This window comes from Lepidochelys olivacea (assembly GCF_965140295.1).
Source record: "Lepidochelys olivacea isolate rLepOli2 genome assembly, chromosome: 25".
NCBI lineage: Eukaryota > Metazoa > Chordata > Testudines > Cheloniidae > Lepidochelys > Lepidochelys olivacea.
In genome coordinates, this window is record NC_140435.1 from 5,214,733 (window position 1) to 5,336,628 (window position 121,896).

General features: G+C 48.8%; 2 protein-coding genes and 1 long non-coding RNA gene across 3 annotated transcripts; 2 read left to right on the forward strand and 1 right to left on the reverse strand.

Moving 5' to 3' along the window:
- Window positions 1-3,395: 3,395 nt before the first annotated feature.
- Window positions 3,396-5,735, reverse strand: LOC311512887. The gene is made up of 3 exons (XR_014709587.1): window positions 5,656-5,735; window positions 4,463-4,596; window positions 3,396-3,604 (listed from the first exon to the last, which is right to left on the reverse strand). It is a non-coding gene; the product is annotated as an uncharacterized lncRNA (long non-coding RNA).
- A 46,466-nt stretch (window positions 5,736-52,201) lies between these two features.
- On the forward strand, window positions 52,202-66,748 carry ANGPTL4 (angiopoietin like 4). The gene is made up of 7 exons (XM_084614425.1): window positions 52,202-52,860; window positions 53,482-53,592; window positions 54,194-54,326; window positions 61,418-61,531; window positions 61,628-61,723; window positions 62,850-63,125; window positions 64,739-66,748. The coding sequence occupies exons 1-7, from the start codon at window positions 52,372-52,374 to the stop codon at window positions 64,915-64,917; spliced, it is 1,398 nt and encodes a 465-aa protein (XP_084470551.1). The 5' UTR covers window positions 52,202-52,371; the 3' UTR covers window positions 64,918-66,748.
- Window positions 66,749-88,919: 22,171 nt separating this feature from the next.
- Window positions 88,920-119,978, forward strand: RAB11B (RAB11B, member RAS oncogene family; the record flags this gene model as incomplete). The annotated part of the gene is given in 6 exon segments (XM_084614478.1): window positions 88,920-89,060; window positions 89,064-89,313; window positions 109,018-109,213; window positions 110,315-110,508; window positions 112,336-112,416; window positions 114,785-119,978. Coding segments are annotated over 6 exon segments (1,008 nt in total). The 3' UTR covers window positions 114,931-119,978.
- Between the last annotated feature and the right edge of the window lie 1,918 nt (window positions 119,979-121,896).

Consider the following 121,896-nt stretch of genomic DNA (forward strand, 5'->3'; position numbering starts at 1 on the left):
AACTAGCTTTAAAAATCACCCTAGCACAAAGCACTTGGGCAATGTCTTCTGCCTAGGGCCTGAAAGCACTGTACAAACATCAGCATGTGGCTATGTGTTAACAAGCTACTGTTAAAGCTTCCCAGGGTTCCATGTGGACAGAGCTGTAGTAGATGCCAGGAGAAATTCCTGTTTCCCTGAAGATGGATCTTCTAACTGCCAACTCCACAAACTCAGTCTGGCTACTGAAAGACCAGTGGGGTTTGCATCGTCCTCAGCAGTAGGCCGAACCAAAACTGATCCAGAACCAGAGAACCAGTTCAAACCGGTATTTTTTATTTGAACCAGAACAGAACCTAAACCCTAATTTTTTCTACCTACTGAACCAGAAATGAATTGAAAAAGGAACCAGGGTTACCAGTTAAAACAAAGGTCCAGCATTTTTTAAGCTCAAATTTTAAAAAAATCAACTACTGTGAGTTTATTTTCATTATAAAACAAGACAACCCAACCCAATGAGGCCTGTGATTGCTCCCAGAGCAACCTGCCCCAGCCTGACAAGAGAAGGAGAATGGCAGGAGGCCAGCCCTCGAGAGTAGTGCAGGAAGAGGGGAAGCTTGGGAGCTGTTAGACTTCCCAGTAACAATGAGGAATCCCTAGTCTTCAGGCCAGACTGCGTCATTCACACCCACTATCTTCCGAACCTGCCCTCGGTGTCACCTCTAGGCAACCGGTGAACTCACGAAGCAGCACAAAGCTGCCTGAAAGGGAAAAATGTGACAGAAAGCAGACCCTGGCAAGGAACCAAGAGCAGCAAACATTTCCCGTGAATAGTCACACACCAAAGTGAATTTCCCTATGTCCATGTTCATGAGGCGAGGATTCCCCTGGCATGAGGGAATCCTGGGCTGGCACAATGCCAGCCCCTCCTAGACACCAATGCCTGGGACATGTTGGGCCAGGTAGGGGCAGGGAGGGGGTGTTCCCAGGTGGGGAGGGCCCTACTGGAGGTTGGAGAGGGTGGGACTGGGTGCAAAACCCTTTTTAGCAATACTCTGTGGCTGCTCTAACTTGGGTCACGGTCTGTTCGGTCTCCCGGCTGCCCTCAGGTTGGAGGAAGCAAAAAGGGAGCTCAGAGCTGTCCTTGCCTCCTCTTCTGCGATTGCACAGGTGTCTCCAAGGGCAGCCTGTGGAGCTGCAAGGTGAGTGTAGCTAACAGTGCGGCTACCCAGGCAGGCTATAGCCAGGGACCCATAGCTATGACGCAGCTCAGAGCCGAGATGCAACGGGGAAGGGAGCAGAAACCTCCTAACCCCATCCAGGCCCCCGCATAGAGCAGAAAGGAACGAGGCTGAGGACAAGTCCATTTCCTCCCTGTCACCAGTCATCTCTAACTGTCCCCATTCACCAAGCAAGGAACTGCCAACGTTCTCCAGGCTGTCTGGCCCTCAGGATGGGGATGATGTGAGGGGTTGGGGGATAAGAACAAACACAGATCAGATAAGAAGGAATCAAAGATCAAAGCTTTCAAACTGGAGTCCAACCAGGAAAATGTTTTTCCCTTTTGAAGAATGCCCAGGGCAGTGTGGGAACCAGGATGATGGAAGGTTTTCTTTAGGGGACACCCACTTGGGCCCAGATTCAGCACAGAACTTAAACATGTGTTTTCCTTTGACTGGACCCCAGTGGAACATAAGCCCATACTGTGCTGAATCCAGCCCTGGGGGTTAGCGCTTCCCCCTCCCCCCAGCACCTCCCACCTGCCAGCAGCCCTGCCAATCGCCCCCGCCCCCTCCCTCCCAGCACCTCCTGCCCACTGCAATCAGCTGTTCTGCAGCATGCAGGAGCTGCTGGGGGTAGAGGGGAGGAGCGAGGGTGGGGCATGCTCAGGGGAGGGGGCAGAACAGGGTGGGAAGAGGCAGGGTGGGGGGTGGGGCCTAGGGCACAGCAGGGATCAAGCACCCCCCAGCACATTAGAAAGTCAGCGCCTCTGCTGGGAACCAGCCAGACATTCAAGAAGGAGTGGGCTGTGCCCCATCGCCCCTCAGGCTGAGCACCAGATCCATTTTTCTCTCGCTCTCGGTTCGTTTCAAACAGGGACAAGTGCCCAGCCAAGAGCCAGCGGGAAAGCGCCAGGTATTGTTCACAGGATGTGAAAATGTTTCATTTTTAAGAAAAATAATTTTCAGTTACAAAAAATTGTGGTAAAAATTTTATCTTTTTGAAAACTGCTTTTGGTAAAACTTCAGTTTTCAGTAACAAATTTTGGTTTTCAACACCCTTTTTTGGAAAAGCAAAACCCCCAAACCCCCAAAATAAATATCAAAAACTGAATGTATTTTTCCAAAAATTGAGAACAATTTTTATGGAAAAATGTTTTTGGTTTCCAGATTCTTATTGAAAACTGGAAAATGTCAATGAACATGGCCCAAAAGCCCTTTTTTGGGGAAAAAAAATTTTTGATGGAAAAACGGTTGCGTCTGTTGGCCTCAAAATGTTTTGATGTTTCATTTGAAAACCAAAGATTTCGGGCCATTTTTTCCCCATGTTTTGATAGTTTGGGTTTTTCAACCAAAAGTTAAATTATTCAGGGGAAAAAAAATTCCAGCCAGATCTAGAATGTACCTCTTCAGAACTACACCCTGCATTTCATGAAGCAAGAGTTACTGCCCCATTGTATCTGTTTCTGGTTTACAAAAAGGCCCTAGGAAATAATGGATAGAAGATTAGAACTTGTCCATGTCCATTAAAATGTTGGGCTCCAATTCTCGTGCTTTATACAAATGCTGGCCTAAGCCTTTCATCCGCTGACACAACAAGCATGAACATTCCCAAGAGCAGAGTGACCATCTCTCCGAAAGGGAAAAAGGGACACCATGTGGAGCTAGCTTGAGGGCCCCCTTGGCCCACCATGCAGGGCTGACCTGAGCCCTGCCCCCTCCTCACCATACAGGGCTGGGGCTGGCATCACTGCCCTGCCTGCCCCCCACGCGAGGCTGGCATCACTGCTCCATCCCCTGCCTCCACCCCTGCATTGCCGCTCACTCCCTACCCCCCGCATGTTCCCCTGCACCCCACTGTTTGCTCTTGCCAGCTGATCAAGTTAGCAAAAGCAAATGGGACAAATGTCCAGTTTTGGCAAAAAAGGGTCAGGCCAGCCAGGACAAGGGAATGTCCTGGCCAAAACGGGGTGTGTGCCGAGAGCAGGGGTGCTGGGAGGGAATGGGATAGAGGCCATTTGCCGATGAACTCCTGCACTCAGAGCACATCACTGCGAACACGCGATGGGAAGGCGTGATGAGGGTCTGAGGGTCTGATCGGCTGTTTCATATTGCCATAATTTGAACACAAAAAGGCTTATGTCCCTGTTAGAGTAATTGATTTATTGTGTGGTTCTGGAAGGCTTTGTACAGGATGCCGTGAAAAACCTTCCTTTGCCAGCTTCAGATGCGTCTGGCCCAGTGACCATTGTCTGGCCCAGTGACCATTGTCTTCGATCATTTGAAGGAATTTGTTCTCGTATAACCAGTTCCTCCCCTTTCTCCTTTGTTAGGAGTCAGGTGCAAGGCAGATAACACCACCAGGGCTGCCATTGTGCTGATTGCAGCCTCCGCTTCTCAGGTGCCTAATGAGAGGGGAAAGTGACAAACAAAAGCTTATTCCATGGGGCTTGCTGCTGATTTGCCTAGGTTGGCCCCGGCACAGCGGTTTGTGTGAAGACATCATTGTCAGCCGGGTGTATTTGCTGCTCCCGTGCCTTAGCTCCACAGCTCCTGTCCCTGCTCCTGACCTTTTAGAGTTAGTGCCACACTGTTCGCTTTGTCCGGGGGGTTAATAATTACAGGCCGAGCCTCCCGTGTGATGGCTCAGAACTTGGCTACACAAAAACCACTACAGCCGCACTGCTGCAGTGCTTCAGTGAAGACTCTGTCTACCCCGGCAGGAGGGGTTCTCCCCTCGACCCCGAGAGGGGGTCGCTCGCTCGACGGGAGAATTCTCCCATTGGCCCAGCGCTGTCTACACCGGCGGCTCGGTTGGTTTAACTGTTTTACTCAGGTGTGTGGATTTTTCATGCCCCCTGAGCAACGTAGTTATACCAACCTAATTTCCTAGTGTAGAGCAGGCCTCTGCGCCTGAGGCTATGGCTACACCACGAGGCTTTTAGTGACATGACTGTGCCACGACAGCCGTGCCACTGAAAGGCACACAGTGTAGCTGCTGTGTGTCGGCAGGAGAGCTCCCTCCTGGTGACAAAAAGCTTCCACCCCCCACGAACAGCAGCAGCTTTGTCCGCAGGAAAGCACTCCTGCCGACAAAGTGCTGTTCACACCCACATTTTTCGTCGGTAAAACTTTTGTCAGTTCCCTGAACGACAAAAGTTTTGCGGATGAAGTGCCAGTGTAGACAAAGCCTGAGATGAAAGAAGAATACAGTGGAAGGCTCCCAGGTAGGCTAAACTCTGGGCAGTGACCCTGGCCTTTACCTGCACCGCTCATCACTTCCCAGCCAGCTTGTCCATGCCGTCATGCAAAGATGTCACAAACATTGTATCACTGACACACCGCTGCTGCTATTTGCCTGCAGACACTTTTCTGCTCATCTGGGTTAGCTTGAAGGCTGCCGCAGAGAAAAAGGAAGGAATCCTTTTGTTCAAAAAAATTAACCCTTATCATTTTAAAACCAGGAAATCTCTCCCCCAACCCCAAGCCCCAATTCCTTTGAAATCTGAACCTCATCCACTTGGGAGTTCACCCTGAAGAATCTGATTGTTTCCGACTTTCCAAACACATTCACCGGGAGGAGTCCAAACACCTGAGGCTTCATCACAAAAGGATATTTGTTTCGAAGGGTTAAAGAAACGCCAAATGCTGACATCCAATGGGAGATTGCCGCGCTCTCCCCCCCGTCAGTGCCGGGTTTACAATGATGCCAGTGGCTCCATGGCTCCATGGAGCTGGGCCCATGCCCAGAAGGGGCTCCGGTCTCCTCCACTTGCACTGCGCCCCGAGCCCCCGCTGGTTCCCCACCACCACGACTTGCTCCTCTCAGCCTGTCTGCCAGCTGGCTGAGGGCTCCTCTCTGCCCTCTGGCCCCACCCCCCCGCTCCTTTTCTCCCCCTGGCCCCACCCCCTGATCCTCTCCCCCCCCTGCCCCATCCGCCGGCTCCTCTGCCCCCTGGCCGGACCCCAGTGCACCTCCGGCTCCGGGCAGTCTCTGCTTCCCACCACCTGTGGGTCCCCACCCGTCTCCCTGGAGCTGAGACACCTGGGACTGGTGCAGAAGCCTGGCCAGTCCCAGCCGGGGGTGGGGGAGGGGGGAGTCTGGGAGGGCTTGGCTGGACCCCTCCAGGCAAGTGGGTCCTGAGGGTCCCCACCCCTTCTCTGAGGCCCCCACCCCCCACTCACTCCATCCCCTCTCCCTCTGTCGCTCGCTCTCCCCATCCTCAATCACTCACTCATTTTCACCAGGCTGGGGCAGGGGGCTGGGGTGCGGTAGGGTGTGAGGGCTCCGGCTGGGGGTGCGGCTCTGGGATGGGGCTGGGGATGAGGGGTTCAGGGTGCAGGAGGGTGCTCCGGGCTGGGACCGAGGGATTCGGAGGGCGGGAGGGGGATCTGGGCTGGGGCAGAGGGTTGGGGTGTGGGGGGCTCTGGGGTGCAGGTTCCCGATGGTACTTACCTCAAGCAGCTCCCAGAAGCAGCAGCATGTCCCCCCTCTGGCTCCAAGGCCAAGTGGCTCTGCACGCTGCCCCGTCTGCAGGCACCACCCCCGCAGCTCCCATTCGCTGGGAATCACGGCCAATGGGAGCTGTGGGAGGCGGCACTTGGGGTGGGGGCAGCGTGCGGTGTGCCCTGGCTGCCCCTACGCATAGGAGCCGGAGGAGGGACATGCCAGCTGCTTCCCGGGAGCCGCGCAGCGATGCTGACTGGAGCCACCAGGATCCCTTTTCGACCTGGTGTTCCAGTTGAAAACCGGGCACCTGGTCACCCTACTGGGGAGTGGGGGTTCTGTTTGGGGTGCTGAGCAGTTGTGGTGGGGTTGTTAGGAAGGGGCACTAGGCACGGGTGGTGTTGTACAGGGTGTTGTGCATTTGTGAGGAGGATTTGAAGGGGGTGCTGGGCATACTGAGTCTGAGGGGGCTCTGGCCATAAGGAGTCAGAGGGGTGTTGGGCAGGGGGGCTGTGTGGCGCGGCCTGGGCTCGCCTCCAAGGGGAAGGGGCACCCTGGCAGCAGAGAGCCGGGCAGGCCACTGTGCATCTGGCAGCTGCCGGTTTGTAAATAGTGCCCTCGCACTGAGCTGGGCAGAGCTGGTTGCCCCTGCCATGCCATGCCCTATTGCCCCTGGCCAGCCTCTCGCTCTGGGGACTGACCTCCCCGTGCCATGCTCTGTTGCCTCCATGGGGGCCCACAAATATGTTTGGTGCTGGGCCTGCAAAAGGTTAATCTAGCCCTGCCTCCCGCCCCACTTCAGAGATCTGGAGACTTTAAGACAGAAGGGACCATTATGGTAATCTCGCCTGAGGAACACAGATCGTACAATGTCACCCAGAGACCTGCACCAAGCACCTACATTCTGGATGAGCTCAAGCAGATCTTTCAGAAAGAGACACCCAGTTTTCATGTGACGAGTCAAAGTGATTGTTCCAATGGTTAGTTACCCTCCCCTGCTACAAATTTCTCGTCTGCATTTGTCTAGCTTCATCTCCGGACCACTGGTGGATTAAAGTACCTTCTGCAGTCAGGGATCTCTACCCCATGTGGCACCATTCTGGGGAGAACTCTACTCCCCACTGTCTCCAAGTTCACACAGCTGACATGGGTGGAAATTTTGTACGGAGCGTGTGTCAAGATTAATTTTTAATTGCTTTTAATTTTGTTATTTTTAAAGTGTGCCTAGACAGGTTCCCTCCAGACAGGCACAGCTCCAAAGGAGCCAAATTGACACAAACCAGCTGGAAACTGAGACAAGCTGGTCCATGCAGGAGTTCGCAAGGGTGTTTAAAGCAGGCCCGAGACCCAGCTGCGAACAGATTGCACAGGCCAAGAGGCTGTTGATCGCTTGTGGCAATCAGAGATTTCTGGTCACAGAACTCAACCACAGCTCAATGCAGCTCCTGTAACTTGACAAAATATCAGCACGGTCCCCCGCAGACACTCAGAAATCAGAGTCAGGCCCCCAAAATTGCGAGATTAGCTTAAAAGTCGTGCTCTTTAAAAGTAACAAATTTTGGATTCTTTTACTTTGCTTCCTGGTTTCCAAGCCCTCAGGCTGCTCTGGGCTCATGTTTCCCAGCTTTTCGGCAACCATGAGGGCTGGAAACGTACTTTAAAAAAAGAAAGAAAAGGCAAGCAGAGAGTCTCTCCTGACTCCGGGATCTGGGGCTGTAAGAAAAACACCAAACGTTGTGAAACTGGCAATGAAACCACGAGCGCTGGCAACCCCGAACTCTCCACCCTCCAGCTGTTCCGGAGCGGGACGAGTCTGCCCAAAGGGAGATCTGTCAGAAAGGAACCCGCAAGGAGAGCTGGGGTGTTGTGGGCTGCCCTGGTGTGGGGGCACGCACCCAAAGGAAGTGAGGGAAGACTTGAGAAGGGGAGACCTCAAAGGCTGAGAAGGAAAAAGCTTCCCAGCCGTCAATGGGAGAAGGAAGCTGGTGCTCAGGGAAGGGCCCCTGCAGGGGAGCCCAAGGGTCCACACCAGGCACTGCCATCACTCACACTGAGACGGAGGCAGCCTGCAGCCCCAGCTCAATGCTGTTGTGGCTCCAGCTTCCCGCTCCTGTGCAGCACTGGGCCTGGGGGAGCCCAGCCCAGCCATAATGGCCATAATGAGACTAAGGCCAATTGAATGGGTGGGGACCAGGCCATAGAAGGTGATTCTGCTCTGAACAGTGACTGTATCGGTCTAGCTCTGGCGCGGAGCTGGCCACATTACCAGAGCACCTGAGCAGTTCACATCCCTTAATGGGTTGATCCCCTCAACCCCCTGTATGGCAGGGCAGCGCCTGTACAGATGGAAACCAAGGCACAGAAAGACTAAGTGACTTGGCCAAGGTCACGCAGGAAGTTTGTAGCAGAGCAGGGATTAATGCCAGTCTCACGAGTCCCAGGTTGGGCCATCCTTCCTTTGAAAAGGCTCCCGTAAAATGCCCTAGCAGGGGTCCATGGTCATTTTGCTTCAGCAATTCCAGGGGTTTTCTCAGGGGCAGCCAACTCCCATTAAAATTCCTATCTGCAGTGACATTGTCGTGCACAGAGGGTTCCTGAACAATTCCGCAGAGCCATGCTCTGTGATCCTGAATTGAGCAAAGCTCCCACTGAAGGCAACAGCTCTGCTTGATCAAGGGCCAAAACATGCGAGCCAGAGGAAGCTGCTCAGCTTTCGCTTTATGCATTCGGAATCATTCAGGCTTGTTCTACAAGGGTCCGCCTGGTAACACCCTCCACGACCCCTGCAGCATCCTTCCCATGGCACCAACATTCTCGCTTGTCAGAGAATTTCTGTGCTGGGGGAATGTGTTCGAGGAAAGGTTAGATGGAGAAGAATTCTATGAATAGCCCATTGCACTGGGAGCAGGGAGAGTATTTCTGATCTAGGGATACCCAGTAAAGGCAACAGCCTATCTATTTGCTCAAGGGTGTTTCTTCTCCTGGGCTGCGGCTGCGGTGTGGAGCTGGGGTAGGAGGACAGGTGCTAGGTGCAATTGGCTGCTGCCTCTGGAGCAGGCGACCGGTGTCTGGTTCAGGAGTAAAGTCCCAGGGGCCCTCTGTAAGTCCCTGAGACCATCCCAACCTCGGCCTGATCAAGCAAATATTTATTAAAATGGCAAAGGTCACTTCTCACCTTTGACAGTTATTTTTGTCCCCAACACTAAAGTCCAAGGGCATGTGAGCTGCAGAGCCACATGTGGCACAGAAATCACTCCAGCAGGCTCAGAGGAAACCGCAGCACAAGATGGATTCACAATAAATGAAACACAACAACAAGAATCAATGATCCCAGTGGCCCCAGAAGAGCTGGGGATGTGGGGAGGAGCAGGTGGGCTGGTGCCGGAGCCTCGTTCCTCTGGAGACCTCACTTCACAGCCTCTTTCACACCACAAGAGGAACCGTGTCTGTTGGTCTCACCCAGTTCCCCCTTTGGGCACATTGTGACGCAAACACAGAGACTGACACCTCTCGTCTTCAGGAAGGCCCAGGGCTGTAACAGCAGATCAGCTTAAGACCAGGGTTCCCTGGCAAATCAGCAGGGGGACCCAGGGCTGGAACAAAAGCAGGGTGTGTTTGTAGGTCAGGACTAAGACGTGTTGGCAGAGCTCTGTGGGCAGATTTGCACAATCACAGAAACCACAGAACTGGAAGGGACCTCGAGAGGTCATCTAGCCCAGGGCCCTGCACTTAAGGCAGGACTACGTATCACCTAGACCATTCCTGACAGGTGTTTGTCTAACCTGCTCTTAAAAACCTCCAGTGATGGAGATTCCACAACCTCCCTAGGTAATTTATTTCAATGCTTAACCACCTTGATAGTTAATAAGTTTTTCTTAATGTCTAACTAAATCTGCCTAGCTGCAATTTAAGCCCGTTACTTCTTGTCCTTTCCTCAGTGGTTAAGGAGAACAATTTATCACCGTCCTCTTTATAACAACCTTTTATGTATTTGAAGACTGTTATCATGTCCCGTCAGTCTTCTCTTCTCCAGACTAACCAAACCCAATTTTTTCAATCTCCCCTCATAGGGGTAGGAAGAGGCGGGGTGGGGGCGGAGGCTTGGGGGAAGAGTGGAATGGGGGGCGGGGCCTGGGATGGACCGGGGCGGGGTTGTCCCAGGCCCTGCACCTCCCTAGGGACGGCCCTGGCTGGGGCCATTCAAATAAAATGCATTTTAATAGCGCCAAATGCACAGTTATAGAACTAGGAGCAAGGAGCACCAGCCACAGCTACCGAATGGGTCACTGTCTCCTGGACTCCAAAGGATTTCGGGCCATAGCGGACACGCAGCTGAACTTGAGCTCCCAGTGTGATGCTGTGGCAAAAAGGGCTGATGCAACCCTAGGCTGGGCAAACAGGAGAGAAGTGAGGAGGAGTGAGGACATGATTTGACCTTTGTATACAGCGTTAGTGAGACGATTCTGGACACTGCATCCAGTTCTGGATCCACCTTTTTAAAAGGATGTTGAAAAATTGGAGAGAGAGAAGAGAAGAGGCACAAAAATTATTTGCAAAAAGAAAAAGAAGCCCCGAGTCCAGGCACACTTCCCGTGGGGCTGAAGCCCCGACTCCAGGCACACTTCCCATGGGGCTGAAGCCCCACCGGAGGTGCATTAGGACTCAGAGCTTCAGCCCTGCCAGGACACAGGGCTTCAGGCTCGCAGGGTGTGCTTCAGTCCCAGAGCGCCTCCCACGGGGCTGAAGCTCCGATTCCTGGCGGGGCTGAAGCCCTGAGTCTAGACATGCTTCCTGCTGGGCTGATGCCCCACCGGAGGTGTGCCAGGACTCAGAGCTTCAGCACAACCAGAGATACACTGGGGCTTGCGGCTTCAGCCCCACAGGGGGTATGTTTCAGTCCCGGCATGCCTCCCGTGGGGCTGAAGCTCTGATTCCTGGTGGGGCTGAAGCCTCAAGTCCAGGCGTGCTTCCCGCGGGGCTGAAGCCTCACCAGAGGTGCACTGGGACTTGGGGCTGAAGCCCCTTGCAGGAGAGCTGAGACTTGGGGCTTCAGCCCTGCCTGATGCACTTAGGGACTTGGGGCTTCAGCCCCACCAGAACTCAGGCCTTTGGTCCCTTGCTGGAGGCAGCGCTGGGATTCGGGGCTTTCAGCCCTCCTGAGGCATGCAGGGATTTGGGGCTTCAGCCACACCGGGAAACACACCAGGACTTCAGCCCTGCCTGAGGCATGCTGTGATTGGGGGCAGCCCTACCGGAAGCACGTGGGACTCCAGGCTTCAGTCCTGCCTGAGGCCCACTGGGACTCAAGGCTTCAGCCCCACTGGAGGCTCTCGGGGACTAGCGCTTGAGCCCAGCAGGAGACACAGGGGGGTTCCCAAACATTTATCCAGCTCCAAACTGGTGCACCTGAATTTAAGCCCTGACAGTGTGAGCCTGGCTGCCTGGGACTGACAGCCAAGCAGTCCCTGGAATGCTACCCACCGCCCCAATCAAAATCTAAAATGGTGCCCTGGGGTTACAGACCCTGCAATTAAAATGTCTGAGGCTGCACATTTCCTGTCTGTCTTGGAGAAACCTCTTCATTGAGGTGTGCGTGGGTAATGCCAAAACACAGGAAACCTTTTACAGATGCAGACATTATTAAGCAGTGTATGCTTACTACAGTGAAACCCTTCTTACAGAGAAGAAAGACGTTGTCGCCTTCAGACAGCTGCCACTCTCAGACAACTGCGGAGAAGCTGCATTTCCCAATGTCGCTAAGCTGCCGGGACACTGCAGGCGTGAATCAGATGGCATCATCTCTGGACGGACTTCTTCAAAACTTCCAGCAGAGGTTCCAAGAATTTGAAAATGTTAAAGATATTGTCCTGTTTGTAAGGAACCCATTCGTGATACAAGCAAATGGCATTTGGTGTGATCAAGCAAAAGCATCCTTTCCAGATGTTGAGAAAGCAAAACTACAGCTGCAGCTTTCTGATTTACAAGTGGATGATGTGCTTAAACTGCGGCACACTGGAACTGCATCTGAAACTTTCCGGCCACATATCCACACTTGGGGAAGGCGGCATTTACTGTTTTGACTATGTCTGGCTCGACGTGTGTGTGTGTGAGTCAGCATTCTCAACAATGAACAACATTAAATCACGTAATCGCTCCATTCCGACTGATAATCATCTGTGCAACCACCTCCGTCTTGCCTTGACTGAACTCACTCAAACATCAAGGCCCTTGTCCAGCAAAGGACCTGTCACTTTTCCCACTGATGGCGAGCACTAGAGTCGTTATACATTATCACACCTCTTTCATTTTACATTTGTGTTGCTGTATAGAATAAGATTTTCAGTAGAGATACTACAGTTTTAACAGGTATTTCACAGTAGTTCATGATTCTTTTGCTTAATAAACATATAGGTGGGTGTGTACTTGTTAATGGAAAGACTTGAACCATAAAAGATAAAGAGTTCATGTGTACTAAGTGTTATTTTCTTTCAAACTCTGACACTTATGTTAAATAAACCAGATAAAGGCTGAAAAGTTTTGAATATGTTTATCTATATGTAGATGTCTACATTACAATAATTGTATTTGACAAAACTCACTCAAACTTGAAACAGTTGTCTGAAAGTCTTTTTAATGCTAATATTTGCATCTGTTTGACATTTTATCTAAGTACTTTCTCAAAGTCTCAGAAAAATTACATATTTCTTGGAGGTTATTTTGAAGTAATCGAGTGATTTTATTTTATTTTTCATTTAATGCAGTAAAAATATAAGCAATACAGGCCCTGGGTATATTTCACAGCGTTGTATGTGTTCATTGAACAGAAGCACTTGTGGTGTTTCTCTGGACCTTGACTATATCTTGACCAAGAAATTTGGATCTTGATAAAAAAGAATTGACTATCCATGTTCTAAGTGTCTTCACGGGGAGAAAACCCTGGGCACTAAAAGGCTCCGTAACAAAAACAAGAACGAATGCCTGGAATAGGCCAGACAAACTTCAACTCCAATAATAAAGTACATTATTAATAGTGCAGGTGATTAACCATTGGAACAAACTCCCAAGGGAAATGGTGGATTCTCCATCTCTTGATGTCTTCAGATCAAGGCCTTTCCAGAAGATGCTTTAGGCAAACACCAATTATTGGGCTCAAACCAGCGGTAACTGGATGAAGCGTAATGGCCTGTGATATACTGGAGGTCAAATGGGATAACCTAATTCATAGAATCATAGAACTGGAGGGGACCTCGAGGGGTCATCTAGTCCAGTCCCTGCACTCAAGACAGGACTAAGTATTATCTAGACCATCCCTGACAGGTGTTTGTCCAACCTGCTCTTAAAAATCCCCAATGGTGGAGATTCCACAACCTCTGGCCTTAAACTCTATGAATCTATGAAGAGTTTCAGGCATCAGCATTCCCACTGTCAAAAATGCTAAATGTTGACAACTCATGTGGAATATTTTACTTGTCATCTATTGATGAATGCTTTTTTTATGTTATAGCTGTTGTGGTGTAAACTAAAATGGTTGCAATCAATAATGTAAATAAATTAATTATATACAGGTTATTAATTAACAAAGTAACCTATGTCTTTGATTTACTTAAAATCTACCAGTGAGCCAATTTTTAAATCTCAAATTCAGTCATTAGTTAGCTAGTGCAAACTGAAAATTATATGATTCATTCATCAGATTCCAAAAAGGGTCAAGGTAAGTGGGGTAATATCTTTTATTGGATCAATGTGTTGGTGGAAGGGACAACGTTGGTGGAAGGAACAAGCTTTTCAGCTTACAGAGGTCTTCTTCAGGTCTAGAGAAGGTAAGCAGAATGTCCAAGCTAAACACAAGGAGGTGGCGGGGGGACAGTTATAAATACTTCTAATTCATAAACTAATGACCAGATTTATTGCAGATTCACAGAGAATTAAATCTGCGCTCTGAGAGTAACACTTAGTATAAAGCTGGGGATCTTATTCTGGATCTTACAAATAAAGAGATGTTTAATCCCTACTTAAAAGTGCAAATTTTCAGTGTGAGCTTAATCATGGCTCCAGTGTGGTACTTCTATCCAAAAGACATATAGAAGGTGTGCCCAGGTGTACAGATCTACAGGTGCAGAGTTCAGGGTGTCTGGATGGAGGTCAGTGAGAATGTTTCTGTTTGCTGGAGGGGAGGAGGGACCATTTAAACATGAATTGGGTGTTATGGTTGGTGTCAGAATTTTATGTTTATTAATTTTTACTGCTCTGATGTGGGACAGACCATCTCATTTTGAATTGCACGTAGCAGTCTGATCTAGGAGTTAACAAAGCATTTGGGTGGGAATTTCTGAGGTTTAAAAAATGTATAAGGATCCTGTGTTAAAATGGTTAAACATTTACACCTAGGCCAGGTGCAGAGAAAGGCAGGCATGGGGGAAGGGGCAAAAGAGAGGGGGTGCAGGGGAGGAAGAGGGCATAGCTGGGGAGGGAGGTGCAGGGACCAGCTTTGGGAAAGGTGATTCGGAGACACGTCTTGGGCCCAGTCTATATGTACTGAAATGTTACATGCAGTCCATATTTCATCATCACTGCAAGGCAAATTGCAAAGGGGTGTAGCCTTCTTGCAGATCATAGAATGATAGAATCATAGAATATCAGGGTAGGATGACTATCCTGCTCCCCCACACCCTGCACTTCCCAGTCCTTTGAACCCCGCATTTCCCATGTGTCAGGGGATTCATACAGCTCTTCTAGGCTAGCGCTTTCCCCTGGGCCATGCCAGCTCAGCCAGTCTTGGCCAGCCCCGTGGAAGAAGGGTTTCCCTACGCTTCACTCCTCCTCAACAGGCTCTCTGCACTCAGCCCCATGTTGGCCTGCAGTGGGGGCAGGGATACTTCGGGGCAGCCCCAATCTGCACTCACCATGGATGTGTATGAACAGGTTGCGGGGGGGCAGGGGGTCACCCCAGCCTCTGGACACATGAGCGGAGCTCAGCTGCTTGCCCTGGGGGTGCTTGCTCACTGACATTCCAGCATCTAGGGGATATACATTCAATGCCCATTAAAAGGAATGGGCGAAATCCTGGGGCCTTTAAAGACAATTACACGACTCCCACTGATTCCCTGGAGCCATGATTTTAGCCCATGTGCCCAGATCCCAAAGGGTACTGCAAAAATCCCACCTCTGAACTGTTTCATGAGGAGTAAGTTGTTCCCACAGGCTGAGGCTGGGGGCTGCTGGGACGAGTTTTGTGCAGCCTGGGGAGTTCTAGGGTAACCTTGTCACCAGCACCTGAGCCCCTCTGATTTTCAGTGGTGGCTTCAGTCACTGAAGCTCAGCTCTTCCAAGGTAGTTAGGCCCCTACCTCCCCTGAGCTCAGCTGACACACCTTGGAGGGCCTCGGCTTGGGAGCTTTGCAAATGTTGCCCTTAGCACTTATGTTGCTGTTTAAACAGGTTAACTAACCCTCGGTTGCCATCCCCCAGGGGATGGGTCAACGTTTCCCCCCGGCTTCAGGCCGGGAAGATCTGAGAGAAAGAGTCAGGGTCTCCAAAGCCAGGGCCTACTTGGCTGCTGTGTGGCCTGACTTTGTGATTCATTCAGGGCTGAGCATGTTGCTGGCATTTAAAGAGTAAACACTAAGTAGGCAGTGATTCATCCTGTCAGCACAGGGGCTGGCCTCCCCCTACCGCCATAGCACTGTCCATGCGACCAGAGACCACCTCTCAATGAATTATTATTTATTTGTACTGCAGCAGGGTCTAGCAGCCCAACCCAGCCTCCAGGACCCCATCCCACTAGGCACTGTGCAGCCACAGAACAGAAGGATGCTTCAGAGACTGCAAGGCCAGAAGTGAGCACTGTGAGCTCTAGGCTGACCTCCTGCAGAACACGGGCCAGAGAACTCCCATTAAGTAATTTTTGTTTGCACTCTTAGAAAAAACCTCCAGTCTTGCTTTTGAAATGGTCAGTGATGGAGAATCCCCCACGCCCCTTGGTCAATTGTCCCAATGGTTAATTTCTCTCAACATTAAAAATCTACACCTTATTTCCAGTCTGAATTTGTCTAGCTTCCACTTTCAGCCATTGGCTTGTGTTAGACCTTTCCCTGCTAGATTGAAGAGCCCATGAATAAATATTTGCTCTTCATGTCGCTACTTACAGACTTTGATCATCACACCTTAATCTTCCCTGCCCTGCTCAATCGCTGAAGCTGAGTTTCTGTCTCCAAGAAAGCGAGACTCGGTTTCCTTATCCTGATACAGGGAACACTTTCTGCCTAAACCCAGTGGAGGACACAGAATTGACTCAGTGGAACCAGAGCCTGTTGGGAACATAACTGAGTTAATGGGGATCGAGCAGGGCAGTTGTAACTAGTGTTACAAGAAAAGTCAGGAAATCTAGTTGAGCAAATGAGTTCAAGACCTCTTGGAAAGACATGTCACATCTTAAACTAGGGCCTGGGTGGGGGAGGATTTTGCTGCATTCCTTTCTGTGCTTCTGACTGATTGGCTTTAAGTTAATGGCTGCAAAGAATTTTCTCTTGGTCTCTTAGCTGGTTCAGCTGAAAAAATCATTGCTGAGAAGAGCAACTCGTGTGTGGACGGGTGGGTGGAGGGATGAGCTGTCAGTGCAGATTTATGCAGGGTGAGAGAAGGCCACTTGCACAACTGCCCCTGTCTCTGGAAAGGCAACATTCCAGCCCTGGGGTTATGATTCCGCTTCCAGCTGGCGTCCTGCGGCTTCACCAGGCACCTCGCAGGGAGTGACCCGCTGCTAGGGATCTGAACAACACGGAGCGGCAGGTGCTTCCAGCCCCTTTTGGGCACAACGTGGGGGTCCCTCCCTGCACCAGACACTTGGGACCACTCCCTGCTTGTTCTGAACTGAGGTTCTGCAGCTCACGCCATTGGCTGAACACCAATGCAGTTCCTGTAGTGTTAGCAAGGGCAGGCCAGGAGCGATCTCACAGCAGGAGCAGGCATCTCCCTGGGTCCCCTAGACCAACCTTGGTGGGCTCAGGACCCACCTGTAACTGGTTATGGCCTGTCGCCACACAGTAAACAGTCTGGGGGTGGAGGCCCTGGGATGGTTTGGGTCAGGTCCTGCCCAACACTCACCCCACAGTGGTGGCTTCTGCAGCCCCTGTGCTGTGGGGCTGGCTGGGCTCGGCTCCGGGTGTTGCAACCCCAGGGTGCCTGTGCCCCACCCCCGTGACTGGACCAAACTGCTGTGAGAGGAACTGTGCCCTTGCTCACGGGGAGGCAGCACCATTCACGGAGATTTGGCCTGCCCGGGCTCCCATCGTCATGACAACTTGGGACATCAGAGGTTGCAGAGCTTGCACCAGGGAGGCGAACCCAGCCAGCCCCATGGGACCGGAGCTGCCATGTGACCCACTGAAACATTCTGCTGACCCACCGGCTGAGAACCCTGATCAAGACCTGCCCTGAGCAGGGCAGAGTGACATGGTCATGGGGATGCAGTGGGAGCTGCACTAATGCTACAGCTGAGGCCAGAGCTTTCTGGGCACAGAGCTGCCTGGAAGGGGATTTCTGGGCAAGGGAACTTCCCGTTTCTGTTTGTTCCCACCGTGTTCAGGAAAGCAGGGCCTTGTGCACCACAGAAATACCTGACGCGGGTCACTATTGCGAAGGGTTCGGTCACGGGGACCCCCTTGGGACTGTCACCTGACATAGTGGAATTACCTCTGAGCCTGTTTTCCCTGCTAGCCTGGGACTCCAGAACCCTGCCTTGTTGAGCCAGACATGCCAGCCTGCTGCAACACAGACCCAGGTCTGGTCCATGCCTCCAAAGCTGCAGGCTTTAACCAAAAACTGCTCAGCAGGTTACCTGACTCCAACACCCAGACACCCAGTTCCCAATGGGATCCAAACCCCAAATAAATCCATTTTACTCTGTATAAAGCTTATACAGGGTAAACTCATAAATTGTTCACCTTCTATATCACTGATATAGAAGCACAGCTGTTTGCTCCCCCAGGTATTAATCACTTACTCTGGGTTAATAAACAAAAGTGATTTTATTAAGAATACAAAGTAAGATTTAAGAGGTTTCAAGTTATAACAGACAGAACAAAGTAAGTCACCAAGCAAAATAAAGCAAAACCATGCAAGTCTAAGCTTAATACATTAAGAAACTGTTTACAGGTAAAATCTCACCCTCAGAGATGTTCCAATAAGCTTCTTTCACAAACTAGATCCCTTCCTAGTCTGGGCACAAACCTTTCCCCTGGTACAGTTCTTGTTAGTTCCAGCAGACATCTTAGTGGAAACTAGGGGTGTTCTCATGACTGGCCACCCCCTTTGTTCTCTTCCACCCCCTTTTATATCTTTGGCACAAGGCGGGAATCTTTTGTCTCTCTGGGTCCCCACCCTCCTTCTAAATGGAAAAGCACCAGGTTTAAGATGGATTCCAGTATCAGCTGACATGTTCACATGTCCTGTGAGACCCCAGCCTCCATTCTTCCAGCGCTGGCCGCACGCAGCCAGGAAGTTTTGCAAGTAAACAGACCATTTACAACCAACTGTCCTAGTCAATGGGAGCCATCAAGCTTCCAAACCACCATTAATGCATAATTACAATAGCACCTCAGAGTTATTCTTCATATTTCTAGCTTCAAATACAAGAATGATACATACAAACAAATAGGAGGAATATATTTAGTAGATTATAAGCTTTGTAATGATATCTTACAAGAGACCTTTTGCATAAAGCATATTCCAGTTACATCATATTCACACTTATAAGCATATTTCCATAAAACATATAGAGTGCAACGTCACAACTATCTTCCCTTCCTAACGGCAACAACCCTGCAAGGATATTGCTAACCACTCAGGCCAACGGGACAGTGCTACCATACAGATCTCCTGGGTGCGTGTCCTGGGGCAGTCTCTACAGGAAGTGCTGGTCTAGGCCCTAATGGACATGCTGTGTATCAGGTCTGCAAAGAGCAGCTCTCGTCTAATATTTATTATGGGTCGGAGAGTTTCCTGCACACTCTTCCTGCAGCTTTCGCTTGAGAGCTCAAGGAAGATTTGAATTTGCTAAATAGCAAAAAAAAAAAAAAAAAAAAGGCTTTTCAGCAACACATTGATCGCAAAGCCACTTATCTCGTAAGGCATCCAAGGGGCAGCTCCAGGCGATGCAACCTCCAAACACCCTGTCTAGTCTCAGCAACACTTGGTGAACCATTTCTGGTGTAAATACTCATGTTTTGAATGTCAGACTTCACCTGCCTATCCTGGACACAAATCAGACGTCAAGAATTATAACATTCAAAAACCAGTCGGAGAACACTTCCACCTCCCTGGACACTCAATTACAGACCTAAAAGTTGCAATTCTTCAACAAAAAACTTCAAAAACAGACTCCAATGAGAAACTGCAGAATGGGAATTAATTTGCAAACTAGACACCATTAAATTAGGCTTGAATAAAGACTGGGAGTGGATGAGTCATTACACAAAGTAAAACTATTTCCCCATGCTAATTTTTCCCCTACTGTTACTCACAGCTTCTTATCAACTGTTTGAAATGGGCCATCCTGATTATCACTACAAAAGTTTATTTTCTCCTGCTGATAATAGCCCACCTTAATTGATTAGTTTTGTTAGAGTTGGTATGACAACCCCCATTTTTCATATTCTCTATATAAATATATCTTCCTACTATATTTTCCACTGCATGCATGTGATGAAGTGGGTTTTAGCCCACGAAAGGTTGTGTCCAGATAAATGTGTTAGTCTCTAAGGTGCCACAAGTACTCCTCATTCTTTTAGGAAAGTCACTGTTTCTCTGCAAAATTGCTGGCTAGAATATTCATGGAAAGGGAATGAGACAGGACTATGAACACAGGTAACGTAAATCCAGCCTTAATCACAGGGAATATCTGCCAGACATTGTTAGAGTGATTTACCCACCCTCTCCAGTGAATGCTCTGAAAAGAAAAGGATTCACCAACTGGCAGTTTTGTTGTACTTTTTCCTAATCTTTAAAAACAATGCCTACTTTGGTCAAATAGCTCAGTGTCTATTATTTGATTAAGGAAATGGGTACAATTAGTATGAAACGCAGCTACGAAGGTGCTGAGAGCCATACAAATGCCTGATGAGGAAGAGAGCGAGCAAGATTATTTTGTTACGGGTTTTTATTTTTATGTCTTCCTGATGCTAAAATCATCCAATCCCCTCCTTTCCTTAGGTGATGAGTTTTTATTGAGCTGTTTTCTGCACATGAGCAACTGCACAGTGGTGATTGGCACTTTGTCGGCTCTTCGTCAGCAAAAAGGGCACGTGCTTTACCTGGCAGATCGGACATGAACCACACTTGAGACAGGTTTGGGATTTTGCATTTCTTGGGCATGACACTTAACACTCCCTTCTGGGTAGAGCCCTTCCCTTCTGGAGCGCTTCCCTCAAGAGATGAGCAACAGCTCCCCTTCGGCACAAAATTGCGTTGGTGCTGAGCCTTGATTAATGGCGTTTAGTTGGGTTAGCCTAAAACAAATCCTACTGAAGTCATCTTTCAGAGCTAAGTGGCAGGGCTGTTCTGGGGCCCTGTGCAGCCCCCCTGGGGGGGAGGGGCAGACCTCCATTGGCGGGGCTTGCTTGGGGGGCAGGGAGGAACTGTCCCCCCAGCACTCATCAGCAGTGCAGCTGGGGCTGGGTCGCTGTACTTCCCGCTGCCAGTGAGCGCAGGCCCAGCCCCGCTGCAGTCTTCAGGGGAGTGGGGGCGGGGTGGGGGTGGAGCAGGGGTGGGGCCATGGGGAAGAGGCGGAGCAGGGGCTGGAGCAGCACGCAGCCGCGTAGGGCACCAGGAAATGTGGTGCCCCAAATTTCCTGTTGCCTTACGCAGCTGCGTACTTTGGGTATGGGTAGGGCCGGCCCTGCTAAGTGGGTGCAGTCAGGACTGTGATTTCAGTTTAGGCAGTTCCTTTCAACAGGGCTGGTTCCTGCTGCCCTTGCTTGATCCTTTTTGTGCATGTGGCCCAAATGGTCTAGACATGGGTATGGGCCCTGCCAAGTGGAAGACATAGGTGACACTGAAGACACCTGCCTAGGTGAGATATTCAGGAGCAGAGCCCTAGGGATGTGATTTCTATAGTCTAGTGTGTGCAACTGCCATTGATATTAATAAGCCTGTATGAATAGCTCCTGTTCTCGCTGCCCTAGAACGTGCTCCTTCATGTGGGAGGGGTGGGCCGGGGCAAGTGGACTCTGGCCTTGCCCTGACCTGAGCTCTGTCCTCGCACATGTCTCCAAAGCCTTGCTCAGCCCTGCGACCCTCACGCCAGCCTGCATATGGAAGTGGAGAGCTAGGCTGTGAGTCAGCCTCAGAGGATGTGAGCAGGTTCACAGCCTCCCATCCAAGACGTGCACTCATTCACACCCGTGTCGGGAACGAGCACCTGTGCGGTCAGGCATTACCCGGCTGTCAACTCCTGTGTGCCGGGGCGTGTTAGCAAAAAGCTGCTGGAGAGGCTGCCTCACTGGCCTCCGGTGCATTGCACCAGAAGTGACCTCATAGGACTTGTCTATCTCCAGTTCCTGGAGCTCTACAAAAGCCATAATGCACTAGCCACTCTGCCTCCCAGCCACAAACACCTCGCACCCTCCGCTACCCAAGCAGCTCCATGCTCAGTAATTCACACTGAGTCCTGGCCATCGACCCGTCTGCACCCCTTGCCTGGCCACAGACAGAACGTGTGGGATGCGGCACAGTTAAGGCAGCAGAATGGTTTCTTGTTAGAGCTCAGTTTTGGCTCCTTGCTGAATTCCACGTATACAGTCAGCTGAGCTCGAAGGCCGTTTTGCCAGGTCAATGGCCAGCAAGGACATTGCACTACAATCTGAACAAGGGACTCCCAATGTACAGTCCCCCCAGATTACCTGCGTTTAAACTTCCAGCACTTGGGTAACACTTTGTGTGTCTGTGAGCACAGACAGAGAGCAAACATGGGCCAAGCGCCCATGCCACTGACTGATATTGCTACAGTGGGAGGCGGTAGCCAACTTTATTAAAGACCAACTCACTCCCACATGCAGACAGACTGTAGGGCACCGTGCCGACTTCAGCCCCATTGACAGGAATAGGAGAGGCACCAATTTTGCATAGGGGATAATTTAGAAGTTGGTGCCTTTTGTCATGTTTTCATGAGACAGATCAAAAATTTCCCCAAAATCAACAGAGTTGCAATGCAAGTGCAGGAGCTGGCAGTGCTGAAAAAGGGGCAGGCCCACTGTGCACCAACTTATTCAGCCCACACATTATTCTTCTGCCATTTGTGTAACCATGCCCAGGCCCCAACCCTGCAATGGGATCTGCATGGATGGACCTTCATGACTGCCCAGAGCCCCACTGACATCTCCGGGTGGGTTCTTGGGCCGTCATGGGTCTGATTGCAGCCCGGGAGCCTAAGTGTTAATGGTTTCTTCCTTAATATGTCAGTGAAGATGAATATATCACAAAAACGTGGAGCAGCTCTGTCATAAACATACAGCTAAGGGTAGCATAAAATCCCCCCATTACCTGTAAAGTGTTAAGAAGCTCAGATAACCTGGTTGGCACCTGACCAAAAGGACCAATAAGGGGAGAAGATACTTTCAAATGTGTGAGGGAAGGTTTTCGTGTGTGTTTCTTTGTGTTCTCTCTGGGTCAGTGAGGAAGCAGGGCAGGGAAAATACATCTCCTAAAGCCATACCTGAACTAAGCATCTAAGATTACAAATTGTAAGTAATAGGAAGAAAATGCATTAGATTATCTTTTGTTTTAGCTTGTGAATTTTCCCTGTGCTAAGACGGAGGTTTATCCCTGTTTTTTGTAACTTTGAAGTTTTGCCTAGAGGAGAATCCTCTATGTTTTAGATCTTATTACCCTGTAAAATTACCTTCCATCCTGATTTTATAGAGGTGTTTCTTTTACTTTTTTTCCTTTAAAATAAAGTTCTGTTTTTTAAGAATCTGATTGGTTTTTAGTGTCCTAAAAACCCAAGGGTCTGGCCTGTGCTTACCTTGTTTACCTATCTGGTTAGTAGATTATTCTCAAGCCTCCCTAGGAAAGGGGGGTGGCAGCAGTACTCATTCAACGACAGGGAAGGATTTGTGCCTTGGGGAAGTTTTTAACCTAAGCTGGTAGAAATAAGCTTAGGGGATCTTTATGCAGATCCCCACATCTGTACCCCAGAGTTCAGAGTGGGGAGGGAACCCTGACAAGCTCCAAGACACAGATTCAGGGGCTGGCAGGGTCAGGGCTTGAAGGGGATTACCCCAGGCTTTAATCTACTTTCCCATCATTACAATCTGCCGCCAGGCAAAGTCCCACAGACTGAAAAATCTATTTACAATTAAAAACAGCAATGCAATTCTTTTTCCAAGAAATGTAAAATAAACAAAAAGCCTCTATTCTTTAGAGCATGTCCAACGAGTGCAGCTTTATTACCTTGCGCTACCTCTCTCAGCTGTGCCGTAGAGTAACAACCAACATCTCAGCTGGGCACACTCCTTTATTAACAAGTATTTGAAGGAAAGTAGCACACAAGGGCTCCACTCAGGATTGAGGGCATATTGTGCTAGGTGCTCTACGAGCTAGAACAAGTCAGTCCATGCCCTGGAGGACTTGCAGGCTAAACTGTTGTCTGACGACATGGGTGGGGTACAATCAAAGAAGCTACAAAATGGGACCATGTTGACTGCTAGCGCCTGAGAAGTAGAACAGGGGAAATCAACGTTTGCCAATGGAAAAAGTCGAGAGAGATGGGCAGAGGGTGCAACTTTAAGAGGAGGTTTATCCACGCAGGAGAGAAACTATAAGCGCTGTGACTCCCTCAGACTGGGTACTTCCATATTATGCCAGAGCCCTGGGCAACTGGGAATTTGTGAACTCACTCCAATGGAAAGGACGTTAATGAAATTCAGATATAACATTGGTTTCAGTGTTTATACCAAGCTATGCCACAAACCTGGTTCAGAGACCATTTGCCCAGCCTACAGGAGATGATGTCACAGGCGGAAACATCCACTGAATGCATCCGATGCAGTGAGCTGTAGCTCACGAAAGCTTATGCTCAAATAAATGGGTTAGTCTCTAAGGTGCCACAAGTCCTCCTTTTCTTTTTGCGGATACAGACTAACACGGCTGCTACTCTGAAACCATTCTAAAATCAGTAACTGATAAAGGAAGGAAGGGAAAACAAAGGCAGGAATGTCTGTCCAGTCTGCTCGATAAGTAATCCAGAAATGGACACATTTCCAGGGCCAGCTCAGCACCATTGTCAGGGCCATTACTGCAGCTCCCACAAAATGATTTGATTCCATTCTGCTCAGGTTCTTATCTCACTCTTGTCCCAGCACCGGCTCAGCACCTTCCACGGAGGCCGTGACTAACAGCTGTTGTGTGGTTTGTTTCCTCTCTCATTGTCTCTCCTCCAGGGTGAACAGTGTGAAGTGCAGTGTTTTGTTTTGGTAGGGTTGTGTTTAAATACCTCCAGGCTGCTCAGTGATGCAAGGCCAGTCAGAGGAGCACACTTGGAGCAGAAGGCAAAAGGTTTGGGATAATCCTTAGCTCCCAGGCAAGTTCATTCCACGGACAGACTCGGCCCAGCCCCACAAAAGCTCTGTCTCCTGCACAAGCTCTCCCTCCACTCAACCAAGCACAGCCCTGCTGCTCACAACGGCATTTCCTGGCCTCCTAAGCCAAAGTGTTTCAGATTCATCAACCTCTCCATGTAGTTTAGCCACTCAGTGGGGACAAAGAGCCAGGCTGAGCTGCGCTGGGTTGGCATGGTTCACTCAAGGTTAGCGAGGTGTCCAGCTGGACCCAGAGTCTGCGAGGGGTGGAGGCAGATGGTTTTGCTGGGACGGGAGGTCAGTGTCTCAGCTAGTTTTTCAAACAGCTCCCCCCTCCCACCAGCATCACCGTGAATCTGCCCCATCGCTGGACTCCCCCTGGCCTTGGGACAGCCTGGTGGTGGCATTGGCTGCATCTGTGGGAAGTGAGACACCCAGTAGGGCTCAGAGGAAGATTGCTGGCTGAGAAGCCTGTCACCTTCCCATCTCCCCTAGCGATTTCGTGTGGATACTGAAGAGAACAAGTCTTGCAGAGCGCCCCAGGTGAGGGCCCTGTGAGGGGCGGGGTGGGGGCACAGTGCTCTGGGTCCTGCTGGAAAGGAATGATCGGAGCACAGCCCCAGCCATTCCAGCTATAGCATGTAGGCATGTTAGCAGCTCTTATGGCTGACAGTTTTGACAGCTGCAGAGAGGTCAGTTCACAGGAGCGTGGAGACATGGCCGTGAGGAGGTCAGCCTGGAGTGCTAGGGGGGCAGCCCCTGTGACTGCAAAGAACCCAGGATGTTGGCAGATGCCACAGCATGATGGAGCCTGGCCGTCTCTGCTTCTGCAATTCGAGCTATGGAGCAGGAGCGTAACAGCCCCACGCACAGGGCCCAAGAAAGGTCTGTCTGCACCAGCGCGAGGAGACCTGCCCACTCTAGCTCTGCTTGAGCGGGAGCACGGACAATAGCGTGGAGCCTTGGAGCCATGAGTCAATCCCGTCTGACAGACTAGCTGCATGCATGGGGCGGCCGGCCCCACGCCTTGCCTGCCTTGCCACGGCTGTACCCTGACCCCATCAGAGCTAGTGCGGGCAAGTCTCCCTGAGCGGGAAGCTCCCCCCAGTTCCAAGGGCAGGCACCTCTGCACTTCAAACGCTGCCTCGGTGCAGCTGGAGCACGTTAATGGAGGCAGGAGAGCTCTGCCTACTGGTGGAGCTGACCCACCTCCCCGGAAGCGATGGCTACGCCGGTGAGAGAAGCTCTCCCACAGGGGGTGTAACAACGTCCCCCCGGAGCGGGGCAGTGATGCTGAAATAGGTCTGTCGTGCAGACCAGAGCTCAGTGGTTTTCAGTGGGTCTACGTGCAGAGTAAGGTCCGACTCAGTGCAAGCAAGAGGGGGTCGGATCAGGCCCTCGGGGCACAGATGCATTCTGCACTAGTTGGAGCTACCAAACAGTCCCTAAGGGTGGCTCATGCAGATCATGTTTTAATATCCCTTCTTGAGGTGAGTGAGGCCTGGCCAGCTGTAACAAGATCCTGTATCCCACAGGAAAGGTCACGCCCCCCTAGCCAGCGCTGGCTGGAAAAAACTTCTGTTGCTCCCTGGACGCAGTTAGGAATCTCACAGGGGCCTCCTAACACCAGCCTGACGGGCCCAGAGCAGACTCACCACTCAGCAGGAGACACAAACAGGGCAACTCACTCTCCTGCGTGCCCCTAGGGTGGCCCGGCACTGGCAAAGCAAAGGGACTATAATGCTCATATGCAATGAAACAGGGACCCAGCGTGAGGTTCTGCAGGGTCAGTGACACCTCCATGCGGCTACCCAGCACAGGCTGTACATATGGTCACATAGGCCCTGTGGAGATAAACTCCACAAAAACTCACAAGGCCAGCCTGACAGTTTCCCTCCTGGCCCCTTTGGTCCAGGTGCCCTAGCCCAGGGAGTTCCAGGAAGTATCTGTGCAATAAGGGGGACTCCCCCACCAGCTATCGTAACAGACCTGCCTCGTGGATCGCTCCTGGCCTCCTGACCCCACTCTGACCCTTGGCTCTGACTCCTGATTTTTGACTCCGGCTCTGCTCTGGCCTCTCCGACCACTAGGCCTAACCACCCAAGCCCCTGTCATGACACCTGGAAGTGAGGTTCCCCAACTACACTGACAGGCCTGCAACCTCACAGCCACCAGAGGAGTGATGCCCGGCATGGGACAGCCTGGACAGCAAATGAGCAGCTGTCCATGACAGGCCCTGGAATCTGTCAGAGAAGAAAAAGCAGAGTCCCTGAAGTGCAGCTCCAGCCCCCTTCCCTGAGTGCACAGGTGTGTGCAGAACCCACCTGACCTGCAGGGGTGAAGGCTGCTGGGAGATTATTTGTAAATATTAGCATGGTCAGGAGACCTTTATCCATTCTCAGAGGCACTCACTGACCAACAGACCCAGCTCCATAGCAGTAGCAAACACCAGAGTGAAAGGGACCAAGGACACCAGGGCTCTTTTGCTATGACTCTCTCAGGCATCGACCCTGAAAAAGGCAAGTCAGAGGCTAAGAGGTGACTGGGCAAGACTGTCAGCATTAAGCATTGGATTCCTGAGCATGGGCCCAGAAGTGCTCCTTGGAGTGACACTTCCCTTCCATGCAGGCAGCAATCATTCCAGGGAGACTGACTACGAATTCAAGGGAGCAAAGGGACATTTAGGAGACACTGTATCACTTGTCAGGGACAAAAGATGGTCATATATGAGCAGAGCAGACAACTTGCTCTGCAATATTCTCCTCTAGAGAAATCTGAGACCCATCTGAGTCCATCTTTCTCTAGGGGCAAAGCACAACTGAGCCCTGACCTGAGCCTGGAAAAATGATAGCCCCAGCGTGACACTTGGATCACCAACCACGCACTCTCCAAGCCAGACCAAATGCAAAGTGCAGAGCATCCTGACCGAGCATCTGTCTGAACTCTAGGAATAGTTTGGGGGACACATCGTGTATGGAGGTGTGATACAGACTGAAGTGGTGTAAACCCAAACTACTCTAAAGTTCTACAGAATTTCCAACAGGGAAGCAGTTTGGAAAAAGAATTTCTTTAAAAGAAATATTCACTCAGAAAGGTAACAGGTCTGTCTGGCTCCTGGAATCATGTTTGACCCAGAAGTACATAACTTTCTCTTTCCCCTCTGTTCTGTATGGAATTTATTCCAAGTCCTTCTCAGTTGCAACAACATACTTGGTGGAGAAGAAGTCAAGGTTATGGAAGGGCTGACCATGCACTTTTAGGGTGGCACTTGCCAATGCTTGCAGAATACAATTGTTTCCTTTCAAAAATCAGCCAACAAACAGAGCATAGAGTGGCATCTAATTCTGTCAAAGTATCCAAGGGCACCGGGATCCCGAAGAGCCCCACTAAAGGATGAGCTGGGAAGGTACATCTGTTACACTTGTGAAAAGCCAGGGCATACTAGCCGGGAATGTCCACTGAGAAGGAGAACAGAGTCCCAGGCACTGAAAACCAATGGGGCACTAGGAGCGAGTGGTCCATCTACAGTAGAAGGCCAAGCAGTGGCAGAAGGATTCCTAGGCCTCTCCTTGGTGGAAAATTACTCTGCATACAGTGTTGAAAGGAATCATAGAATCATAGAATATCAGGGTTGGAAGGGACCTCAGGAGGTCATCTAGTCCAACCCCCTGCTCAAAGCAGGACCAATCCCGAACAAAATCATCCCAGCCAGGGCTTTGTCAAGCCTGACCTTAAAAATATCTAAGGAAGGAGATTCCACCACCTCCCTAGGTAACGCATTCCAGTGTTTCACCACCCTCCTAGTGAAAAAGTTTTTCCTCATATCCAACTTAAACCTCCCCCACTGCAACTTGAGACCATTACTCCTTGTTCTGTCATCAGCTACCACTGAGAACAGCCTAGATCCATCCTCTTTGGAACCCCCTTTCAGGTAGTTGAAAGCAGCTATCAAATCCCCCCTCATTCTTCTCTTCTGCAGACTAAACAATCCCAGTTCCCTCAGCCTCTCCTCATAAGTCATGTGTTCCAGTCCCCTAATCATTTTTCAGAGTAACAGCCGTGTTAGTCTGTATTCGCAAAAAGAAAAGGAGTATTTGTGGCACCATAAGTACTCCTTTTCTTTTTTCTAATCTTTTTTGTTGTCCTTCGCTGGACTCTTTCCAATTTTTCCACATCCTTCTTGTAGTGTGAGGCCCAAAACTGGACACAGTACTCCAGATGAGGCCTCACCAATGTCGAATAGAGAAGAACGATCACATCCCTCGATCTGCTGGCAACGCCCCTACATATACATCCCAAAATGCCATTGGCCTTCTTGGCAACAAGGGCACACTGTTGACTCATATCCAGCTTCTCGTCCTCTGTAACCCCTAGGTCCTTTTTTGCAGAACTGCTGCCGAGCCATTCGGTCCCTAGTCTGTAGCGGTGCATGGGATTCTTCCGTCCTAAGTGCAGGACTTTGCACTTGTCCTTATTGAACCTCATTAGATTTCTTTTGGCCCAATCCTCTAATTTGTCTAGGGCCCTCTGAATCCTATCCCTACCCTCCAGCGTATCTACCTCTCCTTCCAGTTTAGTGTCATCTGCAAACTTGCTGAGGGTGCAATCCACACCATCCTCCAGATCATTTATGAAGATATTGAACAAAACCGGCCCGAGGACCGACCCTTGGAGCACTCCACTTGATACCGGCTGCCAACTAGACATGGAGCCATTGATCACTACCCGTTGAGCCCAACAATCTAGCCAACTTTCTATCCACCTTATAGTCCATTCATCCAGTCCATACTTCTTTTAACTTGCTGGCAAGAATACCGTGGGACACCGTGTCAAAAGCTTTGCCAAAGTCAAGGAACAACATGTCCACCACTTTACCCTCATCCACAGAGCCAGTTATCTTGTCATAGAAGGCAGTTAGATTAGTCAGGCATGACTTGCCCTTGGTGAATCCATGCTGACTGTTCCTGATCACTTTCCTCTCCTCTAAGTGCTTCAGAATTGATTCCTTGAGGACCTGCTCCATGATTTTTCCAGGGACTGAGGTGAGGCTGACTGGCCTGGAGTTCCCAGGATCCTCCTTCTTCCCCTTTTTAAAGACGGGCACTACATTAGCCTTTTTCCAGTCATCCAGGGCTTCCCCGGATTGCCATGAGTTTTCAAAGATAATGGCCAATGGCTCTGCAATCACATCTGCTAACTCCTTTTGCACTCTCGGACGCAGCGCATCCGGCCCCATGGACTTTTGCTCGTCCAGTTTTTCTAAATAGTCCCAAACCACTTCTTTCTCCACAGAGGGCTGGTCACCTCCTCCCCATGCTGTGCTGCCCAGTGCAGCCGTCTGGGAGCTGACCTTGTTCGTGAAGACAGAGGCAAAAAAAACATTGAGTACATTAGCTTTTTCCACATCCTCTGTCACTAGGTTGCCTCCCTCATTCAGTTCGGGGCCCACACTTTCCTTGACTTTCTTCTTGTTGCTAACATACCTTCTTGTTACTCTTAACATCTCTTGCTAGCTGCAACTCCAGGTGTGATTTGGCCTTCCTGATTTCACTCCTACTTCCCCAAGCAATATTTTTATACTCTTTCCTAGTCATTTGTCCAATCTTCCACTTCTTGTAAACTTCCTTTTTGTGTTTAAGATCAGCAAAGAATTCACTGTTAAGCCAAGCTGGTCGCCTGCCATGTTTACTGTTCTTTCTACACATCACGATGCTTTGTCCCTGTAACCTCAATAAGGATTCTTTAAAATACAGCCAGCTCTCCTGGACTCCTTTCCCCCTCATGTTATTCTCCCAGGGGATCCTGCCCATCAGTTTCCTGAGGGATTCACAGTCTGCTTTTCTGAAGTCCAGTGTCCGTATGGGTAATGCCAGCATATCTAGTGACTTCTGTAAGCGAGCATTTGGAAACTGTCTAACTGCTGAAGTATGTATAGCAGGGGTGAAGACCAGATGTTTGTTAGATACTGGCTCAGAAGTCACCCCCGTTACTGAGTTGCATTTTCAAAAATATTTGAAAGACAAGGAGCTGACCGTGCACAGCACATAGTTTGTACGTCTAACAGCAGTTAATGGGCTGGCAATCCCAGTGATGGGATGCCTCAAAGCAGACATAGACTACATGGGCCAGACACTGCCAGGGAAATGCATCTTCATCCTGAAAGACAAAGACTCTGAAGGGAGCCATATGGGAGGAGGAGTCCCAGGGATTCTAGGGATGAACATCATTCTTGAGCTGAAGGAGCTACCGTTGCCAGAAGAAAGAACCAGGAGGGTGAACGACCATGGGCACCCCGAGAAGAATGCTGTGCTGAGTAGAGTACTGGCTCGAGCACAGAGATAAAACCCTGCATTGGGCCCTGCGGGGCGGGTTGGAAATGTTAAAGTGGGCAGAAAACACAAGACTGTTATTCCTCCTCGGAGAGGGAAGATCCTTGACAAACACTGCTGTGTATTGGAAAATACCAATCGATGTCGAACTCTTGTAGAGCCTACATCTGGGGTAAACCTACCTAATGGACTTCAGTCAGCCAATGTACTGACTAGTGCCAGCAAAGGAAGAGTACCAGTGAGTCTTCTACACTCCAGTATGAAGGCTAGGGAGTTACAGCCTGAGGAGGTGATCCCGCAGGTGAAGGTAACATTTGGGGAGAGGGGAGAACAAGTTACCTTTCCTCAGGAAAGATGTGGTGGGAGACTGCCAGTTCTAGTTCAAGCAGCATGCCAAGGGCTGATTCCTGCACAGGTGGCTAACTTAAGGGTGTTGCCAGAGAAGCATCAAGAAGCCTTTTCAAAGGATGAGGTGACCAATTTTGATGACTGGGTCAAAGGTGTCCATGGCAGGCCAAAGACAGCCAGCGAAGTTGCTCTCAGTACAACTAAAGACACAGCCCAAAGTAGGAAAAGGACTTATGATCGCAAGTCCAGTGGGGATCTCATCAGACCTGATGACAATGTACCAGTTCGTAGCCACAGACACCAGAGATGTAATAAAATACAGGACAGATGGGAGCCAAATCCGCACACTGTGGTCACCCACAACAATCCCGAACTGTCAGTGTACGCTATCCAGCCTGAACAAGGAGGTCCTGAGAGAGTAGTACATAGGGACCAGCTAAAGCATTGGACTTTTAGTCTTACCAGGGCTCGTAGGAGGCACAGAGCAGCATTTCCAGAGGAGACTAAAACCAATGGGGTAAACCCAAACCCTAACGGGAATGGCCAGATCCCTCAAACTCACCCAGTTTTACCTGAGAACAGGGAAATAGAAAATACGCGTAACGAACCACCAGTTTTAAGAAGATCCCAGAGTGCTAATAAGGGTGTACTTCCTCTTAGACTTAGATGATTATGTTATTGGTTCTATGAAGTGTTTTAATGAATATTGTTATGTAGAGTATGAAGAAGTAGATGTGAAATGTTAAATATGTCAAATGTTCTTTTGATCATTGTTAATGGGGTTTTGATATGATATGATGTGGGTATATGGTGTTACTATGGGGCCCGGATGTACTGGTGTGAATATTGTGGCTGTGGCAGAATTTTAGCAAGGGGGAATGTAAGGGGACTGTTGCCCCCTTACTAACAGTCAGTGGGGGTGTTTTGGTTGGCTAGCTCCCAGTACTAAAAGGGGAGGGGTCTATAGGAAATCAGGACCCTGAGACTGACAGTCCCCAGGAACAATGGGGAAAGGCCAATGCTCCAGGTCATCCTGAATGACAGGGCAGGCAGGCTAATCAGGGAGTCAGGAGGCCAGGGAGGTCCCGTCCTCCCTGTGAGCTGGTTTTGCCTGGGTCAGACAGAGTGGGGCCGACCTCAGGAGAAAGCAGGGGCCTGAGCTGAGCTGGGGAGCCAGAGCTGGGCCAGATGCAGAGAGAGCAGACCCTGCCCTGGGTGCAGAGCTGCAGCCCCAAAGCCAGAGGCACAGCCCAGAGAGAGCAGACCTGCCCTGGGAGCAGAGCTGCAGCAACCAGAGCCAGAGGGGCCAGAGCAGCAGCCCAGGGAGCTGGAGGCAGAGCAGCAGCAGCGGTGCAGAGACCGAGTGGTGGGGCTGGGGCTGGAGCAGTCCGGAGCCGGGTGTGGTGAGCAGCTGGGGAGAGCGAGGGGGACCCTGGGCAGCGGGCCCAGCACAGGGAGACGCCTCAGCCAGGAGGCTCTGCAGGCCAGGCTCGGATCGTAACCCCGACAGGGCGGGGGCGACACTGGGAAGAAGGGTCCTACCACTTAGAGCCTGAGAGCGTGAGGCCACCACCAGAGCAAGTGTCCAACTCACAGCATCCCCGCAGCACGGCCAGGGCCGGAGAAGGAGGCCTGGGACTTACAAGGAGCAGACTGTGAACTGCCCTGACGTTCCAGAGACCCTGTTTGTGATGTTCCCTGCCACAGAGCGGGATGATGTGTTTCCTTTAACAGTTCCCATTATTCCTTATTCTTTTTAAAATTAATTGTTGATTAAATAACTTGCATTTGCTTTAACTTGTATGTAATGGTCAGTGGGTCAGAGAAGTGCCCAGTGCAGAGAGAGTACCCCGGAGTGGGGTCACCCTAGCCCCTGTCCTAGGTGACCACAGCAGGGTTGGGGGTTGAGCCCCCCAGGAATCCTGGGCCCAGCCTTGTTGGGGTTACAAGGACTCTGCCAGAGAGGAGAGGGGAAGGGGAGTCCTCAAGGGCAGGGAGGCCACTGGGTAAAGGAAGTGGGAGTGAGGACTCAGATCCTTTCGCTAGCCCACTTCACCGGGGTAGTGCAGACTATTCCCCCACTAACATAGAGTCTCCAAAATAAACTGAGGGCTGGAGATTATGATGTGGAACTTCCTCCTTGGGAGGCCTTGAGATCTCTCCATCAATGAACTGTGGTCTCCAGCTCAGCAGGAGCCAGTAATTTGAAACGCATGTTGTTTAAATTGAAGGATGATTGTAAAAATAAGGGACTACATTCTCAAGCTGCCAAGCCTCCCACGTTCACTGAAGACCTCCGCTTTTCTGTCTTCCGGCTAAACATGACCTTTTACACAGTAACCTTAGAGTCCCAAAGTGAGTCCAAAGAAGAGAGGGCAGGAAGAATAAAGGGTAGCAAAGAACTGCATAACTTCCATTCAGTCCAACCAAGGAAATAAGGGTGAGTTGGGTAAATGGCACTTCTCTATAGCCTTTTATGTTGGCTCTCAGCTTTTGCTACGTAAACTAGGATTCTTGTTTCAGGTTATTGTCAATAGAACTTATTATGTGTTGCTAGAAGAATGTCTTGTCAATATGTTGCTGCCTGGCAAAGTGTGTGTTCTCCACATCTATCCTCCCCGGCCCGAGGAGAAAAGCAGTGTCTGGATTATGCAAAGGTGCAGTTGCATGGCCCTGGGAACTGATATCTGATAGCCCAGCAGGTACAATAAGCACAAAGCAGACACTGTAATGACAAAGAATTTTGCTTGATGCGTGGGGTACGTCTAAGTAGCACAATACTTGAGGGCCTGATTCTCACTTACCCTGAGGCTCTTTTATGCCTCTCTGGCATATGGCCACTTATAGACCCCGGTACACTGCCAGAGCGGTGTAAAGGAGCCTCAATGTAAATGAGAATCAGGTCCTTGTGAATTTATCATCTGGCCTGCATGTGCCGGCTATTCAGCAGAGATGGGAAAGCTGTGAAGGAGCCAGCCCTTCCCAATCAGTCCAGCTTGGACAGGTTAGTGACAGCTTTTAACCCTGGCAGGAGAGAAATCAGCCCAGTAAGTGCCCAGTTTAACAGGCAAGAGGGAAGGATGGTCTAGTGGTTAGGATGCACAGAAACCTGGCTCCAATTCCTGCTCCACCATAGGCTTCCTGTGTGACTTGGGTCTAGTCAGTGAGGGTCAAATTTCAAAAGCACTTAAATCATTTAGGAGCTGAAAATCACTGAAAATCACTGGGATCTAGGCTCTGAAGTGCCTAAATCCCTTCTGACAATGGGACTTGGCTCCTAAGTTGGTTCATAGAATCATAGAATCATAGAATATCAGGATTGGAAGGGACCCCAGAAGGTCATCTAGTCCAACCCCCTGCTCAAAGCAGGACCAATTCCCAGTTAAATCATCCCAGCCAGGGCTTTGTCAAGCCTGACCTTAAAAACCTCTAAGGAAGGAGATTCTACCACCTCCCTAGGTAACTCATTCCAGTGTTTCACCACCCTCTTAGTGAAAAAGTTTTTCCTAATATCCAATCTAAACCTCTCCCACTGCAACTTGAGACCATTACTCCTCGTTCTGTCATCTGCTACCATTGAGAACAGTCTAGAGCCATCCTCTTTGGAACCCCCTTTCAGGTAGTTGAAAGCAGCTATCAAATCCCCCCTCATTCTTCTCTTCTGCAGGCTAAACAATCCCAGCTCCCTCAGCCTCTCCTCATAACTCATGTGTTCCAGTCCCCTAATCATTTTTGTTGCTCTTCGCTGGACTCTCTCCAATTTATCCACATCCTTCTTGAAGTGTGGGGCCCAAAACTGGACACAGTATTCCAGATGAGGCCTCACCAATATCAAATAGAGGGGAACGATCACGTCCCTCGATCTGCTCGCTATGCCCCTACCTATACATCCCAAAATGCCATTGGCCTTCTTGGCAACAAGGGCACACTGCTGACTCATATCCAGCTTCTCGTCCACTGTCACCCCTAGGTCCTTTTCCGCAGAACTGCTGCCTAGCCATTCGGTCCCTAGTCTGTAGCTGTGCATTGGGTTCTTCCGTCCTAAGTGTAGGACCCTGCACTTATCCTTATTGAACCTCATCAGATTCCTTTTGGCCCAATCTTCCAATTGGTCTAGGTCCTTCTGTATCCTATCCCTCCCCTCCAGCGTATCTACCACTCCTCCCAGTTTAGTATCATCCGCAAATTTGCTGAGAGTGCAATCCACACCATCCTCCAGATCATTTATGAAGATATTGAATAAAACCGGCCCCAGGACCGACCCTTGGGGCACTCCATTTGATACCGGCTGCCAACTAGACATGGAGCCATTGATCACTACCCGTTGAGCCCGACAATCTAGCCAGCTTTCTACCCACCTTATAGTGCATTCATCCAGCCCATACTTCCTTAACTTGGTGACAAGAATACTATGGGAGACCGTGTCAAAAGCTTTGCTAAAGTCAAGATACAATACATCCACTGCTTTCCCTTCATCCACAGAACCAGTAATCTCATCATAAAAGGCGATTAGATTAGTCAGGCATGACCTTCCCTTGGTGAATCCATGCTGGCTGTTCCTGATCACTTTCCTCTCATGCAAGTGCTTCAGGATTGATTCTTTGAGGACCTGCTCCATGATTTTTCCAGGGACTGAGGTGAGGCTGACTGGCCTGTAGTTCCCAGGATCTTCCTTCTTCCCTTTTTTAAAGATTGGCACTACATTAGCCTTTTTCCAGTCATCCGGGACTTCCCCGGTTCGCCACAAGTTTTCAAAGATAATGGCCAGTGGCTCTGCAATCACAGCCGCCAATTCCTTCAGCACTCTCGGATGCAACTCGTCCGGCCCCATGGACTTGTGCACGTCCAGCTTTTCTAAATAGTCCCTAACCACCTCTATCTCCACAGAGGGCTGGCCATCTCTTCTGCATTTTGTGATGCCCAGCGCAGCAGTCTGGGAGCTGACCTTGTTAGTGAAAACAGAGGCAAAAAAAGCATTGAGTACATTAGCTTTTTCCACATCCTCTGTCACTAGGTTGCCTCCCTCATTCAGTAAGGGGCCCACACATTCCTTGGCTTTCTTCTTGTTGCCAACATACCTGAAGAAACCCTTCTTGTTACTCTTGACATCTCTGGCTAGCTGTGCTTTTGAAAATTTTATCCTTAGTCTCTCTGGGCTTCAGTTCCCTCTTGTCCAGTGAGGGTCATAGCACTTCCCTGCTGTGGGTGGGTGGGGTGGAGGAGGGAGAGGAGGGGCTCAGACATTACAGTAATGGTACCAAACCCGATAGATAGAAATGGCCCTCTACCCCAGTGCCTGTGCAAATCAGGGCAGCAGACTAGGGATGGGAACTTGGAGTTAAGCAGCTGCAAAGCAAAACAGAGCTGACTCCGCCAAGAATCAGCAGCTAATTAAGTCGAGTAGCCAACTAATGAAATTTCCTTCCTCTGCTCTAGGTTTATGAATAGTTTGCAAAGGAAAATAGCAAAATATCAGCCCTTATTATTGAAATAACAGTCCAGGCACGGTGAGAAAACCTTGGCGTTATGCTCATTTTCACTTAGGCCCCCCGCCTGTGTAAAGAAGTTTTGAAGTGGGAGTACGCCAGAGTGGTGTGAAGTGGAAATGAGAATCTGTTCTTTACCGTGTTGGATGCAGTCAGACGTAGGCCATGGAGTCACCTACACTGTTTAGAATCTTGTTCGACCCCCTGTTTATACAGGTTCTGCCCCTACACACTTGCCCACAAACAACAGCTCAAGGCGGTTTGATCTCTTTCCATATTTCTGTTGCTCGGTGTCTGACTCCCAGCCCTGCAGACATCTGAAATCCTTTGCTGCTCTGCAGACTAGGGACACTTTCTAGTCTGTTTTATACAGCTTCTTCTCCTGCCCTCCACCACAGGGGCTGAGCACTTCCCAGAAGGGCATTAAGCAACATCTGTCCCATGTGGTTTGTTTTCTTGACGTTGAAACAAAACATTTTCTTTTACCCAAATCATTCGGGTTTTTTGTTTTGGGGGGATTTTTTTGGTTTGCAAAAATTTCTAAGGGTTTTTTTGTTTTGTTTTTTGTTTGGAGCAGGAGAGGGGTCCCAAACCAGGAAAGGGAAAAAATGTGAAACCTTGAAAACTTTTACAGGGTGGGAACCCTGTTTCCTGCCTGCTCTAGTGTTGAGGTTTGGGATAGGTGCTCGTTCCTGGGGGCTCCTTTCCCCCTTGGGTCCCCACACTCATTGCTGACGTCTTTTTTCCAGAGCTGGAGGAGACAGCCAACTCTCGGATCTTGGTTCAGTCATGGGTCTCTTGGCTGGGTTGCTAAGGGGTATGTGCTATGGAGACTCCCTCCCAACCCAGTTCATGCAGGAGGCCCCAAAGAGGGATCAGAGGGCAACAGCTTCCAATCACTGCTAACCTGGGTCAGATTTGAACCACGGCCTGAGCGGTTTGTCTACACACAAAAGTTGCACCATTTTAACACCGCTGGGCTAAAGTGGTATAATTCCCTAGTGTGGACGCAGTTATACTGGTATAAAGGTGCTTATATCAGCATAGGAGAATAAACAATCTCAGTATAAGGTACCTTTGTTCCAGTTTAACTGTGTCAACAGGCTGGCCTTAGGCAGGGGTGAGCGGGGAGAAAGCCCATGGCCCTGCTACAAACGGGCACCTCCAGAGCAGGGGAGGGGCTCTGATGTCAGGGGTGTCCCCCCCGCCCAGGTACCCCATCTCTGCAGAGCGGGTGGGGGGGGGCGGGGACAGGGCTCATCAAGAGAGGGACGGAGCTGCTGGCAGCTGCTGCTGTGTCTGAAGGAACCTTCAGACTGATGAGTGCCGCTCTCTTAAAGGTCTCCCACACACTTCCCCAGCTCACACACGCTGTCTCTCTCACACTCATCGCCCCCCAACACATACTTATCTTGTTGTTGTTACTTGTTGGTACTTCCTGCAATGCACATATATTCTCTGTCATTTTATTCTTTCAAAGTGCTGTTATTTTAGTGTTTTGACTGGTCTGTGCATTTCATCATTTTATTTCTTCTCTTTATATGCTTTCATTGAATTCTTTGAGTAGTGAGGTCTAAAATGCCTAACCTGTCCTGGCTGGAGTAATTATCATTATTACTGTTATTATCATATTGTGCTTTGTCAGTCATTATTTAAAGTGGTACAGTCCAATAATAGTATCCTCCTAGAATGTAACTTTAGCTTGTACTAACCTTAGCAGTGCCCGTTTAAAAAAAATTAGCTAAACACAGAACTATAGACACTGGGCAGATGAAGGTCGCTTATTTTCAAATTGTATTTTTAGTTATATCTGTAAAATAACTTAAAATTTGCATGAAAATAAACGCAGTTCCCGCTCTGATACCAATAGCAATGATAGAGTCCAATGTCAGTGAGTCACACACATGATTGTGACTGGTAAACGTAAATGCCAAAATAATTGGAAAAATTAATTCCCTTTCTTAACAAAATAGAAAGAAAAACCTTAATCGCATATGTTAAAATTATGTTTTAAGTGAAAAACAATTGACTAAAATAGAGGCGATAATGGCAGTAACACAATGTGTCTGTTAGAGAAGGTAAGCAGTATTTATTAATTTTTATTTATCTTTACTAAAGATAGTGTACAAGGTATCAAATATCAGGTTTCAGAGTAACAGCCATCTTAGTCTGTATTCGCAAAAAGAAAAGGAGGACTTGTGGCACCTTAGAGACTAACCAATTTATTTTTGAGCATAAGCTTAAGGTATCAAATGTGTGTGTGATCCATGGCTAGAAAGGGTTAAACAGCGTTCACGCTGAATGACCCAAAGCCCACCTTTAAAGACATGTAAGGAAGGTATGAGAATGATAATTAGGGCCATTCATGCTAAATAGGCTAGAACTTTGAAATGCAAAGCTATGTTGTTAGAAATAATACTAATTGTGTGTATCTTAGGTGCTACCTGTAAACAGACAGTTCCTGTCTGTCCCGATAACTATTGATTCACAGATCAAAAGGGAATATTAATATTTGGATGAATCTTGGGTAAGACTAACACGGCCGTTATTCTGAAAGGGGTAAAATAATGTAATTGTCTATACGTTTCTTTGAAGTTTGTAATACACTGCCTAATGGATAAATTGCCCTAAGTTAATTTGTGTAACTAATTACTGGTGGTGTTTACAAAGCAAAAGGTTACATCAAAACCCTATTGTTTAACCAGGACTGTGGTCAAGTGGATGCCAGAACATTGTATAAAAAGACCCTTGGGTCCTGATTCTTTCATCTCAGATCTGCTTAGGCTTCATCAGGGGAAGTTTGAGACACAAGACTGAGGTCCCAGTTATGCTGTTATGCCCTGAATACGAGATTTGGACATCGGACTATAAACTCTGAACTATTTCTGAAAGAGCTCTCTGCAACTACAAAGTTCACCATCTCTGCTATGAATCTGAACCTCAACGGACTGAACTCATGTCTGTATGTAAATTGATCTTTTAACCATACCCTCTCTTTTTTGGAGGCCTGAGGTTGGATCACTTTAAGGGAACTGTGTTTGGTCTTCTGAGTAACCAGTGAGGTAATAAAGAAGGTTTCAGAGTAGCAGCCGTGTTAGTCTGTATTCGCAAAAAGAAAAGGTGGACTCGTGGCACCTTAGAGACTAACCAATTTATTTGAGCATAAGTTTTCGTGAGCTACAGCCCACTTCATCAGATGCATTCAGTGGAAAATAATAAAGAAGCTGTTTTGTGCTGGTTTGGTAAATCTAAGTATTGGAATATCCACCAGCTTTTTAGGGTTTGGCTGCCCCATTCTTTGCAGATCACCCTAACTGAGTGACCACAGCTGGCCCCCACTAGGACCCCGGTCACAGTGGCATAGTCGTGCTTGGATACACATTATCGCAGGTTAATTGGGTTTTTGGATCAGAACCACACGCTTGTCAAAATTTTATTTTGATATTGGAGAGTTTAAGGGTTAAAAATCAGTTACAGTGAGTGACCCATGATCAAGATCCTGATAGAAAAAGCCTGTAAGACTTTTGCTTACAGAGAGGGTGGTCTTTTAAGCAAAAGGCTCCAGAGCAGGAACTGAAAAATCTATTAATTGCCAGTGATAAGGAAGCAGACGCAGCTAAAATGTTTGCGGTTAGAAACCAGCAGCTGGAATTTGAACAAAAGCAAAAAGTAGCTGATATGGAAGGAGAAGCTGCTGAAAGAGAACGCCTGTGCTTTGAACATGAACAGAGAATGGCATATATTCGATTGCAGGAACTGGAAGTTAAGGCAGAAGTGGACAGACTTAAGCTCCAACTCAAAAGAATAAAGGAACAACAGGAACTGTATCATCCTGGAGAGCCACCCTTACTTCTGCGCTACTGCTGGCCGTGGCATTGCCTTCAGAGCTGGGTGCCTGGCCAGCACCCGCCAGCGTCAGGCCGCCCTGCCAATGCCTAATTTGAGCTACGGCTGAGCTCTGGCATCTCTTTCAGCACAAATTAAACATGCTGGGAGGCCATAGGACCTAGAGGTGATGGGGGGGGGGGGGTCCCAGGGATCTGTGCAGGCCAGGGATGATGGGGAGGGGGGTGCTCAGGCTGCAATTTTTCCTAAGGCCAGCCCTGCATGTCCATCCCAGTGTTTGTACCAGTGTAGTTAGAGTGGGGAAAAATTACACCCCTAAGCAAAAAAATCTATGTGTAGAGCATGCCTCAAGCTCAGTCAGCCCCTGCTTGATTTCCTAGTGGGGCTGGCCTTGATGGCGGTTTGGAACCATCCCCAAGACCCAGTTCAGGGCAGTTATCAGGAGCCTGTGTTCCAGGCTGACATAACTTCACTACCTCAGGAATATTGGTTCTTGGGGAAGATCCGAATTTATTTTCCAAACCTAAAATACCCTGTTTCCCCCTTTACTTCAATCTTCTCTGTTATGTGGTGGCATGCCTGTTGCTAACAATAAAGCAGTCTTTTGATCAGCCTTCCTGTAAATCAGCAAGTTTCCCATCTTACTCAGTGACGTTAGTAACCATCACCAGGCTCAGCAGCTGCAGGCATTCATTCAAGTTCAGATCATGCTGAACTTTTACACAATAACCTCCAGGGTCAGCATGGGAAGGAACAGTATGGAGAAAAGATCAGAACAAAGACAATAACCACAGACCACTCCTCCTGCCCTCCGCTCAGCATCGCCAGAACCCAGCTCTTCAGAGGGAAACCTACTACAAGATAGCCATGTGCACAAGAGAGTGCCAATGTTGTGTAAAATGGGCTGGCTATCCCTGGCTGTTAATTATATTCTAGCAGCACTCACACTGTGTTAGGTGCTGGCTGAGCCTGTAGGAGGGACAGCCCTGCCCTGCAGATCTCATCTGACAAGACCATGTCAGAAGAAGTAAATGTGAATCCCTAGCCAGAAAACGAGGGACAAGAAATGTTCCATTCCTGCCAGGTCCTGCAACAGAGACAATGCAGACCCTGATGAGCCAGCAGGGGAAATTCAGGGAAACGCTGGCAAAGCAATACGGGGCAGAAAAAACCAGCCTCCCAGCCGGCTTGGGGCAGCTGAATGGGGATGTGTCCGCAGTTCCACACGCAGGGCGAAAGGCAGAACTTGGCCCATCCTTGACCTGCCCTGCAGTCCTCGGGCTGGTTTCTCTTTTGACTTTTTGAAGTTTAATCATTATGAGCCAATCAGCCCCTTAGTGCCACATGTGGAGCAGACCCTTCATGCTCCGATCTGCCCCTCTCCTCTCAGAAGGAGGCAGTGAGCCACTGCCTCCTGTCATCACCGCATGCTGGACAGGGGGCTCTGCCTCGCCCAGGGCAGGTGCAGAAGCAGAGAGGAGACAGGGCAGGTACAGGGGAGGAGTGGGCAGGTCAGGGGCATGGCCAGGGTTGCACATCATTATTCCCCTGAATCCCCTTCCCCTCCCCACCCCAATCAAGACCCGGGCTGCAGAACATTGTCAGCAGAAAGTATCACAGCCCGGAGTCTCTGGCCTGTGGTGAGGGGCTGGGATTCTTGGCCTTCTTGGAGTCAGGGAACTCCAAGAGATGGTGCCAGGGACCAGCACCAATGCAGAAGCACTTGGCCGCTGCCAGGGTAGTGCTGGCTGCCTGAGAACTCTCGGGGGGCCTGCTAGGGTTTGGGGCAGGGCTCTTGGCCTCCACCACAAGGCCAAGCCAGGACAGTGGGATTGGGGAGAACCTTGCTGGTGATCTCCTCCCCCAGGGACTGGAGGGTTAGGCCCCAGGATCCTTCCCCCCATCTCGCACTGAGCAGAACCCGACTCCAGGGATAGCTCTGTGTGAGTGAGGGAGCACCCTCTGTCAGCAGCGGTGTCCTAGCCACAATTCCCTGTTCTTTTGGGGCAGCGCTGGGCACCCCCCCGCCATGTCAGTCAGCAAGGGGGGTGTATACCAGAGGCTTCCGCGGCCCAGGCCAGGCAGAACAGCAGCAGGGTCTGTTCTGGCACAACTCCTCCAGGAGCACATGATGAGGAGCCAAAGTGGGGAAGTTGCTGGGGGAGGCAGAAGCAAGGCCACAGCTTTTGGGGCAGGACCAGCCAGTGTCCTCCAGAGAGGTGTGGGGGTTTGGGAATGGGGATGCGTCCCTGAGTCCTGGAAAGCTCTAGGACAGGGGTGGGCAAACTTTTTGGACCAAGAGCCACATCTGGGAATAGAAATTGTACGGCGGGCCATGAATGCTCAGAAATTTGGGGTTGGGTGTGGGAGGGGGTGAGGGCTCAGATTGGGGGTGCAGGCTCCAGGGTGGGCCAGAAATGAGGAGTGCAAGGTGCAGGAGGGGGCTCCAGGCTGGGGAGTAGGGTGCAGGTGGTCGTGTGAGGGCTCCGCCTGGGGATGCAGACTCTGGGGTAGGGCTGGGGATGAAGAGTTTGGGGTATAGGAGGGTGCTCTGGGCTGGGACTGAGGGGTTCGGAGGGCGGGAGGGGAATCAGGGCTGGGGCAGAGGGTTGGGACACAGGAGGGGCTCAAGGGTGCAGGCTCCAGGCAGCACTTACCTCAAGCAGCTCCCAGAAGTAAGCGGCATGTCCCCACTCCTTCTCCTATGCGGAACCATGGCCAGGTGGCTCTGCATGCTGCCCTGTCCACTCCCATTGGCTGCAGTTCCCAGCCAATGAGAGCTGCGGGGGCAGCGCTTGGAGCAGGGGCAGTGTGCAAAGCAGAGCCCCCTGGCTGCCCTACATGTAGGAGCCAGAGCGGGGCCATGGTGCTGCCTCTGGGATCCGAGTGGAGCGGCTCCTGACCCTGCTCCCTGGCTGGAGTGGGGCAAGCCCCAGACCCCGCTCCCCAGCAGGACCTCAAGGGCTGGCTTAAAATGGCTGGTGGGCTGGATCCAGCCCGCAGGCCATAATTTGCCCACCCCTGCTCTAGGAGATGTGGGACAGCAGGGCCCCACAGCTCCCACTGGTGCTGGACCCAGCGCAGTGCAGCTCTAAGTGATCCCCGTACAACATACTCAAGTTATTGATACACTTGGAATATCCTTCATCTGCTGGGTGAGAAGAGACCCACATGGGAACAGACCCATCCCGGACACATCACTCAGGTACCTTTTCTGCTGGGCTTTCCTGTCCCTATTTTGTGACAGTCGCTGTCAGGGTTGGGGGTGAGCACTGGGGGGCGTTGCTCAGTATATCGTAACCACACACCCTGCCTCTGAGCAATGACACGCTGTGTGCTTCTGGTGTGCCTTTGAGCTGGGGATCTCAGAGCATTCACAGACATCGGTTGCTTAAGCTCCAGCGGAAGTGAAGACAAATCCACCCATTTCTAACAGCAGAGTGAATTTAGAGGCAGACCCCAGCTGCCAGGGCTACAGTTTGGCCAGGACTCTGGGGCTAACACTGAAAGCACCATGGGCGCTTTAATGACCCCCCAGGGGTCAGGACCTCCATTTTACAGCTCCTCTGAAGGGCAGCTGCAGAGCCACACACTGGTGCAGTTATTCAGTACAGGCGTGGAAGAAGACTCCCAAGTACATTCTTTCTTTCAGTATCTGAGTGCTACCCGGGGAGCTCCTTGCCAAGTAGCGAGATCTTGGAGGATCACAGCTCAGGTGGCTGCAAGGCAGGTTGAGCCCTGCAATTTCAGCTGTGACTGTTTATTCGTCTGCCAAAGCTAATCACAGTGACTTAGCCAGTGATGGTGAAAGAACGGATAAGAAACCACCGCTGGACTGGACAGCCGGGTTAAAGCACATAGCAGAAAACCATATGTAAGCAGAGACCCACAGCTGATCAAAATAAGGAGCTATGTTACCCAAAGCTCAGAGTCAGAAATTTAATTCCCACTCAGATCGTGGGCAGAACCATAACCAAAGGGCAGAATCTGACAGGCATTTCACTGGAGCTCAAAGATTTGTAGAGTTATGCACATTTCTCTACAAAAGGGCAGAAGTGAAACCTAGAATCCTAGAGAAATACACTGAAAAATAGAACAGGTTCTGACGAGTCCCGCTAAGTGTATCTGACTTTACTGAGATTGGTTTATAGCACTAAGTAACTCAGAGCCTTGGGGGATTTTCCATTTTTGTTTGTTAAAAATTAATATTTTTCTTGGCATATCAGAGACTTTTCAATAGTAAAATACACACAAAGTAAAATGCAGAACTTTTGTGCTTTCTAAACAGTGTTTTGTATGTTCCATTATATCTCCCTTATTTCAGTTCAAGCACTAAAAATACAGAAAAAAACTGCAGGGGAAAAGTTAGTGTGAATAAATATATGAACCAAATTCATCCATTCATCTTCCGGTGAGGTCAATGGATTTACACCAGGGATTCATTTGTCTTGATGTCTTTGACCTAGACAAATAAGATACTTTAAAGAGAGTTTCTTTGTTTGTCCCAATGACCCACAAGTGTTCTCTGATTCCTATTTTCGTGAGCTCTTGAGAGGTTGTTGAGACTCTCGCTTAAATGCATTTGAACCTCAAATTCCTCTGTTTGATTGCACACTCAAAAGGAGCACACTTTTTCATGCCTGGTGCCCTTTCTCAAGAACACCGGAAAACTGGGGAAAGGATAAAAAGGAAGAACAATTTCCACGGGGGGGGGGAATTGGAGGGAATTTCTCCGTGGGTCTTGCTGTTAGTTGGGCCTTTTGCATCAGACTTGGTGTCTAGCTGCAGAACCAATAGAAATCTTCAGGACATGTGGACGGACACAAAAGGACAGTGAGTATTATTAGTGACTCTAGTGAGGTGAAAGGTTTTGAATGAAAAGGGGTTTCCCTTCTTTTCTTCACAATCAAACATCGTCAGGAAAAGCAGTGAGGTTCACCATGTTTTACCATTTTCCACACCCTTTTTTCATCATATTCATCATTTCTTTTCATTCAGGGTTTTTCCTTCTTTTCCTTCAGCTTCTGGGCCATTTTCAAAAGTAGAAATTCCCCCCCCCCAAAAAAATGACTGATGATAAAAAGAGAGAGGAGGGAGAGAGAGAGAAAAGAGGGAGCAAGGGTGCGGGGGTGTTTGGGGTAGGGGTCTTCGGTGAGGAATGTTTTGGGAATGTGGGTTTTTTGATGGGAGGGGGACTGGTGGGGGCAGGGCTGCTGGGGTGAGGGTTGTTGAGGGAGGGGAGGGGATGCAGAAGGCCCAGCCAGGGCTTTGCTCCCCCTCCCAGAGGCCAGGACATCTCCCTGATTTCTCCTTCTTTCCCCATTTCTGGGTCCCTGAGCCATCCCTCCCCCACTTTCTTATTTTCATGTGGTTGGGTGTTGGCAGTGGCGGGGGGCAGACAAGGTGGTTCTGGGTCATTTGTTTCTTGCTCTTTTCCTTCTGCTGTCTCCTCTCTTTTTCCACCTTCTCCCTTTGTCCCCTGCCCACCCCTCCTCTCTCCTCAGACTTTTCCAGAGATCTGGAGAGACAGGTTTCTGCCCCTGCTCCCAGCCGCCCTCGGGCTCTGAGGGCTGGCTACATTACAGACCTTATCCTGTTGGCACACACACTTGGGCAGGGTGCAGTCTGCTGACAAGACTGACCTGACAGCCTCGACCTTGGGAAATTGCGCTTCGGAGCATGTCAGTGAATGTGACTCCCCCAGACTACAACCCCCAGGATATAGAATGAGCCTGGCAGGGGACAGGAGGCTCCTCGTCTTCATGGGGAAATCTGGGGAGGGAAAAATCTAGTGCAGACCAGGCCAGGTACTTGAGGTACCTCTCCCCTCACCTCACTGCATAATGGCCCTCCCAGAACTCAGTTGAGGACATGGGGGCTGAGGATTTCAAGGCAGCCACCCCACGGGACATACCCAAGAGCCGGGGACTGGAGAGAGAAGGGAGCAGCCACTCTTTTGGGAGATGCCTCTGGGAAATCAAACCGTCCCAGAGGTTAAACAATGTATATTTGAAAATTTTTTCACAAATCCCTGTTGATAAAATGACCCCTGGGCTCTGTGCCCAGCACCTGCTCCTCCTGCAGGCACAGAGCAAGGATCCAGAAGGGAGCAGGCTCCAGGGGGCTGTTGGGGGGTGGTGGTGGACCAGACAGACCCAAGAGAGAGGGATGGAAAGACGGCACAGGAGGAGAGAAGGCCTGGGAGATGATGAACGCAGACCAAGGGAAGCAGCAGGGAAGGGAAGGCTAGAGCAGCAGCTTTCTGCCTATTCCAGCCCATAACCCCTTTTTACAACAGAAAGACAGTGGGTTAGGCCCCTCCATTTAGCCATGGGGAGTTGTGACCCCAGCTGGGGGTAGAAATGGGGCTCACATCCACTCACCTCCTCAGCTTGGACACCAGAGCCATCCTGTACGGCCACTCAGCCTGAGACCTCAGCTGCCAGGGATGCTTTTCCCAGCATTACCTCGAACCATTGACCTGTCACTGGCTGAGCGTTGTTTGAATGGATGGGCTTTGGCATTTATTGATCAAGAGCTGACCTGAGGCACTAACGACCTGATAGAAAATAGGAATTAGGCCAACACAAGGGATGTGGGAGATTATTGCTGAGCAAACATTAGAGATGGTGTAATGTGCAGCCTTCTATAAAACCCAGATAATTTACATCCCGCTCTCATTTGTATATTTGTGAATAACCACTTCCCCCATTGCAAAATCTGACTGGCACTAAACACCCTGCAAGCCCAGGATGGAGGGGAGAGATTGGTGAAGCCTTCCCTTTGTGGGACATTGTGCTGATGGGTCCTGCCTGTGCCCTGATTTCTGATGGCAGAAGATAACCTACAGCAGAGACACTATGGCCCAGGCCCACATGCTCATTGGGGGAAAACAATGGCCTTCAGTTAAACTCAGCACCAGCAGCTTCCCCAGCAACAATAATTTCTCATCGCCCCCAACTTCTGTTCTCACCAACAATCACCTGCACCTGGATGTACTATACTGATACAGAACCAACCAACCAACCCCTGACCGGAGAATAGGGCAGAACCACTCAACACCCTCTGGGAACAATGCAGAACCACCAAAACCCATCCAGAATGGAACAGACCCACCCAACCCCATACACACACACAAGAACAGGCCAGAACCACCAAGACCCATAAAGAATGGGACAGAACCACCCAATCCCCCCCAAGAATGGGATAAAACCACCAAACCCACTGATAATGGGACATAACTACCACAACATATCAAGAATGAGGCAGACTCACCCAAGCCCTTAAGAATAGGGAAAAAGTGTTCAATAAATATTTCTGTTCTGTGTTTAGAAAGAAGCAGGATGATATGTGTATATCCTGATGATGAAGTACTTTCTAATCCATTAGTAACTAAGAAGTGTGTTAAACAACATCTACTTGAGAGAGAAACCTTTTTAAATCAGTAGGCCCGATAACAGTCCTTACAGAACCGGCTAAGGAGATCACAGACATCTCGGTCCCTAGTCTGCACAGATTCGGTCCCTAGTCTGCACAGCTACAGACTAGGGACCGAATGGCTAGGCAGCAGTTCTGCGGAAAAGGACCTAGGGGTGACAGTGGACGAGAAGCTGGATATGAGTCAGCAGTGTGCCCTTGTTGCCAAGAAGGCCAATGGCATTTTGGGATGTATAAGTAGGGGCATAGCGAGCAGATCGAGGGACGTGATCATTCCCCTCTATTCGACATTGGTGAGGCCTCATCTGGAGTACTGTGTCCAGTTTTGGGCCCCACACTACAAGAAGGATGTGGATAAATTGGAGAGAGTCCAACGAAGGGCAACAAAAATGATTAGAGGTCTGGAACACATGACTTATGAGGAGAGGCTGAGGGAGCTGGGATTGTTTAGCCTGCAGAAGAGAAGAATGAGGGGGGATTTGATAGTTGCTTTCAACTACCTGAAAGGGGGTTCCAAAGAGGATGGCTCTAGACTGTTCTCAATGGTAGCAGATGACAGAACGAGGAGTAATGGTCTCAAGTTGCAGTGGGGGAGGTTTAGATTGGATATTAGGAAAAACTTTTTCACTAAGAGGGTGGTGAAACACTGGAATGCATTACGTAGGGAGGTGGTAGAATCTCCTTCCTTAGAGGTTTTTAAGGTCAGGCTTGACAAAGCCCTGGCTGGGATGATTTAACTGGGAATTGGTCCTGCTTCGAGCAGGGGGTTGGACTAGATGACCTTCTGGGGTCCCTTCCAACCCTGATATTCTATGATTCTATGATCTCTGGCCTGCATAGTTTCATTTTTAATAAACCTTGGAATGCCAGGGAAAATTCAGAAGACTGAAGAGTGCTAATGTTGTTCCAATATTCAGAGAGAGTAAGTGGGGTGACCTGGGTAACTATAGGCCTATTAGCCCGACATCAATCCAAGGCAAAATAACAGAAAGGCTGATATGAGATTCAACTGATAAGGAATTAAAGGATGGGAATATAATTAAAACAACAAAACATGGAAAACAGGTTTTGTCAAACTGACCTGATTTCATTATTTCATAAAATTACAAGCATTAGGCTGGAAGGTGTTAATAGCCCCATCAATCCCAGACATGGTTGAAGCCAGGGGTCTCAAATGCCCGGCCCGCAGGCCATCTGCATCTCATGAGCCTCCCCAATGTGGCCCACAGGGCTCCAGCAGTTTTGGGTCTCTCCCTTGGCCCCACCTGGGGCCCCCTGGGTGCTTTCCCCCCCACCAGGGGCCCCGGCAGCACAATGGAGCTGAGTGGCGTCTGCCTGCTCGCTCCAGTGGTTGCCAGCCCCTCCTTGTGACCTCGGGGTGGGGCAGGGCTGTGCCTTCACGCTCTGCCCCCGCCCCGAGTGCCCCTGCAGCCAATGGGACGCTGTGGGGGTGGTGCCTCCCCACAAACCCTCCAGCCCCCAATCTCCCTCCCAGAACCTGCACCCCAGACCCTCTCCCCCACCCAAACTCCCTCCCAGAGCCCAAGCTCTCACCCCTTCTGCACCCAAACTCCCTCCCAGAGCCTGCACCCCAATTCCCTACCCTAGACCTCCTCAGGAGGTCATCTAGTCCAACCCCCTGCTCAAAGCAGGACCAACACCAACTAAATCACCCTAGCCAGGGCTTTGTCACTGCAGAGGCCAACAGTAACCATGGAAACTGCTACTGCTTGTTAGTTCCTACTGTGGTCAGGGAAACAGGACTGTGTGGACACCCTTTGTAAACAAATAGGACCCCACCAAAGCAACGCCTGACTCATCAACTTCTCCTAACAGAAAGAACCAAGCAATGCCCTTAACACTGGCTAACATAGCGGTTTACAAACTTTTTGAACTTAGCCCCTCCACCCTGTCCTCTTTGAGTTAGAATTTTTGGTCGCTCCCCTGCAACCAGACAAAAATGGACACAATACCTGCTCCTCCCACCTCGGGTTTTCTGGGTGGGGGAAGGCAATGGTCTCTGGGGGTGGAGCCAGTGTTGGGCACAGGGGCTGCTGGGAGTGGATGTTGACACTGATCCACAGGCCAGCCTGCTGAGGGGAGTCAGGGTGGAGGTGGCAGAGCTCCCTCCCTGAGCCCCATTGCGCGGAGCTGGTCCAAGCTGCCTGGCATCGCTGCTCACCCCCCCAAAGGTTCCTCCATGTCCCTCTAGGGCAGAGCCTAGGGGCCACGGCCCACAGTTTGAAAACCACTGGGCTACCTGAATACAAGTTTGATTGATGACGCGAATTGCGTAGATGCAATATACTTAGACTCACATCTGGCATTTAGCTTAATACTGCACAACATTTCAATTAAAAACCTAGCTCTATAGCACATCACGAGCGCACACGTTACATGGCTTAAGAACCAGCTGACTGACAGATCTCAAAAACGTGGTTGTCATCTACAGTTGGGGAATCATCGAACAGAGGCGATTCTAGTGGGGTTCTGCCTGGACCAGGACTAGATGCTATTCAATGTTTTTATCAGTGATCTGGAAGTAAATGTAAAATCGCTGCTCATAACGTTTGTCAATGACACAAGGGTTGGCGGAGTGGTAACTACTGCTGAGGACAGGGCAGTCAGTCAGAGTGATCTGGGAAGCTGAGGGCTATTCAAACAAAATGTTTTTCAATACAGCCAAATGCACAGTTATACAACTAAGAACAAGGAGTGTCGGCCACAGCCACAGAATGGGTCTCTGTCTCCTGGAAAGCAGGGACTCCAAAGGATTTAGTGGTCATAGTAGACAAGCAACTCAAAAGTAGCTCGCACTGTGATGCTGTAGCAAAAAAGGGCTAATGCGATCCTGCAACGTATGAGTGGGAGAGTAGAGAGTAGGTGCAGGGAGACCATTTTATCTCTGTATACAGCATTGTGAGACAATACAGCAATACTGCATCCAGGTTTGGGGTCCATGTTTTTAAAAGGATGCTGAAAAATTGGAGAAGATGCAGAAAGGAGACACAAACATTATTTGAGGACTGGAGAAAATGCCAGACGGTGAGAGACTTAAAGAGCTCAGTCTATTTAGTTTATCCAAAAAATCATTGGGCAGTGGCTTGATTACAGTATATAACTATCTTCTCTGGTAGAAAACAGCAGGTACTAAGGATTCTTTAATATAGCAGAGAAAGGCAGAATAAGATCAAGTGGCTGAAAGCTGAAGCCAGGCAAATTCACATTAGAAATTGGGCACAAATTATTAACAGAGAGGGTGATCAACCATTGGAACAAACTACCAAGGGAAGTGTGGATTCTCCATCTCCTGAGGTTTTCAAATGCAGACTGGTGCCTTTCTGGAAGATGCTTTAGCCAAACACAAATTATCAGCTCAATCCAGGGGTAACTGGGCAATGTGAAATGGCCTGTGATGTACAGGAAGTGAGACAAGATGATCTAATGGTCATAAACTTCTGGCCATAAACTCTATGAACCACCCAAACCACCAGAAAACAGGGCAAACACACTCACACCCCCAAGAATGAGACAGAACCATCTAAACCCACTGGTACCAAGGCAGAGGGTGGGCACCCAAACTCACCAAAAAGAGAGCTGGCTGGGCAGTGCTATGCCCATCAATGGAGTGCCCCCAGTCAGCACTGCCCCCAGCATGCCCACCCCAGCCAGTCCCTGGGCCAAAAGGGGAGAACATGCAGCTGAAATCTAGCAGGGAAAGGAGACTGAGAAGGGCACAAGGCCTTATCCCTGCACAAAGCATCCAGATGGAGCCCTAGGGCAGCCCCCTCCTCAGGGTAGGTCCAGGCCTGCAGCTGATGGGGCTTTTCCTTCACAGGGGTGAGGTGACATGGTCACTGACACCCAGGCGTGCCCCATGGGCTGCCTTGGAGCAGCCGAGCCAGGCTCCCCACCAGGCCCAAGGGTCTTGCCGGTGGTTTGCTCTAAGACGGCTGGGACTGGGCCAGGGCACAAGGTGTTTTTGTGGTGGTTAGTGCAGGCAAAGGCGCGGTTCCCTGGGTTGTGTCTGGGAGGCTCGCTCGGGGGTACTCCCTTCTCGGGAGGAAACCCACAGCGGCGCCCCTGGGTGACGCCTCGTCCGGTTCTTAGCGGGCTCCTGGAGAGCAGCGCCGAGGCTGGGAGGGCGGTGGCGGCTGGGGCGGCAGGTCCCTAGCAGGGAACTCCCAGAGCCGCCTTTGGAAGCAGCTCATCCCCTCCCGCCAGGTAGGGACTGGGGGCTCCCGGCCTTTTCCAACTTCACACGCCAAGCAGGGCCCGGCCCCAAGAGCTCCCGCGTGCCCGGGAGACCGCAGCTCCAGCCTGGAGGGAGACACGCTGGCAAGGGGGCCTGCACGCCTGGAGCTGGGCTCAGCCCCCTCTCCCCGTGCCAGGCTGCGCTGCGCGGGGAGGCAGGCGGCGAAACCGGAGACGCTCCCTGGCCGCTCCCCAGGGCACTCCCCCGTCATTATGCAAAGCAGAGCGGCGAGGTGCACTGGGAGGCTATAAAAGGGGAGCGGCCGGGTCTGGGTGTTTACTCCGCTTAGGCTGAGCCGGCTGCTGCACCGGGCCGGCTGCGCTGCGCTCCCACGCGCCGGGCCCCCGGGCTGCGCTCTGCACCGGGCCGGCTGCGCTGCGCTCCCACGCGCCGGGCCCCCGGGCTGCGCTCTGCGCCGGGCCGGCTGCGCTGCGCTCCCACGCGCCGGGCACCATGCGGCTGGCGGGGGCAGCCCTGATGCTGTGCGCGGCGGCGTGGCTGGGCCCCCGGGCGGGCGGCTTCCCGGCCGGCAGCAAGGAGAGGAAGGTGCAGTTCGCCTCCTGGGACGAGGTGAACGTGATCGCGCACGGGCTGCTGCAGCTGGGCCACGGGCTCAAGGAGCACGTGGACAAGACCAAGGGGCAGCTGCGGGAGCTGGGCGGCCGGCTGAGTGCCCACAACGGCTCGCTGGGGCTGCTGCTGCGCCAGACCCGCGAGGCGCAGGAGCAGGGCGGGCAGCTGCGGGCCGCCGTGCGGGAGCTGCAGGGTAAGGACCAGGAGCTCTTCAGCCTCTCCGAGGCGCTGCGCGAGAAGCTGCAGCAAATGGCCGGGGACAAGGCGGAGATCCAGGGCCGGCTGGAGAAGCTCGAGGGCAAGATCCGGCAGGTGCTGCAGGGGCGGCCCTCGGAGAACCAGAGTGCCACGGAGCTGGGCACGCTGCAGGTGAGTGCGCCCCTGGCCGGGGGGGGGGGGGAGGGGAGGGTCCCCCCGCGCTCCCTGGCCGGGGGGGGGGGAGGGGGGGGAGGGGAGGGTCCCCCCGCGCTCCCTGGCCGGGGAGGGTCCCCCCGCGCTCCCTGGCCGGGGAGGGTCCCCCCGCGCTCCCTGGCCGGGGAGGGTCCCCCCGCGCTCCCTGGCCGGGGAGGGTCCCCCCGCGCTCCCTGGCCGGGGAGGGTCCCCCCGCGCTCCCTGGCCGGGGGGAGGGGAGCGTACACGTGCCGGGCCGCTCGCCGCTCTCCCAGGGACCGCGGTCTGGGTGAGCCCCCGACCCGGCGAGGCTGGCTGCCGCTCCCTTCTCGCCGACGCCTTGACCTCTCCTGGGGGCTGCTGCCGGGAAGGGGAGGCCGCTGGGGCCGGCGGGCTGAGCTGTCAACTGAGCGCTTCATGCGCTACGTGCCGGACGAGCCGCCAGAGGCAGAAAAACCAAAAGTAGCCTGGGGGATTCCCAGCCTTGATCTCGGAGCTGGGCAAACGTGGGGCAGAGCCGGGCCCGCCCGCCCCCAGAGCGACCCTCGCCCGGCAGCGGGGACAGGGGTTTGCCAGCTCATCGTTTTCTTTGCATTTTAGTCCCTAATGGATGCTCAGAACAGGAGAATCGAGGCGCTTTTGCAGAAGGTCAAACAGCAGCAGTACAAGCTGGACAAGCAGAACCTGCAGATTAAAAGCCTGCAGAGCAAAGTAAGTTCCGCAGGGACTTTTCCTGAATGTTAGTAGCGGTTCAACTAGGGAGCAGAGACGGACACCAGCAAACGCTGGCCGCAGGCTGGGAGCCTCTTGAGAGCCTAATCTAACTTAATAATTCAGGACCCAGCCCAGGGGCTTCATCGCTGTCATGGGACGGTAGAAGGAATCCTTTAGCTTCACAGGGCTTTAAAAGGGCCTGCTGTGTTTGCACAAAATTCTGTGTGTGTCTGACCCAGAGGATCAAAGGCTAGAAGTGGGAACCTTTTATCCAAGCCCCCTCACCCTCTGAAGCGGGGGAGGGGGTTCAGATAGATTGGACCTGGGCCTAGACCTGAGGTGCTCTGCTCTGCTACCTCTTACTTTGTTTGCAAAATAAACTCTTGGCTGACACGGCTGTACAAAACCACAGGCGCTCCGAGCCCCAGACAGGTTGTATAATCTGCCCAGGTGAGTTCAGCCATCACTCGGGGCTGATCCTGGAGCAGGCAGGCAGTGTCACCCCTAACTGCTCTGGGTTGCAGACCAGCTCACTTATGGATCAGTGTTTCAAGTCTGCTCCATAAAAGTCGCTAACTTGTCCATGCTTTTGGCACAGGTCAATCTGTTGATCCCTCTGCATCTTAAGGACAACAAAACTCAGAGTCTAAAGTGGAGGATAGACCTGAAGAAAAACATCAGACCCACCAACCAGAGCCAAAACACCAGCGTGGAACCTGCACAGCCACAGAGTGAGTATCTGTCACCTCCCTCCCACCCTGTGAGCAGAGTCGGCCTGTCAGCAGTTCCAGCTACAGCCCAGAAACAAAAGGTTCAATTGTCCTGATTCAGGATGTGAAATTGGCTTTCACGGGAGTTGAGTGGAACTGGAAGGATCTGCTGTGTGGTCAGGGTCTGGCATCCAGGATCTAGCAGGGATCCAAGGATCCAGTTGGGCAGGGATTTAAGGATTTTACAGGAGTCTTTCAGCCTCAGATGGAGAATGCCCATGGGAGGCAGATTAATTCTGCCTGAAGGCATGTAGCTAAATGGATGAAGTGGCTGAATGAGGCTGGCAGGCCAGGGTGGTAGCACTTGGTCATTGGGTTTGTGCAGAGGTATCTTGTTCTATCTGGGGGTTGAAATGCAACTGGGGAGTCTTCCCATATCCTGTATCCCTCAGTGTGGGGGTGGGGTTCATCTGCCACTAGCGAAGGACAGGCAATAGATGGGAAGCTGTGGTTCTATCTACCTGTGTCACTCTGGTATGCATCCGATGAAGTGAGCTGTAGCTCACGAAAGCTCATGCTCAAATAAATTGGTTAGTCTCTAAGGTGCCACAAGTCCTCCTTTTCTTTTTGCGAATACAGACTAACACGGCTGTTACTCTGAACTCTGGGGTCTGAACACCTCACCATCCAACACCCCCATGAACAGGGAAGTGCTGAGGCTGTCTCCACTGCACAGAGGGGGAGTGAGGTGCAGGGAGCTGGAGGCTTACCTGGGAAGCCTGTGGCTGAGCAGGGTTTTGAATCCCAGTCCCAGATTAGTGCTCTGGACTGCTGAACAATTCCCCGCGCGCGCACGTTCATTGGGCCTGTGACCTTTGGAGCAACCTCCTTCAGGCTGCACAAAGAGCCTGGCTCTGCTTCCATCACACTGCATATTCCTGCTGAATTCAGTGGAAGCAGGACCAAGATGAGTGGCTTAGTGGCTTGTTGGGCCATGCACTGCAGGCTGTTCCCCGGACAGGAGCTCTGTGCAGACTAGGGAAATGACTAGGCTCTCCGGCTGGCTGCGTAAAGGGTCTGATCCAAATAAGAACGATCTAGAAGGCAAGTGGGTTTCCTCTGTCAAGCACAGGAGGGTCTCCAGGCAGAATGGCTTCAGAGGGGGGCTAGTTAGTTAGCATGTGGGAAGACTGAAAGCAGAAAGTGCTATTATCTGGTTGCTGCTGCCCCTGAAAGAGCAAAACACAGAGCCAGGGGCTAGGCAGAGAACAAAGAGCATAAGAGACGAATGCAGACAGGGAGAGCCCAAAATATAGCATGCTGCATGTGGGGAACTTCCAGCCAGCTTTCAGTTGAGTTGGGTTAGCCATTGGTCACACTGGGTTCTTGGAACCAAAGTCCTCTATATTAGGACAATGAGGAGCAAACTAGAGCACCACATTCTTAAAAACCTTTCCCAAGTTCCCCTCTGCCCTTGCCTTACATGGCTGGCATGAGACTGGGCAGGGATGGTGTCCCTATCCTCTTTGTTTGCCAGAAGCTTGGAATGGGAGACGGGATGGATCACTTGATTGACTGTTCTGTTCATACCTGGCATTGGCCACTGTCGGAAGACAGGGTACTGGGCTGGATGGACCTTTGGTCTGACTCAGTATGGCCGTTTGTATGCTCTTACGAGGGCAGAATCTCCCCTAACCCTGTCTCTACGCTGGGGCATACTGACTATTACAGGCTGTGGCAAAGACTGGTCAGCAGGACCAACAGTTACAGAACCTTGGGTCTCTTTCACTGTGGAGCAGGCCATGCTTATTCTGTTGATGGCAATGGTGGTTCCACTCAGGACAAGGTTCCCCTTTTAGGCCAAACCTTGAGCTCCTCTTCATTTGTCTGATCACTTTTGTTGACTGGAAACTGCAATTAAATTTTTGCCGTGATCAGCAAGGAGAAAGCCTTCCGGCAAGTGCTGGCCCCAGTGTCCTCCCTGGGCTGTTGGTTCCCTTCATTCCTAGCAGCCATCACTCCAAAGGTTGGTTCCCAGAACTGCTCCCTGCGTATAGAGAGCCCGTCCCCCAGTGCTGCACTGGGGGTCGTGTGGGCAATGAGCCCCCTAAGCAACTTCAGAATGGCCCTTCTATTTACATCCAGTGAACACAAGTTAACAGACTCCATGGCACTCGGTCAACTGTGCAAAAGTTGAAAGTTTGAAACAACCTCAAGAGCAAGAGGTTTAATCACTTGCAAAAGGCGGATCATGTCTTCAGACGCTGCGTACACTCTCCTCCCTGGCAGCTCGCCAAGTAGGCAAAAGTTAAACCCTAGTCTCCCAACAGTGCTGGGATTCCAAAATAATTTGGTTGGGGAAGGCGGGGTGGGGAAAGCAAAGCAAACAGTTCCTACTGGGAGTAAAAGAAACACTTGAACAACTGAGCCTGGAATGCAATCCTGTGTTCAAGGAACAGTGTTTACTCTCCGCTTGACGCGTTCCATAAATACATGGCCATCCAAGGAGTAATTCTGCTGGGCTTTGTTGTTTTAACGTTCCTTTATGGGTTTATTTTTTTTTAAATAAACACTTCACTCTTCATTTTTATGAGCCTGTGGGCTCAGGCTCTTCCACGGGGGATTTAAAGCTTCACAACTAACAACACTAAAAACTAAAGTCAGAACTACGACTTCTAAAGCAAAATGAGCTGAGGTTATGGAGCTAGCTGCACCTCACTTAGTTAGGAATGTAGCTGCTGCAGCAGGGGAACAAAGCAGCAGCTGAGCAGAGTGGTACATCTGGCAAAGCCCAGCAAGAAGGTAACTGTTCAACAGGAGCTGCTCAAAGATTCTTGGCCCCAGCAAACAACAATCTCTCTGGGGCAGTGTGGTGTGATCTGCCTGACTTATGGATTGGCAAGAGATCCAGGCATCATTCCTGCAGATAGTTAGGTCAGATTAGAGAGGGAAGCAGTGAGTAGTCCTGAGAAAATGCGGCATGTGATTTCTTCTAGCCCCTGGGTCTACGTCCTAGACTGGGAGGCAAGCCCACCCTGCCGTAATTTCTGCTGACTCACCTGTGTTTGGCCCTGTGTGAGACACGCATCCGCCACTCTGCTGGTCAGAAGCTTTAGGATGACTGGTCAGTGCCTGCATCCAGCCCATGACAAACTAAAGTAATGGATAAGACTAAGAACCCCAGCCCCTTCCTCAGCCCTCTCTCCAGATCCTGTTTGCTTGGCCCAGCAGAGTGAGCTGGGGCAGGATCGGGATGAAGGTTAGGTGAGTGAGTTTTGTGGTTTGGTGCTATTTGTCACAACCCTGACATGACTAAACAGCCCCTCTGGTAGCAGGGTGACCAGACAGAAGTATGAAAACCAGGACGGGGGTGGGGGGAAATAGGAGCCTATATAGGAAAAACACCCAAAAATCGGGACTGTCCCTATAAAATCGGGACATCTGGTCACCCTATCTGGTAGCTCGCCTCTGGACTGGCCTGGTCCAGCCTGGTCTTGTCTATGAATGACTTGGTGGGACCTGGCTCTGATGGCCCAGCCCAAGTGCTGATGCTAGTCCGAGAGGCCGGTGCATGACGGCCAGCGTTCGGCCGCCTGTTTGAACGCTGGCGTCTGTGCAGGCTTGCGTGGGGAGAGGTTACCCTGCTGCACCTCCTTGGTGAATGGTGATTTCAGCTGTCAACCCACCACCTCGCCTCTGCTCAGGGCATCTGGTTTCATGGTGTTATGGGGGAGGGAGGAGGAGTAACCTGCCCAAAGAGTCAACTAGGTGAAAGTTCAGACCTTAGCAAGAAAATAGCTATTATGACAGTCGGGTGCGACCCACGTGGGTTGGGGGAGGGGGGAGCATGGCTGATCAGAAAGGCAGCACGGTGATTGGCTGGAAGGAAATTGGGTGAAAGTTAACAGTCCTTTCTAACCGTCCCTCCCCCTTCCCCCGGAGCAGGCTTGCTTCATTGTTTTGGGAAGAAACCCCTCCCCCAGCACGTTCCCAGGCTGGGCTAACCTTTCCCCTACTTCAGACTCAGATGCTGATGTCAGAGCAGGGGGGCGGGTGCAAGGAGGCTGCGGGGAGCCCTTATCCCGGCATCTGCCTTTCGCAGAGAGTGGTATTTAAAGCCTGGACAGGGGTTTCCATCCCTGTAGCATCTTGGTGTCACTTGCTTTATATTAAAAACAACAACCCCACAGTGTGACCCCACTGGGTGGGGTGCTCGGTGGAGTTTGGGAGGGGCTCTTTTGTCTGCTGGCCTGGGCACATGGAGAGTGGCTGGCACCAAGTGCTGCTTCTTGCACTTCCCATTGGACCTGCTGCCCAGACACTAAGGTGGGAGAGGCCTTAGCAATACTCTTTGTAGCATTCAGCTTGAGCTCTGACAGCAAGAGCTCGGGGCCAGCACAGGGAGCAAATGGACATTCAGGGGGGGAAGATTCCTGAAAATCTCACTCCTGTGAGGGCAGCAACAGAACCTTCTCAGCAGCACCCCAAGAGATGGGAATGGAAAGAGGACCCCCACGTCCCACCCAACCCCCAGCATTGGGGGAGTGGGGGGAGAGCAGCATCCTTCCCTCCCTGCTGGGGGACAGCCCCGTCCTGCTTACCTCCCTTCCACTGGGGGGCTGTGTTAAATGACAGACCTAAAAGTGGCAATTCTTCAACAAAAAAACTTCAAAAACAGACTCCAAGGAGAGACTGCTGAATTGGAATTAATTTGCCAACTGGATACAATTAACTTAGGCTTGAATAAAGACTGGGAGTGGATGTGTCATTACACAAAGTAAAACTATTTCCCTTAAAAATAAAAGGAGGACTTGTGGCACCTTAGAGACTAACCAATAAGCTTTCGTGAGCTACAGCTCACTTCCCCTTGTTTATTTCCCCTGCTCCTGTTCTTGTAAACTGCTGGAAATGGCCCACCTTGATTATCACTACAAAAGGTCCTTCTCCCCCCCCCCCCCCCCCCCCGCTGGTAATAGCTCACCTTTCCTCATCACTCTGGTTACAGTGTGTATGGTAACACCCATTGTTTCATGTTCTCTGTGTATATAAAATCTCCCCACTGTATTTTCCACTGAATGCATCCGATGAAGTGAGCTGTAGCTCACGGAAGCTTATGCTCTAATAAGTTTGTTAGTCTCTAAGGTGCCACAAGTCCTCCTTTTCTTTTTATGGATACAGACTAACATGGCTGCTATTCTGAAACCTGTCTAAATGGGGGTGTGAGGCTGAAGTGAGGGTTTGCTGAGAGTATGCTCCCTTGCAGTCCCTCCGTTTCCAGAGCCCTCTGCACCAAACCCGACAGATGGCTCCAGCATGGGCTGGAGCACAGTGGAGCCAGTTCAGAGCCCAGTCCAGTGCCACCCCCGGGGCCTTCTGAGCTGGAGCCTAGAGAGTTCTCTGAGCCCTCAGTGCAAGGCTAGCTTCTCTCTGGAACCCCAATAGCTGTGTGAAGTGCTGCTCATCCCCTACCAGAGCTCAGCTACTTTGTATGATGCAAGACATACTGTACATTGCTTTACAGTAAAACCCCTCCAGGCCTGGGAGCTCAGTGCTGAGAACGAAGTTCCTGCGCTCCCCAGTGGAGGAACAAGGCAAAGGAAGTGGGGGAAAGTTCATGTTTACACTCACATCCCTGCAGTTCCTCTTGAACTTGTGCTTATGGCAGCTGCACAAGAATCCAAGCTCCAGTTCGCCAAACCCAAAGGAGGGGGCTGTCTTCATTTAGACATATTTTTTTTGTCCCTGCAGCTCAAGGGAACAAAGACAATATGTTTCAAAGCTGAATGCAAAGGGCACTGTCCCAGCTTCCCCCAGGCAGCTACATTAGGAACAGACCTCACTTTGTTTGGGGAGGTGCTAGGAAAGGGGCTCTTGCCACCTGTTGCAGGCAGACAAAGAGCTGTTTGATTTTGTGGCTGTTCCTTGATGCTCTGCAAAGCTGGGTAAAGTCCCTGCATGTCCTGACACCTTCCTGTCCTTTCGACTCAGGTTTTATAACTGGATTCTTCTTAGGCCTGTTGATTGCTCCCAATGGACTTTTACCAGTTCTGTTGAAATGGTGATTTGCTGGCAGTTACAGTAAAGCCGAGGCCAAAGTCCAGGCATCTGGGGAGAGGAGGAGCAGAACTTCTCTTTGTTTACAATTAGTCTTGCTGATGCTTTGCAGGGAACAGTCAGAGCCTCTGGCCAGTGGCCTTAGTGGCAGCTGTGGGTTGGTGACTTCCCACGGGCCCTGGCAGGGCAGCCCTCTCCGTGTCTGAGCCAGTCCTGGCCTGCAACTGGGAGTCCCACCAGGGTTGTGCCTGGTCCCACACTTCCCCCTATTCATTGCTTATGGGGGCATTGGTCTTATGAGGGGCTTTGGGCAAAAGGGTCACTGTATGCTCATGGTCTCTGATCCGCACCTGCTGTTGTGTCAGTCAACAAGCCATGCACTAGGCCATCCGGCAGCACGTCTTCCTAATGCTGTGAGTAGCTGGCATGACTACAGTCCCATCTGAGAGCTAGATGGAACTTGCAAGCAGTTTGTGCATTAGTGGTAGTCTGGGTGAGTTAGAACAATATTCTGCAGCTATTGCCCTCTGCAAGGGTGGGGTGGGGGGGAAAGGAGCATTACCCCTTCCTACGATCTAGCCTCATTAGAGATAATGTCTGGAAGCCGCACCATGCTGCTACCTGTTTGCCCCTGGTCTGCAGACTCTGCATAGCTCATGTGACCTGTCTCACCAGCTCCTCCTCCTGGGTTACACACTTGGCCCTGTTCTCTGGTTGGCTGTAGGTGTCTATTTACCTGGGCTCTTTGAGTCCTGTAGTAACTTCTGTACAAAATGAAACAAGCCCAAGGGCCTGGAGATAAATGCCTTGGAAAATTTTAGGGCTTTATTTTTTATTACTTCTTTTATTGCCGTAGTACCGAAAAGCCCTAATCATGGACCAGACCCTATTGTGCTAGGTGCTGTACAAACCATCTCTAGCTGTAGCATTCAAAGTGGTGATTAAGCTGGGCTCATTTGTAGAAGTGTGTAGCTGCTAGGATTGTGGTGTGAACAAAACTGTTTGAGAGTAGCATGCTGAGACAGCTTCTTCTAAATTCCCCCTCTGTCTTTTTGCAGAGCTCCCGCTGGATTGCCAGCAGCTCTTCCTGGCAGGGGAGAGAAGCAGTGGTGTGTTTCAGATCCAGCCCTTTGGATCTCAGCCTTTCAAAGTCTACTGTGACATGACTGCTGGTAAGTGAGGGGAGCACCCTAGGCCATTCTGAGTTCTGCAAACTGTTCTTGGAAATAACAGAACTGAAATAAAGGAACAATCTCTTCCACCCGCAGAAGGTGGCTGGACGGTGATTCAGAGGCGTCTGGATGGCTCCATGGACTTCGACCAGCTTTGGGAAGCCTACAGGAATGGCTTTGGAGACCTTAGCGGTAAGCAGATGATGGAAGACTTTTATTCTTTTTATTTTAGCTTTTCCAGATCAGCAGGCAAATTCCATGCCCACGCTACCCCGCCCTCCCAGAGATGGACCAAAGATCTTCATGCAGCAGAACACCCAGCTGGACGAGTGGGCACAGCTGGCTGAGAAGGGATTGAGGAAGTTGGGCCAAAATTGGAGGATTGGGTCAAAAGAAATCTGATGAGGTTCAACAAGGACAAGTGCAGAGTCCTGCACTTAGGACGGAAGAATCCAATGCACCGCTACAGACTAGGAACCAAATGGCTAGGCAACCTAGGGGTTACAGTGGACGAGAAGCTGGATATGAGTCAACAGTGTGCCCTTGTTGCCAAGAAGGCCAATGGCATTTTGGGATGTATGAGTAGGGGCATTGCCAGCAGATCGAGGGACGTGATCGTTCCCCTCTATTCGACATTGGTGAGGCCTCATCTGGAGTACTGTGTCCAGTTTTGTGCCCCACACTACAAGAAGGATATGGAAAAATTGGAAAGAGTCCAGCGAAGGGCAACAAAAATGATTAGGGGACTGGAACACATGACTTATGAGGAGAGGCTGAGGGAACTGGGATTGTTTAGTCTGCAGAAGAGAAGAATGAGGGGGGATTTGATAGCTGCTTTCAACTACCTGAAAGGTGGCTCCAAAGAGGATGGATCTAGACTGTTCTCAGTGGTAGCGGATGACGGGACAAGGAGTAATGGTCTCAAGGTGCAGTGGGGGAGGTTTAGGTTGGATATTAGGAAAAACTTTTTCACTAGGAGGGTGGTGAAACACTGGAATGCGTTACCTAGGGAGGTGGTGGAATCTCCTTCCTTAGAAGTTTTTAAGGTCAGGCTTGACAAAGCCCTGGCTGGGGTGATTTAATTGGGGATCGGTCCTGCTTTGAGCAGGAGGTTAGACTAGATGACCTCCTGAGGTCCCTTCCAACCCTGATATTCTATGAAGTTCACCACACAAGGGTGCATGCACCCACTGACCTCCCTAGGCACATTGTGCTCACCAGAGAATCTGGAGTGATCCTAGCACTGCATGCTAACATCTTCCTTGATTTGCATAGCGCTTGTGTGTGATGCCAACTCATGCAAAGTTCCTTGTTTCAGGTGATTTCTGGTTGGGCCTGGAGAAAATATACCACATTGTCCAAGAGGGAAGGTACAATCTTTCAATTGAGCTGCAAGACTGGGAAGGAAACTCTCAGCTTATTCAGTTCCTATTCAGCCTGGGTGGAGAGAACACCGCCTACACACTCAGTCTCCTTGGACCTGTGTCAGGAGAGCTGAAAAATGCTCTTGGGGACTTCAGACAGCTGCCCTTCTCCACTCGAGATCAGGACAACGATTTCAAAGCTGACACTAATTGTGCCAAGCACCTGTCAGGTTAGTACTGGCAAAGGCAAGGTGCTATGTTCCTAAGCAAGAGTCTGTTGTGGGGGGGGGGGGGAATAGCTCAGTGGTTTGAGCAGTGGCCTGTTAAAGTCAGGGTTGTGAGTTCAATCCTTGAGGGGGCCATTTAGGGATCTGGGGCCAAAAAAGGAAGGGGGGGGCAGTACTTGGTCTGGCCCTGCTTTGAGCAGGGGTTGGACTAGATGACCTCCTGAGGTCCCTTCCAACCCTGATATTCTATGATTCTTTCTCTTGGTGGGTAGGTCTTCCTCCATCTGCCCCAAGCTGCTTGAAGCCTAGCTCTCCTTTTCCAGTGTAAGACCCTCCTTGTTTTGGCGCAATGCGAACTGAACTCTGCTTTCGACAGCTTGGGGCAGATGGCACTGGTGAAAAACGGCCATTTGGGTATTTTGACTCTGACCTTGTCGCCTGCCTCGCCATCCTCCTCCTCCATGGGGATGGGACCATGAGCTCCACAGAGGGAGCTGTGCGAGCAACTCTAATCAAACCTGAAACCAGGTGACGTTCTCATGGTTCCAGGTTCTGTTACAAAGTCATAACTTGGCCCAGCTTGTTCCCAGTGACTCAAACTATCCAAGCAAAGGAGGAGGCCAGTTCATGGACTTAACACGCGAATTCACCTATGTCTGAATGTTTGGCTTGTTTGAACTGTAACCTGAATACAGATGAAACAGACGACCCGTGTGAACCAAAACGGTGGCATTTCCCACAAGGCTAGCTCTGCTAGCGGTGTAACGCACCTACCCTATCCATCCAGGAGTCTGCTCCTGTCTCCTGGGGCCACACCCCCCCCTCTCCCCCCGGTTACTTCCTGCACTCCCATCCCAACCCTTGCTCACCTCCGTTCCACCTATTCCCCTGAACACGCTGCCTCTCCCTCGCCTGAGAGGGAGGGGGGAGAAGCAGAGCTGCCAGGTGTTCAGGGGAGCGGGCAGAGCAGAGGTGAGCTTGGGCAGGGGGGTGGGGAGGGGGGAATGTGGCATGCCCGGGGGAGGAGGCGGGGCCAGGGATTTGGGGAAGGGGCGGAGCCAGGGGCAGGTGGGCGCCAAAAAAAAGCTGGGGTGGCCAAAATTTTTTTTGCTTGGGGCCGCAAAAATCCTAGAATCGGCCCTGCCTGCACATATGCCCCCCTCCTCCCTCCATGCTGGGTGTCACTGGGCAAGTTGCTGCAATTCAGCCTGTATTCCCTAACTGCAAAATGGAACTAATAACGCGTCCTATTGCATCAATGGATCTGCCCTACCACCTAGGGCTCCATATGACTGGTATGGGGCTATAAAGTATTTGCATTAATCTGGCCTCTTTGATGGCCATGCAGGCCTAGCTGCCTGCATGGCTTGATCTCCTTCAGACCTGGAAGTAGTGTTGGAATTCCCTGGAGCATGGGACCCTCTGAAACACATGTCATGTACACACTTCAGGTCTCTTAACTTTCCAAAGCTCAGCAGGGGCAGACTGTGCTTCGAAGGGAGGGTGAAGCAATAGCTCTGAATCTGGGGTGATTTTCTTGCCCTGTTATGGGACTTTTTAGCTGTGAGAATTCCCATTGGCTGAAATCTGCCTCTTCCTTTCTTCCTTCCTTCTAGGAGGCTGGTGGTTCAGTACCTGTGGCCATGCTAACCTCAACGGAAAGTACTTCCACTCCATCCCCCGCCAGAGGCATGAGCGGAAACAGGGCATCTTCTGGAAGACATGGAAAGGGAGGTATTACCCGCTGAAATCTACCACCCTGAAAATCCAACCCACAGAGCTGGAACAATCCTAACCTAACTGCCACTTGAAAGACTAAAAGAAGTGCAGATTTGCAGCTCTGTAACTTGGTGTTTACAGAAACCAGAAATGCAACCCTCAGTGACAGTTCAGAGAGGAACCTTTCCTCACATTAGCAGCTCTTTAGCTGGCAGAGTCTAGCATGGAGCAATGCAGCAACAGGCTCTTCCTGTAGGTATAACCACTTAGTGTTACCGGGGTCCAATGAACTCAAAGGATGGGAGCTCCCAGAATGGGCGAGTAGCCCTGAACAGGGAGAAGGGTTACTGTGGAATGCACAAGCTGGGGGAGCAGTCACAGACCAGTGCTGCTGCTGTCCGAGTCAATGATGTACAAAGCTTTGTCCTAAGTCTTAGTTGATCAGTTACCTTTGCTGTTAAAGCCACTGTGCTTTCAAGGGGCTCGCTTGGTCCCAGCACTGAAGCTGGGGAGAGGTGAGGTGAATAGGGTCCTCTTATAACCTAGATAGAACAGCTGTACTCTGGGCCCATGTGCCACCTTACTCCTCTCCTCTCACAGGGATTTCCAACTGGAGGAGGTTCACAAAGCCCCCATGAGCCAAGAGGCTGCTGACACTGTCAGGCTTTTCTTCTAGGATAGCTCCCTGCTGGGCTCTGAGGTTTGGAGCCGTGGTCAAGTGCTGCTGCCAAAACCCATCCCATTCCCCCCAGAACAGCTGACTAGAGACCCTCCTCTTCTGCCCCACCTCCAGCCATGGCAGGTCAGTTACACGCAGCAGCAAATATAACTCGTGTCTGACACCTTGCTTCTCATGACCTCTGCCCAGCTGCCCCCCTCTCTCCTCAGTTACTTAAACCCCATTTGACTGTTTTCCTCCAAGGGGAAGGTTCTGGGGGCCCCTCTTGAGGAGCAGGGACTGAGGCCCATCTAGCTTTCTTCATCCTCAAAGATTACATGAAACTCCTCCTTCCTGGCCTCCCCACCTGGGAAGAACAGTTTCAGAATTTCACCCAGTAATTCCCCCAATCGCCTGTTACCAGGAGACCAGACTAGATCATAGATGTCTGTTTTGGCTCTGTGAATCCTGAGCTTCAGGGAGAGCCTACCAGTGCTGCTCCGAGTCAGCTAGAACAGCTGCTAGAGTGGCATGAGGGACAGTATGCCCTTGGGCATGGGCCCAACCCCGCCTCTCCACCCTGAATTCCCAGCGAGGGCTGTGCATCTCTTCCTTCACCTTATCCTGGAGGTTTAGTTTCTTGAAAGATTCCAAAATCCCAGTGTGGACTAGACCCTGTCCCCTGGCTGTGACCTGAAATTGAAACACTCTCTCTGAAAGGTGAGGTCCAGTAGAGTTCACTCAAGATGCTGGGAGCAGCATCAATCGCACATGGTGTCTGCCCCTAAACACTGCACAGATTATTCTGGTATCTTCAGCAACTGGATTTGAGGATTTCCCAGAGTATCTTAGAGGCGGGGAGCAGGTGTGGTGGGGTGCGTCTGATCTTTGGGGAGACCCTGGGTAAAGTGGTGATCACTGAAAAACTGTTACAGGCCAAGTTTCCCTCTTGGGTGTTCCCAAGTATCCTGCCCTATTTGAGTCATATTGACTGACTTGCTAGAGCTCTTAGCTGCTGAATACTGTAAATAGTCATTTGTAGAATGCTGGATCTTTTTAATGAATTTTCTGTTTAATTTGCTTCTGTATTTAAATGCAGCGTTAATAACAGTGTGGTCTAATTTATAAATGTTGGGTTTGAAAAAAATTGAGTAGTTTGTCTGTTTTCAGCTCTTAACCTTTTTATACTAAAATCTGACTTTCTGCAGATGTTGTCGTTCAATAAAACCCACCAACCTGATCAATCTCACACATGTGTTCAGAGTTCTGCTCTAGGACTACTAAGGAGGTGAGGGAGGCCACCTGGTGCACTGCTATGTAAGGGACTCACCTCTTGGTCCCAACTATGCTAGGTCAGTTCTGGTGTTCACATGTTAAAGGACGTCTGGCAAAACTGGGGAGGGCTCAGAAAAGCTACGAGAATGACAAGGTCTGGAAAACAGGCCTTAGTAAAACTAAGGAAGCTCAATCTGTTTAGCTTATTGGAGAGAACATGACGTGCCAATGCAATCCCCCATAATCACCTATGCAGGGAGGAGATCTCTCATATCAGAGGGCTGTTTCTTCTAGCAGCCAATGGAAAAATAAGATCAAATGGCCAGAAGCTGAAGCTAGACAAATTGAAATGGTCAAACTTGAACGTTGCTTCCAGTGGAGCAGCTTTTCAAGAGCTGTGTTGGATTCTCCATCACTTGGTGTCTCAGGCATCCAGTCTCTAGTTAAAAGAATAAACTCTTAAGTCAACAAATGCTTGGACTCTGCACCGGAATTGCTGCTTGAAGTTCTCTACTGGCCTGGAAGTGCTCATACAAACCATGCAACGTATCCACGCCCCCTTGTGTTCTGAAATAACACGTTGGTGGATAGATACGGGGTGGGGGGCGGATGGTGTTGGTTTCATTCAAAACTAAATTAGTCCCAGGGTGTGTGAAGACATTAGAGACCCTCTGTGCTATGTTCACTGAAGTAAGATGCTCCTACGAATAAAGAGCAGTGAAAGGGCCGCACCCTTATCTGTTCATTTCTGGATTTTCATTTTGTGGCAGTTGGAATAAATTTTCCAGCTTTACGCTCCAGTGATACTCAACCTTTATTTCCAGCACCAGCCAGAAATCGTTCCCGTTGTGAGCTACTTACTGCCTGGCACAGGGGCCCTAATGTGCAGAAACTGGCTTTCTGCAAGACTCCAGCCAAAAGAGCAAAGCTAGCAGACAGTCCAACCTTTCACAAAAGACTAGCACTGGGACGCTTGCAAGCTAGCTAAAAGAGCTGACCCTGACCAGCTGGAGAACTATCTGCTGTTCTCACTTATTCCTTGGTCCTGATCTACCCTATGGTGCAATTCCACCTCTTGCTGTGAGGGATGAGACCCCCCCAAGGCAGAGACTAATCACAAATTAAGTGCGTTACTGGGCCTTCCCAGCCAGGTGCGGATCGTTCTCTGGGAAATTCCACTATTGTGACATACATTAACAAGGAAGGGGAAGTACCTGGACTCTTAACTAGAATTCCCTCTGAATCCCTCCTCATCTATTTTCCAATGCACACTTTGAATTCTGATTTTAGTTTGATCTTCAAGTCCAAATGAAAGATGAGGGCTCCCTCTGGTGATGAGAGAAATGACACTACATGCAGTGCTACTGAGGAAAGGGCCATTTCAAATATTCCTGATATTCCAAATATTCACAACCATGGATATGAAATGCCCCCTTCCCAGGAAACAGGGCAGCACCAAGTTGATATCTGATGCTGTGGCCTTATAACAATTAATTTAAGAAAGCATTTATGTAGCAGCTTCCATCTAAGGACTGCAGCACAAGTCATGCAGCACGAGAGTGTTCTGAATTCTAGTGAACCGCTTCCCCCGTGGGGCACAAAGCTCCGCAGCCTTGCTGGAAAGAGTGGCTTGTTTTCCCACCTGTGAACAAACTACTCTTCCCTCAGAATAGGTTCTCTGCCTTGGATAGAGAAGTGTTTATCTGACTGACAGCTGTGCTTCAAAACCCCCCAAGAATTTAAAAGTGGTAACAGAATCTAGATCCAGGCTTTAAAATGAGTAATAGTGTGTAGCAGAAAATCAGTTCTCCTTCACTCCCCTGCCATGAGTTTGGTTCAGGTGCCTACATGGCCCCTGATTGTAGAGCAATGCATGAGCTGTTCTATGCTAGAGAGGTGGAGCATGTCGCCAGGGGAGGCGACCATACAGAGTCCTCAGGGACAGAAGCCTCAATGAGTCCTGAGGGGTGCAGTGAGAGGTGGGTAGATGGGAGTGATGTGGGGCTGCTAATACAAACTGTGCAGGCCAAGAACTCCGTGGCCCTCAGAGTCAAGGCTGGCTGGAGTCAATAGGCTGGCCTCGAGGCAGTGGTCACGGACAGATCAAGTGTGACACTGGTGTGGTGAATCACTCATGTTTTAAGCCCCTCCAGAGCAGTATCACCCACCGCAGAGGTTTCCATATACTAGTTCAAACTAGGCTTCCAGACACTAGGAAAACAAAGAAAGGGCTTTAGGCTTAAATAAATGGCATTTAAACTGACGCAGGGTCTTCTTTCTAGTACAGCTAACAGACAGGATCTTCTGCCCAAGGGGGCCCCATAAGATTTTGGCCTACCAGGGCCCTGTGATGGGCGACTTCTGGTAAGCTCTAAGCATGCATATAGGAACTTTCAACTACCTGAAAGGGGGTTCCAAAGAGGATGGATCTAGACTGTTCTCAGTGGTAGCAGATGACAGAAGGAGTAATGGTCTCAAGTTGCAGTGGGGGAGGTTTAGTTTGGAGATTAGGAAAAACTTTTTCACTGGGAGGGTGGTGAAGCACTGGAATGGGTTATCGAGGGAGGTGGTGGAATCTCCATCCTTAGAGATTTTTAAGGCCTGGCTTGACAAAGCCCAGGCTGGGATGATTTAGTTGGTTTTAGTCCTGCTTTGAGCAGGGACTTGGACTAGATGACCTCCTGAGGTCTCTTCCAACCCGGATCTTCTATGGTTCTATTGTTTTTATGTTTCCTTTGCAATGCTTTTACCTTAGGACTCAGTGTGCTTGCTCAGACAGAGCTGGGAGGTACCTTGTACCTGCTGGCAATACACTGTTCATTGCCTTTGGAGAGAGAGCAAAGCGCAGGTGCTACCTTTAGGCATGCTGGCTTGCTGGGGATATCACAGTGTAAGGCAGGAAGATGGACAGCCTTAAAACACTGATCAGAAGGGAGAGAGAGACACACAGGTCTCCACCCAAGAGAAATAACAGCTGGGGGCCAGAAACCTTAGGTAGGTGCCCTTGAGGCTCCACACAGAGCAAAATACAGGTGCAGTTACCCTGAAACTATGACAGGAACTAAACTGCTAGATCCATCCTCAAAAATCATGTTTGAGGGCAGGAGGTTTCTTCTCCCAGTTTAGACAGGATATGAGAGGGAAGAAGTGCTGTTAGGGGCTATGTTTGCTATGTTTGTGTCTCAGTCCAGCTGACTACTTTTACATCTCCCATTAACAAAATGCCTCCTCACGTTGCAGCTTCTGAGTCCCTGGGATGGAGGTGCCAGACACTTCCTCCCATTGGCTTCACCTTCACGCCAAACAGTCATTTGTTATTTACAGAACTGTCGCTTCCTTCACACGGCAGCCCTTCCCCGGGGCTCGTGCTGACACAGAGGTTGTACGGAGGTCCACAGTGAGAAGATTAACAAGTGGTGATACTCCTGGCTAGCAAGCCTGACTTTAGGATTTTTGAGTCCTCATCAGAGTTGTTCTTGGAAGTTGGCATTTCCTCAACACCTGTTCTTCACCCACAGCAAATCCCCCCGGTCTCTTCTCTCTTGTTTCCTTCCACCCTGCACTGGCAATGGTTAAGAAAAAGCTTGCAGGACACTGGGCAAAGAACACACACAGCTGCAGACCATACATCCCCACAATAAAATTGTGAGCTACCTGTGAATCCAGGTGTTAGTCTCTATCTGCAAAAAGAACAGGAGTACTTGATTCAATGGCTGGGTTATTAGACATATAATAGCTTCTACACTTTCCACAGCATGCATCCGATGAAGTGGGCTGTAGCTCACAAAAGCTTATGCTCAAATAAATTGGTTAGTCTCTAAGGTGCCACAAGTACTCCTTTTCTTTCATCACTGACTGGTTTTCCAAGAGCAGAGTAGTGTCCATCTTGACAGCAAAGCATTCATTCAAGGAGCCATCCCCACCTATCTGTGAGAAGCAGCAATGGCTGCTCTCCTTCCTGGTACTCCTGTGAGACTGCTCCTCTGACCACATCTGAGGAGATCTCTGCAGGAAGGAGAAGGGATTCCTGAAGGAGGGTAACTCACTGGAACGGAGAGAGCCTTGTTGAGGTGTAAGAGGGAGGCGAAAGCCATACGTCCACCTCCCTAAGCACCACGCCTTTTTGTACATCACTCCTCCTTGATCAGATGGTGACATGCTCAGTGGCACCATTGGTGGGCTGTGTTCTATGCTGTCGGCCAATCACCATATACTGAGGCTTGTATTCCCACGTTCTCTGCCTAAGGCCCCCCAGCTTATCAATTACTAAAGTCAAAGGGTCATCAGGAAAATATTATTCTGGAAAAAGGCAGCATGTGTTCTCTGAGAAGAAGACAATCCCTGGAGTACATCTATACTGTTAATGCTGAGTCCCTCCTATTATCTTTCTCTTCCATGTCCTGGGCTCCCCTCCCATGACCTTCATGCCCATCTTTCTGCACAGGAGTGACTGCATCATGTTAGCAGCAGCATCTCTCCCAGAAAAGAAGAACTCCCTGCCATGAGTCATCCTCAGACGGCTCTTCCTCTACAGCTACCCGACCTCTTCTGCACCATCCTGTGACTGAGCCACATCCTCTACGCTCATTAGGGACCCCAATCCATGGCTGCTTAGTTTTCCCAGTCAAAGCATGGACAATAGCCTGGTGCTACCTGTCACAGAGTTCACTCACTGCTAGGGCACCTCCTGGCTGCTCTGGGGATTATTCCAGGTCCTATGCCCCCTTCTGTCACTCGTTCCTGTGCACTGCCACCCATCTCTCTCTCTCTCTCTCTCTGTGACTCAGGGTGCTCTCTCTTCGTGACTTGGCCCTCTGTGCAGGAGAATGTGTGCTCTCCCCTTCTGGGGGTTATCAAAGTCTCTCCATCCAAAATGGCAGTCTTCTTCCTGACTGTCTAGACTGTGTCACTTCCCCAATGGCTGGTAGGGAAATCTGGGCCTGTCTCTTCTCCAGATTCCAGCTCAGGGACCCTCTAATCAGCAGCCAAGGTCTGCAGTGTCCCACCTTGATGCCATTTCACTGAGCCTTTTCCCCCCCTTCTGGATAAACCCTTCCCTAGGGCCCGGGTTCCCTGGGGGTTTCTGTTCTCGCTCGGGGTTTCCTTCCTCCCCTCTTTAACATCCTAAGAGTGGATGCTGGCTCCCTCACTACAGCCTTTTCTGCTGCCAACTTCCTGGCTTTATACCAGCCATGCCTGTTCCTTCTCAGCTGGGGTTACTTAGGCCACCTAATTCCCCTCAGGTGTGGCCTATCCATTTAATTGGCCCCTTCTCAGCCTCATTAACACTTCCTAGGCTAGTGTGAGGTGAACACCCCAGCACACTACCATGCAGTAGACTGCTGTAGGCTGCCACGGGCACAAGTGCCCAGGGAATAGGGGTTAGCAGAGTGGGAAAATGTGAGGGGTAGGAAACTGTAGAAGATAAGAGAAAACATGTTCAGCCACAGCATCAGGGGCTCGTTCACCTGCACATCCACCAATGTGATCTCTGCCATCATGCGCCAGCAATGCCCCTCTGCCATGCACATTGGCCAAACCGGACAGTCTCTACGCAAAACAATAAATGGACACAAATCTGACATCAGGAATTGTAACATTCAAAAAACAATAGGAGAGCACTTTAGTCTCCCTGGACACTCAATAACAGACTTAAAACTGGCCATTCTTCAACAAAAAGAAAAACTTCAAAAACAGCCTTCAACAAGAAACTGCAGAACTAGAATTAATTTGCAAACTTGACACCATCAAATTAGGCCTGAATAAAGACTGGGAATGGCTGGGTCACTACAAAAAATAATTTTCCCTCTGTTGATACTCACACTTCCTTGTCAACTGTTGAGAATGGGCCACATCTACAATGATTGAATTAGCCTCATTAGCACTACAAAAAGTCATTTCCCCTCTATATTCACCCCTTCTGGTCAACTGTTGGAACTGTCCTAATTGAATTGTCCTCTTTAGCCCTGACCCCTGCACTTGGTAAGGAAACTCCCATCTTTTCATGTGCTGTGTATTTATACCTGGCTACTGTATTTTTCACTCCATGCATCTGATGAAGTGGGTTTTAGCCCACGAAAGCGTATGCCCAAATAAATGTGTTAGTCTCTAAGGTGCCACAAGGACTCCCCATTGTTTCAGCCTCACTGAAGCTATCAAAATGCATCCTGTCTGATTTTGCAGAGCTCTCTGGGAAGCAATGGGACCTGTGGATAGATGTACAGTAGACCCCATGTCTACAAGATTAGGAAGGCATCAGACAGGACACCTGGGCTCACGCCCCCCCAGAACAGAAGATCTTGTTGTTTTGTGTTGCAAACAGGTCCACTCAAGAATAATCTCTGTCCAAAAAGACATTCTGGAGGATGGAGTCTTTGATTTCCCACTTGTGGTCTGAAGAAAAGCGTCTGCTCAAATGGTCTGCTATGCTGTTTTGCAGACCAGGTAAGAGTACCGCAGAGAGTGAGATCTGGTGCTTGATGCACCAGATCCAGAGCCTGACTGCTTCTTGACAGAAAGGGGAGGATTTTGCCCATCCACTTTGTCAGGGTTCCCTCCGCACTCTGAACTCTAGGATACAGATGTGGGGACCTGCATGAAAGACCCCCTAAACTTATTTCTACCAGCTTAGGTTAAAACTTCCCCAAGGCACAAATTCTTTGCCCTTGGAGGGTACGCTGCCACCAACAAATGATTTAACAAAGAATCAGGGAAAGGACCACTTGGAGTTCCTATTCCCCCAAAATATCCCCCCAAGCCCTTACATCCCCTTTCCTGGGGAGGCTTGAGAATAATATCCTAACCAATTGATTACATAGTGATCACAGACCCAAACCCCTGGGTCTTAGAGAAATCAGTCAGGTTCTTAAAAGAAGGATTTTATTAAAAAAAAAAAAAAGTAAAAATCACCTCTGTAAAATCAGGATGGAAAATAACTTTACAGGGTAACAAAGATTCAAAAACACAGCAGAACTTCCTCTAGGCTTAGTTTCAAAGTCCCTCCCTCCAGCAAAGGAAAAATTCACAAGCAGAACAAAAGATAATCTAACACGCCTTGCCTGGCTTTTATAGGAGAAGGAGTTTTCTGACCTCATGCTTCTCTGCTTCCCAAGAGAACACATACAACAAAGCCTTCCCCTCCTCCCCTTTCCCCAAGATTTGAAAGTATCTTCTTTCCCCATTGGTCCTTTTGGTCAGGTGCCACCCAGGTCATTTGAGCTTCTTAACCTCTTACAGGTAAGGAGGAATTCTAGGCTACCCTTAGCTGTATGGTTATGACACACTTGTTAATGTAAAATATGGTCATTGTATTGTCTGTCATTATCTGTACAGACTGCCCAGACTGACCCACAAGCTTTTGTGGACTGTTCTGAAGTCTAAGAGGCTGAAGTGTGTTTGTGCTTCTCAAGGCATCCACGGGCCTGCACCTGCATACCATCTATTTGTGCTCTCCGTCCCAAAAGTGAGGCACCTGTCTTCTTAATTTTGAATGGGAGGAGAGGTGTAAAGGGAACTTCTCTGCAGGCTTTGTAGAGTCCTTCCACCATTTCAGGTTGACAGAACTAGTGAAGGCATACATCCTGGCCATATCCAGATGATATTTGATGGGTGTATACCAATCTCAGCCAGACTTGCATGCATTGGAGTCATAGTCTGCCATGAGACGTCTTGAAGCTACACAAAGCCATGTGTCTGAAATGAGTGAAGACACTGTGGTGTCTGGATGCTTGAATAATAGGAATATAGCAGTAGGAATATACTACTAACCAACTGACCGGGATGATGACCAGCAGTTGTGAAATGCTTAGGGAGATTAAAGAGGCTACAAAAACAGAAAACCAAATAATAACAGGATTTCAACTATCCCCATGTTGACCTGATACATGTCATCTCAGGATGGGATGCAGAGATTAAATTTCTAGACACAATTAATGGCTGTTTCTTGGAGCAGTTGGTCCTGGAACTAGGCAATTCTTGATTTAGTCCTAAGTGGCGCACAGGATCTGGTCCAAGAGGTGAATATAGCGAAACCACTCAGTAATAGCAACCTTAATGTAATTAAATTTAACATCCCTGTAGGGGGGGAAAATACCAAAGACACCCACCACAGTGGCATTTAACTTAAAAAAGGAGAATTACACAAAAATGAGGAAGTCAAATCATGGACTTGTTTGAATCTAAAATTGCTCCGATTAATTTGATTCTCTGGATGGGAGTCAGATAGGCTTTTGAACACTGACTTTCAGATGCAGGTTCTGGAACAAGTTGAGTGTGTAACTAATGGCTTCTGAGACGTGTTGAGGAGATTGTCTCTGTACCAGTCAAACATCCAGGTAAGGATACACTAAAATATTCCTCCTTCTTAAATGTGCTGCCATGACTGCTAGCACTGTGGTAAATACTCTTGGTGTGTTCAATAGACCAAAGGGTAACATTCATAAGAACATCAGAATGGACCTACTGGGTCAGACCAAAGCTCCATCTAGCCCAGTATCCTGTCTTCCAACAGTGGCCAATGCCAGGTGCCCCAGAGAGAATGAACAGAAGAGGTAATCACCAAGTGATCCATCCCCTGTCGCTCATTCCCAGCTTCTGGAAAACAGAGGTTATGGACACCATTCCTGCCCATCCTGGCTAATAGCCATTGATGGACCTTTCCTCCATGAATTTATCTAGTTCTTTTTTTAATCCTGTTATGGTCTTGACCTTCACAACATTCTCTAGCAAGGAGTTCCACAGGTTGACTGTGAGTTTTGTGAAGAAATACTTCCTTTTGTTTTAAACCTGCAGCCTATTAATTTCATTTGGTGATCCCAAGTTCTTGTGTTATGAGAAGTAGTAAACACTTCCTTATCTACTTTCTTTATACCACTCATGATTTTATAGACCTCAATCATATCTCCCCTTAGCAGTCTCTTTTCCAAGCTGAAAAATCCCAGTTTTATTAATCTCTCCTCATAAGGAAGCCGTTCCATACCCCTAATAATTTTTGTTGCCCTTTTCTGAACCTTTCCCAATTCCAATCTATCTTTTTTGAGATGTAGTGACCACATCTGCACACAGTATTCAAAATATGGGTGTACCATGGATTTATATAGAGGCAACATGATATTTTCTTAAAAAAGGAGTTATTGTGGCACCTTAGAGATTAACAAATTTATTTGAGCATACGCTTTCGTGAGCTGTAGCTCACGAAAGCTTATGCTCAAATAAATTTCTTAGTCTCTAAGGTGCCACAAGTCCTCCTTTTCTTTTTGCAAATACAGACTAACATGGCTGCTACTCTGAAACATGGTATTTTCTGTCCTATTATCTATCCCTTGCTTAATTATACCCAGCATTCTGTTCACCTTGTTGACTGCCGCTGCACATTGAGTGGATGTTTTCAGAGAACTATCCACAATGACTCCAAGATCTCTTTCTTGAGTGGTAACAGCTAATTTAGACTCCATCATTTTATATGTATAGTTGGGATTATGCTTTCCAATGTGCATTACTTTGCATTTATCAACATTAAATTTCATCTGCCATTTTGTTGCCCAGTCACCCAGGTTTGAGAGATCCTTCTGTAGCTCTTTGCAGTCTGCCTGGGTCTTAACGATCTTTAGTAATTTTGTGTCATCTGCAAATTTTGTCACCTCACTGTTTACCCCTTTTTCCAGATCATTTATGAATATGTTGAATAGGACTGGTCCCAGAACAGACCCCTGGGGGACACCACTATTTACCTCTCTCCATTCTGAAAACTGTTTATACCTACCCTTTGTTTCCTATCTTTTAACCAGTTACCAATCCATGAGTGCACCTTCCCTCTTATCCTGTGGCAGCTTATTTTGAGTAAGAGCCTTTGGTGAGGGACCTTGTCAAAGGCTTTCTGAAAATCTAAGTACACGATATCCACTGGATCCCCTTGGTCCACATGCTTGTTGACCCCCTCAAAGAATTCTAGTAGATTGGTGAGGTATGATTTCCCTTGACTAAAACCATGTTGACTCTTCCTCAACAAATTATGTTCAACTATATGTCTGACAATATTGTTCTTTATTATAGTTTCAACCAGTTTGCACGGTGCTGAAGTCAGGCTTACAGGCCTGTAATTGCCGGGATCACCTCTGGAGCCCTTTTTAAAAATTGGTGTCACATTAGCCATCCTCCAGTCATCAGGTACAGAAGCTGATATAAATGCTACTACAGTTAGTAGTTCTGCAATTTCACATTTGAGTTCCTTCAGAACTCTTGGGTGAATATCATCTGGTCCTGGTGCCTTACTGCTGTTTAATTTATCAATTTGTTCCAAAACCTCCTCTAATGATACCTCAATATGAGACAGTTCCTCAGATCTGTCACCTAAAAAGATGGCTCAGGTTTGGGAATCTCCCTCACATCCTCAGCCATGAAGACTGATGCAAATAATTCATTTAGTTTCTCCGCAATGGTCTTATCATCCTTGAGTGCTCCTTTAGCATCTCTATCACCCAGTGGCCCCACTGGTTGTTTAGCAGGCTTCCTGCTTCTGATGTACTTTTAAAAAAACTTGCTATTACTTTTTGAGTCTTTCCTCAAATTCTTTTTTAGCCTTCCTAATTGTATTTTACACTTCATTTGTCAGTCTTTATGCTTCTTTCTATTTTCCTCACTAGGATTTAAATTCCACTTTTTAAAGGATGCCTTTTTGCCTCTTTTGCTTTTTTTTAATCAATATTGGTAGTATTTGTGTCCTATTGTGAATCTCATGTACTTCCTGTGTGATAGTATTATTGCTATGTGGAAGCACACCTCCTGAATATCAAGAGATGTGAACCAATCCCCTGGATGCAGAGTAGGAATTATGGAGGTGAGTGTAATGGGTTCCCCCGAGGGTGCCACCTGGAACTGGAGTACCACTGAGCCCTCTGACACACTAGCCTGGATTCCCTCTCACACTGTGTAGCTGTGACAAGCTGTAGACTCACTCCAGGTCCTACACTTCCTCCAGCATTCACATGGGTAGGGGCACACCCAGCTGCAGTTACATGCAGCCTCTCTGATCACCCACGGCATAAACCAACAATAGAGAGGCTACAGCCAAAATAACCATCAGCTTCCCAACCAAGGACCCCAGAAACTTAGTACCATCCTGCCCTGGTCCAAACTCCAACCAGTATGAATTTATTATCCAGTTCACCTCCCTCTCAATGTGGAGTGGAAATGCAACAAGCCTGTGTTAAACCAAGTTGAGATTTTCCCCAAGACACTTCACTTAAAGGCACAGTGGGTTTAAATTAAAACATAAAACAACTTTATTAACTATAAAAGATAGATTTTAGGTGATTATAAAGGATAGCAAACAGATCAAAGCAGATTACCCAGCAAATAAACAAAAATGCAAACTGAGCTTAACGTACCAGATAGATTGGATATGAATTAGCAGTTTCTCACCCTGAGAGATGGTACAAGCAGGCTTGTAGATTCTTAAGAGACAAGCTGCATTTGCTTTGCAGCTTGGGATCCCCAGGTTTTCATACACAGGCTAGAAATCCCTTTAGCCTGGATCCAGCACTTCCCCCCGTTCGATCTGTGTTCCTCAGGTGTTTCCAGGAGTTTTCTTGTGTGGGGAGTGAAGAACAACAGATGATGTCACTCCCTGCCTTATATCGCTTTAGCATATGGCAGGAGCCCTTTGTTCCAAAACCAGCTCCCAGATCAGTGTGTGGAAAAATACAGACACCCCAAGATAGAATCCAGAGTCATGTGGCCTGGTCACATGCCTTCGCATACCTTGCTGAGTCATAGCAGCCATTATTTACAGGCTGTCTGGAATGTTTACAGGAAGGTTAAGTTCTTCCGGGATCCATTGTCTTTGCTGATGGGCCAACAGCACTATTTGGCCTCTTCACTGTTGTACCTGAAAGGCTAGTTGTGGGTTTCACCCAGAGTAACCACATTTTAAATACAGATACATAGTTAATATTTATAACTTTAGATACAAAAATGATACATGCATACAAATAGTATAATAATATTCAGCAAATCATAACTTTTCTGATGACATCTGTGACAGGGTCAGGCCAGATGGCTATAGGAGAGTAATTTTTTTTTGTTTGAATCAAAAGATGTTTTTTTATTTGCATAACACACTTACAAAGTAAAAACAGCAGCATATGCAATGTGTAACATTGCAACCAATCACAATTGTTTTCTCATTAGCTTCAGGGGAGGGAAGTGTTCAAGCTTGCTTGGGCCCAGAGTGGGGGGCTTCCTCGACTCTCGTGGTCTTCCACCCTTCCGAGTTACCTGGTGGCCCAGAGCGAGGGGGCTTCATCGACTCAAGTGGTCTTCCACCCCTTTGAGTTGTCTGGCGCCACGCCCGAGTGTCACCAACAATTCCCTCCTCTGAAAGCACCCAACAAGAGGGGCAGGCTGTGGGGTGGACAATCCGGGGGGGGGAATGTGCACCCACATGTGAAAGGACCCCTCTAAGGTGGTGGTGTCCGCAGCAGCAATGGCTGGGGCTGGGGTCCCTTACTCTCTCCCCCAATCAAAGGGTCAGACAAAGGGACCCGGACGGGGACACCGAACAGAGAACCTCGGACAGTGCCCACCGCTCCTCAAAAGCGTCAAGGGAGTCAGTGGACGCCGCCCAGAGGAACACTGCCCAGATACATGAACGGACTGAGGATCGGAAAATGGCCCTACAGTCACAGGAAACTGCATCAGCCAACCTCCTCTCTCTGGTTTTATAGATGGCCGTTTTAGCCAGGGCCAGGAGGAGGTTAACTAGGAGATCCTGCGACTTTGTGAGGCTACAGATGGGGAGTGCATAAATAAAAAGGTGAGGGGAAAAATGCAACCAAAAACATAATAGGAGATTTGTGAGGAGCTGGAACAGGGGCTGCAGCCTGGCACACTCCAAATATACGTGCGCCAGGGTTTTCCTCACACCACAAAAGGGACAAGTATCTGGGACGGGGGTGAACCGCGCCAAGTATGTGCCCATGCTCACAGCTCCATGAAGGAGCCGCCAACTGATGTCTCCGATGGGCCTCGGAACCAAGGTGGAATATAGGCTGGCCCACTGGGGCTGCTCACCCTCCAAAGGTGGCAGAAGGTCTCGCCACTTTGTTTCGGGGCGGGACACTAGGGTGAGGGCGTGAAGGGTGTGGAGCACAAGCGTGTATAGATGTTTCCTTGGCGCGGTTTGGAAGCGTACCGGCTGCAGTTCATGCAGCTGGCTCGCAGTGAAGGGGTGAGGGGGTCGATTGGGTCTGCGGGGCAGGGGTCCAATTAAAAGGTCTAGCAGGCCTGGGGTAGAGGGTGGGCGGGGCGTGCCCTTGAGCAAGACCCGGTCGAGGTAAGCTCGAGCAGCAGGCGGCAAAGCGGCCTTCGCCTCCTGAAGTACGCGCCGGGGGATGTGAGGTCTGGAGAGCCCCATGCGCCGGGCGAGCGTCAGGGGATCCAGCCAATCTCCCCGGTCGTAGTCCAGGAGGTCTCCGACTCTTGTGACTTCTGCCAGGATCAAGCTCTGGCGCACCAAGCGGGACTCCGCCACCTGCTCACGGAGCTGGGGGTTGTGTAGCAGGGGCTCCGCGAGGAGATCTACCCCCTCGGTGGCTGCCACGGACCTGGTCATTAAAAACAGTTTCCAAGTCTGGAGGAGGTCCTGGTAGAAGACCGGCAGCCCCGAGAGGTCTCGCGGAAGACCTCCCGGACAGAGATAAAAGAGCTGCCGGTCATATCAGAGCCCTCGGATGCGGCGCAGGATGGCGTGCGCCAGTGTGCTCCATGCCAAACTGCCTGCACCTTATAGGAGCCTCTGTAGGGCCTGGAGGCGGAAGACAAGGACCTGAGTGTGCAGACACTTCAGGTCCTGTCCTCCTTCCTTCAGGGGTAGATGAAGAATCCCTACAGGGGCCCAGTGCATTCCTGACCAAAAGAACCGCAGAATTGATGTCTGGAGGTTGGTCAGGAAACCCAGGGCCAGGACCAGGGTGTTGAGCCGGTACCAGAGCATGGACAGGACTAGTTGATTAAGCAGCAGCGCTCTCCCTCAAAGGGAGAGACATCAGAGTAGTCCCGTCCATTTCCGGAGCTGCTCTATCACCCCGCCGTCTACATTTTCCCAGTTTTCCAGCGGAGAGGGATGCATGGCAGAAAGGAAAACGCCGAGGTAGAGCAGCGGACCCATGCTCCACCGGATGGTCTGAAGCGTGGGTGGGAGGGAGCTCGCCTGCCGCCAGTCTCCTACTGCCAAGCCAGAGCTCTTGACCAGTTGACCCGGGCGGAGGAGGCTGCTGAATAGATGGCCTGGCAAGCCTCCACCCGCACCAAGTCGCCGGGGTCCTGGATCACGAGGAGCACGTCACCAGTGTACGCTGACAGGACCAGCTGCAGCTCCGGCTCCAGCAGCACCAACCCTGTCAACCTCCAGTGGAGCAGACAGAGGAAGGATTCGATCACCAGAGCGTACAGTTGGCCCAAGAAGGGGCACCCCTGCTGTATTCCTCACCCGAAGCTGACCGGTTCGGTCAGGGTCCAGTTGAGCTTAACCAGACACTCTGCGGAAGAGTACAGCACCTGAAGAAAACCCACAAACTGCGGTCTGAAGCCAAATGCCTGAAGAGTGCTCAGGAGGTACCCTTGGTCCACCCTATCGAACGCCTTCTCCTGATCTAGGGACAGGAGGGCGAACGACAGATCATCTCTACTCTCGAGTTCCAAAAGGTCCCGAACCAGAAATAGGTTATCAAAGATACTGCGGTCCGGGATGGTGTAGGTCTGGTCTGGGTGGATCACGTCCGCCAGCACAGACCCTAGCCGCAGTGAGATTGCTTTCGCTACGATTTTGTTGTCCGTGCTGAGGAGCGAGATGGGAACAACCCCGGGTGTTCAATGTTGCGATGGTAAGAGGTGTCATGGGGGGGGCAGGGGGGATCCTCACTAGCGGGGACGCTCGCATCCCCCAGCAGACCGCGCAACCGTCCTTGACCCATCCCGTAGGTGAGTAATTGGTCGCGGAAGACGCAGACCCGCCAGTAGGCCACGGCATCCTGCTTCCCTGTCCCTTTATCTTCCCCCATGAGGGCCCTTGTGGCCCGGAGGATTTGAAAAAAATCCCCCCATCGCTGGAGAGCAATGCTGCGGGAGTCACGGACATCCTCTAAAAACTTCCGCAGCTCTCCTCGCAGCTCATGGGGGGGTAGGGTTATGGTTTCCTGGTTGTTCCCCACCGGGGCCCTTGGTGCAGCCCCGTGGTCCACTAAAATGGACAAGCAGGGTGCGGACCCCCGATGGGGTGCCTGATGGGCTGGTGTTTCTAGGCTCGCCTCAAGCTCTGGGGCGATAGTGGGCGGTGGAGGGAAGATAGCAGCTCCTAATGGGACAGAGCAGGAGAACACAAAGGCCGCTCCCTGGGGGTCATTAATTGGGAAAGGGAAGGAGACAGCCCCAGGGGCAGCAATGACATTGCAGGAGTTAAATTGGATAGGGGTAGGGGCAGGAGCAGGGGTGAGGTTCTGGGTTTCTGGAGGCAAGCAGCTGGATGGTGGCACCTCCGAATCAGACTCAAGGGTTAAGGGGGTGGGGAGGGAGCTCTCAGTGATACCGGGCGCGGGCTCTATGGTGGATTTAGCGGCCACAGCATCAGGAGGTGGATTATCTTCTGTTGGGCCCCCACCCAAGAAGGAAATGGATTGCTCCAAACCAATGGGGGGTGCCCCTGGTGACTCGTCTCCCTGCCGCGTGGTGCCGGCTGTCACCTGAGCAGGCTCGGTGGTCGTCAGCGGGGTGCCATCAGTGGTCAGGTTGGTGGAGGAGTCCAGGGGCTCCTTGGAGGTGGGAGCAGAAGCAGCAGTTAGGGGGAGGGAGCATGGGGAAAAGAGGGGTGGAGTGAGGTCGCCCAAATTGAGGTTTGCTGGCAAAAGGTCACCCTCCCCCTGGGCAACTGGGGTCAGATCTAGGGCCTCGATCTCCTCGAACATGGAGGAGAGGACACTTTCCATCGCCCCAGGGTTCTCCCCGCTGGCACCCGCCACGACGGTTGCCTCGGGGTTCACGGGGGCTTTGGGTAGTGTCAGGACAGAAGGGGCTTCCTCGAGGGTCTCGGAGGGGAGGGTCTCCCGTGGAGGGGAGACACTACCTTCCGGTGCTACCACGTCTTTCCCGGCTGACACCGGTGGATGGGATGCACTCGTGGGCAAAGCGGAAGGTTCGGCATCGGTGCCCCCCTTCCTGGTCTTTCGGGGGGCCTCCGCCTCGGGTAGATGAGGCAGAGCTCGAGCCTTCTGCTTGCCTCGCTTCCCCTAGACTAGGGCCCAGCCCTCCATGGCATCATCTGGGGGCTGGTTAGCAGGGGTCGTTTCAGGGGATAAAGGCGGTGGCTCAGGGACTTGGGGGGGAACGGTGGGGCAGCATAAGGGAGGGACAACTCTCCCTGGGGCAGGCTCTCTCCCATGCCTGGTGGTATCTCTGCCACACCCTCCTCCATAGGCCCCTCCAGATTGTCAGCAGCGAGGGCGCGGCTCTCCCGCTCATCTGGGCGTTGTAGGGGAGGTGCCCCTTGGGCCTGAACAGGAGAAGTGGTGGTCTGAAGGGGGGGGGGGGTTCAGGTATCGGGCAGCCAGGGGCGTCGGCAATGACGGGCCGATGTCCTGCTGGGTCTCGGGGATCCCAGATGCCCCTCCTTGCCGGGCTAAGGGGCAGTTCCTCCGGACATGCCCTGACGCCCGGCAGAGGTAGCACCCGGTAACAGGCCCCCCGGTGGGGGACTAGGAAGGACCCCTCGAGTGCCTCTCCGTCAATCGCCGCCGACAGCAGTAGAAGCTGCACTTGCCGGCGGAAGGAAAAGATGTGACGGAGGGTGGGGTCCTTGCAGCCCAACAGGAGAGGGCTGATGACAGAAACAGGTTTCCCCAGGCTGGAAAGGGCGGGTAACAGGGCAGCACTGGGGAGAAAAGGAGGGACAAAGGTCAGGACCAGGCGAACGCCCAGGTCCTCTAGCAGCTCTAGGGGGACAAACACCCGCCCCACTGCCAGGCCCCTTTCCACTGCCTCCTGGGCGGCAGCCTCCGATGCTAAGAAGAAGACGACCTTCCCATACATTTTGGAGGCCACCACAATGGCTGAGGGCCCCACCACCCTCGCCAAAGCCCGCACGTAGGTCTCCATGTGGGGTGAGGTGGGCACCAGGAGGCATCGGACACCGTGCTTCCTTGTCATGGTGGGGAAGGGGCCCCGGCTGCTGTTGATGGTGGCGGAGGCGGTGGGCGGGATAGATGATGAGGCGGCAGGTAGGGGGGCTGCCGCCGCCTGGGCATACATCCTGGGGGGTGAGGGAGGGACACCCACAGAGCTGGTGAAGGGGGCAGCGGGGAGGGACGCTGTGGTCGGTGATGGGACCACAGCAGTGGGGGTGGCCCCTGCCACGGAGGGCCTGGTGGTTTTAGTGGGGCCCTTCCCCTTCTTCTTGCCCTGGCCTTTCCCGCCGGCTGGGGGGGCTCCCCTAGAGTCTGGGGAGGTGGTGAGCATGTCAGCGGCGGAGGTATTGCCGATGCCCCAGCGGGGGCGGTGGCAGGTTGTTAACAAGCATTGGGGTCAGGTAAAAAGGGACAGGCTGTGGGATGGGCAGTTCGGGGGGACACATGAACCACCATACGCTTGTCCAGAGAGTTCTGTTTGGTTGGCTGGTGTTTCTGGCCCACACGGTGGAATCAGGGCGAGCAGCTAAGTCCAGAGGTAGATGTTGAACAGCCAGCAATGACGGTGGAGGAGGCAGTTGTGAAGATGGTAGTGTGGGGGTTGGGAAGATACAGATGGATCAGGGGGCAGCTCCGTGCCACACCCCCTGTGTCCCTACAAACACAGTCACGACACAGTCAAGGCCTCCCCCCACACGAGAGCACAGTTTGAAAGTTACTCAGTCTTGGGCCCCCTCCACAGCGATTTGCAAGTTCCCCGGGCGGTGTTCCTCTGATAGATAGCTGTTTCTCTGTCTGTTCCGCGTTTTCTTTTTTGCATTCCAGAAATGCTGGAGCAAGTGATAAGACTCCTTTCAACCAAAGACAGGTCCACAAACAAACAACAAGCGGCTGGGTCTGGGTCCTTCCACTCCGGGGAAGCGGGCTGGCAGGCCCCCCCCCCCGGGGGGGTTCAGCTGGAGCGGCAGCAGCTTCTGAGGGCAGGTGGGCTGCAGCCGGCCAGCACTCTAGCAACAGCGGAGAAAGAAAAAAAAACAACAAAAGGAAAAGAAAGGGGGGGAGAGCGACTGGTCCACTCGGGGTGGGGAAGCTGAAAGCAGGGGCAAAGTCAAGGAAAGCCCAGGCCGGAGAGCAGGCTAAGTAGGTCCCTTTTCCCTGGGTAAGGTAACAGGGAAGATTTCAGAACAATCAGGAACCTTCTGGAGACAATTAAGACAGGCTGATTAGAACACTTGCAGCCAATCAAGAAGCTGCTAGAATCAATTAAGGAAGGCTAATCAGGCACCTGGGTTTTAAAAAGGAGCTCACTTCAGTTTGTGGTGTGCGTGTGAGGAGCTGGGAGCAAGAGGCACTAGGAGCTGAGAGTAGAACGCAGACTGTTGGAGGACTGAGGTGTACAAGCATTATCAGACACCAGGAGGAAGGTCCTGTGGTGAGGATAAAGAAGGTGTTGGGAGGAGGCCATGGGGATGTAGCCCAGGGAGTTGTAGCTGTCGCACAGCTGTTCCAGGAGGCACTCTAGACAGCTGCATTCCACAGGGCCCTGGCCTGGAACCCTGAGTAGAGGGCGGGCCCGGGTTCCGCCCCAAATCCTCCCAACTCCTGGTCAGACACAGGAGTCGTCGACCTGGACTGTGGGTTCAGAAAAACAGCCAAGCTGAGGGCTGCCGTGAAGCTCCAAGGCGAGCAAATCTGCCAATAAGCGCAAGACCCACCAAGGTAGAGCAGGAACTTTGTCACACATCTTACATGCCCCATCTTGTACAAAATGCATCAAAATTATATCATAATAATATCACTGTGAAGAATATGTGGTGCAGTGTCACAGTGAGGGTGACCGTTCTGAACTTCAAGTTGTGTATGATTGAGTTCAGCTTTCTTAAGTCCAAGATGGGTTACCATCCCCCTTTCTTATTTGGGATAAGTATTTGCTGTAGAACCCTTTCCCCCAGTATTGAGGTGGGACCTTTTCTATCATTCCAAAAGAGAGGAGTGAGAGGACCTCCTGTTATAAAAGATCCTTGTGAGAAGAGTCCCTGGAAAAGGAAGGGTAAGGGGCTTTGGAGGTAGGCGCAGTGAGAAACCAGGTGGTGTAGCCTGATATCATGTCCATAAACCCCTGGTCTGTGTTGAGAGAGGACCACATGTCCCTGAAGAGGGTTAGGTGATTCCCAAAAGATAGGATCGGTTCTAGATCTGAAGAGGTGGGCTCATATCTCTCAACAGTCCCACCAAAATTAATGTTTCTGCGATGCTGGGTGGGTTGCTGAGTGTAGCTGCCTGTGTCAATGAAAATGTCCCTTTTAGGAGGCTCTGTAGACTTCTAGTGGAAGAAGGGTGGCAGAGCATGAGATTGCTGCCTAAAATGCTTCATTTTAGGGACCAAAGTGTAGACAGAAATCACAGAGATCCTCCTCTGCAAGGTGTGAAGAGCCTCATCTCTTCTTGAGCTAAAGAACTCTGCACCTTTGAATGGTATGTCCTCAATGGTGGATTGTAAATCCCAAGGAAAGCCAGAGCCTTTCAACCATGAGGTGTCCTCATGACCACCACTATGGCCACTGATCAGGAGGCACTGTCTGCAGCATCCAGAGAAGTCTGGAGACTGGACTTTGCCATGAATTTGTCTTTGTTGATTAAAGAGAAGAACTCTTCTCTGGCTTCTGGTGGAAGTCTGTCTGTAAAGGCTGCCAACTTTTTGAAGACTTGGAAGTCATATCTGGCCATTAGAGCATGATAGTTTGTACCCAAAATTATAGTCTTGCTGAGGAATACAACTTATGGTCAAATAAATCAATTCATATTGGTACTCAGACTTTTGGTGTGTCTTGGTTTTGCTGTGACTTCTCGTGTGTAGACGTCATGACCAGTAAAGATGGCATAAGGTTTGTATAGAAGAATTCAGCTCCATTAGGGAGGACTTGGTACTTTTTGTTCACCTTGCAGGAAGTTAGTGCTGCTGTGGGTGGTGTTTGCTGGGTCCATGTAGAATGTCCATTAATTTGTGGATTGGCCTCCTGGATCTCTTCTATGGGGATCTGTAAGGCTGTTGTGATTCTCCTAAGTAGGTCCTGAACCCCTTTAAGTCATCCCTTTGAATTTGGGGAGTGCTGGAAGGACAATGGCCTTGTCAGGGGAGAATGAGGTTAAAGTCAGCAGCAATAGGTGCAACCTCTTTTGGTACCTCCTCAGGAACAGGTGAAGGCTGATTTGGTGAAGGTTCCAGAGCAGCCAGGGTGGCCAAGACTGTGTATGGAAGTGTCTTAGGTACACAGGGTCTGAGGTTAATTATTCCTCTTTTTTGCTGACCAGGGTCCCCAGTACAGCCACACTGGCATTGAGAGTTATGGACCAGTGGCCAAGGTATTGCGATCCACATTCCGTGACCCGATTGATGGGTTTCCCAGTGCCTGTCTCCAGAAAAGTCTCTAGACCATCTGTAAGGCACTGAAGAGGAGGCAGGAGAAGCTCTAGGGAAGTACATGTGCTGCAACCTCTCCGAGTTGTGACTGTCATCTCAGGCCACTGAGGAAGAGTATGTCAGCTCTGACAACACCACTTACGATCTTGGTGTGGTAAGTAGAGTCACTGAGGTAGGCAGTGCTATGGTTGCTGAATGTTTTGGCACCAGCAGAGAAACTGATGTAGACAACAGAGGTGATTCAGGCTCCTGCAATATAAGCATATCTGACAGTACTGTAAAACTCTGATGCCATCTGGTGCTGTGGAGTAGACAGTCTACATGGGGCTATGGTCTCTTTGAGTAGTGTCATCCCAAACTGCTGGGGTTGCAGTGTCTAATGTAGCAGTACCATAAAAGCTTTCGGCGATGCCAAATGTGACATCAAGAAGGAAGAGCCCCTGAGCGAAGGCAGCTTCATCAGTGACAATTGTGATGGTTCCTCAGTGTGCCACTTTGGTGCCAAAGGAGCTTTGGTGGGAACCACACTGGGCCACAAAATCTCGGTGGAAGAGTGCTTTGGGGGAGATCTCCTTTTGGATTAGCTCTTTGTAGGGAATCTGCCCCTGGAACTCCCGGAGCCATAAGGGAACTCTGACGTTCTTTTCTTGGGCTTAGTCACTAAAGCTGAAAAGGGAGCCCCATGAGTCAGAGAACCCATGCTCATGCCAGAGGTGCAGTCTTTCTAAGCTGCTGGGGAGTGTTTGACCCCCACTCCACCGCCCCGAGCTCCCCCCGCCTCTTCCTGCCTCCTCCCCAGCACCTCCTGCACACTGCTGAACAGCTGATCGCGGGTGTGTGGGAGGCGCTGGCAGGGGTGGGGGGAGGAGGAGCTGATTGGGGGCTGCTGGTGGGTGCTGAGCACCCACTCGTTTCTTCCCGGAGTTGGGAGCCAAGCAGGGCCTGGCCAGGGTGCGGTCGGGCAGAATTGATACCAGCCAGCTGCCCTCGGGGCCTGCCCGGTGCGGAGCTTGGGGCCGCGTGTCCTCTCAGCACTGCCGGGGGGGGGGGGACCAGCCCGGTGCCCTCGGGCCTGCCCGGGGGGGGGGGCCGCGTGTCCTCTCAGCACTGCGGGGGGGGGGACCAGCCCGGTGCCCTCGGGGCCTGCCCGGGGCGGGGAGGGGGGACCAGCCCGGTGCCCTCGGGGCCTGCCCGGGGCGGGGAGGGGGGACCAGCCCGGTGCCCTCGGGGCCTGCCCGGGGCGGGGAGGGGGGACCAGCCCGGTGCCCTCGGGGCCTGCCCGGGGCGGGGAGGGGGGACCAGCCCGGTGCCCTCGGGGCCTGCCCGGGGCGGGGAGGGGGGACCAGCCCGGTGCCCTCGGGGCCTGCCCGGGGCGGGGAGGGGGGACCAGCCCGGTGCCCTCGGGGCCTGCCCGGGGCGGGGAGGGGGGACCAGCCCGGTGCCCTCGGGCCTGCCCGGGGTGGGCTGGGCGGTCGGTGCCGGCTGCGAGGGCCCCGCTGCAGCGCGCCTGCGGGCTCAGCACATGACGTAAGGCAACGAGCGATCCCTCTGTAATGGCCCGGCCCGGCCCGCGGCGGGCAGCGGCCACAGGCCGTGTCCCGGTGGCGCGGGGGCCGCTGCCGGCTCGGGGCGGGGGCTGCAGCAGGGCCGACGCAGGGCTCCCCTCACACCACGGCGCTCCTGCCCTGCTCAGCTAGGCTCCGCCCCGGCCTGAAATGATTGGTTCGGCGGCCTGTCGGTCCTCAGGACGCAGTCTCCCATTGGGTGGTATCTGCGGAGCTCGCGCCGTGCCCGCCCTCCGGCGTCCTTGGCGGCCGCTGATAGGCGGCGGCGGGAGCGGTTCTCCCCACCCGCACCGCACCGCGTCGGTGCCTGGCAGCCAGAGGACCGGCCCCGCCGCCATCGCCATGGGCACCCGGGACGACGAGTACGACTATCTCTTCAAAGGTACCGCGGGCGGGGGGCGCTGCCCCGTGCCGCGGCCCCCGCCCCCGCCTTGGGCCCCCCTGCGCGCCGCTCCCGCTCCCGCCCTCGCCCTGGCGGCAGGCCCGGGAGCGGCCCCTTCCGCCCGCTGCCTGGGCTCGCTGCCCGCGATGGCCGCCGGGCAGCGGGTCGGGGCCGGGGCCGCGGGGCTTGTTCTGAGGGGGGCGGGCAGCGGGGCCTGCGGCGCTCCAGGGGCGGCGTATCCCGCGCCGAGAGCCGGAGCCCCCCGGGCTTAGCAGCCCGCGTGTGGGATCTGCCGCAGGCCGTGGGCGCTGCAAGCCGGGCCGGGCGCTCGGCGCAGGTCAGATGGGTCTGTCGAGCGCTTGCCCAGCCCCTGCCCCGCGGCCCGTCTCTTCCTCCCCCGCTGCCGGGGGTGGCCAGAGCGTGTCCGCTTTGCCTTGCAATAGTCGGGGGGCTGGTGGCGGCCCGGGCTTGATGCACAGAGCGCCTGTGTCCCTCCCGAAGGGTTTTCCAAGCACCTTCGAAAACCCAGGTTTTTTTAATGTGGTGAAGACCATGCTCCTAGCTGAGCGTTTGGAAGTAGAGGAAAAAGGCGTGAACGCAATTTTTTCTGTTCTTAGGCTCTGTGTGTCTCTCGGTTTTTAAGCACTTAAAAATGTGAGTGTAATGCTTGGCTACGTAAGGCTCCGTCTACACTACACAGCTTTTAGCGACATGGCTACGTTGCTTGCTGCATCCGTGCCGCTAAAAGTTGGGCAGTGTAGCCGCTGTTTGTCGGCTCTCCTGCCAACAAAAAACTTCCGCCCCCAAGGAATGCTCCTGCCAACATCGCACTGTTCACACTGGCGCTTGTCTTTCCGGGGGTGGGAGGCGTTAACACCTCTGAACAACAAAACTTTTGTCTTTCAATTGCCAGTGTAGACATAGCCTTAGAAACAACAGGTTAGCATAAGTTTAATTTTTCCACAAAACTAGCTTTGGGTTGAGACCAAGCACAAGAAACTTCAGCTCAGATGTTGCTCAAAAATTGCTAAGTGAACATGGAGGTTAGAATAGAAAACTCTTCTCCACCTTAACTGGAGAGTTGCTATAATAAGCAGAAATTACTCTATTGCTATCCCAATAGAACTGCAACTTTCTAACTACTGGACAGCTTTAAACTGGGATTACTCAGTAGATATTTAATCCCAGCATGAAATTAATAAATTAACTTCATAAAATTCTTTGAAGCCGGTTGCTGAACATCTGCAGAAGTTTTTAGGATTAGGGATTTCTCTTTAGAGAGCTGAAATGGCTTTGTGCTCTCATCCAAAAATATTGGTGGTGGATGCTCTGGAGTTTTAAGGGTGTGTGTCTGTTAACACAAATATCTCATTGTCACATCTTCGCTGGCAGTAGCAATGATGATTGCACTAGTGCAGACTGACTGCTGCCCCAGCTCCGAGCTGGTCTGTGACACTGGCAACAATAGCACTCTCGCTATAGCTTCCACCAGTTGAGTTGGAACAGTGTGATATTCTAGGAGAACAAGCTGAGGGTTGATGACATCTAGGTGTGTAGTTGATTTTTGGAACTGGAGTAGGATGTGTGTGTTTTCTCTGGTGAAAATCTTCCTGAGGATTTGAAGTTGATGTGTATTGTAGGACGGTTGCAAATAGCAGTACTCCTAGTGGTAATCCAGGACACTCTCTGTGCTGTAACAGTGTCCTCACAAAAAGAAAAGGAGTACTTGTAGTACCTTAGAGATTAACAAATTTATTTGAGCATAAGCTTTCATGAGCTACAGATGAAGTGGGCTGTAGCTCATGAAAGCTTATGCTCAAATAGATTTGTTAATCTCTAAGGTGCCACAAGTACTCCTTTTCTTTTTGCGAATACAGACTAACACGGCTGCTACTCTGAAAAGTGTCCTCACAGTGAGTTAGTGTGTGGCAAGCTAGTGTGCTGTAGATTCACACACGGGCTTGCCATGCTGGAACTTGCTATTATAGACAAGCACTTGTTCTTTTCATTGGTGGCCATGCATATATATTTGGCTTGCCGGGGAAAAAATGAGTTTTTTCCATTAGCAGCAGTTTACTGTGTCTCTTACTTTACATTAAAGTTAATATATATTGCACTATATGACCCACTCATTTTAAGAGCTGCCAAATAGTTGGAAAAACTTTCTTCTTCCCTGCCTCCTTTAAAGCACAATTGATTGACTTCCAAATTATGCTAAGCTGCCATGTCTGGTACTAAATCTCATCAGCTTTCCAAATGGCTCAGTATCCTAAGACTTTAAAGCTTGACAGCTGTCTTATTCTTTTCCCCCTCAATAATAATTTGATTAAGTAGATGAAAGTACACAACATTACATGGATCTTGTTTAAAAAAAATCTACACTGTTTAGAAATATCTGAACTTAAATTAGACTTTAAATTTTCAGGGAGGGACTGTGCTTTTGTATTTCTATTGTAAAGTACTTTCTAACACTGTTTAGTGTGGGGGAACCCTGTTCTATGTGGCTGTGTCTAAATTCCTTAGGGGGGGACCATGTCTTCTATGTGCCATGTGGTGCTGGAAACGCACTGATGTTGCTTAGATATTTTTTTATTATTAATTTATCTCTTGGCCCAGCAGTAAAAAAATCTGTTGTGCTGTTCCCCTTCTAGCTATGGGATCACTGATACCAGAGAAGGAATCCTATAGTGGCTCATGATTCTGACCTGGAAAGAGATGGGGCTGCTGCCCAAGCTGTGTCCCCAAAAGTAATAAGACTGAAGTTGGTCTTACCCACTATCTCCACTCGCTTGTGGAACTATATATCAGGGAGTTGTGCAGGCACTGCAGAAATTATTGGTGTCTGAGTGAATTTTTTACTGGTCTTCTGACTTGCCCTTATTTTTATCTGTGCACTGGCTTTTTGAGTTTTTCTACCACTGTTCCAGCAGCCATATATTCGGGGATCTGAGCAGGAAGGAGATGATTGTATTTCAGGAAGGAATTTTTAATTTTACTCTCTGTCAAGGAGAGAGACTATGCTAACCACTTTCTCTGAAAGGGACCTGATATTTATCTTCTGGTGCATCTTTATGATATAATTTAACTCTAATTTTAGTTTTACAGATACAATTTGCTAACGAAAGATACGTACTAATAATCCTCCCAACTCACATATTGGAGTGGCTCTTAGTAGACCTAATGAGGCTCAAAAACTTCAGGTTTCAGAGGGGTAGCTGTGTTAGTCTGTATCAGCAAAAACAACGAGGAGTCCTTGTGGCACCTTAGAGACTAACAAATTTATTTGGGCATAAGCTTTTGGGGGCTATAAACCACTTAATCGGATGCATGATATGAAAAATACAGTATGCAGTTATAAATATACAGCATATGAAAAGATGAGTTGTCTTACCAAGTTGAGGGGTCAGTGCTAACGAGACCAATTCAGTTAGGGTAGATGTGGCCCATTCCCAACAGTTGACAAGAAGGGGTGAATATCAACAGAGGGGAAATTATTTTCCTAGTCCTTATTCAGGCCTAATTTGATGGTGTCAAGTTTGCAAACTAATTCTGCAGTTTCTTGTTGAAATCTGTTTTTGAAGTTTTTCTTTTTGTTGAAGAATGGCCACTTTAAAGTCTGTTGAGTGTCCAGGGAGATTGAAGTGTTCTCCAACTGGTTTTTGAATGTTACAATTCTTGACGTCTGATTTGTGTCCATTTATTCTTTTGTGTAGAGACTGTCCAGTTTGGCCAATATACATGGCAGAGGGGCATTGTTGGCACATGATGGCATATATCACATTGGTAGATGTGCAGGTGAACAAGCCCCTGATGGTGTGGCTGGGTCACTACAAAAAATAATTTCCCCTCTGTTGATATTCACCACTTCTTGTCAACTGTTGGAAATGGGCCACATCCACTCTAACTGAATTGGTCTCGTTAGCCCTGACCCCCCACTTGGTAAGACAACTCCCATCTTTTCATATGCTGTATATTTATACCTGTGTACTGTATTTTTCAAGCCATGCGTCCAATGAAGTGGGTTCTAGCCCACGAAAGCTTATGTCCAAATAAATTTTAGTTTCTAAGATGCCACGAGGACTCCTTTTTTTTTCTTTAAACTTCAGAATCTCACTCTTCAACTGTTAAAATATTTACTGCTCTAGAACTTCCTTTGTAAAATCTTGAGTTCAGTAGCTTTTTCTGTTAGCAAAAATGGTATTCAGCAGCTTTAAGAAAAATCATTAGCCAGTGGAAGAATTTTAAATTGGGCTTTTCTCTCTTCTCCACCCTGATGATCTCTCTAGTGGCCAAGAGAAAAACAGCAATGTTTTATGTGAAATTACTGCATAAACCAACTGTTCATGCTCAAGTTTCTCAGCCATTTTCAAATTCTGAACTGTTGCTACAGCCAGCTCACCGTTTTGGTGTTCTCTCACACAAGATGGCCAATTCTTTTGTGTATGTGGATATGGCTGTTTTTTAATGACTGTAGTAGATATGGAAAGAGATGGCTGAAATCTGTCCTCAGGTAATTTGTTGTTTTTGTACTTGGAGGGTGAAAGTGTGGTTATGGTCAGAAAGCTGCTCTGGAGGACTAGACTTTCTTAGAGTATATCTGTATAATAAACTTTAGTGTCATGTTGTGCATCTTTGGTCAAATCTGTTTTTTTTTTTATGGATCAAAATGAAACTTTGTCCACTGTCAGCACTGCTCTAGCTTTGTCTGTTTATGCTCTATCTGGGGAAGAACAAGCTGATGTCTGCATGTGGCAGAACAGAATTAAAATTGCCAGTGAAGGACTTTGAAATAAGTCTCTCGTTGGTGAATAATACACAAAGCTGAAACAGTTTGGATTTTTCTATTAGCAAATTAGCTTGCAGTGTGGGCTTTTTTAAAAAGCAGAAACCTTTTGCTTTGAGTTATAAATGGAAGATATAGCAGGTGGGTTCATTGGTCTGTTTAGAGTCAAATACATTAATAGTTGTCCTTCAATGTTTCATAATATCCCCTAAATGGTCTTTGAGGTGATTCACTGTACCTGAAAACTGCAAACTCTGTCAGTTGTCTTCTAACAAGAAAATCAATTGTTACAGAAAAAGTTCACTTTTTTAAATAAAAATTTTGCAGGCTGCAGGAAGGAAAAATTGCTGACCTTTGTTAAGAAACGGTATCTAGAGCTAGAGAAATATTTGCCTCTAGCTTTTTTGGAATTACGACCAGTATAACTGAAGCTTTAGTAGTAGGAGCAGTAGTAGTAAAGGTAGGTTTATTCATAATAAACCACTTTAAATAATACAAATAATTTAACACATAGGGATGCCAAATCTTTGTGCAACAAGCTTTATTTCTGCAAGCCCTAATGGGAAATGTGCTCTGATATTGTTTAGAGAGTTCAAAATACCACAGGCAAAAAATTAAAAGATGCTAACAAAATTTATTGATGGATTCCAAAGCCAGAAGGGATCACTGTGATCGTCTAGTCTGAATTTCTGTATTATCTTGCAGGTGACACTAAACTGGGAGGAGAGGTAGATACGCTGGAGGGTAGGGATAGGATACAGAGGGACCTAGACAAATGAGAGGATTGGGCCAAAAGAAATCTGATGAGGTTCAACAAGGACAAGTGCAGAGTCCTGCACTTAGGATGGAAGAATCCCATGCACTGCTACAGACTAGGGACTGAATGGCTAGGCAGCAGTTCTGCAGAAAAGGACCTAGGGGTTATGGTGGACGAGAAGCTGAATGAGTCAACAGTGTGCCCTTCTTGCCAAGAAGGCTAACGGCATATTGGGCTGTATAAATAGGAGCATTGCCAGCAGATCAAGGAATGTGATCATTTTGCTCCATTCGGCATTGGTGAGGCCTCATCTGGAGTACTGTGTCCAGTTTTGGTCCCCCTCCCCCGCCCCCACTACAGAAAGGATGTGGACCAATTGGAAAGAGTTCAGTGGAGGGCAACAAAAATGATTAGGGGGCTGGAGCACATGACTTATGAGGAGAAGCTGAGGGAACTGGGATTATTTAGTCTGCAGAAGAGAAGAATGAGGGGAAATTTGATAGCTGCTTTCAACTACCTGAAAGGGGGTTCCAAAGAGGATGGATCTAGACTGTTCTCAGTGGTAGCAGATGACAGAACAAGGAGTAATGGTCTCAAGTTGCTGTGGGGGAGGTTTAGGTTGGATATTAGGAAAACCATTTTCACTAGGAGGGTGGTGAAGCGCTGGAATGGGTTACTTAGGGAGGTGGTGGAATTTCCTTCCTTAGAGGTTTTTAAGGTCAGGCTTGACAAAGCCCTGGCTGGGATGATTTAGTTGGTGTTTGTCCTGCTTTGAGCAAGGGTTTGGACTAGATGACCACCTGAGGTCCCTTGCAACCCTTGATTATTCTATTCTATGATTACTAAGGCCCTATCAAATTCATGGCCATGAAAAATGTGTCACGGACCATGAAATCTGATCTCCCATTCTGAAATCGGGTCTTCTGTGTGCTTTTACCCTATACTATGTAGATTTCACAGGGAGATCGATGTTTCTCAAATTGGAGGCCCTATCCCAAAAGGGAGTTGCAGGAGGGTCTTAAGGTTATTTTTAGGGGGGGGTCGGATCGTGGTATTGCCACCCTTACTTCTGCGTTGCTGATGGTAGGGTGCTGCCTTCAGAGTTGGGCATGGCCAACAGCCATTGCTCTCCAGCCACCCAGCTCTGAAGAAATAAGGGTGACAATACCATACCGCGCCATCCTTACTTCTGTGCTCCTTCTGGACCATGGTGCTGCCTTCAGAACTGGGCTCCCGGCCAGCAGCCACCGCTCTCCAGCTGCCCAGCTCTGGAGGCAGCGCCGCCACCAGCAGCAGCGCAGAAGTAAGGGTAGCGGTACTGCGACACCCCCCTCTCTCTAAACTTGTACCCCCAACTCCTTTTTTGGGTCAGGACCCCTACAATTACACACTGTGAAATTTCAGATTTAAATAGCTGAAATCATGAAAGTTACTATTCTAAAATTACTAAATCCTGTGACTGTGAAGTTGACCAAAATGGACCTTCTCATGGCCAATGATTGGTTAGCCTCAAAAAGCTCAGTCTATTTAGTTTGTCACTATAAGGCTTGTTTTCAAATCCTTTACTCATTCTTGTGGCTCTAAACCCTGCTCCAGTTTATCAACATCCTCCTTGAATTGTGTGCACCAGAACTGAACTCAGTATTCCAGTAGTGGTCGCATCAGTGCCAGCGATAGAGGTAAAATAACATCTCTGGATTCCCCTCTTTATGCATCCCAAGATTGCATTAGTTGTTTTGGTCACAGCATCACACTGGAAGCCCACCCCCAAATCTTTCTCAGAATCACTGCTTCCCAGATAGGCCATACTTACAGGATGGGGGACTACGTTCTTTATATATAGCTGACATTTAACCATTTTAAAACTACGGCTATCAAGCTATTAAAAAAATTAATAGCAATTAATTGAGCTGTTAAATAGTAATAGAATGCCATTTATTAAGTATTTTTGGATGTTTTCTACTATTTAAAATACTGATTTCAGTTACAACACAGAGTACAAAGTGTACAGTGCTCACTTTATATTTTTTATTACAAATATTTGCACCGTAAAAAAGAGAAGAAATAGTATGTTAATTCAGCTAATAAAAGTACTGTAATGGAATCTTTTTATCATTAAAGTTGAACTTACAAATGTAGAGTTATGTACCAAAAAAAACCTGCACTCAAAAATAAAACAATAAAAAACTTCAGAGACTACAAGTCCCTCACTCCTACTTCTTGTACAGTCAATTGCTCAGACCAGGGGCCGTCAACTTACGGCTCTGGAGCTGTATGTGGCTCTTTGGCTGCCCCCTTGTGGGCAGCCATTTTTTGAGGGCAGGTGAAGTGGGGGGTCTGGCCAGGAGGTGTTTACCACAGGTGGCTCCTGTCTGGAAGTGCAGCTGGGCTTGGCAGGCAGGCTGCCTGACTGCCCTGGCCCCATGCTGTTCCTGGAAGTAGCTGGCTGCTGGCACATCTCTGAGCATGCCTTGGTGGGAATGGGGGCAGCGGGTCTCCGTGCACTGCCCATGCCTGCAGGCAACACCCCTGCAGCTCCCATTGGCTGGTTCCCTCACACCCCCTGCACCCCAGTCCCCTGCTTTGTAATCCAGGAAGACTGGCACCCAGCAGAAGAGGTGGTGGGAGGTTTGCATGCAGGGGATTCGGAGTCTGATACAAAGCCAGGGTGAGGTTCACATAAGCACTGCAGCACAGATGTAGTTACTGTGCTGTCTCAGGTACGCAATGCTCCTGGCACCCCATGATTCAGAAATGCAGAGACCACTCAGCCCTCAGGGAGCACACACATGGTATAGTGACATCGCATTACTGTGACCCCCTACCAGGATACTGGCCTTATTCAGAGCCTCATTTGAGGGACTGCCAGGTCGCTTCAGGCCCTGTAGCAAATGTATTTGAACAAACCCAAATCTGAATGCAAGTATTTGCAGGAGTGATGGGTTCAAACTTATTTGTATGTCATGAACATCAGTAGTCCCCAACTGAGATCAGGTCTTCATTGTGCTAGGTGCTGTGCAAATGCAGGGGGTGTGCCTGCATTGCAATCAGAAGCGTGATTGCAGCTCTGCTAGCTTTACTCTAGCTACCCTGGCTAAAGATATCGGTAAAGATGCAACAGCATGAACCCAGCATGGACCCAGCATGGTTTAACACCATGGCTACATACGCAGGCTGTGGGCAGTCTGGTACAGTCCTCGCTGAAGCCTCTAGATTGGGGATCGGCAACCTTTGGCACGTGGCCTGCCAGGGTAAGCCCCGGCGGGTCGGGCCGGTTTGTTTATCTGCTGCATCTGCAGGTTCGGCCGACCGTGGCTCCCACTGGCCGTTCCAGGCCAATGGGGGCTGCAGGAAACGGCAGCCAGCACATCCTGCACTGCTTCCTACAGCCCCTGTTAGCTTGGAGCGATGATCCGCGGCCAGTGGGAGCCGCGATCTGCCAAACCTGCAGATGTGGCAGGTAAACAAACCGGCCTGGCCCACCAGGGGCTTACCCTGGCAGGCTGTGTGCCAAAGGTTACCGATCCTTGACCTAGATTCTAGTTGCATTAAAAGTATTGGTGAGTAGTAATAACTTTAATATGTTCAATTATTATTAGAATTTATCAACTAACTTTACAAGTATCTTTGGGTGTGATAGCAGCAGAGAGTCTGTGGCACCTTATAGACTAACAGACGTATTGGAGCATAAGCTTTCGTGAGTGAATACCCCTTTGTCGGATCTTGAAATATTTTGGTCAAAGACAAAAACAAAAAAAAAATGGCTCTTCTTCTTTGAAAGGTTGCCAACCCCTAGCTCAGACAAACCAAGTTTGTTTACATTTGCAGGAGATGCTGCTGCCTGCTTCTTGTTTACAATGTCACCTGAAAGTGAGAACAGGCATTCCCATGGCAGCCTTGCAAGACATTTACATGCTAGATGCACTAAAGATTCATATGTCCCTTCATGCTTCAGCCCCCATTCCAGAAGGTCATGTGTCCATGCTGTTGACAGTTCTGCTCGATAATGATGCAAAGCAGTGTGGACTGAGGCATGCTTATTTTCATTATCTGAGTCAGATGCCACCAGCAGAAGGTTGATTTTCTTTTTTGGTGGTTTGGGTTCTGTAGTTTCCGCTTCAGAGTGTTGCTCTCTTAAGACTTCTGAAAACATGCTCCACACTTCGTCCCTCTCAGATTTTGGAAGGCACTTCAGATTCTTAAACCTTGAGTGCTGTAGCTATCTTTAGAAATATCGCATTGGTACCTTCTTTGCATTTTGTCACATCTGCAGTGAAAGTGTTCTTAAAGCAAACAACATGTGCTGGGTCATCATCTGAGTCTGCTATAACATGAAATATATGGCAGAATGTGGGTAAAACACAGAGCAGGAGACATACAATTCTCCCCCAAGGAGTTCAGTCTCAAATTTAATTAACACATTTACTTTTTAACGAGTGTCATCAGCATGGAAGCATGTCCTCTAGAATGGTCATTGAAGCATGAAGGAGCATATGAATGTTTAGCATATCTGGCACATAAATACCTTGCAATGATGGCTACAAAAGTGCCATGTGAACACCTGTTCCCACTTTCACATGACATTATAAATATGCAGCAGGTAGTATTATCTCCCGTAAATGTAAACAAACTTGTTTGTCTTAGTGATTGGCTGAACAAGATGTAGGACTGAGTGGACTTGTAGGCACTGAAGTTCTACATTTTTTTTGTTTTGTTTTTTTTTTGAGTGCAGTTATGTAACAAAAAAATCTACATTTGTAAGTTGCACTTTCGTGACAAAGATTGCACTATGGTACTTGTATGAGGTGAATTGAAAAATACTGTCTTTTGTTTATCATTTTTACAGTGCAAATGTTTAATCAAAAATAGTATACACTTTGATTTCAATTACAACACAGAATACAATATATTTATGACAATGTAGAAAAACATCCAAAATATTTAAATTTCAATTGGTATTCTACTGTTTAACAGTGCGATTAAAACTGTGATTAATTGTGATTAATTTGAGTTCATCGCATGAGTTAACTGCAATTATTTGACAGTCTTAGTTAAAATGCATTTTGTTTGCTCATGCCTAGGTTGCCAAGCAACCTAGTTCACTCTGAATCCGTGACCAGTCCTCTTTATGTACTACTCTCCTCTCCTCCCTCCCCCCCCCCCATTTTGTCATCTGCAGATTTGAGTGATGGTTTTGTTTTCTTCCAGGTCAATACTACAAATGTTAACTAGCGCAGGGCCAAGAACCACTCCCTGTTTGTCCCCACTGGAAACATACCCTCTTAATGATGATTCTCAATTACACTTTGAGATCTTTTTTTCAGAGTAGCAGCCGTGTTAGTCTGTATTCGCAAAAAGAAAAGGAGTACTTGTGGCACAATAGAGACTAACAAATTTATTTGAGCATAAACTTTCGTGAGCTACAGCTCACTTCATCGGATGCATACTGCTGATAAGTTTAACTTTAGTAGCTGCTGTTTGTTGTACACTTCAGTGGAATAAAAAGTGTTAATCTGTATTTTCTCCAAATACAGAACTGAAATATTGAACTTTTTCTGCATTATTTCTGATGATTCCACCATTTCACTCTGGTAATGGACCAGATCCTCACATCGGTATCTTTTTTTTTTTTGTTCCTCGTATATTTAGAAAACTCCTCCTTATTGTCCTTAACTCTGCTGGCCAGAGATTTCCCCTTGTGCTCCTTTGCATCCCTTATTAATTTTCTACAATTCCTAACTTCTGATTTATGTTCATTACTATCAACCGCCCCTTTTTTCCATATATAATATATATATATGCCTTCACTTCCCCTCTAACCAGCAGAGCCACCTTCTTCAATTGTGGCTTTTTGGGCAAAGAGTAAGCTGCTCTTAAATGATTCCCAATTATCATACACGTTCTTCTGATTGGTTGCAACACTTCTTGAGTTAGGAGACTGTCATCTATAATTTGTACAAATTCCAAGGATGATATAATACTGGCAGCACGAGACCTCCAGCATATGTCACTGCAATTAAAGTCCCCCCCCATGATCACACAGCACTTTTTTTTCTGCACATTATAGCTATATAAGGAAGTAGTCATCATGTTCCCTAGTGTGATATGATGGTCTGTACAAGACACCAACTAATAGCCCATCTTGTGCTTAATCTATAAAAACATCGATCTGTAAGAATTAAGTATCATTTTCTTCTGAGTTATCAGTGACTCTGAAACAGGTAATGCCGTTTTTGACAGTGCCCCTCCCTCTCCCCTTTTGCCCACTTGATCCTTCCTGACTAGGTTATAATAATTGGTGTTGATGTTCCATTGTGCAAATCATTTCACTGGGCTTCAGTAATACCAACTAGATTGAATTTATGTGCATAAATGAGCAATTCCAGTTCTTGTTACCCAGACACCTAGCATTGGTGCATAGGCAATTCAAGGCTAGTGAATGTCTCCATGCCCTTTTGGTTCCTTGATTAATTTTTTTGCTGAGTGCTCATATCTTCCCTCTCTTTATCCTTCCCTTTTATTAGCTTAGCCCCCTCCTGACTACTCAAGCCAGCTTGTCCCCAAGAAGATTGATCCCCTTTCTACTGAGGCAGAGGTCATCCAGACTGTATAGTCCCTTCTCCCCATAGAAGGTGGACCAATGTTCTGCAAAACCAAAACCCTCCATCGTACACCACTTACCTATCCAGTGGTTCACTTCCTCAGTCTTCTGTCTGTCTTGTTCATGGGACAGGAAGGATCTCAGAGAAGATTGCTTGGATGCTTGTCTTCAACATGCTTCTGAGTTTCCTGAAGTCCTCTACTATCTGAGAGATATTCCATGACCATGTCATAAGTGTCAATTTTTAATGTCAACTAGTGTCAGTTTAAGCTGCACAACTGTAAGAAAATCAACTTTTGTCTTTGTGCTCAATTTTTTTTAATCCGGTCTTCCATCTTTACTGCTCTAGCTCTGCTAGGAGATGTGTATTTTTAAAGTCAGGATGTCTGCTTATTTTTGGTTCTTACTGGCTGAACTTTGCCATTGGTGCTTCAGTTATCTGGAATTGAGTATGAGACTTGACTCTTTTTGTGAACTAGGTAGTGTTAATAATGTATGTTGCACCTCCAGATAGGCAGAAGACTTCAACCATTTCTCTGGGATGAGGACCTAGCAACAATAATACGTTAATTCATTACTTCTAGACTAACGCACAACAGTTCCCTCTACACTGTGCACTTAAAGGCCAATCTGAAGTTCTAACTTGTCCAGCACACAGCAGCTTGCCTTCTGGGTGGGATGAACTGGTGTGTGTGAGAGAGGAAAAGTACATCACTTCTACACTCTCAACTCTGTCCAGTTCAGGGTCGTCTTCCTAGATTTTTTTTTTTAAAAATGCCTTTAATGACCTGGGAACAGACTATTTCAGCAACTAGTTTACCATTTGTCCCCCTTCTTTCTTTTGCCAACTTACTGTACTATGTTTGGTACTTGTAATAATTAAACTGATGGCACAGTGTAGTTAGAGAAAAGGAAGTACAGGAAAGAGGTAAGCAGCAGTGTAGTTGAAGATCCAAGTTTGGTTGACTTAAGATCGGGTTAAACTGATTTTAAGTGCACTTACATTAGGGATTTGCACTGGTTTAACTAAATTAAAAATCTATCTAGTTAGATCAGTGCAACTTTTTTAGTACCTTTAGAGCCCATTAATGTTGTTGTGGTTTGGTATATTCCAGCGTAGGAGCATTTGAAAGTGATGTATAATTTTATTTATTGCAACACCTAGAACTCCCGTCATAGACTAGGTTCCCGTTGTGCGAGGCCCTGTAGAAACACAGGACGGACTGTCCCTACTCTAAAGAGTTTTTACAATCTGAGTTTTGCCCTATTTATTTCATGTTTCATTTATTTAAAAAAAAAAAAGCTTCACACCACATCAAAACCATTTTTTTTCATTTAACTCCACCGGGAAGCTCTGCTGATTGTCTACTGAATTGTTCCTGATGCTAGGAACCTCTTGAATTCTAAACTCATGTCTGACTTTGACATGTTGTCTGACCTTTGAGTAAGTCACTTCAACCTTTGTCTTCTGCTTCCTCTTGCTTAACTCTCACAAGGTTATTATGAGGATTGATGTTTGTAAAGTACTTGGAGACCTTTGGATGAAAAGTTGTATAAATACTAACGAATACTTACTGAAATTTTTAATTTAATTGGGTGTAATGACTGGAGAAACAAACTTGATATCTGCAAATTTCTAACCAAAATGTCATTCAAACACACAATATCCTGATACAGGTGAAATGCCACTCCCCCTTAGCAGGATTTATGGCAAGACTAGGGAACTACTTAAGATTTTAGGAGGTGCCTGAATTCGCTTGTCACAGAGGTTGCATGAAATGACCCCTTCCTCCCCCACCCCCTTCTCCATTTGTCTATGAATCTGATAACCAAAAATGTTGAAATGTATGTCTAGATCAGGGTGTTAATCTCATTCTAGGGATAAGGCAAATTCCATTTATGGTCTGTGGAAACTTGAGACTGCTTATCCCCCACAATCCGGAGTGTAATTCCCCTTGGAATCAGTGGGAGGTTGGCCATTGTGTAGTTACTAAACTTCAAGGGCCCCATGAAGCTGACTCAGTGTCTGACTACTGTGGTTTATGAAGTAAAAATAATCACAACTAAACACATTTTAAAAGCTTTTATAACTTTATCAAGACTTCCCTCACCCCTTGGTTCTTACTCTGCATCCCAGCTATTGGGGATATTACATACACAAAGTCACTTAAATTGCTTTGAAACTGATTAGTGCAACTTTCTTTATGGGTTTTTTGGTTTTGTTTTTTTTATCCAGGCTTTCAAAAAATAGTCAGTATATCCCAATTCTTGTTCACGTCAACTAAATAAAACTTTGAATTTTTAGGCAAAAACCACTTTTAAGTGGCATTCTAAAAATGTATATGTATAGTCTTGTTTCCCTGCTTCCTCCTTAAAATTTCCAATATCTCAGTTGGCAGAGGAGTACTTGGCAAATGTCAGGTGGATTAGTGCTGAGATTTGGCAGTGTTTTTTGTGGGCTAGGAACCAGGGAAAGGGGTTCAAAATAGGGCTTTTCAGTCACTGATTTGTTTAAATTTTAAGGTAAGAGACCATTAGATCATTTCATAGTCTGATTTCACATATAACATAGATCATATAATTTCACCCAGTTACTCCTGTATTGCCCCTAATAACTTGCAGTGAAGAACTAGTCACAAACTTAACTGTAATTCCACACATATACTAATAGAATGTTAATGTCACAATTGAGCACTTGGATTAGGAGATGCCAAAGCTAAGATTGGACACAGCTTTAACTCTGCCCCTTTTTGCATGTGTAAAGGCTATCATAATTATATGATCACATTCTATTTCTCAAATGACAAATACCTATAGTATTACAACATTAAATACACGTATATCATCTTGGAATACCTTTTTCATTTTTTGGCTTCTGCGGTGCAAAGCAGGGTTATGAACAATATTTGAATGAGGCTCTTAAGATCAACAAACTTCTTTACCAGACTACTGGTGGGATAAGCCTTCTCTAGAAGATGGAGAGGGCACTTCTTGCTAGCTTAATCCTTTCTTGGTGTAAGAGCAAAGACTAGTAACTTTTTGTCCAGGTAAGTGGAAAAGCATTCGTCCTCCTGTCCTTCCCACTTCAGGTTTTGTCTACACTGCAAAATTAAATCAACCTAAGTTAAGTCAACGTACAGCCATTGCAGTAATTACTGCAGTTTTTCAGAGCCACACTAGCTCCTTCTGTTGGTGGTGAACGTCGTCCTCAGGAGTACTTGTACTGAGGAAACTGACCGTGTGGAGCAATGACAGCCTGGAGCCCCGACGCTGGGGCTGACGGTCCAGAGTGGAAAGCAGGAGGGGAAGAGCACAAGCCTGCCCACCTCCCAGTAAGGGATTGGGGGAAGGAGAGCCCAAGCCTGGCCATCACCTGGGCTCTCCACCCCGCCAATTCCTCCCCAGTTCCTCATCAGGAGGTGGCAGCAGGACTCTGGGCTGTGGGGAGATGGCAGGGGGCCCCAGGCTGTCAGCCAATGGGCAATGTATATGCCATATGCCAATGTCAGCCAATGGGCATAGTGATCAATGGCTCAGTGTCTAGTTGGCAGCTGGTATCAAGTGGAGTGCCCCAAGGGTCAGTCCTGGGGCTGGTTTTGTTCAATATCTTCATAAATGATCTGGAGGATGGTGTGGATTGCACCCTCTGCAAGTTTGCAGATGACACTAAACTGGGAAGAGAAGTAAATACGCTGGAGGGTAGGGATAGGATACAGAGGGAACTAGATAAATTGGAGGATTGGGCCAAAAGAAATCTGATGAAGTTCAACAAGGACAAGTGCAGAGTCCTGCACTTAGGACGGAAGAATCCAATGCGCTGCTACAAACTAGGGACCGAATGGCTCGGCAGCAGTTCTGCACAAAAGGACCTAGGGGTTACAGTGGACGAGAAGCTGGATATGAGTCAACAGCATGCCCTTGTTGCCAAGAAGGCCAGTGGCATTTTGGGATGTATAATTAGGGGCATTGCCAGCAGATCAAGGGACGTGATCGTTCCCCTCTATTCGACGCTGGTGAGGCCTCATCTGGAGTACTGTGTCCAGTTTTGGGCCCCACACTACAAGAAGGATGTGGAAAAACTGGAGAGAGTCCAGCAGAGGGCAACCAAAATGATTAGGGGACTGGAACACATGAGTTATGAGGAGAGGCTGAGGGAACTGGGGATGTTTAGTCTACGGAAGAGAAGAATGAGGGGGGATTTGATAGCTGCTTTCAACTACCTGAAAGAGGGTTCCAAAGATCTAGACTGTTCTCAGTGGTAGCTGATGACAGAACAAGGAGTAATGGTCTCAAGTTGCAGTGGGGGAGATTTAGGTTGGATATTGGGAAAAGCTTTTTCACAAGGAGGGTGGTGAAACACAGGAACGCGTTACCTAGGAAGGTGGTGGAATCTCCTTCCTTAGAAGTTTTTAAGGTCAGGCTTGACAGAGCCCTGGCTGGGATGATTTAATTGGGGATCGGCCCTGCTTTGAGCAGGGGTTTGGACTAGATGACCTCCTGAGGTCCCTTCCAACCCTGATATTCTACGATTCTATGAATGTAAGTAACGCAGTGTCTATGCTGACACTGCGTCATCCTAACTACATCAACCTAAGTGCATGGATGTGGAGTTAAGTTGATGTAGTGGGCTACTTGTATTGGCAGGAGCGCCATTGTAGTGTAGACAACTAGAGCTAGATCAACGTAAGCTGCCTTATGTCGACTAACTCTCTGTTGTGTAGATCAGGCCCTAGAAATATCTGAACCACCACTCCTTGTGGAGGGCCTGTTATCTAGGGTGGCTTAAAATCTGATTTAAATAAACTAGATTTGTTTAAATTGGATTTATTTAAATTTTTTCTTTTTACAAATCTGTTTAATTTTAAACTTGAAATAACAGCCTGTGCTAAGTCTAAAACCTCCTATAGTATATGTTAAATAAGAAATAATTCAAGCAGTATATGTTTACTACTGAAGTTTTTAAAGGAAGTCAAATCCCCGAACTGGTGGAAGTCACAGTTAAGCATCTGGGACTAGAGTTTGAAGTGGTAAACCAGTTTTTCACAGCAGTAGCCTCTGTTTGCACATGCAGAAGAATATTTTATTTATTTCAGTTCATTCAGCTAGTTCATTCAAAGCTGTAAAAGCAGGAAAGCTTATTTTCCACCTCCAGTCTCTGAATTAAAGAGGTCTAAGACTTTGAAATAAAATTTTTAGTTCTAAAATCTTCAAGGGTACAGGGACCAGAAACAATCAGGTCAATTCACTGACTACAGATAATACGTCCTTTAATAAATTAAATACAAAATATGTTCTCAAACTTCTTATGTATCCAGAAATATTTACTTAACTAATGAAAAGCTTTTTAAATGTCTTGTGCATTTTTAATTGAATTTAAATTACCATCTAAATGCAGCTTGACACAGATCATGAGTAGAGAAATTAATCTAATAAATAAAAAATCCCGTTTCCTAATTTTTCCATTTTTGTATTGTTAGAAATCTTAAATGTATGTTAAACAATATAATTGCTTAAATGTGTGTGGAAATGGTGTATGCTCCTGGCTATCAGGCAGAAGTACCACATTTAGTGAAGAGGAAGTCTGTGAGGCAACCTAGGACCCACCCACTATAATTCACTCTTGTTATTGCAATAACGGGATGTCCCACATACCGTCTGTCTGTGTCTTTTTGAACCTTCTTCAACTTCAGTAACCCCTTTTGGAAAAGGGATGCATGATGCTCATATTTTTTGCTGTGATTGGTGAGGGTGGCTTTTGTTGATTTGACCATGAGTTTCCATTTATTTATTGCTTGCTAACTTGTGCACTCCCTAAAGTAGGAATTTAAAAAAAAAAAAATAGTAGTCCTGGTACCTATAATTCCCCCTCATGGTCCCACAAGAGCTCAACTCTAGGCTCCTCAGTCATTACCTCTCTTGGATGGACACCTTTGTCTTTGTCCCTCTTGACCAGGGTTTTTCCAGGCTTCATAGTTCCTTCCCCGCACTGAGTTGCTCCAGGAAGGCAGACTGCCTAAACAGGCCTGTTTCTGCACTTTGCTACCTCCTCAGGCTATAAATAGTGTAATTGCCACAGTAAAGTTACCACACAGCTCTTTCTAAGCAAGTACATTTATTCTTAAGGTAACCGCATTAGAACATTAAAAAAATAAACAAGCTTAAATGGATACCAATAAGCTTAACAGAGATCATCTCCCCAAGAGCTCCAGCTGGTGTCAATCCTTTCAACCATACCCTAAGGATTGGGGCCTTCCCCTTGGACAAGTCTGATCCTGTTCATTTTGCTGGATCAGAACAAAGACTGAGTCAGTTTAAACTCAGGCTCTTTAGTCATTCCTTCGTCTGTTGGCCTCTGGAGAATCCAGTTTGAACTAATAAAAGGGAGCCTCCCCAAGGCATGGTACCTCACTCTGGAGGTGTTAAAACGGAGGTAATTAGGCAAATTCCCTCACTGCTGTTCATAGTTCCTAAAGGGATGTGGTTACCCTCCCCCATGGAATTCTATATAATCCCTGTTCCATAATGATACATAAACTTAATATGGTAAGATCTCTCAAAGAGATTGTAGGCAACTGCCTAAAATGTCTAAGTCCCTGCAATGTTCTGTTAAATAAACTTGTTTGATAGATCTGGCTGAGAAAATAAGATCTGGCTGAGAAAATAAGTTGTTGTTGGTTTTGGGGGAGAGGGGATTGTATTGGGAGCTCAGCAACTGACCAAAGAGTAAAGGAGCAACCTGTTTATCTCCTTAGAGTGTGAGCACAGGTGCAAGCTAGGACTGGGTTTATATCCAAATACATGTAATGAATGTTAAGTGTGGCTGGTCCCAGAGTTAGGAAATGGCATTGGGATCTGGCATTCATTTAATTTTCATCTAATTGCAAGTATTTTTGTAAAATTGATAATTTGTTTGTAGTCAAGATCTCATCAGTGCTGTTTATACCAGTGATTCACTACCTATTTACCACTGTGGTAAGTGTTTTATGTGGGCCATAGCCAATATGACCTGTATGGCCCTGAGGTTGTCCCATGGACTGCAGCTGTGTGCTGATTGGGCCACAGGTTGAGAACCACTGGTTTATACCATTTCTCTACAAGGTTTAGTTGGAACCTTGCCATGTTCAGGTAGAGACTTTCAAATGGTCATTTATCAACAATGATGTGACCTACCAGAAACTGGCTGTTGGTTGAATTACAAGTTTTACACTATGAAATGTGGGTTTCTTTCAGATCTTGCTCATAGTGGTAAGTGACTGTCTGTTTTCTTTCTGCCTAACTTTATGTGAAGCTCTTGCTTATGCCTACAGATCAAAAACTTCTTAGAATGAAACCTGTACCGAAGGGACTGCAAATAATTGTTTATTTTAGGGGTTTTGTACTCCGCATCTGGGCAGGCAGTGAGTGGCCTGATAAAATTTTGTTGACTGGGGACTCTGGAGTAGGGAAGAGTAATCTTCTGTCACATTTCATATGCAATGAGTTCAAATTTCCCAAGTCATAAAATATTATCATTAATTCCTTCTACAAATCTCAAGATAAAGGATTAATTTTGATTTCTTCCAGTTGTGTTGATTGGAGACTCTGGGGTAGGGAAGAGTAATCTTCTGTCACGCTTCACTCGCAATGAGTTCAATCTTGAGAGTAAGAGCACCATTGGGGTGGAATTTGCCACCAGGAGCATCCAAGTGGATGGGAAGACGATAAAAGCCCAGATCTGGGACACTGCAGGGCAGGAACGATATCGTGCCATAACCTCAGCGTGAGTATTGCCTGGCACCAGCTCTCTTCTGCTCCACTTCTGCTGTTGGTGGAGATGCATGAGAAGGAAAGAAACCAGTTTTACTTTCTACTCCCAGGATTAATCTGCATTCAGTGAGGCTCAATAGAGCAGTGGTTCTCAACCTTTCCAGACTACTGTACCCCTTTCAGGAGTCTGATTCGTCTTGCATACTCCAAGTTTCACCTCTCTTAAAAACTACTTGCTTACAAAATCAGACCTAAAAATACAAAAGTGTCACAGCATACTTATTGAAAAATTGCTACTTTCTCATTTTGTTTGTGTATGAAATTTTAATTTGCACGGACTTCACTAATGCTTTTTATGTAGCCTGTTGTAAAACCATGCAAATCTCTAGATGAGAGGTATGCGTGTCCCTGGCTGAGAACCACTGCAGTAGAGAACCACTACAATGCTACTTTTCAAGTCGCTTTTCAGAGTACAAACACACTATAAAAAGAATGGTTTCAGAGTAGCAGCCCTGTTCGTCTGTATCTGCAAAAAGAACAGGAGGACTTGTGGCACCTTAGAGACTAACACATTTATTAGAGCATAAGTTTTTGTGGGCTACAGCTCACTTCATCGGATGCATAGAATGGAACATATAGTAAGAGGATATATACGTACAGAGAAGGTGGAAGTTGCCATACAAACTGTAAGAGGCTAATTTCTCCTGCGAATAATAGCTCATATTAATTAATTAGCTTCTTACAGTTTGTATGGCAACTTCCACCTTCTCTGTATGTATGTGGAAAGCTCTATTACATAAACTCAGCAAAACTTTTTTGAACAGAAGTCTCCTGTTTCTTATTCTTTGAAACGATAGTGAGTTTCCCTTTATGCTGCTAATATGTCCTGCTTAAAACAGTCTCCAGATCTTCAGCGTTTTGTTAAATACATTTCAGTTTTCTGAAAATCCCATTTTTAAAGTTGAAACTCGCTTTTCTCTTTTTAAAGAAAAAAACAAACCCTTAGTGCCCTTTTTTGAAAATAAACATTAAAATAGAAAAACTAACTGAAATGTTTCTCTGTAGATCCCTGAGCTGAATACCGTCTAATGCAGTGTATTCTTTATGGTTTCAGCTATTACCGTGGTGCTGTTGGGGCCCTCCTTGTCTATGACATTGCCAAACATCTCACCTACGAGAATGTCGAGCGCTGGTTAAAGGAGCTCCGGGATCATGCAGACAACAACATTGTCATCATGCTGGTGGGAAATAAAAGTGACCTGCGCCATCTGAGAGCTGTGCCCACCGATGAGGCCCGGGCTTTTGCAGGTTTGTGGACTGTGTGTGTGTTTTATCTGTTAAGCAGTGTTTTAACTTCAGCACATGGTGTGTAGCAGACTCAAGTACTCCATCTCAGACAAGGGGCAGCCTTCCATTTGGAAGTTCTGACTTAAGGGGTGATGTGATATTAAAAAAAAAAAAAAAAAAAAGCCAATGGAAAAAGTGCTCTTAAAGGTTGAACAACAGTGTTTGATTAAACTCTTTTGAGACCCAGAGCTAGGAAGATGTCTTGCAAACCAGTAGTGATCCTGTCCCTGGGCTGCCTGATATCTGAAGACTCTTGTCCGTCTGGGAAGAGTAACAAAGATCAGGATGAAAAATGTTGCTGATGTAAAAACCAGTGTCAAAGGATCTTGGGGGATGAATAAAGAAGAACATAAAACACCAAAAAACTAAACTTTCTCTGAGTATTACATTCACTAAAGAGTGAAACATTTGGGTTGAACAGAGCTTTACCTTTGGCTGTGGAAATGGTTTAAAACCCTCCCTGCCTTGGTGTTGGCTAACACAATGTAACTGAACAAGTCACAAATCTCAAGAGACAAAATGGGTCTTTCCCCTGCATGTGCTACTGAAAGCGATATGGAATGAGAGGCTGCAGCTTCTACCTCAGCTGTTCGATCATAGTTAATGATGGGGCGGGGTCTGCAATGCAGACTTCCAATCTAAGGTCTCACATTTTGGCAGGCAGTACTGTAGCATCGTATGTGTAGCATTTAAACATTGATGGTGGCAGTAGTACATGACCTCCGTGGAGGGAAGGCAGTCCCAGGGGTGGCGAGTTGTGTGGGTCCGTGGTGCCTGGGCTCCAACAAATTCAGGGGCCGGCTCCACCAATGTTAGGGGCCGGGTCTCTCCCCCAGCCCCGCCTGCTGCCCCTACATGCCTCCCCAAGCGTACCTGCCCGCCCCGGGCAGCAGGCAGCTGCCCCGCCACTCCGTGCTGTGCTCCCTTGCCTGCCGCTGCCAGCTACAAGGGAGCGGCGCTGGAGGCAGGCTCGGGCGGCTGCTGCGCCTGCAGGAGGAGGAGGCACATGGCAGCCCCCCCTTTTCCCCCTGCAGGTGAGTCCTCTCTGGCCCTCCCAGCCCGGGGGCAGCCTGCCTGCTGTACCCCAAACTCATCTGCAGCCCTGCACCCCAGCCTTCTGTCCCAGCCCAGAGCCTGCACCCTAAACCCCCTCCTACACCCTTCCCACACCCAAACTCCCTCCCAGAGCCTTAGGCAGGTGGCGGGGTGGGGGGGCACTTGGACCCATTCTGGGTACTACCAAAAATTATACAAACCTGCCATCCCTGGGCACTCCTGTTTCATTGTTTCCTGCCCTTTCTAGTGTGCTGTCTCCAGGGAATTATTGGATGTGGGATCACAGAAGTCCTGCTTTTTCCAAGTCAGTCCCTCTGGGAGTGGAGGGAGGGTGAATCCTGCAGTTACTCATCTACATGACCTGTGCCTGTGCTATTGCTCAGAGGCACTTCTGTGTTGCTGGGAGCTGCATCACACTGGTCGTGTCAAACGGCTGTTGGCGACTGCAGAGGAATAATAGCGGGCAGGGCAGGGCAGGAGACCCTGTTGCTTGGCAGAAGAGGGATTGAAAGGAGGGAGATGTGCTCCGACTTGGCGGATTGCTACTGCTAATAGGACTATAGCTAAATAAAACGAGGTGCCAAATCCATTTGAGCAAGTAATGGAGTCTCCCCTCTCTCACAGAAAACAAGACTGGGGTCCGGGCCGTCTAAACCAAGAAGTCGAAGCTAAGGGCTGTAATTCAAAAGTGCTGCTAAAGTCTTTAACTGAATGATCTGTTCCTTTTTACAGAAAAAAATAACTTATCTTTTATTGAAACTTCTGCCCTGGATTCCACAAATGTAGAAGAAGCCTTCAAGAACATCCTCACAGGTATCGCTTTGCTTTTTGGCTTGCATGTCTGCAGTACGACACACTAAAGGGTTTTACATGGGGAAAAGCTAATGAGAACCTCTGTAGGAAAGGTTTCAAAGTGGTAGCCATGTTAGTCTATATCAGCAAAAACAACAAGGAGTACTTGTGGCACCTTGGAGACTAACGAATTTATTTGGGCAAATGTGTTAGTCTATAAGGTGCCACAAGTACTCCTTGCTGGTTTTGCTTGATAGGAAAGGCACCTACCAGCTGGATAGAAGACTTGAGTCTTGCGTGATGATGGGTACAGTGGAGACAGACCGTTAGGGACAGCAGTTAACTTCTGAAGCCTTTTTGCTGGTTTGTAATGCCAAGATGACCTGGAAGGGATTTGTGCCCTTGCAATTGCTGCTGATGGATACCGATGAACAGAGAGGTTCTTGCTGTGTTTTTTATTATTTTATTTTAAATTGGGACACTAAGGGCTGGATTTGGATTTTGCTTGAACTCGGGCATGTGATGTTTTCTTGGGCTCACCATTTTGTATAGAAGATGGTAGAAAGACACTGAGTGTGCCAATGCATACATACACCACTGTCTTTAAATTTAATCTGAATTTAATTGAATCTTTCAATGTTTTTTAATTCAAACATGAAAGAAAAAAGAAAATCCATCCACACTAGCACTGTACATGCTGTCATACAGGGCTGCGGAGACCCATTTAAAAGGAGGAGTGGGGCAGCCTCTAGCTTAGCCTTGCCCCTGCTCAGCTTCTCCCAGCCCCCTTGCTCTTGCTGTCTCAGCCCTGCCCTCTTGTGGATAGGGAACTGTCTGTTAGGGCTTGAGCTCCCTGTAGTTTATGGTCATCGCTGCTTTCTTTATGGGGGAGTGGAGGATGGGCTACATACAACAAAACAAAGGAACACACAAAACATCCTGCAGGCTGTCCTTGTCCTGGGAGAGAATTAGCCTCTCAAGATCCTTTTATGTCTGGGGGACCCATCTGAAACAGACACCAAAAGTGGATCCCCTCCCAGCAAGGAGGAGGGCACACAATGCCAGTCTTCCTCTGTATCAAGGTGAGAACACTCCTGCTGCCCTGCTCCCAGACCCTCTGCTTGGCTTCCCCAACCCTTTGCTCTTGTTCTCCCAGCTCTGTCCTTTTCTGCATCTCCAGTCAGCACCTCTGTCCCTGGGGCTTGGCCATGATCACTGCTGACTGTCCACTTGCTGGCTCTGGCTGCGTGCTCCAAACGGCTGCTGCTGCCTGAATTCCACTGCTCAGGGTGCTGTCTGCTGCCCAAGTGGAGTGAGAGTGGGTTGTAGATGGCGACAACAGCAGCCAGCACAGAGGAAGCAGCCAGAGCCATCTAGCAGACAGTGAGCAGCCTGGAGGCACTTCCTCTGTGCTGCGGCTGTTACTTGGAGGTTGCTGGCCCTCTGAACAGAATGGTGGGCAGTGAACACTGACTTCCAAGCAGACACCCCTTCTTTGTCTGCCCACCATGGTAGGCAACTGGCACAAGGAGTGAAATGAAATTTGATTTTAAAAGGCCTTTTTACTTGAATGATTTGTTACGACGCAGGGATCAGTTCTGGGTCTGGTTCTGTTCAGTCACTTTTCAGTGATTTAGATAACTGCATAGAGCAATGGTTCTCAAACTTTTTTTTTTTTTTTTTTACGGACCACTTGAAATTGCTGAGGGTCTCAGCGGACCACTTAATGATCTTTCCAAATGTACTTTGAACCGTTAGCGAACTATTTGTAAAGCTCTTTGGATAAAAGCGCTATATAAAAAAACCCCTTAATTAACAGGCACGGACCTTAAAGGGAACTATCCGCAGACCACCTGAATGGAGCTCGTGGACCACTGGTGGCCTGCAGACCACAGTTCGAGAACCTCTGGCTTAGAGAGTACATATATAAAGTTTGTGAACGATACCAAGGTGGGAGGCCTTGCAAGTGCTTTGGAGGACAGGATTGTAATTCAAAATTATCTGGAGAAATGATCTGAACTACATAGCATGAAATTCAATAAGGACAAATGCAAAGTACTCTTCAAAAATAATGGCTTTGAGGTGTCAGTGGGTATTAATATTCTGCCCTGCTTTGGATTAAGCAAAACCAGAATTTGACTAAACTAGAAGAGATTTGGGATTAGCTAGATAACACTGTATAAACCTTGTTATGGCAAGGCAAACCGCCTCCTTTTGAGCCAAAAGGGTCTGCTGTGGGTAAGCACCAGGGCTGGTCAAACTAGATTACCCTTGAAACTCTTCAGTACTACATTCTACAGTGTCTTTTCTGTGGAATGTGCAAATACCTTGTTGGAGCAAATGTGTTTTAAGTCTAGGCTCTCACTAATGAGTCTGTTCTCATCTACAGAAATCTACCGCATCGTCTCACAGAAGCAGATTGCAGATCGATCTGCACACGATGAGTCTCCTGGCAACAATGTAGTTGATATCAGTGTCCCGCCAACCACCGATGGACAGAAATCCAACAAACTCCAGTGCTGTCAGAACCTGTGACCTGTAGATGCTGTCTGTGCCCCTTACATCATCTGTGCTTCAGTTAGAAACTTGTGTGGGCTTCTTTCAAATATTCTTGTGATTCAATGACTCCCTGTGTTCCTCTTCTCCACACCCCTCCCCAAACCCCGTCTTTCATCTTAGAGCTTTAATTGTAGGGCTAACATTCTCCTGCCTCTGAAATTCCCTTTTGAATGTGATGACTTTTGGGCTTGAAATGTAGGCACTGATCTGGTAGACATATTTGTTGTGGAACATCTGCTGCTGGATGTTATCCTGTGAAGCACTCTCCTCAAATGTATATTTTTATTTTTGTGTGGGAGAGGAGGTATGGGGACTTGGTTAGAACGGCTGAAGAAATGACTACATTTAGGTTTTCATTTTATCTCTTAGTCAGACTTTTTCAAAGCCCCATATGTTTCTGTAAACATGGGGGAGAAATTAAAAGAAAATATCTATTCTACCAAACATTCTGTTTCTGTCCAGATGAAGCATCTCAGTGAGGTTTTTAGGGGCTGCACACATGAGTGGTGTTGATAAAACTTTACTTATTATGTAATTCCCCTGAATGCAGAGTTAGTCTGGCTGTGCAGTTTACTGTTTCCTGCCTGGGAAATCTTCTCTTCTCTTTTTTAATTTGTTTTATTTGGGATCAATGAAGTATGTCTGCAATGCATTATTTGCCATGATGGATGCCTGTTCAGCTCTGTGCAGGCAGTATGGAGTGGCTTAATATTTATTCTTGGCTTTGTTAATTAACATTAATGTACAGTAAGTGCCAGCATATTAATTTTAAGATCTTTTTGCAAGCTATAGAACTAGGTTCATTTTATACTGTAGATCAGTGTCTGGAGGAGAAATCCTCTCTAGTCCCAGAATTTTTTTGCATGCTGCTTTCTCACTAGGTCTATCCTTAAATCCATTTGAGTGAGAGTAAAGCAATATTTTCATGTCATGTACATACCTGCACTTGTAAGGTTTTTTGGTTGTTGTAGAGAAACACAATACTTTATACATTTTGTAAAACTTATGCAGAACTGTAGCATCTTGGATTTTCTTTCCATTATCTGTCACTGTTGACCTTGTGCTTAATTTTTTTTCTTGACCTCTACTAAACTGTATAAAATTCCACATAATACACACAGTCCTGCTACTTCACTCTTAGCCTGTTTTCTGAATTGCAGGTTGTAATTTCCAAATGACTATCTGTCATCAGCAGGGCTAACAACTCTAAAACTTGTTGAATGGGAATAATTTTATCAAAACTTGTCAGTCGCTTGCAAGCTTGTGAAAATCCTTGGTGGGGAAGGGTTCAGCATCACCAGCTCTAATACTGTTACGTCTTTGCAGTAACCAGTGTTGTGTTGAAAGAGAATCCCAGGTGAAATGATCAAAATGAGGCGTTGGGAGCACCAGCTGTTCTTGGGAGGCTAGCTAAAGCAACTTGCTTCCAAATTCCGAGTCCATGCCTCACTTGACAAATCCTACCTTGCATGTCAGTGAGTTGTTGAGCTTTTTATGTTACAAAGTGAATCTGAAACTACATTGTGTGCTTGGGGTTGGGGGGTGGGGGTGGAGTTGACATTCCAGTCTCAACTGTTTTGTATCTGGTTATGTAATAAAATTAAGGGCAGTTAACTCTGATGGCTTTTCTTTATAAGATGTCCAGCCAAATGCACTGAATTTTACAAATAGAAGGCCAGAGTTTTAAACTAAGCAATCACATGGTCTTAGTACTTTATAGTTTAACATAAATTCTTTAAATTTAACCTGTTTTCTAGCACATTCACTGCAGTCACTGGCTAGGGTTCATTTCAGGCTGTGGGATTATGCTCTAGGTGAACAATCCCCATCTCATGGTGAAGGTATTTATCCCTCCTGGGAATTGATGGTGCTGTCCCAGCAAACTCCCAGTGCTGGAAGCACTCTCAGCACATGACACTATCACTAATAACCTTCTGAGAACAGGATTCCTAGCAAGCCTGAACTGGAACCCTTCTGGTGTGTCTGAGCCATTGTGTGACTTGCAGTTAGTATTTGGAGGCTGGCAGGGGAAGCACATCATGCATAATATATTTAAATATTCTCACAAAGGTTTGAAAATATTCCAGGCAGCCGCTCTTGGAGCTGGATTCTCTTTTTTTTTTTTTTTTTTTTTTTAGAGCTCTATCAACAGAACGCTTTACGTAAAGGAGTAGGGAGCAGTCCCTGAGTACTTGCGATGGCATGAGGAAGAATTGTGCTGTTAAGAGGCCTTAGTTCAGGGTAATTTACTAATACTGTGATTATCCTGCAAAGCCTTTGTTTCTAAAGATGAACTTCACCTTCCTCTCCTCTTGTTAGCTGGTGAGGGTTTTTCTGGCTAGTTTGAGAAGAGTTGAGAGAAGAGTAGGTGTCATAATTGGTTACATTCCTAGGCTCTGGAATAGAAACATTTTACTCCTGGGATTCGTGCAGAGCTCTAGGATTTGGCTCAAAGCCCTAATAAACCATCCTTGTCCAGGGCTCAAGTACAACCAACTGTCTTGCTTACTGAAGAGATCCTGTGCTACTTCCACCTGCCCTAAGAGGTCCTGGCATCATGAGCTGCTTAGTTGTGCTCTCCCCTGGTGATAAAGTGGGACTACACTGCCCGCATCACAGCGCTGCCGCGGCCATGCTGTAACATGGGCAGTGTCGACCTACCCTTAGTTTTCTGGCTGCACTCCAGCCCATACGTGACATGAAGTTTTTGTCTGCAGTGGTTGGTTGCTTCGTTAGACTAGGTCTGGACTGTTTCCCAGAGCCTGTTCTGCAATTGTTTGCAAAGTCAGCAGAGCACAAAACTCTTCCCCCTCCTGTGAGGATGAGATGATTTTGCCTAAGGTATGCCAGAGGCCATTAGCACTAGAGAAAGGGCACTTACTGTAGTCTTAAGTCTTATTCACTCTTAAATGTCTTCCCATGCACAGATAGGAAACCTTAATGGGGTTACCCTGTAATCTAAACTACCTTGATTCTTCCCCCATGCCAATCCCATACGCTTCTGAAAGGTAGAGTGATTAGAAAGCATTACAGGTGCCTGCTGTTGGAGCCCATGCAGAGGGGAGCTGGACGAAGGAATTCAAAGGAAGCTTTCTGATAGTCAGACCTGGAGTAGCTAGAACAAACCTTCCAATAAGCTGTGCAGTAGTGTGCACTTTCTTGACATGAAAAAATTGAGCTCATCTTAGCTGCAGCATAATTTCATAGTCCCTGGCATAACCTCATTAGCTCCATATCCCAAAGTTGTAGTGCAAGGAAAAACAAGAAGGGGTACACTTCTGCCCTTAGTCACTTGTCTCCAATGGGGGCATTTGCATGTCACTGAAAGCAAAATTTGTCTCCTAAATTAAAACTTTTGTTTACAGAAAGCTGTCTGTCTGCTCAAGGAAGCAAACCAGTTCTGTGGGAGTTAAAGTTAAATCTTCACAAAGCTTGTTCCCCAAGCTCCTGCTTCACCCAGACACTGCAAACAAACAGTGTTAGCTTTCTAAAGTTAGTTAAAGCTAACTTTAAAAATGTCTTCCACCATCTGGTGTGGATGGTCTGGTCGTTGTCTCCATTTTGAAGCTCCCTGCTGACTTTAAATTTATTTCTACCTTGGATGGGGCCATGATAGCAGCATCTTTTAGTAGTTAAATAACTAGCTAATCACTGTCTATTGAAGATGTTTTGGAGAGGAGGCAAAAGACCAAAACTGACAAACATTGGGTGTTCGTTACTGAACACATGCACAGTAGAACCTCATTATATTGGCTCATCCTATTCTGAGCAGGGGTCTCTATTGTTAAATCTCAGTCGTTTCTGTCTCAGATGGGGAAGTCTCAGTAACTGCCTACATGACTGAGTTCAGTGAAAGATATTCAGCCTGTCTTTCTGGAGTTCACCTCTGATGTGCAAAGCAAGCAATTGTGGTCCAGTGGAAAGTTTAAATCACTAAAATTGTTATTGCAAAACTTCACAATGGCTGTCTGCTGTAATTGTTGAATCCCTTTGTTAAAAGGACTCTGTCTGCTGTAGAAGTGTTTGCAAAGGGGAAAGGAATATGATTTCCTCTTTCCTCCCCCCACAGCTCATCAGAGCTATATCGGGGCACCACGTATAGTCAGCTCCCTCTACAGAACCCCCAGCCTGTGGGAAAAGACCGAGTATATTTGTCCATTTTAAAAAAGATCAAAGTGGGAAATATAAATCAAGAGAGATCTTCACACTGCAAGACAACTGCCCTTTCAATTGGAATTGTTAGGCTGCCATCTTGATTTTGAGGACAGGTCTGTGCCTTTGCTATTTGAACAGGTCACTCATTGAAAGAAGCCAACTTGCTTTGCGAATCTGCTTCTCTGTTTGGCCAGTAATATTTTGATTTGTGGGCTAGCCCTGTGGGCACAGAATGCAGTCATGGCCTTGATCTGTCAGTGGTGTGAAAGTGTGTCCGTCTGTTCTCCTGTGATAGGAGAGTCTCCATTCCGAGCATAAAGGAAGAATACTTTCCTTAGACATTTTGATCTCAGTAGACAAATACAGACCTAATTCAGTGTTTCATAGGCACCTACTGAGGCCTTTTCCCCCCCTTCCTAACAATAAAGGAACCTACACTAAGGACCTGCTCTTTTTAAAGAGGCAATTTGGAGTGAAGGCTGAAATTGTCCTGAACTGATCTACAGCCCGTAAGGGCTGAGCTTGGACTCTCATGGTTTCTAGAAGAGAACCTTAACAGGACTGTAATGTAGAATTTTGTAGTTCAGAATGATGAGTAGTGGGCTATTTCTAGAAAAATTTTGTGATCTCCAAGGCTGCTTCATTACAGTTATTTACACTATCCTCTTCTTTTTGGTAGAGTGTAGTCGATCCGGCTTTGTGGGATGTAACACTGGACCTTTATGCAACTGAGAAGAGGTTCCTTTCACCTACTTTTACTCATGGTTAATGTGTTCAGTTAAGTGCAATTCACTTTGTAAATATATATATGCATCACTTGATTTTTGTGCATGATTATGTATTGTGGATATAAAGATTGCCAAACCAAATTGCATGTGTAAATTTATTTTGTTCTGAACATTCTTAGAATAAGATGGGAATCTGTTGCTTTTGGAACTGGCAAGGTAACTTTTTTTAAAAAAAAAATTTTTTGTTTAAATGGATAAAGAGGGCCTGAAAGCTTGGAGCCTTTTTTGGCTTGTTTTGAGTGAGTGTATTGTCTCACACACATTGATCCCAGTACTTTGCTTCTCCAAAATCCGTATGTGTCAACCTCTTGTAGCCAAAAACAGACCATAAAGAGCTACCCAAATTTATATAAGCTAAAAGAAGTGCTGCCTGATGTAGCGGAGGGCTCCCTGTTTTTCCTCAAAATGCCAGTTAATGAATTCTCTGCTTCCGCCCTCTATCCATCCTAATTCCCTAGTAGTTATGGAGTTTGTGGTGCATATCAATTAGCTTTGTCCTTCCAGCCTTTGCCCCAAACCATCATCAAGGGTACCCACCCACTCCCATGTCAACTTTGTGTGCATGTACATCCCTGATATCTAACCTGTTGCTCTCCAGCACACCTGTATGCTTCCAGCAGCTGTGAAAATCCTTTCACCCCTCTGGGAGGATGGGGGCACTTTCCAGGTTCTTTGTGTACATCTCCCAGATCTGAGATGGTGGTCAGCTTTAACAGGCTTGCGTCTTCAGCCTCCCAGGCCTGGTCACACGCAATGAGGGAAGGGAGCCGCTAGCTTCCTCTTTCTGAAGGTGGCTTTGGCTGTGCTTTCTCCTCCCCTATACAAAATTTCTATGGGCCCCTGAGGGGGGTGTGCTCTATTAGGCTCAGGCAGTAGCTGTCATAGGCTGGCTCCCTACTTTCAGAGGAAGAGCAGCCAATCAGAGGTGATTCCCCCTAGGCAAGTCTGAAATTTGCATGAAGGGCTGGCGCTCTTTGAGGCACAAGACAGACTGAAATTTCTTAACCATATGCAGAATGACCACAATTTTTGTTAAGTGAAATCTTGTATTAATGAATGTGTAATATGAAAGCTAAAGGTCTGGGGCAGAAGAGAGATTAGCAGTAGCTATAGTAGGATCTTAGTCAGGGTCACAGGAAAAGGGGGGAGGGCAGACCAGGGAGCCATGGTCCCATCACTTTTTACCAGCCGTAAGGGAGAGCAATGGAGAGGAGCAAGTAGGGCCAGAGCCAGTGTGGGGGCAGGGCCTCAGGGGTGGGGGTGGTGCAGGGGGACAGGGCCATGGTTCAGGCACTGGTTACCTCCACACTTTTAGGGAGCTTCCACAGCTCCTGATCGGAGTTGCATGGCTAGCTAATGTAGCAACAATCAGCCATAGCATCTGAGCTGCCCTGGACTGTTCTAAATTGTAATGGGTGTAGAGCTAAAGCTATATTCAGTTCCAACTGATTTGAACAAGTCTATAAATCCCTGCCTTGTCCTGTACTATAAATGCCCCCTTATGTATCCATCCTATGCCCTGAATGAAGCAGTGGGGTACAGGCAGTGGGGGAAGGGAAGTATGTGATCATGTAAGTGAAGGACTGTATCACAATGATACACACAGGGGCAAAACATATGTAATTTCCTACTTCTCTCCTCCTCATCCCACCCTTCTTTTGAAGGAGAAAAGTAAAATCATGCAATTGTAACAGTCCCCTCCTTCAAGTATATGTGCCTACAGGTGCTCTACCATAGGCTGCGTGTGTGCTGCTGTGCTCACCACTGGAGACTGTAAACAGCAGCATCCATGCCGCTGTAGAGCAGCACCTTATGCTCCCACACAAGAACATAGAAGAAGCATGGAGCTGCTGCCCCTCCAGTTCCTTCTCAACCAGCTGTGGCTCAAGATGGAGCAATTGCATTGTCTGCTGCTGTGACCCCCCCAAAGCACCCCAATACCAGTTGGCACACAGGCGTCATGCTATTACATGCCACCTTTTGGATATATATCACTGGA

Excerpts from the sequence above, each read along its gene's own strand:
- ANGPTL4 (XM_084614425.1), top strand. The coding sequence starts at position 52,372 with ATGCGGCTGGCGGGGGCAGCCCTGATGCTGTGCGCGGCGGCGTGGCTG. Across the intron at positions 53,593-54,193 it reads TTAAAAGCCTGCAGAGCAAA|GTCAATCTGTTGATCCCTCT; the intron begins GTAAGTTCCGCA and ends CTTTTGGCACAG. Across the intron at positions 61,724-62,849 it reads TGGCTTTGGAGACCTTAGCG|GTGATTTCTGGTTGGGCCTG; the intron begins GTAAGCAGATGA and ends TCCTTGTTTCAG.